This window comes from Ambystoma mexicanum, chromosome 2p (assembly GCF_040938575.1).
Source record: "Ambystoma mexicanum isolate Mex_15411 chromosome 2p, UKY_AmexF1_1, whole genome shotgun sequence".
Lineage (NCBI taxonomy): Eukaryota > Metazoa > Chordata > Amphibia > Caudata > Ambystomatidae > Ambystoma > Ambystoma mexicanum.
Window position 1 is genome coordinate 1,156,891,012 of NC_090923.1, and position 144,179 is coordinate 1,157,035,190.

Below are 144,179 nucleotides of genomic sequence, written 5' to 3' on the forward strand. Positions count from 1 at the left end.
AAACACACATTCGTCACCCAGGGAAGGATGATGGGATACATTTTCTAAGAGCAGTGGAAACAGGACATGAGGGGAGCCCACAAGCCATCGACAGGCAGGAGGGGAACTGTATAAACCACACTCCAGACAAGATCGTCATTCCCCTGAAAGGCGTCAATACAGACGTCTCAGACGGCATGTTCGATACATTGAAGTACATTCCCCGTCTGACAGTGAATCTAGCTCTACAAATGATGAATGCAGAAAGAAAGGATATGCATGGGCGTTAGGGAACAACACTGCAAAAGAACATAGCCCAATCCTCCTAATGCAGGTGAATGGCACACCAGCTGAATTTCTCGTATATACCAGATCTACGGTCAATGTACTCAGTGATGAAGCATACAAGAGGCCACATCCGCCCAGAGTGAACACTTCCTGCGTGGACATTTACCCCTATGGATCGACCACCCCTCTACCATGCAGGGGAGTTATAACGGCCATCTGCTCATATAAATCCCACTCGGCCCACATCCAACTCCACATCCTCAAGACAGAAACTATCAGCAGGTGCATTCTAAGTTTCAGGACAGCAGTGGACATGGGGCTGGTCCATATACTCTATCAACTCATGGCACACAAATAAATGGCCATAGAAGGAAACATTGAAACAACATTTCCAGCATTATTTAATGGACTAGGAAAGCTTCGAGACTGCAAGTTGAGGCTTCACATTGACTAATCAGTAAAACCAGTGGCCCAACACTGTTGGGACATCCCTTTCAATATCCATAAGCAGGTGAAAGGAGAATTCATAACCTATTAGATCAACATATAATTGAACCTGCCACTGGACCAACCCAGTGGGCATCTCCATAGTACCCGTTCCCAAAAAAAAGCGGACGGCTCGATAAGATTTTGTATGGACATGAGACGGGCAAACAAGGCCTTTTTCAGAGAATAAGACACCAGGCGCTAAGAATAACAGAAAAGATCCATCTTCTTCATGGGGTAACAGTCTTCTCCAAACTCGATTGCGATAAAGGATAGCACCAGCTTGAGCTAGCCGCTGAATACCGATACATTACAAGGCATACATTCATTTTCAAAAATTGATGAACAGAGATTGCTAATGAAAATTCACTTGATTAGCAAACAACCCATTTGATTAGCAATGTTGTACTAATATTTTTAAAGTCAACAGAACTTATTTATACCAAAGGCATAAATTGAGGCAACAATGCAGTATTTTTGTGTACCGCTAAAGTAAGACATTCGTCAGAAGAGTCGGGCCTTGCAAATTCTTTACATTTCTGCTCAACCTTCAGGTTGAGTGACTTAGTTTACCTACTCAGCTTAAGAGAAATGCATTCGACCCATGGCAACGGATGACAAAAAATGTAAATGCTTTTTCCGTAAAATGGTGCATGTCACCACAAACCACTTTCTTTGGCACACTGCTGCCACCCAGAGGCCACCCGTGCACAGTGAAACTTTTATTTGGCATTTACTGCAAAGTAAATGTTAAATACATTTCAAACATCCCCTGCAAATAGTACTCTTTTCAAAAACCTAGTTGACTATGCAAGTGGGCAAGTAGAATTTCCGAGTTTAGAGTTTAGCTGCATGAAAGGACACAAATAAATAGATATTGTAAAAAGGCTCTGAAAACAGTTTAGCCATCCGTCTCCTGCAGGTGCTTATATATAATGCAATCCTAATAATTGTGCGAAGTGAACTCTGGAGGCTTACTACAGTGAATGGTATTACAGTAGATCTGTAGATGTACTGTCTGGATGAAACTATTAATCACTACTTTGTGTAAACATATAATTAGCTTTGTGTTTTCATTATTTAAGAGGAAAGTAAGACTAAGCATATTGAATGGCGTAGCATTCAGAGAACTGCCCAAACTAGGTGGAATATTGTAGTTTGCAGCCATTCACAATCAGGGTAGCTGATATAAAGCAACAGGGTGATTAGATAGAATGTCAAGAAGTATGGGATCAGCTCATGGGTTGAGCACCAGTTGCACATATGTATGCAACCAGCAGGTCACAGAACTAGGTTTGCCATCAAATGCATTTGACTGTGTGATGATGTACTTTTTCCTAAGTGTTCACTCGTCAAGACGATGCATTTTCCCCAACAAAATGAAATATAGCTGACAGTATGTGATTTAGATACACTAACCTAAACTTTACTGTAAAGCAAAACAATGCTATGTTTTAAGTAATTATGCATTATGTAACAGCTTACATTTTTAAGAATGGAATAACAGTACTGTCTTAAAAAAATAGTTAACACATACTGGCCTTTGTCACACATGATATAGTTAGCTTAATAAAGGTATCCTCCCAATTTACTTCTGGTTTGCAATTATTTGAAAAATAAAATCTTGCCTACCACTCCCACACTCCCTCTCCATGCTCCACTCTGCTATATCTGATACTCTTGATATCCTTGCCCCTGTCATGAGAATCCGCCTGAAGCCCAAAGCCAAATGTAACTCCTGGTATGACTCGGATCTCGTCACCCTAAAACGCAAGTGCAGGGTGGCAGAGAGGAAATGGCGTGCTTCATGTTCATCCTCTGACAAACTGGCCTGCCGCCTGCTCCAAAGGCAATACCGTCTCTCCGTTCTCACCAAGAAGAGAGCCCTTATCCAAGCCCGCATCTCTGCGGCATCTAACAACTCGGCTGAACTCTTTAAAATCTGCAAGGAGCTTGCCAACCCTGCTGCAGTCTCTACCTCTCCTGTCCCCTCCCAGGCCCTCTGCACTGCACTGGCCTCTCACTTCATCTCTAAAACTCAGGACATCCTGTCCTCACTCTCCTCCTATCACCTCCCTCCCTCTTTTCCCGGCTCTTCCTCTGGCCCTTCTGCAGCCACCCCTCCTCCCTCCTTCTCTGCCTTTCCTCTTTTTTCTGCTGACGAGGTTTCCAGACAAGTCCGATCTATGAAAGTCTTGTCTAAACAGGTTCACCCATGTTCCTCCAAAACTATCAAGGACCACATCGACTCCCTGGCTCCTGCCCTGGCTGACTTTTGCAACCACTCCTTTGCCTCTGGAGTCTTCCCATCCCCCCTCAAGCACTCCCTTGTGCACTCTCTTCTTAAGAAACCCTCTTCCGACCCCTCCTGCCCGGCTAACTATCGCCCAATCTCCATCACTCCCTTCCTGGGCAAGCTCCTGGAGAAACTGGCCATCTCCCAGCTTAACCTCCATGCTGAATCTGTTGGTAGTCTTCATGACCATCAATCTGGCTTCAGAATGGCCAGAAGCACGGAAACTGCTCTCCTGAACATCCGTGAGGACCTGCTCTTGAACCTCGACTCCAACACCTCTTGTGTTCTCATTCTGCTCGATCTCTCGTCTGCCTTTGACACTGTCAACCATGCCATCCTGCTCAACCGTCTCCGTGAGGCTCTGGCGTGGCTGACTTCTTTCCTTTCCAATCGACCCTCCCAGGTCCAACTTGGGTCCTTCCTCTCTGACGTCTTCTTCTCCACCTGTGGTGTTCACCAGGGATCTAATCTCTCTCCCTGGCTTTTCAACCAGTAACTGGCACTCCTTGCCCACTGCATCGCCGCCCTCTGCCCCAACTTTCAGTGCTATGCGGACGATACCCAGCTCATTTTCAGGCTACCCTCGGCCTCCTCCTCTCCTTCCCTCATCTCTGACTGCCTGTCTGCTATCCAGGAATGGTGTGCCGCCAATACCTCTGCCTTAATGCCAGTAAGACTGAGATTCTACTCATCGGCACACCCACTCCCTCCTTCCCTGCAGCTCTCTGGCCGGCCTCTCTTGGCCCTCTTCCTGCTCCTACCTGCAAGGCAAAAAACCTCGGGGTCATCTTCGACTCCACACTCTCCTTCTCTCCTCACATATCTGACGTCTCTAAGAAGTCACACTACCAGCTGCACCTCCTCAGAGGTATTCTTCCCTTCCTCTCCTTCCCCCAGAAGCTCACTCTCTCCCGAGCCCTGGTTCTCTCGAAGCTGGACTACTGTAACAGCCTCTATCTTAATCTGCCTGCCTCCACTCTCCGCCCTCTGCAACTCATCCAGAACAGAACTGCGAGACTTGTCCTTGGCCTCAAGCCCAGGGACCGTATCTCTCCAGGACTGAAATCTCTACATTGGCTCCCAGTGGCTGCGAGGATTAAGTTCAAAACCCTCTGCATTGTCCACAAGGCCTTCTGGGGCCTGGGGCCTAAATACCTTCAACTCTCTCTTCCTAAATATCTTCCTTCCCGAGCCCTTCGCTCATCCGTCTCCAACTCCCTCAGGGTAAACTGCTTCTCAAAGCAACGGGCTGGGGGTAGATCTCTCTCCGCGGCAGGGGCCTCCCTCTGGAACAGCCTTCCTGCCTCCCTGAAATTTGAGGAGAACCATCTCTGGTTCCGGAAGCACCTCAAAACCTTCCTCTTTGCTTCTGCCCTCTCTGTCCCTCTCCCCTGCTAAATTCTTCATTGAAATTGCACTGAATCTGCAACTGGCCCACTCTCACCGACCTCGGTCCTGGGCCCAGCCACTCTCCACTTGCACTGCCTCCCTGGCAACCCCTGCACTGCGGGACTGTCTCTGTATCCCTACAGCCCCCCCTTCCCAGCACTTGTCTGCACTTACCTTGCACTTGCCACCAGCTGGCCCTATTTATTTATTTATTTTATATATATATATATTTTTTATTCTACTTACTTGTACTGCACTTCCCCCTCCCCTTCCCCTTGCACTTTTCCCTTCACCTACCCCTGCACTTGCGCGGTCTGAATGATACCTGGCCTAGTAGGATCGTTGTCTGTCTTCCCCTTGTTCCCCCCTCCCTGCCTCGTCGCGCCTTGAAACACCTGTGTATAGGCGCGTTACAAATGCCATATCATATCATATCATATCATATCACACAGGCCTTTGGCACTTAAGAATGGAGGAGATGATTACTGCTGCATTCTCTCCCACCATTAGAGAAAAGAGGGTAGAGAGAGAGCCCTGAGGACAAGAGATGAATGCAGGGTGATCTGTGCTTTCATTGAACAGGGTAGCTTAAATAGCTAGTTTTGCTACACAAGTATCAATTTAATTAGCAAACATACAGAATTGCATAGCAAATTGCTATGCAACACTGCTTATTTTATTCCTTGCATTACTACCTTTGTAACCTACCTAGGATGGTATCAGTATGAGCGTTTAAGCTTCATGGTAAATATGGTCCCCAAAGTTAGACTGCAGGGTTGAAGAGACGCTACGCAAGTGCACCACATGCTGTGTAATGGCGCCACCGGCTCACCCAAATCCATTGCAAATGTCACCAATACCAGAAGGAATCTGGGAAGAAATTGCAGTTGATTTCTTTGGACCGTCAAGAGATGGTAACTATGTACTGCTGGTAATCAATGAAGACTCTAGATTCCCAGAAGTCCAGATTGTACCCTCAACCGCACCCACGTGCATCATACCAGCCTTAGACTGCATCGTGACCGCATATGGAATACCCAAAATCCTCAAATCAGACAACAGCCAAGACTTTGCAAACTTTGCACAGTACATGGGCTTTACACACAGGAGAATCACGCCACAATGGCCTCATGCCAATGGTAGCGTGGAACACTTTATGGTAAATATCAAGTAAGCGTTCCAAATCGCACACATAACCAAGCAACCTTTTGAACAACTACTATATCAGTTGTTAAGGGACTACAGGCACACTCCTCACAGCACCACTTGGGTATGTCCAGCAGATCTCATGTTTGGTCAGAGCCACAAAGACCGAACAAGACGGAGAGGAGTGAACTGGAATTACAGGCTCGAATCAATGATGATGAGAACAAACAGAAGATGAAGAAGCAGGCGGATGCCTGGAGACGGGCAAAAGAATCGGACTTGCAGGTGGGTGACCAAGTAATGGTGTAGCAACAGAGACAACAGAAAGAAGATCCAACTTTCATGCCTGAAGCTTTGATGGTGTCCAGCAAACAAGGAACTATGATCACTGCAAGTGATGGAGACCAGCAATCAATTCCCAGAAATGCATCTCATTTTGAAAGATGTCCTAACAGAGAAAGGGAGCTAGGAGCAAAGTTGCAACAGGAGGAGGGAGAAGCTGACACTGACAAGTCATATCTCGTAGACAAGAGTGGCAGATGGGAACACCCAGCACTGCTTAAACAATCCCCGTCCTGCACCGTCAGAAACCAGTGAGACTAATAAAAGAGATGGGGTAAACTATGTGACTCATTATTTAAGAAAGAGGAAATGTCATGTTGTGCAACGTCTTAACCTTTGAGGCTCTATTTGGGGGGAAGTGACGTACGGGATGAGGAGGTCCCCAGTTGTTGAATAAAGTTTAATGTAAATACACACACTGTGTCCCGTGTCTTTTCATTGGACCATTTGAGGCCCACTCGTATCCCTGGGACATCCGCAGAGTGGACATGACATGCTGCTCCTCCCTTCAATCCACTCAAGTGCTTCCAGTGCATTGTATATTTTATAGTGCTCATTGCCACACCCAGTGTAGTTTTCAGTTGTCAATGCATCTCACTCCTCTCACTGCTGTCTACACTTCAACAAATCGAAACCTGCACTTGACCCGTTCCAGTGCATCTCTTAATGCCCACTGCACCCCATCCCTTCCAGTAAATCTCACTGCTGTAAATGCACTTTAACCCCTCAAGTACACCTCTAAATGTATAGTACTTCCCACCTTTTACAATGCACTTCGCTCCTTCTAGCGCACCTCTTACCTAGAATACACCAGAATCCTTTTAATGTACCTCATACATTTCAGTGCATGGCACCACACTGCTTTCAATGTATCTTTTACCTTGCATTGCACCTTACGTTTTCTGTGGATGTCATCCATCCTGCTGCACATTGCTTATTCCAATGCAATTCACCCTTTCCACTGCTCCCCACTAATTTCCATTCAACCACTTTATTTTCAGAATACTTCAGACTTTCCAACGCACCTCAATGTTATTAGTGCACCTCACCCCTTACAGAGCATCTCACTCACTCCAATTGTATCTAATTGCTTTCAGCATACCCCAGGCTTACTGGCGCACCTCAATGACTTCACTACCACAATCCCTATGTGTGCCCCTCTCTTCTTTAAGTGTACCTCAATCCGTTCCATTACACGTCATCGTGTTCAGCATACCCCAGGCTTTCCAGTGCACCTCAATGACTTCTATACCTCTGACCCCTATTTGCGCCTCCCTTTGTTCAGTGCACCTCACTCTGTCCCATTACACTTCATTGCATTCAGCATATCCCAAGCTTTTCAGCGCACCTCAATGGCTTCACTACCACAACCCCTATGTGTGCTCCTCTCTTCTTTCAGTGTACCTCACTGTGTTCCATTGCACCTCATTGCATTCAGCATACCCCAGGATTTCCAGTGCACCTGGTATTTTTTCTGGGCTCCCACCTGATTTTCTGAGCTAGTCTGCATCTAGAGTGTGCAGTCTCTGTGGTGTAGTCCCTTGTTTGTTTCTGGCTTCCTTGCTGTCCCCAACGTCACCTTTCAATTGGCTGAAACAGTCAGGTGTCTCTCTGCCCATTTGAATCTCATTGGTCCATGGCACACCTGTGATTGGAACAGCTGTATTTCAAAGGCCCTTCCAGGGCAGCCTTGTCCAGGCAGCCCTTGGCTAAGGGTCACAATGCAAAGGGCAGCTCCTACAGAAGCAGCTCCAGATCATGGCCGCCGGTGTCAGCCGGGGAAGCAAGAAGCCTGCATCCGTCAACCTGCTGCATCAACCAGGTAAGTGCCATCAAGGGGGGGTAGCAATCATGCACTCCATTAAACTGACCCGCCCCTCAAATTATTCCTATTTCACTACCACACCACCCTTTAGCACCTGAGTTAATTGTATTGTTTAGCCACCCCTCATATTTCCTCTGATGTTGCATTTGCACTGCTGCTGTGTTTATAACTAGCCATTGTTCCCTCTTTTAAGGAAAGTCGAAACTGGGTCATTTTCTGTATTGTGTTTACTGTTGTACTGGGGATTGTGTCCCATTAGGCTTTCTCCCACTCTTTAGGCCCCCACCCCTGCTGGGGTACCATTGTACTGTTGTATGTCTGCTCTCTGCTCCTCCTGTGTGTACCCTACTGTGTGACCCCCACCACCCTGCTGCGCTTCCTGTGTTGTGCTGCCGTGGGCTGTGTCTCTCCTTCTTTCCTTCACTCCCTCCTCTTCCACTTTCCTCCTCGCACCCTCTATGGTGCATTCCCTCTCTCTCATCTTCTCTAACTGCTACTCTATCTCCTATCGTATCCCTCTCACTAAGTCTGGAAGGAAGAAGTTGGTGAGGGACATCCTAGTCTCCAACCCAGGCCTCCCTATCGCTGATACTCACATCAACACAAGTGCAGGGTGGCCGAGAGGAAATGGCATGCTTCATGTACATCCTCTGACAAACTGGCCTGTCGCCTGCTACAAAGGCAATACCGGCTCTCCGTCCTCACCAAGAAGAGAGCTCATATCCAAGCTCGCGTCTCTGCGGCATCTAACAACTTGGCTTAACTCTTTAAAATCTGCAAGGAATTGGCCAATTCTGCCGCAGTCTCTACTTCTCCTGTCCCTTCCCAGGCCCTCGGAACGGCACTGGCTTCTCACTTCATATCTAAAACTCAGGCCATCCTGTCCTCACTCACCTCCTATCCCCTCACTCCCCCTACTCCCTTCTCTTCCTCTGGCCATTCTGCAGCCACCTCCCCATCCCTCCTTCTGTGCCTTTCCCCTTTTCTCTGCAGACAAGGTTTCTAGACAAGTCCAATTTATGAAATTCTTGTCAAAACAGGTTCACCCCTCTTCCTCCAAAACTATCAAGGACCACATCAACTCCCTGGCTCCTGCCCTGGCTGATTTCTGCAATCACTCCTTCGCCACTGGAGTCTTCCCATCCCCCCTGAAGCACTCCCTTGTGCACCCTCCTCTTAAGAAACCCTCTGCCATCCCCTCCTGCCCAGCCAACTATCGCTCAATCTCCATCACTCCCTTCCTGGGCAAGCTCCTGGAGAAACTGGCCATCTCCCAGCTTAATCTCCACACTGAATCTGTTGGTTGCCTTCATGACTATCAGTCTGCCTACAGAGCTGCCAGAAGCACAGAAACTGCTCTCCTGAACATCTGTGAAGACCTGCTCTCCAACCTTGACTCTAACACCAACTCTGTCCTCATCTTGCTTGATCTCTCTTCTGCCTTTGACACTGTCAACCTGCTCAACCGTCTCCGTGATAACCTGGGTATCACTGGTCAGGCTCCGGCTTGGCTGACTTCTTTCCTCTCTGACCAACCCTCCCAGGTCCAACCTGTGTCCTTCCTCTCCGCTATCTTTTTCTCTAACTGTGGTGTCCCCCAGGGGTCTAACCTCTCTCCCTGACTGTTCAACCAATATCTGGCACTCCTCGCCCACCGCATCGCCGCTCTCTGCCCCAACGTTCAGTGCTATGCGGATGACACCCAGCTCATTTTCAGGCTAACCTCGGCCTCCTCCTCTTCCTCTCTCATCTCTGACTGTCTGTCTGCTATCCAGGAGTGGTGTGCCGCCAATGACCTCTGCCTTAATGCCAGTAAGACTGAGATTCTCCTCATCGGCACACCCGCTCCCTCCTTCCCTGCAGCTCTCTGGCTGGCCTCTCTTGGCCCTCTTCCTGCTCCCACCTGCAAGGCTAAGAACCTTGGGTTCATCTTCGACTCCACACTCTCCTTCGTCCCTCACATCTCTGATGTGTCTAAGAAGTCACACTACCAGCTGCACCTCCTTAGAGGTATTCTTCCTTTCCTCTCCTTCCCCCAGAAGTGCACTGTCTCCAGAGCTCTGGTTCTCTCTAGGCTGGACTATTGCAACAGCCTCTTTCTAAATCTGCCTGCTTCTACTCTCCGACCTCTGCAATTTATCCAGAACAGGACTGCGAGACTGGTCCTTGGCCTCAAGCCCAGGGATCGTATCTCTCCAGCACTGAAATCTCTGCACTGGCTCCCAGTGGCTGCGAGGATTAAGTTCAAAACTCTTTGCATCATCCACAAGGCCTTCTGGGGCATGGGGCCTCAATACCTTCAACTATCTCTTCCTAATTATCTCCCTTCTCGAGCTCTTCACTCATCCGCCTCAAACTCCCTCAGGGTCAGTCTCTTCTCCAAGCAACGAGTTGGTGGTAGATCTCTTTCCTTGGCTGGTGCCTCCCACTGGAACAGCCTCCCTGCCTCCCTTAAACTTGAGGCGAACCATCTCTGGTTCCTGAAGCTCCTCAAAACCTTTCTCTTTTCTTCTGCTTTTTCTCCTCCCCTGCTCTGCTGACCTCCCAGTGTAACTGGAAACTGCACTGCCTACCTGGACACCCTCTGATCTCGGGACCAGGTCCTCGCCCGCCAGCATTCCACACCTGCACTGCCCACCTGGCAACCCCCGCACTTGGGGACTGTCTCTGTATCCCTACAGTCCCCCACCCAGCCCTTGACACCTGATGTCTGCACTTACCCATGCACTAGCCACATGCTGGCTGCTAATTATTTATTGTTATCATCTTGCCATGTACTGCACTTTCCCCACCCCCTTCCGACACACTTGCATGATCTGAATGACACCTGGCCTAGTAGGATCGTTGTCCGTCCTCCTTTTGTTCCCCTCCCTTGCCTTGTCGCGCCTTGAAACACTTTTGTATAGGCGCGTTATAAATGCCATATCATATCATATATCAGTGGTTCCTCCAGTAAGACTCTAACCGACATCCTTTTTGTCGTTCCCTCACCAAACCTATGGACCCCTCATATGGTCTTGGTTCTCTCTCTTATCTTTTCCTCTCACATTAATGGTAGCACTTGGTGTGAGGTCCTCTTGGCCTCCTTTCACTCCTCCAAGACCATCATTAATGTCTATCTGAATAGCACTGTCCTGGCCTAGGGCCCTCTGCCCAATCTCCTCCTTTTTGATAGGCATCTCCCACATCTTATCAACTACCTTCCCTCTCCTGCTACTCCTACTAGTACCTCTCTGGCTCCTCTGTCACCTCCTGCTACCACCTCTGCCCACCCTCGGGCCCCTCTACCACTTCTGCTGGGTGTACCTCAAGCATGTACCCCGACCTGGAAGACTTTCAAATGTGGCAACCTGCTCCACGTTGCTACTCTCAACTCTGCGGTCAAACACTCCTCTGACATCTGCCACCTCCTCGAAAAACATGACCTGGATGTCCGTGCTCTCACCGAGACATGGTTCACAGCCATCCCAGAACCAACCAACCTGGAGGTGAAGTAGCTGTGAACTTTCCCGAGTATGTCCCTGCTTGTGTCATTCATATGCAGACTTACTCCTCCTTTGTTAGCCTTGTCTGCAGGCTCTCTATCTCCCCTAGCCTCTCTCTGACTGTGGCCACCATCTACAGGCCTCCTGGCCAGGTTGCCCTCCTCCTACAAGAGTGGGCTGATCTTTCTTCCTCTCTCCTTGCCTCTACCTCTCAACTACTCCTCCTCAGAGACCTCAACATCCACCTGGATGCTTCTAATCCCTCCTCTGGGCTCTTGCGCAACCTCTGCAAAACTCTCTCTTTCCATTCTACCCTCTGGTCTGACACACTCTGCCAGACACACCTTGGATGTTCTCATCTCTTCAGACATCCCCCTCTTTAACCCTCTCACCACACCTCTCTCTTGGACTGACCACTTTCTGCTTTCCTGTCACCTGAAACTCTCTGTCCCTCAGGCAAAGACTGCCCCAGCACTGCCACCTACCTTCTCAGTCATTCGGCCCATGAAGCATGTGTAAGTGGATGCCTTTGCCTCTACTTTCTCTGCTCCTCCAGCTGACTCACACTCTGACACAGCCCTCTCCAACCTGCATTTTTCTATCTCCAACACTCTGGAATCCGTCTGAAGACTACCTCCAAGTGCAACTCTTGGTACGACTCCGACCTCGCCACCACGAAACTCAAGTGCAGGGTGGCTGAGAGGAAGTGAGGGCTTTGGGCGCATCCTCTGACAAACTGGCCCACTGCCTGCTACAAAGGCAATACTGACTCTCTGTCCTGTCCAAGAAGAGACCTCACATCCAAGCCTATGTCTCTGCGGCCTTTAACAACATGGCCAAACTCTTTAAAATCTGCAAGGAGCTGGCCAATCCTTCTGCAGACTCTACTTCTCCTGTTCCCTCCCAGGCCCTCTGTACGGCTCTGGCTTCTCACTTCACCTATAAAACCCAGGACATCATGTCCTTGCTCTCCTCTTCCTCTCATTTTACCTCTCGTGGCCCCCCTCTGGCGTCTACCCCCTCCCTCCTCCTTTCTCCTCCTTCTCTCTGACAAAACCAGACGATGTTTCTAGACAAGTCTGATCTATGAAAGTGTCATCCAAACAGGTGCTCCTCTACTCCTCCAGGACCACATTGACACCCTTGCTTTAGCCTTGGCCGATTTCTGCAATCATTCTTTTGCCACTGGATCCTTCCCTTCTCACCTCGAGTACTCCCTTCTGCATCCCCTCCTTAAAAAGCCTTCTGCCGCCCCTACCTGTCTGGCAAACTATCGCCCGATCTCTATCAGTCCTTTCCTTGGCAAACTCCTGGAAAAGCTGGCCATCTCCCAGCGTACTCTCCACACAGAATCTGTTGGTTGTCTCCTTGACCATCGGTCTTGCTTCAGAGCAGCCAGAAGCACAGAAACTGCTCTCCTGAACCCCTGTGAAGATCTGCTCCCTAATCCCCAGGCCTGTGCTGTCCCGGCCCCCATCCACTGTGGAGTCCCACAGGGATCATGTACCTCGCCTACCCTCTACAACACTTTTACCTTACCCATCTTTAATGATCTAGATGAGCACGGCATAGCATTTACAAACTATGCCGATGATACTCAAGTTCTTGTCCCCCTCTCTGGCTCCTATGAACAAGATGCAGCCACTCTCAGTGGAACCTATGCCCTTATCCAGGCCTGGATGGTGGCCAACGGTTTGTGTCTCAATGGAGATAAAACAGAAATCCTACTGGTAGGTCCTAAAGAAATTCTTAACAAACTGGACAGTCAATACTGGTACTTCAGCATTGAGGATACCGTAACCACGGCCTCTGCTATGGTCAAAACTTTGGATGTGTACCTTGACTCCACCCTCTCAATGAAACAGCAAGTCAGCGCCATCTCCTCATCAGCTGCTCTCACGACCAAAATCATTAATGCAGTCAAACCATACTTCTCGTCTAAAAACTGCCTTACCATTGCCAGAGCCACCATCTGGGCAAAGCTGGACTGTAACATACTGTTCTTGAAAAAATTTGAATAAACTGCAAATCACCCAAAACAATGCCCTTAGAGCGGCACTGAGCTTTCCTGGGAGGGAGCACATCTCCCACATCTCCCAAGCCAGACGAGATGCCCACTGGCTCCCAGTTAAAGAGCGTATTATCTTCAAGACCCTCACTATCACCCACAGATGCCTATCCTACTCTGCACCCCGGTATCTGGCAGAAAGAATTTACCGGGTTAACTCCCTTAGACCGAAGCGGGCCCAGCACTCCCACCAGCTAACGGTCCCTACCATATAAAGATCCAAAGTCGGAGGAGCAAGCTTTCCTGTGCTAGCTCCCAAAAACTGGAACGCCCTGCCACTCCCTCTCAGGAAGTAAACCTCCCTCACTGCCTACCGAAAAGCACTGAAAACCAAGCTATTCAACTAGGCCCCTCCCTCTGGCAGTTCCCATGTAACCTCTGGAACGTACCAGTCCTTATTCTGTAAATACCTAACTGTGCACATTTATTTATATACCATATTGTGAAGTGTATCTTGGTTGAATCTTCTGTGACAGCGCCACGATGTCTCAGGGCTGCTGCGTGCCTTATAAATTCAAATAAATAAATACATTTTAATTTCAGCCTTCCTTCTGTCCTCATCCTCCTTGACCTTTCCTCTGCTTTTGCCACGGTCAATCAGGCCATCCTGATCAATCGACTCCACGAGAACCTGGGCATCATGGATCAGACCCTGGAGTGGTTGACATCCTTCCTCCTGGACGACCCTTCCAGGTCCAACTTGGGACCTTTCTCTCCACCACTTCTCTCTCCACATGTGGTGTTCCCCAGGGCTCTACCCTTTCACCCTGGCTCTTCAATGTCTACCTGGCCCCTTTGGCCCACCTGATCTCTACCTTCTCCTCTAACTTTCAGTGTTATGCAGAGGACACTCAGCTCTCTTTCAGACTCCTCTCAGCCTCCTCTCCTCTGTCACACATTCCTGACAGTCTATCCATGATTCAGGATTGGTGCTCCTCCAACGATCTCTGTCTTTATGCCAGTAAGTGTCACTTTTTGTGGGTCTCACCTGAAAATCTTTGTCGCTGTCGCTGGTAGATTCCTCAGATCCAGATAGGAGCGCTTGGTGGACTGAACGTGTAGACGTTCCAACGTGCGTGCATTTTTTCTGTTCCCCTGCAGCACTGCGAGCTCTGCTCTTGCTGCTCCCCCTGCTTCCTGGAGGAGGCGGGGACTCCTGCGCACACGTGACGCATCACGTGACTGGTACCGGATACAAATTGCCGGCCCAACCGCCCGAGCGGCGTGTTCTGAATTCATTTGAAGGAGCGCTTGGTGGACTGAACGTGTAGACGTTCCAACGTGCGTGCATTTTTTCTGTTCCCCTGCAGCACTGCGAGCTCTGCTCTTGCTGCTCCCCCTGCTTCCTGGAGGAGGCGGGGACTCCTGCGCACACGTGACGCATCATGTGACTGGTACCGAATACAAATTGCCGGCCCAACCGCCCGAGCGGCGTGTTCTGAATTCATTTGAAGGAGCGCTTGGTGGACTGAACGTGTAGACGTTCCAACGTGCGTGCATTTTTTCTGTTCCCCTGCAGCACTGCGAGCTCTGCTCTTGCTGCTCCCCCTGCTTCCTGGAGGAGGCGGGGACTCCTGCGCACACGTGACGCATCACGTGACTGGTACCGGATACAAATTGCCGGCCCAACCACCCTTGCGGCGTTAAGCCCTGGAGACAGTAAGGGCTGGAGCCGCTGTTGTGCTGTTTGGCTGTGACCTGTGAGTAACCTGAACTCGGATCCTGTTGCACAATACATAACACTTTATCAGCTCTAAGGGTCTGGGGTGGAGAGTCGGACTCTGGCAGCTCCACAAGCTGTCGGGCGTTCCCTACCCTGAGACTGAGCGCTCCTCTTAGATCCTCAGACAATTGTGGTTTCTTCTAAAATTAATATTCTTTGAATATGTATGGACTAAGATCTTTTCATCCTTAGTTCACAATACATCTGTTTTTACTATTTTGTTTTGGGGTGGGGGGGTTGCATAGATCCATTTCTTTCTGTATTTTAAATCTAAGAGTGTTTTTGGGACAATTGTTATTATTATTTTTTTTCTTTTTGTTGGCTGAGGTTGCCTTGGTTCTCAGTGCAACATTTATTAGATTGCTGTGTTCATATTTTTATTGACTGTGGAGTATAAAATAGGTATCATTGCAATTTCAGTCTACTTTTAGCTTAACTTTTTACTGTTATATTCTTAAGTCCCCTGTTTCTAACTACTGGGCTCTGGTTCTTTCTGAATGACACGCAAGGGACTGCGAAGTCAGACAGCTATGGAGGCCTCACTGGCCTCGACTCCATCTGCTATTGGTAATTTACCCTCTGTTTCATCAGTTACTACTGTCAGTCCCTCCCCGGCTACAATGGGGAATTTACAGCATGCTCCACCAGATGCCCCTTATAACCCTTTACTCCTTAAAACCCTAGCCCGGGCTCAAATTCATGTCAGCGATAGCTCCGAGGTACTCAATGCTATGGGTAGTTTACCCTGAAATGCAGTCTACAATAGCTGCATTTTTAATGGAACTCATGATATCTCGATAGACACACAGGAAGAACACCTAGCAGCTACCTTAGCCTCTAATCTTGCGAAAGGGGCTACCTCTCAAAAGGATAAGGGCCATCTGGATTATTCCAATAACAATGTGGTTAATTCTGTTCTTTCAACATCTACCAACTCCGACTCCAGGATGCCTATCCTATCTGTTAGGGCGGCTGACCTTGTAGCTACTGCCTCTGCATCACCAAAGATAACGGTTAATGGGAACTCTGCTCTTCCTTCCACTGAACCTCCACTCGAGGTTAATTCTGCAATTAGGGCCATTAATCATACTTCGACTATACATGTTAATCTGTCTACTAATGTGGCTGGTACTCCATATACGCCTAAAGGGAAATCGATACCTACCTTGTTCAAAACTCCATTTAACAAATCCCATAATCCCACCCTCAAAACAAAATCCAATCTGGGTACCCAAGGGAAACCAATTCAAGGGAAAAATATTTCACACTTCTTTGGAAAGAGGTCTACATCTAGTACCCTTGTTAAATCTTTACACTCACTTCCTACAGTGTCTTCATTAGATCATACTAACCTAGTTGATGTAGTTAAGAAATTGGTGATTGAAGATCCTTCAGCTCAGGATATTGACGATATCAGCATTATAGAATGTGCAGACAGGGCAATTGCTGATAGTCACCAGGCCCCTAATTGCAATAATATTAATAATGTCACCCAGCAAATTTGTGATGATTCCTTTGCAGGCTCTCCTTCTGATCTCATCAATTTTATTGATGAGTACACAGAGAAACAAAATTGGTTGAAAGAAAGGGGTTTACTCCCAGACCCAAAAAAGGATCAGGGTAGCGAATCGATCTTACATCACACTCTTAAGGAGGCAGATGAAAGAATTAAACTTTCCCAACCCACTATTTCGGCTCTGAATATGGTTCTGAGTTCCTTTGTGAGTCTGTATGACAATATATGGTCTGAGGTCAGATCGCACTCTCTCCTCTTATCTGAAATTTATTCTAGGTTAGAGGGCCTTGACAGATTTGAAGAGCTAGTTAAAATTATAAAGGAAGAACATCCACTTTTGCCTACACACGGTCATGACCCTACTCCTCTTAATCAACTACCCTCTGCAGCCCATACCGTACATAAAGGACTTACCATGATCACGCCAAGTATGCAGGAGGTAGTTTTAGTTCAGGGCCAGAGTCCTACGGTCCCTCAAGGTCCAGTTTTGAATTCTTGTACCCAACCCGCTAATATGTCGATAACTACCTCTGAGGGTCGGCGAAAGTTTACTGGATCGAAGCCACTACTAACTACCCCTCATACCAAACTTACGATGGTATCAATGGAGGAGAAAGTCCAAGAGGAAGCGGCTGGTCCGCTTCCTAATCCTATTGTTCAAGGTCTTCCCCTTATGGGAGGGTCTTTAGAATTGGCAGATCTCTCCAAGGGTCCCCCTATCGTCTCTTCTCTGGAGTTCATATCTATTTCGACTTCAGAGAATTCATCTATTTCCATTGAACCCATCAAAGAAATCCTACATCAAAAAGTTGTGCCCTGTATAGGAAGGAAAAGGAAAATCACTCAGCAAATGAAGAAAACTAAAAATCAGAAAAACGTGAAACATCTAAATTCTTATACGAACCAATTTTTTAAAAATCTCTTCTTGGCGAATACTGTGGCTTCCTCATCTACTACTCTCGTTCCGAAGGGGACTGGGAACCATGCTGATTCAGTGGCTTCTAGGACCCCTATTCCTACTACGGTGGCTAATGCAGCCACAGCTGACCTACTTCCCACTACAGCAGTTCTATCTCCTTTACCGGATGGTGTGGTTGATAGTCTCTCAATTAACAACATTCCTTCCCTAGTAGTAGGACCCAATATCGAGGGGGTTGTGGACTCTGTGGCTTCTGGTATCCTGACAACAACTCCAACTTTACCAAAGCCGACCCCCGTCAATGCCTCGATTGTGCCTACTACTAATGCTATTGTTAAAGCAAAGGATTTCTCCACTGATGCAGTATCCACGACTATCTTATCTAACTGTATATCAGGGTCAGTTCAGAGTCACTCAGAGACTACTCGGCCAATGACTACAGCAAACCTGGTTAACATTGATATGGTCAAACATCTTTTCCGGGAGATACTGGCTCCTAAAACTGTATGTGGGGCAGTGCCTAAATCTAATTTATGCCTGTCCCTAGATGGGGCTTCTTCTACCCCGCCCCTACCTCTGGAGCCAACGCTCATTGCTGTCACTGAGGGTTTCCCTGTGACTACTGAGCTTATAACGAGGGACGGGGATATGGGAGCTCTACTAGAGAGGGATTCTTCTGCCCCTCTCCCTTTCAACCCAGCTTTTCTAAGTCTACCTATTGCTGCCCCGATTATGGACCGTGAAGGTGCTCCCTCTGGGCTTGATCCTGTTCGCTACAATACTTCTCTCAATTTCTGTGAAAGACTTCCTGTGGGTCCAAATGTTATTCAAAGTAGGACTATACTAAGAGGTGCTAGGGGTCCCGACTTGGCGGTTGATTCTTTATCTCAGTTTACCAAAAAGATCTCTGACTCTCTTCCTAACATGTCAGAATCAAAAGTTCCTCGGGATATTATACAATTTACCAGCCTCTGGGGCCAAGATACGCCAATCTGCTTAAACCGTGGAAATATTTTAAAGATCTTCCATCAACTTCCCTCGCTCTCACTCATCTCTAGCTATGACTTGGATAGCATTATCTTCCCCATTCATGACCGGGTAGATGTAAGTAATATCATTCTTAAATCAAGAGTGGTTTTGGATTTGATCATGGGACATAAGGAAGGGTTAAAGCAACTTGGCTTTGAAGCAAATTTACTAAAATCTACTCAGCCCTCCACTAACAATGAAGGGGATGCAAAATATAGGGATAATCTCACTATGGTATATTATCCGGAAAGAACCCCACAGCCCCATGGGAGGCAATTCATGCCCAAATCAAATGGACACTTTCGCAATTGGGCACAGGTCACTGCAGGTCTGTGGAAATGAGTCCCTCCTGATTAATCCAGAACTATCTCCAGATGCTCTTCCTGTGAATAGCTTTGGGTTTCTCTCCTGGAATTCTAGAGGTAACTCTCACCTCTTTACGAACTTAGACACTGTTACTGTGATCAGGGCTTCACATTGTTTCTTTCTTCAAGAAACCTGGATGCTCTCAACTCCCATTCTAGATGGGTTTAATATCTTTTCTCAAAATGCTAGACCCAGCCTGGGAGGGAGGCCATCGGGGGGTCTTCTCATGGGATTAAGAACTTCTTTGGGTTATAGGACTAAGGTGCTTTTGGATACGCCTTTTGGTATCCTGGCCCTGGAGGTGTTCTCTCTTGATCTTACGGTTACTCTACTTCTGGTTAATGTATACTGGCACAAGGGAATCTCTCCTCTTGAGCCGTTTCTGCAAAAGTTAACGGATATGCTTCTTTCTTGGAGATCTGTGCATCCCAGGGGTAAACTGATTCTGGCAGGTGATCTTAATTCGGATTGTTCTATTTCTTCTGAATCCAAATATGACGACTTGGGACTAGCGATGGAGGACGACTCCCGCCTAGGCATGAAATTTGCACGTGGTCGTTGTTGGAATTTCGCCATGGATTCAGTGGGTCTTACTTGTCTCAATGGTTATTACGACGCTACCAATCTATCTCGACCCACATGGCGTAGATCTTCATTAACATCTACCTTAGACTACGTGTTTGTAGATCACTCTCTCACTCCTTTCTCATCTAATGTTGAGGTTTCCTTCAATTCATGGAGTGACCATGGTATTCTTCGGGTCTCATTTCTTTGTCTCCTTCCGACTAAGTCTTTGCCCGTGGGGGGACCTACCCATCTCCAAACTGTGGGACAAGGGACAGGGGTTCGTTGGACTCCTCTCAATATCAGCCTATTGAATCGTAAACTGATCTCTTCTTTTAACCATACCTCCTTTTGTTGGAAATTGGCAGTCTTCAATACAGTTCATTTCGATAGCTTTCTCACTGCCCTACAGCGCAGTATTCACGGCCAGCTTAGGAAAGGTGTTATTAAAATATCTCACCCTCATAGATTTGATCAAGAATTGGCTAACGAAAAGGGTCTCACTAAGAAACTCATTAGAGATGTACAAGCCCTAGACATGGAATGGGCCGACAAAAATATAAAAATTAAAACCATCCGCCAAAAATATAAAAACTATTGTAAGTTTAGAAAAGCTTCTATGCTACAAAATGATGCAGATCATATGCTTGCAGTGCTTATAAAACGAGATCTGAGGGCATTTTGGGTTACAGTAGCTAGCCTAGATAATGCGGCGGTCGCCGACCAGCTAAATGCCATTCCTGAGGTTCAATGGGTTGAGCACTACACCAAACTTTTTGACATTGGGGGTGAGGGATCAGTTTCCTGTCTTCTGGGGAACAACCCCTCTAAGGAATTATGGAAGCCTCCGACTGACTCCGAGACAATACTTGGACTCATCTCCAAAGCCAAGAAATCTAGGGCTCCCGGGCCTAACGGCCTTACTAACAACACATTCAAAGCTGAGCCAGCTCTCTGGGCTAACCTCCTCTCTTTGCTCTTTGAAGATGTCGTTAACTCCAGGAAGGTACCCACTAGTTGGCAAACTGCTCACATTGTCCCAATCTTCAAAAGAGGCCTGCGTAACGAGGTCAAAAATTATAGACCTATCTCGCTTATAGATGCGGATTGTAAGCTTTTTGCCTCCTTGTTGCTCTCGCACCTTAATGTTTGGATCAGGGAAAATCATATTCTCCCCAAACTACAAACAGGCTTTAGGGCAGGCCACTCAACTAATCTCAATGGTCTTATTCTCAGTGCCCTACAGACCTCTTCTTGGGGTAAATATGATGGTCCTCTCTATGTTGCATCTATTGACCTGTCAAATGCTTTTGACCTGGTTATCAGGTCAAGACTATGGGGAAAACTAACCAAATGGGGCATTCCGGCAGGGCTTTTATCTCTTATCATGGCCATGTATGAAAATTCAGGGGTCCATATCAGGCTCGACTTGGCAGGAACCCTCTCCAGAAGGATTAGGACACGTATTGGGGTGAGACAAGGTTGCTCGTTAGCTCCCTGTCTCTTTATCCTTTATATGGCTGATGTGGATGACTTCCTGAGAAATGCAGGCATGGTGAGCGCTAAACTAGGGGATCTGAGGCTCTCATGGTTGGCTTATGCCGACGACTTTCTTCTTTTTGACAAAACTAAAGTGGGCCTGCAGAGGCTCATATGTAAATTTGAAGAATACGGTATTCTTAATGGCCTTAAGATTAACACGAGCAAAACCCGTACTATGGTCTTTTCAAAGGGGAGAATGGGGAATAACAAAGTATGGAAAATAGGTGGCGAAAATATAATTAGAGCAAACAAAATCGTCTATCTTGGTTATTTGATTTTGGCTAGACCCTCGGCGATCGAACTTAGACGATTCCTCAGACACAAATTGCTCCCTCTCATCTCCCAATCCCTCAAACTAGATAATAAATATGGTATGTTCTCCCTTAAGCCTGTAGTAGATTTTTTTAAGGGTAAGGTTACTCCTAAACTTTTGTATGGAATGGAATTCCACTACTTGGCACTTTTGATTTTCTGGGACTCTCTTGAGGGTATCTATTGGAGGAAAATTCTAAAACTGCCAAATTCCATCCCAATAGCGGCTATTAGGTATGATTTAGGGTTAGTCTCATTTCGAGCCAGGATTCTCTGGAGGATTCTTTCACTTTTCTCAGCTTTGCTTTCTCCCAAACCTGACACTCTTTATGCTGATGTGGGCCACATGATTTCTTCTCAGGGACATTTAGTCAAGAATCTATATCTCAACGCTTTTAGTGATCTCTGTGACAAGACCCTGCTGGATATTTCCTCCGATAGGGACACCCTACTAACGAATCCGAATAAGGTCAAGGAGTGTCTCTTTTCTCACGACTGGAGTAATACTATTGAAAAATTACATTCGTACCCCTCTCTGAGAGATTTACAATTTGATCATAAGAAAAGAGGCCTGTTGTCTTTTATTTTGAACCAATTCCCCAACAGATATTATCGCTCCCTTCTCATTAAACTCAGATGGAATCTCCTCCCTACTCGGGAAGTTCTACACAAAAGGAAGGAGTTCTCTGATTTAGATCTTAGTTGCCGTTTCTGTAAAACTTTGGGGGTGATTGAAACCGCTCGGCATCTCTTTTTAGATTGTACTGCTTTGACAGCTTTAAGGGACAAATATCTAGGACGTTTTAATGTAATGGGGCAAATGGGGGAGGCCCATTTGATCTGGTCCCAGTGTCTCACTATTTCAAACATTAAGGATGGAATTGCTGTGGCTGGATTTATCAAAGCTTTAGATTTATACGCCCCGCTGTTATGATTATGCTTGTTATGACTATGCCTGACTCTATGAAATTTCTCTTTATTCTCTGCAGGTTTATTTTCTATCTTAGAATTTTGTAAATTTTAAATTTTATTGTCGGTATAATCTTAAATGCTGCAGTGTATTTTGCACTGAACTCTTTAAATTTAAATTTAAATTTGTCCCTTATTCTCTGGAAATCTTAACTGGAAATTGGATCTTTGTTGTTTGTATAGTTGAAATTCAAATGTAATGAATGTTTTTCTACCTTTTAAAGACAATTTTTTTTGTAAAGGTTTCTTGTAAACCATATACAATAAAATAAAAAAATAAAAAAATAAAAAATAGGGCGGTTGCAGGCTCCTCTGGAGATCCCTTCTTGGTGAAGAGATAGGGTCTGTTCTGGGAGCTCGCCACTTTTGTTGGGCTGTAGAAACAGTTCCAACACAAGGGCAAACCCCCGGTGCAAAAGGGGAAAAAGCTGGGTGGCACAAAAAGAAACCCTGTTATGAGTCCAAACAACGGTAGCACAGTCCAGTATTCAAGTATGAGTCCACAGGGCTGAGGTTTGCCAAGATGTAGATGCAGAAACTGTTGGTGGTTGGAAAGAAAGCCGCCACAAGCACTTGAGTAGAAGGAAGACTGTCGGCAGTAGTCTGAAGTAGGATCCAATGGAGTAGCTGGAAGATGGGGGCTGTGGCAGGAAACCCTAGGAGGATGGAAATGGTTCCAAAAAGGCAGAAACAGATGGTAGCAAGAAATAAGAAACAGAAGAGAAGTAAGGAAAACCAGAAAAGCAGGGCGATAGGTTTAGCTGAAGTGCAAAGAATGCTGAAGGAGCCATGGTAGCCGGGACAACAGAAAGTTTATAACACGACCCGGCATCGCGAAGTGCTGGAGCTCGAAGGAACTCACTGCTTCAGTCAGAACGCAAGTAAAGCAGAGGCTAAATAATGCAGGCCGCTGGAGCGCGGTGGAACACTGGGGGAGCTGCTCCAGATGGTACGCTCGAAAAGAAAGTAACAAAAGGAAACAGAAAACCAAACTTACCTTTAGTTAAAGAGAAGAGCAGCTAACTGCGGGACCGGCGAGGAAGCCGGAAGCTGCTTTTAGTCCAAGAGAGGACTGAAAGATGAAACGCCCGAAACAGAAGGCGTGGAAGAGAGAGAGACAGTTGCGGGAACCGCGAGAAGGCATGCAACCCCGAGGTAAGAAAAGCGGAGGTAGGAGGCAAAAGCACTAAAGGCAGGCAGGCCAGGGAAAACAGAACTGAAAGGCAAACGGACCAAAAGGCTTTACCGATGGGTAAAGGACCGCAAGCAGGATCAGAGAAACAAAACTCTTAAAGTTGCAACGCGCAGGGAGGCGGGCCAAGGAGCTATTATGGGAAATGGAACAAAAATACTAGAACGGCAATCAGGGCTTCCATGGAAACTTAATGGCGGATCTTCCATCATGACCAAAGTCTCCAAAAGCCTTCCCTCATGACAGTAAGATGGAGCTCCTTCTCAATGGGACCCCTGCTCCCACTTTCCCTCTCTCGCTCTGGCCGCCCTCCTTGGGGCCTCTTCCTTTGCCTTCCTGTGAGGCAAAAAACCTTGGTGTCATCTTCGACTCCACTCTCTACTTCTCTCCTCACATCACGGGCATTGCCAAGAAGGGCCACTACCAGCTGCACCTCCTCAGAGGTATTCTTACTTTCCCGAAGAAGCTCGCTGTCTCCAGAGCCCTGGTTCTTTCTAGGCTGGACTACTGCAACCGCCTGTTTCTCAGTCTGCCTTCCTCTACTATACACCATCTGTAACTAATCCAGAACAGGACTAAAAGACTTATCCTTGGCCTCAAGCCCAGGGACCATATCTCTCCAGCCCTTAAATCTCTCCACTTGCTCCTGGTGGCTGCAAGGATCAAGTTCAAGACCCTCTGCATCCTCCACAAGGCTTTCTATAGTCGGGACCAACACTACATTCAACTCTCTCTTCCAAAATATCTTCCTTCTCAAGCCCTTCGCTCAGCTACCTCCAACTCTCTGAAGGTCAGACGCTTCTCCAGGCAGAGAGTGGGGGATTGATCTCTCTCCTCTGCAGGTGCCTCCCTCTGGAATGGCCTCCTTGCCTCTCTCAAACTTGAGCCGGATCACCTGAATTTCTGGAAGCGGCTCAAGTCCTTCCTTTTCTCCTCTGCTTTTCTTCTCTCTCTCTCTCTCTCTCTCCCCTGCTGACCTACCTTCCTGCTGCGCTCACTGGTTGCTTGGCTACCCCCAGAGTCTCACTTGGTACCAGGCTCCTCCATGATTAGTCTCCCCTGCACTGCCTCAGAGCCTACCGCAAAGTTAGGGGATGTAACTGTAACCTCTACACCCCCCTGCCTCCTTGCACTTACCCCGAGCTGCACTGCCCGGCTGCGCTCGGTCAGAGCATTGCTGCATTCCCAGTGAAAGATCTTTTTATAAAGATCTTTTCACTGAAAGGTCGCTTTAGAAAGACTGCTCCGTGACCGCACAGAGCGTTCTTTCTAAAGCGAACTGTCACGTCCCTGCCACACACGAGTGCATACAGGGGCTGACGGGCTCTGTAGGACCAGTACGCGGACAGCGAGGAGAAAGGGCAAGTATGTGTGTGTGTGCACGTGTGTGTGTTGTATGTATGTGTTTTGGTTTAGGGATTCAGGGGTGGGGATGGGCTGGGACTGAAATCCCGTGAGTGGGGGGAGGGGACTGGGGCTAAAATCCCACGGGAAAGGGTAGGGGGAGAACAATGGGAGGCTCTAGGGTGAAACCCTGCAAATATTTTTTTTAAAAGGGAAACCGCATTTTAAAGGTCTCAAGAGAAAAAGACATTTACAATGACGGGTTTCCGATCAAAAGAAAATCGGTCTTAGTAAATCTGTCTTTTTCTCTTGAGACCTTTAAAAAAAGGTAATTTCACATAGAACCAAGTGCTGCCCTGATTGCACGTCTCCTTTACTCTCCCTGGCACTTTCAAGATCTGAATGACACAAGGCTTGTAAGATAGTTTGTCTTGTCCTCCCTCTGTCTCTGTGTACAGGCACGTTATAAATGACATATATAACCTCAATGACTTCACTACCACGACCCCTATGTGAGCCCCTCTCTTCTTTCAGTGTACCCCGTTCCATGGCACCTCATTGCGTTCAGCATCCCCCAGGCTTTCAAGTGCACCTCCATGATTTCAATAGCCCTGATCCATAATGCACCTCACTCCATCCCATTACACCTCGTTGCGTGCAACACACCCGATGGCACCTTTCATCACTCCTGGCCCCTAGCTGTGGCCTCTTCCATTTCACTGCACCTCACCCTTTTAGTGCACTACTCTCCCATTGCACCTCACTGCGTTCAATGCTCCTGACCCCTACATCTACCCCACTTTTAGTGATCTTCCCTCTTACTCTATGTATGGTTTTGGAGTAGTTCGCTCTATCTGTACACCTCAGTCTGTCGAGCACTTCCCTCCGTTCAGTAGTACATGCCACTCCTCCCTCTGCACCGGACTGCCTCTTTCCTTCTTCAGTGCAGGCGGATATTGCTCGTTCCAGTGTACCACAACCACATGAATGCACCCGAGCCTTTCCAGTTGGAAATGTGGCATATCAGTCCTTTCAGGTCAACTTCCCCCTTGCATACAATGTACAGCTTCGGTGAACTCTTTGGGTTCTACCCCGCTCCCGGTGCACCTCTCCTGCGTTGGCTCAGCTAGCTACCGCTCCCTCCGGTATTCCCCGAATTGTTTGTTTACAATTGTTCAAATAACACAATTGTTTGAATAATAGGGGTCCTAATTGACCTCTGCACAATTGACCGTATGGTCATTTTAATATATATTATGGGTTGGGTTGGTGCAATAATAATATATGGGGATTGGGAGGGGGGTTGGGATGGGGGTTGGATTGGGTGGGGGGCTGCGGGGGGGGTTCCCCCCGCATATATATCCTAATTGACCGTTTAAATTCGGTCAATTGTGCAGAAGGTCAATTGTTATTCGAACAATTGACATTCGAATATTTCGTATACAACCCTCCCTCCCAATGTACCTCGCTAGAGAGGCGTAGAAAGAGTAGGGCCTGAGCGGGCAAGGCCCCCCCCAAAATCTGTAAATGCCCACTCAAGAGCACTGTGTGGGCTTTTACAGATGTCCCTGTGCAGGCTGAGCAGAGGGTTGTGGGGGGGAGGGGGGGTTGCTCTACAGCTAATCTGTGCATGTCAGGAACCAGGCAACTCTTTCTGCGTCTTGGTTCCTGTCTTCTTGGAGTGCAGCAGCCGCAGGTCTACAGAGCATCTGAGGAAGTGGCGTGGTTGACCTTCGTGGAGTGTGGGAGCCGAAGGTCTACAGAGTATGTGAGGAAGTGGCGTGGTTGACCTTCGTAGAGTGCAGAAGCCGAAGGTTTACAGAGCATCTGAGGAAGTGGTGTGGTTGACCTTCGTGGAGTGCAGGAGCCGAAGGTCTGCAGAGCATGTGAGGAAGTGGCGTGGTTGACCTTCGTGGCGTGCAGGAGCCGAAGGTCTGCAGAGCATGTGAGGAAGTGGCGTGGTTGACCTTCGTGGAGTGCAGGAGCCGAAGGTCTACAGAGCATGTGAGGAAGTGGCGTGGTTGACCTTCGTGGAGTGCAGGAGCCGAAGGTCTACAGAGCATCTGAGGAAGCGGCGTGAAAGAGTATTACAAGGAAACGGATTTGGAAACATTTCTGATTGTGTGCATGCATGTATGTAAGGATTGTATGTATGTTTGCGTGCGTGCAGGCATGGTAGAGGGTGTGTAACTGCGCATATGTATGTTTATGCTTATGAATAAATGCAGTGTGAAAGGTGGACATGGGTGCTAGTGTTTGCATGAATGAGATTGCAGTTTGAATGTTCTGGGTGATCGTGTGAATGACAGAGAAGCTGACAGAGAATCTGTATGGGTGCGTGACTGGTGGGCGTGTGTGTGTCTGTGCGTGTGCATGTCTGTCAATCAATCAACAGAATCTGTTTAGCGCAGGGGAAGACCTTCACCAAAAGGCATCAGGGTGCTAAAAAGAGATATCCTGGGAGAGAACAGAAGCAATCGCACAAAAACATAGGTCTTTAGCTTTGCTTTAAAAAGATTAAAATCCTGGATTTTACGCAGATCTAATGGAAGAGAATTCCATAACTTGGGACCTGCCACAGAAAAAGCGCGTCCACCACAACGCACCAGACAATACTTTGGGGCTCTAAGCATAAAGTGAGGGGCAGATTTAAGAGATCTGCTGGGGCAGTAGAGGGTAAGCTTTTCTTGTAAGCTTTAACAGCCTTTACCTTGACGTGCTCTATGCATGATACATAGGGACTTAAACTTAACTCGAGCTGCAAAAAGTAGCCAATGAAATTGGCGCTGAGTCGAGGAGACGGGCTTACAACAGAGGATGCCTTTAGCTAAACGGACAGTTGCGTTTTGTAGCACCTGCAGCCTGTCAAGCAGATATACTGGCTTGGCCAGGTACACAGCACTGCAGTAGTCGAGACTGCCATTAATCATGGCGGCAATGACCGTAGCATGGAACTGATAGGAATATAGGGCAAAATCCTTTTTAGGTGTTTCAGTTTGAAAAACCCGAAAATGCAAATAGAACTGACCTTGGCTTCTAATGAGAGAAGCCAAAGGCTTCACCCCCAGATTTCTGAAGAGCAAGGAGACTTGGGCGCCAACTGGTAATACTTCAGTTTTGGCGCCTTTTAACTTTAGCCAATTTTGGCCCATCCAGCTGCTGACTGCTTGAAGACGAGTTTTCAACCTGCTTGCCGTGCCGCCTTGCTCTAGATCCAACCGAGATTTGGGAGGTGCTAGAGTACTTGTGTGCATTTCAGCCATTAAAGTTATGCGAGGGTGGCGAAGACACTGCTATTCACCCATGTCCAATTGGAGTGTGTATGGGCTCAGGGGAGGCATACTATGGAATGGATTAAAGGGGGGGATTGTGTTTAAGGAGATAGAGAGTTATGTGTGACTCTGCAGTTTTCATTTTTGTCATTAAAAGTAGCTTCATGGCAGAGGTGATGTGCAATAGTGTTTGTGATATATGTGAGTGCAGGGAGTGTGCAGTGAGACCGTGTCTTCCGCTAAGTTGCAAAGGTGCAGTGTGCAAGAGGAGAAATGGGTTAGCTGTACCAACAATAATGTCTACTTCCTGGGTTGCATCTATGTACAAGGAGCAGTGCTACGTTTCACTGGTGATCTAAGTGCTAGAGGACTGCATAATACTCGCGTTCTGAGACGTTCTCAGAGTGAGAGATTGCCATCCCTAGTTCCTTCTAGTGCGAAAACATGGTCTCCATTTCATGATTTCATGCAGCGACATGGCCCACCCTTCTGTGCTTTAGAGTTACATGCAGACCCAACCACGAGCAAGGAGTCTGAAGTGCCTGATTATCCTGCTACAGCATGATCAGCGTTATTTTACCAAGGTGCATTTTAAGCGCAATGCATTGCCCTCCCTCAGTGCCCATATGAGTGCAATACCTTACCCACTGTCAGGATTCGTTCTGATCTATAAAATGACAGAGAGATGATTTGTTTATGTGAGACTAAAAAAGATACAAACCATTCAAAAACACTGCCAGTAATGCCAATATGGTGAAGTCTAGATAGAAGAATTTGATGGTCGTTAGTATCAAATGCGGCCGACAGGTAAAGAAAGATTAGACAGTAACCAGTGATAATATTGCCAGAAAAAATATAAATGTAATAATCAGTGGTGAATATTCACCAACATACTATAATATCTAAAAATAATTTCATCGACAATGTAATCATATATATGTATATGTGTATTGGTTAATTTCAATGCCCTATATTTGTAATTTCTTATCATTATGTGATTAATATCACTGTAGTGCCCATTTTCAACCACTAGAAGCCGCTGCAGAAGTTTTATTTAATGTAGTTCCCTTTTCCTCCACTGGAGGCTTTTGCGCTTATTTTTGTTTCTGATTTCCCACGCCCGCCATTTTCAATCGTCAGTGTTTCCAGAGACTGTTCTGGATAAAGACGTCCCCGTTCATCAAGGTCTTGGATTTTTTTGTGGAACTTGGATTTTTGCAACTTTTCGGGTGGCTTTTTTCCAGGATTCGTTTTTTAACATTTTTTAAGGGACAACATGTTTGGATATCTGGAATTTTTTCAGGATTACTTTTTGGAACTTGGATGTTTTTCACATTTTTGGATTGCTTTTACTTGGATTCTTTGGATTTTGGAATGCTTTCTGCGGAGGCTTTGTTTTCATCCCTGGATTACTTTTGGAAACTTGGATTATTTCACGTTATTGAATGTTTGTTTTTTCAGCACACTAACAGCCTGATTAATGGAATTATTTGCGTCAAAAACGCAGATTTGCACCCCTTTCTGCCGGAAAATCCCCATACTTCAAACAGGGATTTTCGGGCAGAAAGGCACGCAAATCTGCATTTTACACACAAATAATTCCATGAATCAGGCTATGTATTTGGATTGTTGGATGACATGTTGGAACTTGTATATTATCACATTTTTTGGATGGTTTTTATTGGATTTTTTGATGCTTTCACTGGATACTTTTTTGGATCAATGGATTACTTTTGGGAACGTGGATGTCCCTTTATTTGGGATTTTGGATCGATTTTAGAGGACATGATTCTTGGATTGGTGGATTTCTTCTTGGAAATTGGAAAAAAAACATACCTTTTCAAAATGGTGCAACACATTCACCGATATTTACAACGTGAAGTTTGGTAAGTTTAATAATACATTTATTTATTCCTTTACAACTGTTTTCGGAATTTTGCAATGACTATTAAGAAGCACGTTTTAATATTTTAAGTCAAACACAATACTCTGCAATGTGAAATGGTTATTTCCTTTGGAATTTCTAATTTAGATGCCTTTTGCAAATGGATGTGTTATGTCTCGTGAATAACATTAGCATTGGTAAACATGGTTTGGGATCCTTCCCTGCTGATGGCAGCAGTATTTATTTTTTCCTCAATTTAATCGCCTACTTCCTTGTTTGCATAGGGATGCTCGGAAAATTATACCTCTACCACCACTATTTTTTGATATCGATACCTGCGGAATGGTAAAATCACATCCAACCGATTAGACCTGCCACACCGCCTTGATCCCTAATTCTCGTTAGATCAACTAGGACTGAAACCACCACGGATTCCGTGCCCAAATGTATATGCAAGGCTGGGGACCAGGGGTTATTTGAGCTTGAACATTTTTGAACAGGGCCATGGCATGTTTTACTCACCTTTTTGGGCAAAGCAAAGCCAACTTGAGCAATAATATCTGAAGGAGGGGTTGGGGTGAGGGAAGTTGCTACAATGTGGCTGGCTGGGTACTACTGTGGCATGGAATGTTGTGCTCACATTAAGGGCAAAGCCAAAATGAGTGTTCTTATATGGGTAGGAGGAGTACATGTTTCCTCACTGCTGTCAAGATCAAAGGAGCTAAGGTCGCTGTGGAGGCATCAGTACCGACACCTGCACAGACAGAAGTGCCAAGAAGCACCCAAAATTTGGCAAATGCTAGAATAGCTGCTGTGTGGTCAGGTGGAGGACAAGGGCAGAGGGACGGGAATACACAGTACCCCGTCGCATAGTGGCAACGAGGAGGACAGCCACAAGGAAGAGGTGGTTTTCAAGGATTGAGGGCAGGGGGATTTGGAGGGATGGGATCCAGAGGGGGAGGAATGGGGCCTTCACAAGGTTGGAACTGTGGGAAATGGGGGCATTTTTCAAGGGAGTGTAGGATCAGATAGGGGATGGGGTAAAGTTATGGTCAACAGAATTATGGTCCACCACCTCAGTGGGCCCCACAAGGGCTGATACCCAGGATAACCTCCATACCCCACGAAATACACCAGGCTTACACACAGCTGACCCCTCAGATCCCAGGTCCACCCTTGAAGCAGCAACAACAGCAAGCGATGTAACAATATGCATCCCAGAACACTTTTCAACAGGCAGGTGGCACAAACCCATTTAATGGGACGCCGAATGGGATGGTCGCCCCATTTCAAGGCGCAGCCATGGTGGGTGGAAAACCCCTTCTCATTTCCCAGGACAAATACACATCCTGACTAGGACAGTCCACAGAGAATTCTTGTGTGTCCGGTCCTGTCAATGACCCTTGACCCTGAAGAAGGACCCTTGGTGGGAGCAGAGATGGGAAATAAGCAATTCATTTTTAGGGTAGATTCAGGTGCTAAAACATCATGCATCAGTGAAGTGGATTTTCCGTTATCGGGCAAAACTCTAGACACGCGGAGCTTCTCTGGGGCTATTTCCATGATTCCATACACTACAGATTTGGATGTAAAAGTGGGAGTGAGAGTGGTGCGTGTTCCCCCGTTGTGCCTCGAGACTTCCCCTGACAACCTGCTGGGCCAGAATCTGCTCCGTAAATTGAACATGTCAATCTAATTCACTGATCACAGCATTGTCTGCACCACGCCAGGGATGTACTCAGTAAGTTGAACTTGGCAATCTAATTCACTGATCACGGCATTGTCTGCGCCATGCCAGGGATGTGCACAATGAAGGTGATGGTAATAATACACGCAGTGGCACGTGACGTGGTGGTCCGAGTGATACCTGTAGACCCACTTATGTTCATCTATGGAATAACAGTAATTGTGGAGGCAGTGCCACAAATTGCTAAGGGCTGTTGGAGAGTGCCAACGGATTTCATTTTTCACCTTGTGCTATCCCAAGAAGTGGCGGAGGGCACAATCTTGTCCCTAGACCTGCAAGGATTGTTGGTATCTGCGAAAAGAGTGGTTTTACTAGGAACAGATAAGCACAGGAGTGAGTGGCGTGCTGTGCTTTGCATCAATCCCACCGTACCCCTTAAGGAGGTAAAAGACTCAGAGCTATTTGAAAACAATGACCATGATGGAGAAATCATTTTGGAAATTTGCATCTCCAGTGAAATCATGGTGCAATATAGAAGGGCACAGTGTCTCCTGATAGCCTTTGTGGCGTCACCCCCAAACCCCCTCATTGAGGCAGACTTAAAGTATGTACCCAAACAGTTGTGGACCACCAACCCGCATGATGTTGCGCTCTTAAAAGAAGTGACCCCAGTGCACATTACACTAAAGGCAGGAGCAGTACTACCCTGGATGAAACAGTACCCGTTATTGAGAGAAGCAGAGAATGGAATAAGAGACACGATACAGGCCCTGCTCAACCAAGGGATAGTAGTGCCATCCACGTCACCATGCAACATAGCGATCTACCCTGTCAAAAATGCGACAGGGGATAATTGGAGAATGATGCAGGATTTACGCCCCTAAATGATGTGGTACAGAAAGAGTTTACAGTCGTTCCAAGCCCGGCCACCATTTTGTGCAGTATCCCAAAAAAAGTGACACGCCTCACAGTAGTGGACCCGAAACACTCCTTCTTTTCGATACCCTTGCACCCTGACTCACAGAACCTGACAGCATTTACCCATGATGGAAAGCGCTACTAAAACACACTTGTTTGCCCCAAGGATACTGTGAGAGCCCAAGCATTTTCAACAAAATATTGCATGGCGACTTAGGAATCATTCAGGTGCCCAGCATGAGGATCCAGTACGTGGACGATTTGCTTGTATGTAGCAACAGTGAGAAAAATTGCTGCAGAGACTCTATCACACTCCTACAACTCCTGGCCCGCAAGGGGACCAAGGTTGACTGGGCCAAACTCCAATATTGCCAGCAGGAAATGCTGTACTTGAGCCAATTAATATTAGCAAACTGCAAAAGAATCATACCACACAGAGCGGCATCCGTGCATGCCACCCCCAGACCTAGAACAGTGAAAGACATGCAAACATTCGTAGGATTATGCAACTATTGCAGAGCATGGATTCTAGACTATGCAGCATACACCAGGACGCTCCTGCAGGGCCTCAAAGAAGCACTGAAAGACAATCACAATCTCGTATGGACAGCAGACATGATACAACATTTCAATGATTTAAAGCAGGTAATATCCACAGCTCCAGTTCTTGCCACCCTAGACTATACCCAAGAATTTTACATATTCTCACATTCCAACGGCAAACGTATGACCGCCATGCTGACTCAGAAGAGTACAATGGGCCACAAGCCCTTGGCCTAATACAGTGGTACACTATACTCACTTATGCAAGAGCAATTCACGTGCGAACAAACACTTGCTGTGGCTGCGTTCGCAATCAAAAAAAGTACCACCATAGTGATGGGATACTCAGTACCTTTGTATGTGGAACATTCAGTACTCGACATTTTGGAGAGATCAAAATCTACCCTGGCCACACAAAGAGCATCAGCATATGAATTCATCCTCTTGCACCCAAACATTCATGTTGTGCGATGTAAAACAGTGAACCCCACCACCTTTTTGACAGAAATGTGTACAGACGAAGACTTAGAAATACATGACTGTGCCACATATGAAGGAGAGGAGGACGACATTCCCAAAGCAAAGGACAGCCCATTGGAGGAGGGGGAGGTACTCTTTGTTGACGGATCAGTGACAATTGATCAGGAAACAGGACAAAGACATACAGGTGCCATCATAGTGCGCCTTGAGGGAGGTGAATATGAGAAACTAGTGATGAAAAGACTGCCCATGCATTATTCGCCCAAGCAGCAGAGTTTGTGGTGCTCATCGAAGTGCTACAAGCATCACAAGGTTGACATATGACCATTTGTTCAGACTCTGCATATGTCACTACAACAGTGCATGCCGGGTTGTCATGATGAAAGAGGAGGGGTTTCCGGAGGGCTGGCAGTTCCCCAGTACAACATGCCACACTGCTAGATATATTGATTCCTGTCTTGTCACAACCCTCTGTCATCAAATGCGCCGCCCAAACCAATAACACAGATGAAATTTCACTGGGTAATGCTGCTGCGGATGCTGCAGCCAATATGGTGGCTTATCTTCCAGTCCCAATAATTTCTGAATATATACTGGCGACACCAACACACGATCATCCAAACACTCTGTACACAGCATTGCCTACTGCACAGTTTATCGAGTTGCAAGGCAGAGCACCCAGTGAAGAAAAGGAAATGTGGTCCAAGAGAGGGTGCAAACAGTCCCCGACCGATTTGTTATGGTTCCAAGAATGCTCTGGCAAGTCAGTAATGCCATTTGAGCTACTGGCAATTGCTTTTGACCACACCACCCCACCCACAGCCCAAAGCAACACATTGCAGCAGACATACAGGAGTATTGGTTTGTCCCCAATCTTCAGGAGCATCTTACAAACATGATCATACATTGCACCACGTGTCTGTTACGCTTACCTGGTTCCCACGGGGACGTCGATCTGGACCGGCCTGGTGCCACGTAGAGCCGAGATGACTGACTGGACACCCCCACTTACTTCGTTTGTCGGCTCGTATGAATATCTTTCTGCAAAGGAGAAAGGGAATTAACGTCCCGTAATTCGAGCGTTAACCCACCTTCCACTCCCGTTGTCTGCCCACTGACCACTCCCGATGTGCCCTCTTGTTCTCACCAGATGGTTTAGAAAGGTGGGCTCTCCATCCTGCATCGAGCGCAGGGGCGCGTAGATGACCAGTTACTTCACTGGCGTGGAGGAATTGGTGAGTTCCAGTATTGACTCTAGGATCCAATAGTTTGTAAGAGTTCAAATGTCTGATCTTCACTCTTTCCGATTCCTTGTAGGTTGCCAACTTAACCACCACGGAGAGTCCAAAGGGCAGTTGGTGAGAGTCAGGTAAGTCTATAGTGGTTTTCCCCTTAGGGGCCGGGGTACGGCGATGATGCAGAGTTAACTGCGCCGACCCGATATGAGGTGAGTTCCCCCTGCGGTAAATCAGGTAAGTCTTTGGGGGCGTAGCTTGTAATGTCCAGTGGGTTCCCCTTATGGGCCGGGGTGCGGCGGTGATGCAGAGTTAACTGCACCGACCCGATATGAGGTGAGTTCCCCCTGCGGTAAATCAGGTAAGTCTTTGGGGGGTAGCTTGTAATGTCCAGTGGGTTCCCCTTAGCTCACCTTGTTGTTCTTGTCTCCCTAGGTGTAGGCGAGCGGCCGGGAGATGCTGAAGATGGCGATGGAATGCAGAGATGCAGCGAAGGCCGGTGAGTTCAGCGCGGCGCCGCGAAATGCGAGGCGACGCACGTAGGACTTCTTGCTTCCAGCTCGAGTGCGTGATGGATCAAGGATTCAGGTAAGGATTACTGTGATGCTCCTGTTCTAACCTCTTCTCCTTCTTTCTTCTTATTTCTAGAAGCTCCGGGCTTGAAGCGGGCGTGGCAGAAGACTGGAAGCTGCTGCAGGCACGGTGAGCGTTACGCTGCTGGATGCAGAATAACGGAAAGCACGTGTGGCTGTCCGGGCGTGGTTTAAATAGCCTAGGAAGAAGTCCCAGGTAAGTATTCTTCCACATCCCCCACCCGAGAAAAAAGTACTCCCTTAAGTATATAGTCCCTCCTAAGCCCCATTTGGCTTGTGGCTTCGTGCAGCATGGTCTGCACCAGGTGAGTATGCAGCATGGTCTGCATTAGGTAAGTTTTCTGAAATGAGCCTGGCGCCCATGGCGCCAGGACTGACTTTATCCTTATGAGCCTGGCGCCATAGGCGCCAGGACTGCACCCAAACAGTCCCTAACTGGGGTTTTTGGGCATGCTCTAAATGGCACGATGCCTGCTTCCGGGGTTGCTGGGCGTGGTCTGGCTTCCCGGGGGCAGGCATCATGACAGGGTCAATGTTTTAGCACAGGCATGACGCTCCAGACCTTACATGGCACATTTCCCTGCCCTATTGGGCCATTCCGTGAGCTACACATGGATTATGCAGAAATGGGAGAAAGATACAATGGGTCGAGGTACTTCATAGTTGTGGTCTGCCCTTTCTCATGGTGCGTTGAAGCAGGACCTTGTGCACACCCGTATGCCAAATGTGCTGACAAATTTCTTGTCCGTGAAGTTTTCCCCTGATGGGGTGTTTGCATGATGTGTTAAGGTCAGATAATGGCACACATTTTTCCAATGAACTCTTTAAAGAGATCACATCACTACTTGGCAGTAAGCACTGGATGTGTTCAATTTGTCACCCTAGGCCAACAGCGTTGTGGAGAGAATCAACCCTCTGTTGAAGAGCAAACTATCAAAGCTCTGAACCATATTCAAAAAGAACTGGGTGCACTGCTTGCCCTTGGCCCTCTTCAGTTTACGCACACAACCCAGCAAGGACCACCATCTATCCCCCATGAGGTGGTAACTCGTCGGTGCATAAACACACCCATATCCCCCGTCAGGAGAGCATCAGATGCCCACAAAGCAGCAGCGATCCTAGGTGAGAAATTTAAGGAGTATTTCACAACCCTAACATGTTGTTACGCTCACCTGGACCCCACAGGGGTGTCGATCGGACCCGGACAGCTGCGGTCTCCGTCAACGTGATGCGTAGTGCAGAGATGACTGTCTGGACTGGCCCACTTAGTCTTGTCTGCTGGACCCAAAGAAGTATTTTCCTGCAAGTGGAGACAGGGATTAGCCACCTGTGGGTTTTAGTGATGGCCTCCCAACTATTCTCGCTCTCCCCCACTAATCACCTCCGATATCCCCTTAGTAACCTCACCTTATGTTTGTAAAAGATGAGCTCTCCATCCTGCGTGTCTTGCAGGGGCACGTAGATACCAGTTACTTCACTGGTTTGAAGGCGTTGGGAGAGTTCCGGTAAGCACTGACTCTGAAGTCCCAGGCGGGATTGGTAAGTATCAAGTTCAAAGAGTTCAATGTGCCCAATGTTCACTCTTGTCCCCTTCCTTCCTTAAGTTGCAACTGAGTTTGTGAGAAGAAGGTCTCTTAGCTGCTGCTGGCGTTCAGGTAAGAGTCTGTGTTACCCAACGCTGTCCAGTAACTATTGCATGCGTTAACGTGTTGTTTTTCTCTCTCTTTACAGATGCGGCATATGAAGATATGGAGAATAATACCGCCGGTGGTAAATCAGGTAAATCTATGGTGTTAAGAGGTATTTGTTGATTCCCTTGGCTCACCTTGTTATTCTTGTGCCCCTAGGTGCCGGAGTACGGCAAAGAAATGATGGAGACAGTGCCGGATCGAAAGATGCTGTGAGAACTGGTGAGTATGGCGCCGTGCTGGAGCTGGCGAAGCGACGCGTGCAGGACTGATGTACTTTCCAGGTCGGGAGATGAAATGGATCCAGAATCAGGTGAGGAATTTGAAATAAGTTTGTTTTCTAACCTTGTCCTTTTCTTCCTCTTTATTCTAGGAGCTCCGGATTCGAGGCAGGCATGGCAGAAGACTGGATGCTGGCTGCAGGCATGCAGGCGTGGCAGAAGACTGGATGCTGGCTGCAGACACGGTGAGAGTCACGCTGCTGGATGCAGAATAACACGAAGCATGTGCTGCTGTTCGGGCATGGTTTAAATAGCCTCCAAAGTAGTCCCAGGAAAGAAGTTCCCCAGGACCACACCCGAGTAAAAAATAGTCCCTGTAGTAAAATAGTCCCATCCAGGCCTCATGTTGGCTTGGATTTATTTGCAGCATGGTCTGCATGAGGTAAGTAATGTCTATGAGCCTGGCGCCTATGGCACCAGGACTGATTTATATTATGAGCCTGGTGCCTACGGCGCCAGGACTGAACCCAGACAGCCCCTAGCTGGGGCTGCTGGGGTTTTTGTAAATGTCTGTATGCCTGCTCGAGGGGCTGATGGGCTTGATCCGGATGCCCGGGGCTAGGCATCATGACACATGTGCCATTAAGTGCATCTGTTTACTGATTTCACTGCCCCGAACAGAGGACACAACAGGTACCACATACACAGCAGTAACAATCTCCCAGCTTGCCCAACCCCTCCTGCCTGGAGAACTGATCTATGTATGTAGTTTTGCCAGAAAGAGGAAAAAACCCAGATTTCATGGCTCATACAAGGTCATATTCTCAAACCCTCTTGCTGTAAAAGTAAAGGGGCTCCGCTATTGGATTCATCTTTCAGATGTACATAGGGCACCCCTAAACAGTACACATCCACCCTGAGTACCCAGGATCCCGCCCCTTACCTCAATTCCGACAATCAAGTGAGCCAGCTCCAATAGTAATGTACACAACTAGGATATATTTTCGAATATATAGTGAAATTAAAACCACACAAACACAGTAATAAATTAAACGTTTATGAAAATATTTTCTTTCTCCCTCTCTTTGTCTCCTTCTCTTCCTCCCTCACTACTACCTCTACTACTAACTTTCTCTCTCACTTTCTCTTCTCTCTACTTCTTGTCCTCTCTTTCTCTCTTTCTCTCTTTCTCTGACTTACTCCCCCTCCGCTTTCTCTTTTCCTTCCTCCTTTCTGTCATTTGTCTGCATTATTTTTTCCTTTCAGAAAGAAGAATATGGAACCAGCATCATCAGATACATCTGTATATATAAGAAAGAATGTTAGCTATCAGACTGTCCCTGGATGTTCCTATTCTTACACATCAAGACTGCATTTTAGTGCAATATTATTTGCCATTTTAATGTTTCGTTCATGTATTTATTCGGGAGCTTCTGTTATATTTGGAGCACATATAACAGAGTGGGGATGGTGCATTTCCAAATATAACCAACAGTACTAGAGACGTATATAACACCAGTGACAAGCTTATTAGCAACAACAACATGTCATAAGTACCCCTTTGCATATGAGTATGACTATGAGCACCATATAAGAACACCTTTTCGCTTCTGTCTTTAGACGTGTTTATCGTAACTTAACTATTCATGAGGATGATGTTAGCAGTATAAATATGGCTAGTAAACAGACTGGGCTACACAAATTAATGAAATGGCAAGCACGAAGGATAAAATATGACGCCTACCACGGGCTTGGCCTTGATACCATTGAGGATGAATAGCTGGTACACAGACATGAGTGTGGTAGGGAGACAAACAGCAAATGGCAGCTGCTACGTGTGTTCACTGATCCCACATGCGTCAGGAGCACCCAAGGTATTAGTACCACAGGAAGTACAATTATAGAGGCACAGTGCCTGGATCATCTTGCGCCATCCAGGCACACAGAGTATGACTAGAGCTTGTTGATCCAGACCCTCGGCAATGTAACGACAACCCAAGAGACATAAAATGCTTGCAACAGCCCTACTTGGTCATTGAAGGACTCAAATATATAATCAGCAAGTGGCAAGAAACCACACTTGTCTGGCAGAAGGAATAAGAGGCGCAACTCCTGGCTTGAGGGGAAGCAACCTGCGCACACGTCGCAAAATTGACATGGATTCCGGCAATAGAAAAAACAGTGAAGGTGCACCGAGAAGAAACATATGAACTTTGCTTCCACAGTGAAGGAACTGTCTTTATCGGTTTGAATGAAAAGTGCAACAGGACCCTCCTCATTCCAGACCTGGAGAAGGGCACAGCAGCTGTGATGGATTACTACGTAGTCTGTGGCCAACAAGCATACTAGCACCTCCTACCATCATGAAGGGGCTATTGTTCAGTGGCCATGCTGCACTCAGCGCTACTAGTAATCCCAGAAGAACACCTGAAAGGGGGCCAATACCTGACACAGCACAAACCGTTTCTCCTGCGTTCCAGGAACATAACCCAGTGCCGCCACCAGAATTTTGCCTCCTCCCCAGGAAAAGCCAGGATGAGAAACTTCAAAGGAAGAAGAGATCATCAAACTATCTATCAAAAGACTCAGCCACATTGCTTGGGGAAATCCCTGAATAATACAGATTGTTCAGCTTGGCAGAGACTTTCTTTGCCTCCCTCTTGCTACCCGGTGTACAGGCAGCAGCTAATGCAAAATGGCTTCAGATAGTATGCAGGGAACTGGTCCAGGTGGCGAATAAGATCAAGCATGGGTTCACCGTCATAAAGGGCGAGTTCGCGTCCTGAGGCTGATGATGATGCAGAGCTGCTATGTCCTCAATATGTTGACGGCAATGTAAGGAGGCATGTGCCGAAAAATCAGGGATTCGTGTTGCACATTTGTGCCTCCCGAATACACAGAGATGGATAATTGTCTCACATAATAGCAGCAGTTCACCGTCTGCGAGTTTGCATGAAAAAAGAAGCTGGAATACAAGGGGATGATTGGTTCAACGTCTTGTTCAATTGGGCCCCACCCTGGCTAGGCGCCATTGTTAAAATTCTGGTACCTATCATCGTGTTCATTTGGTCATCTTCTGCACCTGCCAAATGGGACTCCGGTGTTGTGCCAAAGCAGTGCCTAGTAGGGCAATGATGATGGTTTCAATTGGGGTTTCAAAAGTATCTTGCAATGCAAAGGATAATAAAATACAAACTGACCATGCCATTCCTCAAATGCTCCCTATTCCTTATGGAGATGATGTAGATCGCTTATATCACACCACCATTGTCCCACCCCCTGACCCAGAAAATTACGTGGAAGTATGGGTTGATCTAGCAGGAGGTGGGATGTATTTATATGACATGCACACCTGAAGAAATTTCGCGATCAGGAGAAAGTTTGTGGTCAGCGTGTAGGGTCTGGATGCCAATAAAGGGAACCCCACCATATGATGAGGCAGTAAGAAGGGAGAATGAACACATGCATGGGGGATTTTGTTACTGTAGAAGTATCAAAATGGGGGAATGTTGGGAAGGAAGTGAACCTACCTCAGCCCCCTAGGCGCTTTAGGGTGAGGTGAGGCGAGTCCCATGTGGAGACCTGCAATGTACCAGGGGAGGGGGGGCGTACTAAGAGGCCCCACACAGCCATATTATTTTACACATTTTAGATGTTTAGACTTAGTGCGTGCATATAAACTGACGCCATTTTGTAGCTATAGCAGAAGCATAGGTCCTGCATTGCAGTACATTAGCCACATGCCACAAACCTGATGAAGACATCTGAAAAGACCCAAGCGCTGATGAATGAGAGACACACGCTGCAAAGTTTCACAAGAACCCTCCTTTGTTGTAAAACCGTTGCCAATATGTTTATCCCAAGAAATAATGTATCCTGCAAGGCCATGAGACAGTGCTAGGTGCCTTGCTACATGTGTTATCACAAACCGGCCCGAGCAAGCCTCCGAACCCCACCCAACCAACTACGAGATATAGCCCCCGAAACAGTCAGAGTCCCAAGATCCCCCGATCCGAGATACCAGCTGACCGGAGGCCACCAACCATAAACCAGTCAACCATAAAAGATCTAAGAGAATGGTCACCGTATCTTTATAACAACATGATTTGTGATGGGAGGGATACATTATAGTTCAAAGCATGGGTGGAAGCCTTGGAAGCCGGATGACGTAACTGGGATGAGTGAAATGTGTGTGGGACCCAGTGACCTCGAGCCTCGCCCTGTACCAGTCTACGATCATGCCAGGTGCCCTATATGATAGAGTAGCACTGTTAGCATAATGTAGCCAATTATATTTTTGACCTTGGTTCCCTGGAGACGATGAGCCCAGCTGACCCCACGTGATGGAAGACAGACAGACGGGGCTGGGGCCAATGGCCTGGCATCCCCTATGGAGTAAGCCAACCATGCATAGGGTCCCACCAACCAGCCATGCAGGTTTCTACTGTATATGAATGACTCTTTGTCACCTTTTAAGTTTCTGCTTGCACCCTGTTTGCTCAGAATGTTCCTGGCCAGCAGAGTTCTTTGCTGGCACACCAATTGTTTGCATAATTAAAACTTGTTATCTTTGCCTGAGACTCTTAACCTTTTTCCCGTAGCGTGTTGTATTTCTTTTGGTGTGAACATTTAGTGTATGCCTTCACTTGCAACACTTGGTCGCTCTTCCGCATTCAGCTGGGGGCAGAATTTACTACATTAGCTCCAGGCCCCACTTGTTAAACAATCCTGGATACACGTCTGCCTCACCATGGATTGTATTGTTTGAGGAAGTAGGCACTACTACGAAAAAGGTAATTAGTAGAAGGGGGTACCTTTTTTCTCGATGTTACATTTTGACAGGTCTTAGTCCCGCCCCTTTAGTGTAAATTTGATTACCCCCTAAACTTTTGATTGACCTCCCACATTTCTGATTGAACCCCAAAATGTTTGATATAAATTTGATAAGAACCCTGAGAGCGTTAATATAAATTTAATGAATCCCACATTTGTTTATATCATTTTAAATGCATTGCATATAAAATTGCATATACATTCTATATATAGTATAAATAGATGATGTCTTGACACCCCAGACCTAGGATGGCAGCCAAAAATAACCCCATCATTTTGAATTCGCTTTATATGCAAAGTGTGTTTCACAGTGCCTATACAAAGGCCTTTTGGCTTTGACCATGCATGTCCTTGTAAGAATGCACTGGCCTTTTAACACTGACTATGCATTTGAATTTGCTTTATAAAAGTCTGAGCTACTGGCCTTGGAAACGCATTTTTCTTTAAAATAATGAAAACAACTTGTGCCATGAACCTTTGCCTTTATCAGACCTACACAAAAGCCTGAGCTATTGGGCCTCATTATGGGTTTGGAGGTAGCCATGCCATTTTTACCAGAATGGCTACTGCCAAACTCGGGTCCGGGTCCCGCAAAATGGGAATAACCGGGCCATTCCGACCTTTGCGGGCCCGGTAATTCCCATTCGCGGGACCCGGACCTGGTACGTCCCCATTCCCATTTGAGCCCCCATAGGGCTCAATGGGAATGGGGAGGATGGTAACAACGCATTGCTACCATCCTGTTCTGCTAGCGAGTGCCGCTCTGCACGTTTGGTCTGACCAGGCGTGCAGATCGGCCCCGCGAGCAGAACTCGTAATGTGGAGGTAGAGTGATATCACTCTACCGCCAGGGTCGTAATGAGGCCCATTGGCTTTGACAATGCATGTTTCTTTTAAATGAACACAATGTGGGTGGAAAACGGCTGGTCAAGGGTGAATTTTCTGAGCGTGTGAAACTGTAGTAGATTGTCTGTGTAGCTAACTGGTGTTTTATTTTTTCAGAGGCACATTTCAGATGCACCCCTCGCTGTTTTCCAGGGCCCCAGCGCTGCTGAGTGCTAAGGCCCTTCAGCAGATACAAATACAAATGACGGAGCTCATCTGTTGTTGCAGTGTCAGAAGTGTTTGCTTCTGTGGCGAAGATGTCAGGGGACTGGGGTTGTGGTGGGGAGTCGATGGTTCTTTGCTCTGCCAAGCTCAGGGCCAGCTGTGTAAACAGAGGCGCAGCTATTTACAGCCTCTGACGCAATACAGAGGAAGCAAGCTAATTTATAATATGTGTTGTCATTTCTGCATTCTGCAGACATCAGCAGAGAACCCACGTGGCTATTGATAAGAAGGGATTTATTTTGATGAGTTAGCTCTGTTGTGTGAGGATGGCAGGCTTGCAGCCGTCACAATGTGTAAACACCAGAGCCATAAATACACACAGGGGCTGCTTACCTATCGTCATACGGGGTAACTGGTTATTTTTTATCTTCTGATACAATGATGCTGGGGTGATATGAAGCTAAAAAGGAAACATCTGTTCATAATCTGTGTTGATATAATGTGCATTTTAGTCATCAGGAAATACACGGGTTGCAGGAGACCTGTGTTTTATTGATAATTGTACAGGCCTTGTGCTTCTGTGCTCCGGAAGCAGCATGAGATGGGGATGGGATGCCAGTCTTTACCCCTTTTAAAGTGGTGTGGCTGCATGTGACCCATGTGAAGTTTTACCTGGAGTTGGGGGATGCATTTCTGGCAATTACAACCGTGGGTGCCTTTGGCATTTGGAATCTCTTGTGGTGCGGCTAATTGATTGAAGTTGTTTTCAAGGAATGCAATGAAGCATTGCTGTGCTATCTCAAGTTCATTGGATCTGCCGTAGATGCTTAAGGTCTGCAGACTTGGGTAAGATTACGGTAGTCACACACAAACGCACATTTGGTTTGGGAAAAGCATTCCCTACAGTGGTAGAGGGAAAGTAGAATAACCTCCCTGCCAACGTGAGACTAGAAGCAAACTACCTGTGTTTTCGAAATAAAATGAATACACATCTCTTCAGACAAACCCTGTATACTATGATCTACAGTGAAATGACAGCTGGTGTATGTTTCTCCTGTAATTTGTCCTTGTACACTTCATGTTTGTCCAATGTGTCCATGTCCCTGCGCACAATGCTTGCGAGCTACGGGTGCAATACAAATAAGAGGACTGCCCCTCGAGAGCTCTGATTGCAGGGTAGTGCTGGGTACTAACAGGATTATGGGCTGATGTCAAATCCTTGCTGGCAGAGGTTAAGGTAAGCTGCTTGTTATTTTGAGACTAAACATGTATATGGCTTGGGGGTATTTCAAGACCTGTGTTTCACAGTATTGTGTTTGTATTTTTAAACATGTACAGCTTTGGGGATTGAGGAGGAGGGCTGTCTCTGGGGTACAGCTTTTGAAGCACCATGGTACTGTCGGTCTTTAACTATTAAATCTGGGACTTCAATGAAATGTGTGAGTTTTGTTTAAAATGTGTTTTAACTTGTGAAATATTTAGAATGCATTTATTGTAAAGAGCAAAGACGGATGTGATCCTGCAAAGGGTTGTCAGAGATATCTTTTTTATTTACTCTTTTTGAGGCTGTCTGTTTATAGTATCATAGTGTATTTGTGCACACACAAGCACAAACACACACACAAACACACAAATGCACAAATATATATACACACACACAGGTTTGCACACACACGCACACAAACACGTTTGCACACACACAATGTTTGTACACATACACGCACACACACACACACACACACAAAACATATAGCCACAACAATTTTTTTCCCCTCCATGCTTCTTTTAACTCTTGTGGTGCTAATTACTGTAAAATATTCTAAGCGTGCAAATATGTAACACAACAATTGCTATTGGGCAGCCAGATTTAGTGAAGAAACTCTGAAGGAGAAATGTGACCTGTGGTAGGCTTATCATCACTAAAAATGCTCTGTGAATCAGGCCCAGGATGTTATCACAGGGTCAAGTGCTAGGGTGTCACATTGAACTTTAAATGCAGCGCTTACTTTGCAATATGTTGTGTATAGCTGCAGATGGAAATTTGTATTTAAATATTTCAAAGAGGTGAGTGGCACTGTGTTAAGCTGGCTTCTTTGAAGTTCCAATTACTGCACCAATTAATGTTTTAGGTAGTGTCTAATTGGACTCATTTTGTATTTCAAGTGTGCTTTACAATTTACATTATTTGTTCTGAGCAAAGCGGTAAAAAGATTAGGCCACTTTTGAGCCTATTTTCTGAGTGTAAGGGAAGCGCAAAGTGTTAGGACTCATCTTTTACACGTGGAAGAGGGTGCTTGGTGCTTATGCACACAGCGGTTTATCTGTTAACTGTGAGCTAGAAGTGAGATACCGTATGATAGCAATTTAAAATACAGTTTTAACTTCTGCCGTGTCTCACACAATACTGACACAGCCCTAGATGCAGGGCTTTGGGGACTCCCAATTTTGGCAGGCCATGCATGGTGGGATTCGAGTACTTGTCAAAGATCACACATTTTGATTAGGCTGTGTAGCCAGGGTTCTTTTACACAAACTGATTGATATGCTGAATTTTATGAAAACTGCATTTGCAGTGTTTACCAATGGCCAAGGGTAAATGTGACACACTATCCGTTAATGTTTGAAAACAAAACTTATTTAAAAAATGTATTTGAATATCATAATACAGTGATTGGCACTGTGTGAAAGATGTCATGTCTGATTCTATATTCCATTTGTATCTTTTAGACACACCATGTACTCTAACAGTGGGATTGTGCAGCCGGCAGACACTCTGGATGCAAAATGTCTGAACCGGAAGCAATCAGATACTGAATTTCTGGAATTTGGTGCATCTGATTCAAAAAGCCCCAGCTGTTTTGGGGGTCCGATGCAGTTCCAGAATGGCCTTTGTGATGCTTCAACAAGGGTGCATGGATGGGGCACCCCGATGATGGAGAGTGGCTTCTATGGTTCTTGAATGGGCCTCAGCAATCGGTACCTTGTGAATGCATCCACAAGTGGGCCAGGGCTTCTGAATGCCATAGCTATCCACAAGCCCAAGGAACCGCAACAAATCCCGCTGCTTTGATGTAACAAGGGGGTATACATCTGGGGCAGCAGTGGTACTGAGCCCCAAGTCAGCGCTATGTGATGTAATTATGAACACTACTGTTTTTAATTGTGAAGCATTGTTTTGAGGGTCTGGGGATGGGGCCGTCATATGGCGGATGATTTGTTACAACGCTTAAAGGCATGTCGTGTGTTATACACTGTGGATGGGGGTTTCTATACAGCCTTTAAAGCTTATGCAAATTGAGCTCCAGACCAAGTAAACTGTATGCTGGGGCAGGGCTTTAAGCTGGTTTCAAAAGGCGAGTGATTGAACTGATGTGTTCTAATCCAGAAAAATTAGGAGAATTGTTTGCAGGGTGTGAGGAATCTGAGAGCGTCCTCACTTCTTTCCCCAATAGATCCTCGCCCCCAGGTTAGGCCAGGGAAAGGCTGTCGCTTTCAGATCTTGACCCTCGGGGTTGATACGCGAGGGAGGTACACCTGAGCGGAGGACGCTTGAGGAGTGGAGACGAGGCGCCCTTGAGTGAGGCACGGTATCCCCCAGTCCCCATTCACAATGAGTCCACCATTTCTCAGGCCTTTATAGGCTGTTGTCAATCCCTTACATGTTTTTCTCAAAAATCTTGCCCTAATAAACATCACTATGATACTGGGACGAGGAAGAGGGATGCCGAGTACCAAGATCATTATGTAATGAATGAACATTGCCTACACCAGAAGCCAAGGGGTGGTATAAATGGCCCGCTCAGGTGAGGCTTGTACAATCATCATTGAAACGCTTGCTGGAGAAGCTGGGGGTGAAGCCGGAGAGACACGTACCCAAAGCGCATACGAGCTGTGGAGTCATTGCAGTGGAAGCTGATCGTGGCGGGAGCATTCGAGAGGTCTCTGATAGCAGATCTGGTGTGCATGCCTCCTGGAGTCACAGAGACTCACTCTCCGTACAGCAGAGGCGGCAGAGACCCTGGAGGGAAGGCTCGCTGAGTCGGGAGAAGCGACAGCCACAGCGAACCTGTTGTTGCGGAGAAGAGCACGTGGAGACAGCACAACCGGTGAGTCAGAGAAGCCTGAGTGACTTTGCAACGCTGAGGTGTAGACCGTGTGGTTGCTGCAGGTCAGGTCGGTCACGAGTGAGCGAGAGACCGTTGGGGCAATATGAATGCTGGTTGAATTGGAACTCAGTCAGATTACTGAATACTTTTGATAATCATGATGACATAAAACTGCTATGAAAACCGACTGAAAGGTTTTGTGAATACCGAACTGTAACAGAGATGAAAGAAAGGCTAACCTGGAGCTGAGTGAAACCGAGGGTGGAGTTCAAGCAAGCTTTGCCAAGTGCCAAGAGGAGACTGTAAGCCTTGCCATGAGTTAAGAGAGGTAAAGCATAATCTAGGCCCCAGAGGGCAAAAGTATTGCTAAGTGTCAAGAGAGTGACAGTACTGATAAGGCCAAGAGAATGCCAGGGAAAATTATAACATTTGAACTTGTGAATACACCGGTGAACCAGTGTAGAAGAGTATACTGGGAATTTTATGTTGGTTTCGACAAAGTGATCGATCTGAATGAAAGCAAGAAAATAAGCACTTTTTGAATACAGATTCGAATGAAAACAAGCACTGTTGAAAAATGATCTGAATGAAAGTAGTTTGTGAAATCCCATGCTATAAAAGAACTGTGTAAATTGAGACAACAAGTATTGGCAAGAGCCAAAGAAAGATATGAAAGTGCAACAAGTGAATAGTGGCAAAACAAGCAATGGTAAAGCATCAAGAGGATGTGCAATGGGAATAAACTAAGTACCATTGTAGAGCTGAAACAGTGGCAACGTGTATACAAGGAAGAAGAGGCAAGATAGGTGTGTCGGTTGCGTGACATGTAATGGGTGGAGCGCGTGGTCCGAGGACATCTACTTATGTGAAAGTCACTTAAAATAACTGCAAAGAAGCTTTTAAATTAATGTAAAGGACATTTGGTGGACTGAAGTTAAGGAACTCCACTTTGTGAAATTGGTGAAAGGAAACCAAAACAGAAGAGCTGGATTTATCACAAATGTGAATGTTAGTAAGTGCCACACTTAGATTTAATACTCAACGTTAGCTCGCGTTCGCACCTAGATAGAAATATAAATGTTAGCATGTGCCACACTTAGATTGAATGCTATACTTTAGCCCGCGTCACACCCAGATAGGATTGTGAATGTTAGCATGAGCCACACCTAGATGGACTTAGATGGAGTGCCCAAATGTAGCCTGCGTCACACCTAGATAGTAATGTGAATGTTAGCATGTGCCACACTTAGATTGAATGCTATACTTTAGCCCGCGTCACACCCAGATAGGATTGTGAATGTTAGCATGAGCCACACCTAGATGGACTTAGATGGAGTGCCCAAATGTAGCCTGCGTCACACCTAGATAGTAATGTGAATGTTAGCATGTGCCACACTTAGATGGAATACCTAACTTAAGCCTGCGTCACACCTAGATAAGATATTGAAGATTAACAATTGCCACACTCAGATTGAATGGTGAATGATAGCTAGCACCACACCTAGTCTTAACTGCAAGGACAGCTATGCCAATTAACCAATCCACTAACAACTTCACCTCTCTGCATACACCTCTCAAACTGTAGCCAAACACAACCACAAACCTACAGCACAGCAAACCGCACAAACTTCACTACACCGCAACAACAAGACAAACCACACATAGACTCGCACAACAGTACACAATGACTACCGACCGTAAAACACCCCAATCCCAGCCAACGGACCCACCGGGCTGAGGCTGCCAACAGCACATCACTGCTCTCTTGCACTTTTCCACCTTACTCCCACTAACTCATCCCCGCCCTTGCCTTTTTTTCAGAGCCACCAGAGCACCAGGGGACCACTCCGGTGGTGATAGTGCACGGTACAAATATCCTTTAACATTAACATTAACATAACAAAGAATTGTGTTTTGTAAAAACTGAAAGACTTGAAAGCGTGCGTAAGGGAACACCATTGCATTGTGGACTATCTTGAAGCTTGGGGAAGGGAACCCCTTTTGCATTGTGAACAACATTGAACCTTGGGGAAGGGAAATCCCTTTCCAAAGTACGAGCTGGAGCAAGCTCTGAACTTTTATTTGAACACTTCTTGTTTTGACGCTGACATCCCTACACATTGTATAAAATAGCTAGGTTTTAGACACACTTTTACTTTGAACTTCCTGACACAGACTATCCTTAGTTTATTTGGGTAGGGAAATCCCACCTTACCATTGGGTAAGTTAGGCCTTTTTCCAACCTGCTTTTTGTTGAATAGAAGTTTATAGCCCAAAACATGAATTCAGTTGTCTTTGTCTACTTCATGATGCCTTCACAGGGGATAGACGCTGTTCAGCTGAAACAGCATCCATTCATTTCGCAGTGGCTACGTCACCCCAACACACTTCTTCAAAACCCATAAATGTGGTAGTGTCCTGCAAGATGTCCACCAGTTTCTAACATCGCACAATGAGCAATATTATCCTGGACAATTAAACAGCACAGAGATAACACCAACTCTCATGTCTGCGGTACCTATGTAGGCGTGGCACAGATTGCTAAGTGTTTTCATGTACCGCAATCTGCGGTCTTCCAAATTCAGTTCCCCCTGTGTTAATAAACAATGTCTTTTTTCATATTGTTGTGCGTCCTCCTACTACAGACATTGGGAAGTGGCCTTGGGCATTTGATCTTATGTTTAGCTTTTTACAACTTACAGAGAAAAAAAGAATGTTGAGCGGTAAAACTGCATCATGCTAAACATGAATAATCTGCATTCTGAAAGTGTACATTTTGTCTGGTTGATTGAAATTTAGAAAAATATGAAAATACCACTGAAAATTCCACACAGCATATTCTCAGGATTTCTCTAGCCCCTCAAATCTACCACCATACAGCTTTCTCACTTGTCTGCCGCTTGTCAGGGTCGTGGTGCTACAGTTTTAAAATGCTGTATCCACAACAACAGGTCATCCTACCATGTTTCCAAAGAAAAGAAAGTGGCTTTAGAGGGGACAGGTAAAGAGTCAGGGGAATGGTCAGCCCTCTCACTGTTTCTCAATCAGGGTACCCACTCCACACCATAAAGCAATGTATTGTAAATGTGTTTTCTCTGATGTATCACCTACGCCTGCATGCCTTCAACAGTGTGTTCAGCATTGTTTGGCACCACAATAGTGTGGTGACAGAGTCACACCCGAGCGAGTTAAGTTTCAATGCTCTCATGGTACAAACCATAGCATATACCTGTGCATTTGACATATGTGCCCCGTTGGTGAAAAAGCATCTCTCAATGCCGCGTGGAAAGGCAGACAATGTTTTTGCTTTTGTGTGAAACGTGTGTGTGCAAACATGTCTATGTGCATGTGTGTTTGCTTGTGTGCATGTGTGTGCATGATGCAGGAGCTTTATGTGTGTTTGCTTGTGTGCATGTGTGTGCATGTGTGTGCATGATGCAGGAGCTTTCAGAGTAGGAATAAACAATTGGCCAGGATCACACACTTTGGGTGACCACTAAAGGCAGGATTTTAACCCACTCTGTACATTTGACTTGTGCTCGGTTTAGATTTCTCTCAATAAAAGAGAAAGCATGTGTGTAGAGGGTCTTGTCCATTTGTAGAACACATTCCTCTTAAGTCAATTATATCATTTGGAATGTACATTAAACCCATGTTGAATTGTAGAGCCTGTTTTTTTTTCTATTTACTGGGCCTGTCTTGTTATTTTAGAATTGCATATGTGTGATTTTAATTGTTCTAAATTCTACAGTGATTGGCCATCTTTTAAGCTCTATCTTTTAACACGTTAAATACAATTTGATTAAGTGCTTCACTGATTCTATGACCAATCTATAACCACTTACAAATAGGTATAGACATTTCGAACTGTTCCCAAGTGCTGTAGTCAAAATATAAAACAGTGCTAGAGCATAAACTCTGCACCCAGTAGTACTGTTTCTGTGTGATCTCACAGACTACAATACAAAGATGCAATCCATCTCTCTTCCAGCGACAACTTTTGCAGACCCATTTTTGTCTGTGCCTGTTCATCACCTATGAGGTATCCTAGCCGACATGAAAATCCACTGGCTGAACACAGGGTAGCACCTATGACTGACTTCTAAACACTATAAACATATTTAACAAGACTCAAAAGGGTATGGAAAAATGTATCTCTGTCAACCCTTTGCAGTATGACACGTGTCTTTGCTCTTTATAATAAATGCATTCTAAATATTTCACAAGTCAAAACACATTTTAAACAAAACTCCCACATTTAATTCAACCCTCAGATTTAATAGTTGAAGACAGACAGCCGTAAGGGGCTTCAAAAGCTGCACCACAGAGGCAGCCCAAAACCTCAATCCTGAAACTGTACATTTTAAAAAATACGAACCCAATACAGTGAAACACAGGTCTCGAAATACCCCCAAGCCAAATACATGTTTAGTTTGAAAATAAAAAGCAGTTCACCTTAATCTCCGCCAGCAAGGGGTTGGAGTCATCTGATAATCCTGTTAGTACCCAGCAGTGCCCTGCAATCAGAACTCTCCAGGGGGAAGTCCCCTGCCCGGTGTCTGAGTGTTTGAGCTACGACAGATCCATTGAACTCCGGGATAGCACAACGATGCTTCGTCACAGTCCTTGAAAACAACTCCAAATAAATCAATTAGCTGCACCGCAGGAGACTCCAAACTCATCCACGGTTGTAATTCCCTGAAATGCATCCCCCAACTCAAGCTAAAAATCCAAATGGGTCACAGGCAGTCCCACCGCTTTTAAAAGGTAATGACCGGCTCCCCATCCCCTGCTGCTTCCTGGGCACAGAAGCATTAGGCCTGCACAATTATCAACAACACACAGGTATCCTGCAACTTGTGTATTTCCTGATGATGAGCAAAAACGCACATTATATCATCACAGATTATGAACAGATGTTTCCTTTTTCCTTCATATCACCCCAATGTCAGAAGAAAAAAATAGCCTGGTCACCCTGTATTACTATAGAAAAGCAACCCCATGTGTATTTTTGGCTCCGGTGTTTACAGATTGCGAGGCCGAAAGCCTGTCATCCTCACGCAGCAGAGCTAACTCATCAAAATAAATCCCTTCTTATCAATACCCATGTGTGTTCTTTGCTAACATCTGCAAAATTCAGAAATGCCAACATAGATAATAAAATATCTGGCTTCCGTAAGAGGCTGTAAATAGCTGCGCCTCGGTCTACACAGCTGGCTCTGAGCTTAGCAGAGCAAAACCCCATACCCTCCCCACTGCAACCCCAATCCTCTAACCTCTTTGTGGCAGAAGCAAAAACTTCCAGCACCAGAGTCAATAGTTTGTGCTTTTGTGTAGGTCGGATGCTGGCAAAGTTTCATGGCGGGAGTTGTTTTCATTATTGTAAAGAAACATGCATTGCTAAAGCCAAATAGCTCAGACTTTTGTGTAGGGATGGTGAAGACACATTTCGTATAAAGCTAACTCAAATGCATAGTCGGTGTTAAAATGCCAATGCATTCCTACAAGGACATGTATTGTCAAAGCCAATAGCTCAAGCTTTTGTGTAGGCACTGTGAAACACACTTTGCATATAAAGCTAATTCAAAATTATGTGGTTATTTTTGACCGCCATCAAAGGTCTGGGGTAGCATGACATCATCTATTTATGCTATATAGAGAATTTATATCCTTTTTTATTAAATTAATATAAAATGTATATACTAATTTTATTTAAAAAATGTGGGGTTCAATACATTGATATCAAAATGATCAGGGTTCTTATCAAATGTATATCAAACATTTTGGAGGTCAATCAAATTTATATCAAAGACTAAGACCGGAAATGGGGGGTGGGCCACCTGTCAAAATTTAACATGAAGAAAAATGGTACCCCCTTCTACTACTAAGGTATGACTTCACACTCTCGGTGCAGCTCGCTCATTCAGTGTCTGGCTCGGCACACAAGCCTGTACAAATGTGCACTTCACCCTCCTTGCTTCACAACACTCAACGTATTTAACATCAGTGTGCCATTCTAGTACATTACAGTAAATAGTGGGGCAGGCCCCATGGTCAAGCTGTCCCTCCACCAACCAGCCCCCAAACACAATCATTAGCATATGCTCACACATATCTGTAGAGCTATTCGTAAAGTAAGGCACTGTGTGTGCCAGCTGTGTTGCTAGGTCTGGAAAAGATCCGGGGCTATGTCTACCCGCTGCCAACCACTGAAGAAGCCAAATCTTACAGCTAGGTGGCAGTGTGCCCTCAGGTGCTGAACCTGCCCTCATTGATGGGGAAGAGCAGAAAATGATTGTATAATATATTTATTTATTGATTAGATATACTTTTAGCCAAAAGGCTTTGTATAACACAGGGAACATACAGACATATACAGGTAATCAATACAAGCTAAAATCACACTCTTCTTAAAAATATATAACATCAAGTCCACGTTAAAATACTTCATTCAATGCATTTTAAAATCGCAACAATCTTTACATAGAATATAACAAAGTGGTATATTAGATTAATATCGTTACCTCTCATAAAAGACATCCATAATTCAGTAGTGTGTGTCATATCAATAGCATTGTTAAAAGATTTAAAAGATTTGGTTTTAATCATGGTTAGACTTTCACAAATCATAATTAAGTGATAAAGTGACTCAGAGACATTATTACCACATAGGCGACATTTTCTCATTTCATGTGGAATATTCATAATATCGCCTTTGGTTGCTAGCGCTTCAGTCATGTTAAATTTCATTAAAAGGTAGGTACGAAAAGTGCTAGTGCTCGGATATGCAAGGATATATTTAGGGGGCATTGTTCTCGTTAAATACTCTTCAAGAAACAAGCCACTATTTGACTTCGAGCCAACGTTAATAACATTTTGCTGATTTCAAAACTCAGACACTTTCTTTTTTATGTCCCTTTTTTGCGCAGTTTGCGTTAGCATTCCAGGAGTACTCCCAGGCATCCATTTATGGTATATTCTTTGTAGAATGCCAAAGGAACCAACAAGCATATTTCCTTCTAACCGAAGATATGCTTCTACGTATGGCACAATAATCGTATCATTTTCAAGAATAACCACCTTTTCATAACTCAGTACACAGATTGTATAATATGAAAGCATCAGGAAACCCCAAGAACACTCACCACATTTTGACCAATCCTAAATCTCTTTCCACTTTACTCACCACAAACCAGTCGATCACACACAGCTTTTAAAAACACCATCTCCCTGACTTTGAACATCACGGGCTTGCACCTTTAACTACAACTAACATACACAGTCTTGGATAACACGCCCCTACACTATAGGCACAAGGCTTCCCCTCTGGGCACAAAGCCCTCAGTATTTCTTACATTTCACACCTAGAAAGATAACACCCACGCAGAGGTCAGGGTACATCCAATCTGCAACCTCAACACAAACCACTGCAATCTTGCCTTACCCTCTGCTCCCAAAACCATACCGACCTCAACATATCAAAAATCGAAATGCCATGTCAGGTATTTCAAGGAGAGCTCTTTTATAAAGCCTGTAACACATCTATATAAATAAAGATATAAACATACACATACATTGATTCTTATGTTACAGATGTATGTCTAACCAAACCTAAAAACACAATGGACAAAAGTGCACCATACGGTCAACTGCTTGTAGTCATTGATCCTCACAGCATTCAGCTTTATGCACCCTTCCTCCTTCTAATCACCCATATTCCACACCTCTTAAGGGATACTTGCATCACTATTGGAGCCAACTCTGTGTGTGTGTGTGTGTGTGTGTGTGTGTGTGTGTGTGTGTGTGTGTGTGTGTGTGTGTGTGTGTGTGTGTGTGTGTGTGTGTGTGTGTGTGTGTGTGTGTGTGTGTGTGTGTGTGTGTGTGTGTGTGTGTGTGTGTGTGTGTGTGTGTGTGTGTGTGTGTGTGTGTGTGTGTGTGTGTGTGTGTGTGTGTGTGTGTGTGTGTGTGTGTGTGTGTGTGTGTGTGTGTGTGTGTGTGTGTGTGTGTCATCTACTTTAATAACTTATTTGGGATATGCTATGCTGTGATGTTTTGCTGGCTTGCATTATAATTTGTTATGCTAAATTGTAGTATGTTTTTGCAGTGTATCTATGGCTATGCTTTGCCCTGCTTGAAATGCTATCCTATGTCATGTTTAGCTACAGGGACAATTCCTACAATGTATGTCAATTAGGATCTATGTGTTGTACTCCTAAATAGAAATGCCCATTACACCATCCTCTGCTTTTAGATGCCCCTTCCCCACAACACACACCTTTTGTTTGGACCTTCACTACCTTCACTACCTCCCATTCTGCATCTAAACCTAACCCTGCTCTGATCTTTTATTTTCCCTTTTCTAATTCTCCCTTCACAATTTAGAAATTGTAACTGAATTTGAATTTCTTATTTTTTAAAGGGAGTTTTGCTAGTTTTCATTTTTATCTGGCAAGCAGATTCTACACCCCTTGTTTGATGTAAATGCTGCCCTACATTAACAGCATCAATTAACTGCAGCCCAAGTCAAGAACGATAAAATACGACTGGATTGTGCAGATTAGCTACCATTTAAGAAGAGACCTGTCTGACACACACCTATAACCATCCCCAGGAAGTTCCTAGCAGCCCTCCAAAGCTTCTTGGATGCCTGGTTCAGGGCTTTTCTCCTAGAGCAGCCACGGTTCAAAATGCACCCTCATTTAAAAGTGCCCACAGTTCCTTCTAGCTTTCTCGTCTATACAAACTGGCTGTTTGTGGCCAAGGGGTGTAATGCTCCTCTGTTTTCTTGGTCATGGTTTCAACATGCCTAGGCACTGTGCCACTGTGGAAGGCTAAAGAAACCTGACCAGTGCTGAGCCAAACACAGTGCTTGTTTTTTTTTAACATTTTGCAGAAAAGGATAAACCTAGGTGTACTGAGACTACTGCAGTGGTGACTTGACGTAGTATAACACTTCGTAATGTACCATAAAAGAGGAAATAAATGAACATTGTGTACATTTTTCAGGGAGTTACAAACATGACAAATTGTCATTTCCAACATATACCCCATACCAAATGTTTTTGTTAAAGGGTTTACAGGTATACATGTTGCAAATACCGGGATTTTTTTCTGGCCAGTGAGGGTTTTGGAGAACATTCACTTCTGTTTAATTCCCATTCTCTCCAATTTGGCTGACTAAGGAGCCACTCACTGATGATATTTGGGGGCACTGGTGGTTTACAGCCTGAAAGAGTCCCTTCTCGACCCTCAATCTGTTGAGGCTTGCCCATAGGGGGCGCTAAGACAGTGCCGGCCCCCACCCTCTTGATTTTCCAAGTCTCCTAAAGATCCCAGCCCACAAAACAAACAAATGCATTTGCATTATGGAGCGATATATTTTAACTTGCTCCACAATAATAGGAATGTCGTTTTTGCAAAGAATCTAAAAACATTGAATTCTTTGCAAATTCAAGGACTGGCAGTGTCCCTTATGCCCTGCACAGTACTTTATATGGGTGAAGGCTAGTGAATAAAACGCTCATTCCTTCACTCATGTACAGATCTGTGAAAGGCATTAGCGAGAACATGGGTGACGTCACGCCATTCAGGAGGTTTCTGGGGCTCTGCAGAAGTATACTGAAAGCCTCTTTGCCCCCCTGTCTGCTTGGGGGCACGGTCAAAATGCTGACCCTGCCCTCTGCCGGATCAAAGAATAGGCAGGAGGAGAGTTGAAGGACGTCTACTGAAGCTCTCCCCCAACATGACGACGTCTGGAGGAAGAGGGAAGCCCAAAGAGAAGATCACTGCTGCAGCCTAGGTAAGTTCTTTTAATAGAAAAATAAAATGTTGTGTGAGTATGTGTGTGTGAGAGAGACATTTCATTTTTAAATTGTGCCTGTGTGTGAGTGACAGAGTGTATCTGCATGAGTGACATTTTCTGATATTCTAATGGGTGTTATGTGAATGATTGAGAAAAGCTGTGTGCAACGTGTGACTGTTTGTGTGCATCTGTATATAAATATGTGTATCTGCATGAGGGAAGTGTTCTGGTGGGTGCTGAGAGGAATCTGAGGGTGTCCTCACTTATTTTACACCTGGATCCTCCTCTCAGGTGGCCAGGAAAAGGCCATCGCTTTTGGATGCCAACCCTGCGGGTGGATATGCGAGGGAGGTTCACCTGGGTGGCGGGAACTTGGGGAGTGGGGAGAGGACATTCTTAGGTGAGACATGGTATCCCCCATTCCCTTTCCAGAATACACCACCTATCCCTCAAGCCTTTTTAGGCTACTGTCAGCCCCCTTCCTTTTCTTCCCTTCAAAATGTCCCGCAAAAATGCAACCTCAACACTGGGACGAGGAAGAGACCAACTAGGAGGACACATCCTCATTTGGGTGAGATAAACACATACAAGTCTTATATTATTCATGATGATACACATCAGTCAAGTACTGAGATGAGGAGGAGACAACACAGAGTTATGCACACTTCCTTTAATTCAAACCTCCACAAACACCGCTCTGGTACTGAGACGAGGAAGCGGGCTATGTAGGATTTCAGATGGAACAGTCAGGCATGTCCAGCTAATGGGTTTTACCGCCGTCAGGCATTTGAATTGAATGACCCACATCAGTGATCATTTAACAATCCCAATGATTATAAAGATGGGACTACACAGCACAAGGGGGAAGCAGCAGGAAAGCCGACTGGAGGAAGCAGGCTGGCGGCAAAGCATACTGGAGTGAGAGGAGCGGGAGCCACTGGTGCTGTGTCATGCAGGTGAGAGGGATGCCGAGGCTGGTCGCAAGAGGGTCTGGAAGCCCTGAAAGTCCTCCTTGTTGGGTGCAAGCAGCGGGAGCTGTGGGGCACCAAAGCACTCCAGTCGCCGCGGGAGTTCAGGAGAGCGAGCGATATCTCTATGACCTCCCAAAGGAAGAGCAGAAGTGTTGGAAGCCGGAAAGCAGAACGAAGAAAGGAAAGAAGCCAAGAGGAGCTGCTGTGTGAAACCTTTGAGTGAAAACAAGGAAACACTCATACCAGGGGGCTCAGGGAACGCTTTTTGAATAAGTTGCTATAAGCACTTTTGAAAGCTGAAAAGGACTTTTGAATTCTGAAACCAGTACTTTTGAATATCGAATGAACTGAAAGTTGTTATATGCACTTTTGAATGCCCAAACAAGTAATTTGAATAACGAAAGAATTGAAAGACATTATAAGTACTTTTGAATGCCGCCCAGAGTACAAGCAAGTTATGAGTACTTGCGAATGGGATGAAAGCAAAGTGGTGCATGCAGCAGATACCACAAAGGGAATTATTTGAGGCACAAGTGTAGGCAAAGAATGGAATGCGATGAGAAACCAAGTATTGGTTAAAGCTAAAAGAGTTCAAGGAACTACAGGTTCCGAACAAAAGCAAGCCATGAACACTTGTGTATGGAATGAAAGCAAGGTGATGCAAGTAGCAGATACCACGGAATCAATTGTTTGATACACAAGTGTTGGCAAAGACAAGAGAATACCAAGATGGGTATGAGAGGAGCAACAAGCACTGGAAAAAACTAGAGTTCGGAGAATCACAGGTTGCATGGAAGCTGTTATTGGCAAGAGCCAGAATAATACAGAAAGTATAACAAAGTACTTGGTGGTCAACCAAGCTACAGTAAAATATTGGATGAGTGTAACACTTATATGAAAGGCAAGCAGTGGACAATTGTTGATGGAAAGCAAACCAGAAGGTGTATCAGTTGTGTGACCTGTAATGGGTGGACAGTGTGGTCTAAAAATTGCGCCAAGACTGAGTGCCCCCCTTTATGGAAAGAGCCCATGAAAGTATCCATAAAGAAGCTTGTGTGTTGCAACTGTCGCTTATGTAATTCTGAAGTAAAGAAACAGAACTATTTAGGAGAACCAGTGAAAAGTACTGATGTTAAAAGATCTGGGAAGTGTCCCAAGAAACTATGTTGTTTTAAGAGCTGGAAGATTTTGAACTCTCAGGGAAGGGTACCCTGATACTTTGTGAACTGTCTTGAACTTGGGGAAGGAGAAGCTGATAACAAGCCAAGAGCTGGAAGAAGCTCATACCTTTATTTTGAACACTATTCATGTTGATGCTGACATCCCTACACATTGTATACAGTTAGTTGTGAGGGCAAGCCTAGATTTCTGACACAGATAGACATTTGATTTGGACTTCCAGACACAGACTATCCTTAGTCTTATTTAGTATGGAAATCCCACCTTAGCATAGGGCACGTTAGGCCTTACTCGATCCTGACTTTTAAGTTAAATAAAGCTTTTGAAATACAATTTTGAATCTGTTGTCTGTGTCTACTTCATGATGCGTTCCCAGTGCTGTGTGAAACATTGAGAGAAGATATATGGTTGTGTGACTGCTTGTGTGCATGTGTATATAAATATGTGTATCTGCATGAGGGAGGTGTTCTGGTGGGTGCCGTGTGAGTAAGAGAAGCTGAATGGGTGCGTGGCTGCTAGTGTGAATGCGTATATGAATGTACGTGTGCATGTATGGTGGAAGTCCGAGGCTTGGAGGGGGCATTAGTGCAGGGCAATAACAAGGTAAGAAAACATGTTTTTGCTGGCTGCATGCAGTGCAAACAGTCAGCAGGAAGATGTTTTCTTTCTATGGCATGGCATTTTATTTTTGGACATCTATGAGGAACTAAGCTTGAAATGTGTTATTATGTGGCTAGGCTGGCATCTTTTGCTGCAGCCAGTCTAGCTATAATTCTTACTGTGGCTTGGCTTTTGTTTTTGGGCATTGTAATGCCGCAGAAGTAAGACTTGGACACAATGGTGGCATATTTTTGTGTATAGACTTTTATTAATTAGGAATGGGTTGGAAAAATGCCTTTCTATCCCAAAAGCTAAGAGGGGTTTCCCTGCCTCAAAAAAAATGGGTGAAATTGTCAGAATGTCGAAAACTAAAAAGGCAGCCACTGTTGTGTCCCAAAAGCCTAGTTATGTCCCCAACACTATTAGCGGAACCAAATTGTGCAATTAGGATCTCTTTGCAAAATAATGTGTTCTTGTTAGTTCCAACTAACAGAAACGTTCCCAGTCTCTTGGATAATCAAGGAAGAAGAAATAAACAATGTTCATGAATGTACGACTTCAAAGCTAGGGTTTTCTTCCTTTCCCTTAGATTTCTCCTTATCTTACTTTCCTTTTGTTTGGGCTTCTGAACCCCTTTAACATCACAGGACAATTCACAGGGATATGTTTCTTGGATTCACAGTTCTTTATCCTACCAACTTGATACAGTTTGCTATTCCACATGGGTTTGGGTCCCAGACTCGCAATACAGCTTGGTTCACTCTCCTGCCAAACTAATATCCTCTCATGGCTCATGTGGGTGTGGGTCCCAGACTCGCAATATAGCTTGGTTCACTCTCCTGCCAGGATAATGTCGTCTCATGGACTGTCTCTCTTTCAAAGGGTTCCCAGACCCTTTAATTTCTCCTTGTATGGGGTCTTTCCTTTCACATGGGTGCGGGTCCAGACTTGCAAATCATTATCATATCTGTTCGGTACACTCCCCAGAAAAACATATGACTCCTCTGTCTTTCTTATTCTGTGGTATTGTATGTGTTTGGTTCACTCTCCTGCCAAACACCCGATTCCGCTATCTTGGTTATTTTATGCTTCTCATATGGGAAAATGCATACGTTTCGGCTTACAGGTGGTGCCAAAGCACCATCTAATATCCAAAACTCAGAAACGTTCCCTCCCCCACAAAACTGAGACCTCTGGTCACCTTACAACTCATTATGTCAATGGATACAGACTTGGGGTGAAGTTTTGCTACTCAGAACCTCTGCAATCATAGACCCAGCTGATACCCCCATCTACATGATACCCAGCAGCCTCTCCTTCAAACCACAGGGCCTACTACAGCTCTGCCAAACCTGCAAAGGGCATCCATTCTTCCCTGCTAAGCCTGTGCTTGCCTGCAATCCACATACTTCATACCTCAGGCCTGCCGCTCACATGCTGTTAAAACTACTGTTAAGACTAATGGCTAGCTAAAGAAATCCACACCACAGTCTGAATTGTCACTAGTCATCTGAATGTTGGTATTGTTCTGCTATGCGTGACCGCCACACCACCATACACATATGTTCAAAACAACTGAACCCCTTCCAACCTTGACCCTTATCACTTTTTCCATAATTGTCATTGTTGTCAATAAAGAATGCACTGATATGTGAGCAGGCCAAGACACAAAAGATAAAGGGTGCATGGGCTGTGTGGCCAGCAACTTTAACAAGGGCCTGGCAATTAACAATTCTGGTGATAGCCGCAGTGTTTTTCTTATGCATGCTTAGGCAATTGAACCCGTGATCAGTGGGGTAGCATAAATTTGGGGGCTCCCCTGCGAGCCATGCTCAGGTGTTAAGATGGATTTCTGAACTCTGACCTGGTGGGCCGAGGTTCAGAAGGCCAGCCTAGTTTCTTGGAACAGGCTAACCTTCTGGACAAGCCAGATCAATCAAGGTAGCATTGGCGTCGGTCAAGACTAGGGGTCTCATTAAGAGTACGGTGGTAACCCGTGACCCACCAATGCTACCAGCGGGTTGCCGCCGTATCCATAACACAGGATCCGCCACCTGACTTCCCGATGGCACCAGGACATTACAAGTGGCGGTGCAGGAAGTCAGGCGGGGGATTCGGTAAGTCCCCATTCCTGTGGAATTCCATGGGACTCCACGGGAATGGGGACGCAGAAGCACCGGCAACGTTGCTAATGGTGCTGGTGCTTCGATGACAACTCTGCGTACTGGGACAACTGCGCCTGGCAGTGTCAGACCTGTCGGGTGCAGCGGCCCTGGCAGGCAGACTTGTAGTGTGGCAGTCCAGAAACAAGGGTGCCGGTAAGGTTACCGGAACCTTTGTTTCCGGACCACCACACTCGTAATGAGGCCCTAGGTCTCAGGAGGTGTGGGGGTGAATGAAAGACCTCAATTAACACACACAGTAAAGGACACTACAAATCACTCCTAGTCAGGTGAATACATATAAAAAATACATGTACATTTATTCAAAGCCTTTGAACTCAAACACAAAGCAATTATCAACAGTAATACTTCAAACCAATACAACACTACTATAACAAATATATACAGTACCAAGTGGCCTAAAGGGTTAAAGCACAGAATGGGTCCACAACCTAAAGGTAAAGGAAGCAAGCAGTGCAAATAGACTTTAGGCAGTTCTTCATCAATTAATTACTAACTTAGAGGCAGTCCAGTCCCTACGAAGAGTGGAGCCTAGTGCTCAAATGGCATTTCAAATGCTGGTGCATGCGATAGTGCAGACGGGGGGAAACGGGGTCTCTTGCAGGGGCCGTAGTAGCTCAGGAAGGTGGGTGAGGCTATGAAGAACAAGTTCCCACTATTCGTGAAGGGTCTCCCCAAAAGCAAGAACAGGTTCCAAGAGTTTGGAAAGGGACGGTAGCACAGGCTACCTGTGAAAAGGTGAGTGGCCCTCAGGGGACACTTGTGCGTAAAAGTGGGTGGATGCGCTAGGGGCCACCGGTAAGGGTTGCAAGTACTCACCAACCCCCGGCGCACTCCGGACCAAACTTCGGCAGTCATGTCCACTTCGGTTGGAGGTTCAAATGCAGCAGTTGTGCGGCTCTGCAGCTTTCAGCGGCGAAGATACAGCAATGATTCCCAGGCGGGACAATGGTGATTTCTCCACGCCAGATAAAGGGATCGGGCCAGTTTCACTGTAGCAGGCTTCAGGGCACAGAGAGGCAAAGCAGCAAGGCACCCGCGAAGTTCGTCACCACGGCTGGGCGACACGGTAACCGCATGTACTCTGGTTCGGGCGCTCTTTCTTTAATCCAGACCTGGGAATGCCAAGTGTAATTCGGTGTGAGAGTGCTGTGAACACAGAGCTTGCAAGCTACCAAGTGTCAACTCGAAACGGCAGTGGTTTCAGAGCCAAGGTCCTGTGCAAGCTGGTCAGTCCACTGGATGGCCCAGGGACACTTCTGAAGAGGCTTACTTGCAGGTTTAGATGAAGGTGCTGTGAATAGTTGATCCCACTATTCAAATGGGGTGAAGCACCTCTGCAGACCCTCTGGTTCGATCAGATGCAGAGGGGTCCAGTGGGACAACAGCGGGCACAGGGTGCCAAACCTTCCAGCGGGTCACCAGCAGTTCCTCGAATCGGCTTCGGTACTTTGATCCTATGCTAGGTTCAGTGAGAACTCAAGAGAACGACCTGGTATGGGTGTTTGGAGCCTTCTCTTATCCAGAATCTCCTTCGCGCCAAAATGAAGAGGACCCAATGGGAGATCTGCTCACATACAGGCTCACCAGACGTGGCCCAAGCTCAGACCACAATGGTCCCAGTCATTCCCAGCACACCAGACCCTCTGGCACCTAAGATGTGCATTGGAACTAGGTAGCCCAGCCCACATCCTGGAGGCACACAAACAAGGCAGACAGAAGCCTGCGAAAGCTTGGCTTTTCGCAGGAGAATGCATGCCCAAATAAGGACTGACCAATGTCGGCTTGACATGGGGAAGGTAAAGGGGGAAGGTAAAGGGGCAAGATGGCCAAAGGACAGGACAAAGAACCGTGTTGCATGGCCATTTTGGAGCCAGGCCACCTTCCTGTGCCAAACGCAGTAAACGCGGTTTGCACGGTAAGAAAGGGTTAAAAATAAGCGAGAGGATAAGCTGCTACCAGCCCTGTCCAAGGCACATCTGCACTTCTCCTAAAATATCCTTTGAGGGAGTCTAGGGCCTTTGGAAACGAAAGGAAGACCCAAGCGCACTGTACTGTAAGGTACATTGTGCACTTGTAACATGTTGCAGAAAAGATGCAACATTGGAAAGGACTAAGGGAAACAAAGTCTCCCAGTACTGACTGTCTTTAAGGGCATGTCAGTTTCCCCATAATAAAGTGAGCGAAAGCCCAGTGGAGTGCAGCTGAAGGCTGTGCTTCAATGGCAAAAGTCAGACTATGGTGTTTAAACAGCAGCAAAAAGTTGGGGGGTACACGACTGGAGGGAAAATTACACATAAATGGGAAACTTTCCGAACATCAGGTCCCCCCTAAGCTCCTTAACAAAGCACAGGGCACGCCATACTCCGGGCCAGCCCGGACCACCACGTGTGTGCAATGTCCATGATGATTATGTCGCTGCAGGGTCACGCACTACTCCAGGCGAAAGAGTAAATATGTTTTTTAATCAAAGCTTAAATGTTTCACCTTGTGTATAAAAAAGGGTGCAGTGCCTGGTACCCAAATATACCAGCCACCACTGGTGGCTGGTGAGTTGTTTTATTGAAGGGTGTAAATATTTGCCACTCCAACTCTTGGTTTACACCTGACCTCCTCGATCTGCGCAACCACAAACAACAAGCCCAGTTAACGTGGCTGAAAGATCCCACTGACACTGCAAAAAATGATTTTACCTACATATCCAGACTTTATAAATCTGCCATAATCACAGCTAAATATAACACATTCAATGTTAGAATAAGCAATGCTAACTCTGATGCTAAAGTTATTTTCACCATTTTCAGAGAACTTGAATCTCCCGCCCCACCCCATACGACCATCACCAAAGAGGAAACTTGGTGTTCAGATATCCAAGGAGCACTATTAGGCAAAATTGACACCCTAAACCTAAAAATCCTTGCACAACAGGAAAAATTCAACTATGACCCCTTAGCCATAGACACCAGCTGCATTCCACCCCACCCACTCCCTCCTCCTCCTCTCAATTCTTCTTCAGAAACATCTCAGAAAGTGAAGACTTGCACTTACTAGCCCCCCTCATCACTGCCTTCATAAACGCATCACTTGCTAAAAGCACCATTCCAGCTAGCCACAAAGACGCATGGGTCCTCCATCTCCTAAGAAAAATCTCTCTAGTCTAGACCCAACTATAGGCCAGTCACCACCGTCCCCTTTCTACTAAAAAGCCTGGACCATGCATCCTACCTGCAAGTTCGCAATTCCTGAGAGACAACAAAATCTGAGGGATATGACAATCAGGCTTCTACCCCTAGCACGGCACTGAACCTGCCCTTCTCGACCTAAAAAATCAGCTTGACATGATCAGGGATAAGGGCAACTCTGCCCTGCTCCTACTCCTGGACCTTTCTGAGGCATTTGACTTGGTCAACCACCAAATCCTCTGCCACCCATACCAACTTCCCCCCTTCAGATACCACCTGGATCACCCCCTGAAAGGAAGGCTCATGAGGGTCTTCTCGGACACTGCTAACGCTTCTCCCTCTCCCATCACTTATGGAGTACCCCAAGGATCCTGTATCGCCCCAACCCTATACAATATCTTTACGAGGCCTCTCTTTAACATCCTAAACACCCTCAGCATAGCCTACACCAACTATGCTGACAATACCCAAATCCTGATTCCTCTCTCTGGCAACTACACAGATGATGCCAACACCCTCAACAAGATCGATGCTACAATTCAGGCCTGTATGGTAGCAAATCACCTTTGTCTCAACAGCGACTAAACAGAAATCCTGATTGTGGGCACTCCGAATGCCATTAAAGCCCTCAATAATCAATATACTGCCTTCCAGATCGACATCTGCACAATCCCCGTCTCTACCTCAGTAAAGACTCTAGGAGTCTACCTTCACACCTTACTCACTATGGCTAGACAAGTAAGAGCCATTGCCTCCTCAGCAGCCTATGCCACCAAGGATCCCAATGCAGCCAGATCCTTTCTCTCCAAAAATAACTGCCTAACCATTGCCCGTGAAATCATAGGCTCAAAAATTGATTACTGTAATGTCTTACTCACGTGCACCTCCGCTAGAAATATACACAAACTTCAAGTCATACAAAACAATGCTCTTAGAGCAGCCCTCAATATCCCGAAAAGAGAACACATCTCCAAAGCCAGAAGAGAAGAACACTGGCTCCCCATTCAAGAGCGCATCACATTCAAAACGCTCGCCATTGCCCACAAGTGCCTCTCGAAGACAACCCCCCCATACCTCGCCCAAAGAATCAGCAAGGTTCTCTCCACTAGGCCAACCAGGGCCCCCTATACAGATCGTCTAAGTGTGCCTAAAATAAAAAGATCCAAAGCTGGAGACTCTAGTTTCCCCCAAAGCCGGAGACTCTAGTTTCCCCCTACACTGCTGCCAAACTTTGAAACAACCTCCCCCCCACCCTGAGAGCCGAGAAATACTACTGGGTCTTTCGTAAAGGGCTCAAAACTCAGTAATTCTCTTAACCCCGAACTTCCCCTACTACCTCACCCACCACACCCACCTGTCTGACCTATTCCCCTACTACTTGACTGTACTGCATAATTAACTTGTATGACCTTCCAACTATGCTAATGCAACTGGATCTACCTTTGTTATGTATGCTAGCCCTGCTGTGTTCCATTACAAGAACAGAACTGTACGCCATAGACTGTCCAATTGACGTGTACCTGTAACAGCACCGCAATGCCTCCGGGTTGTATGTGCGCGATACAAATTAAATAAATAAATAAGTATGTGATTTCGACCGAGTGTAGTTTAGTAGCCCAAACCAACAAAAATGGGTTTGTGGGGTCGGGAGGACTCTCCTGCCTCCCCTGAGAAAATGTTTTGAATAATGGGTTAACATGGTGCATTATACAGCACACTTTCTGTGAAAAATTGGGTAAGAGGGCAGACAGTTTGCAATCGGCTGTGTAGGCTAACTCATGAAAAAATACAATACATACGAGTCACAAAAAGTGCACGTGCACATTTCCCAATGCATTTTCATGACTTTCTCTGAAATATATGCCAGTATAAAAAACATTTTCATGCTGGGTGTGCCCATACATTTCCATGCTGGCTCCACCAACATATGCCAGTTTTGCCATATAAGAACATACTCATGTTCGCTTTGACATGTTTCTTATAGTATCATTATTGCCATTATGCACAAAGATAACACTGACAATATATGCCAGTATTCCTATATACGAACATACTGCTGTTGGTTCGGCCACTAAAAGTTACATGTCACAATAAGAAAACATGTCCAAACTGGTACCAATGTAGGCCAGTCTAGACTCATAAGAACATGTATCACGCTTCTTTCATCATAGATGCTCCATTAATAAAAAATCATGCTACAGTAAGAAATTCCTAGGCCGCTACACCAAAATGTCAGTCTATCAATATAATACTACTTATCATGCTTGCTTTATCAAAGATGCCCACTAATAAATGTCATGCCACAGTAAGCAATGGCTAGACTGGCTGCACCAAAATATCAGTCTAGCCACGTAATAACACACATGAACATGGCTTTACCAAAAAATGCCAAGTCAATTAAGGATGTGTAGAAAATGCTTTTGTGATCCCTAGCCTCCCAGGGCCTTACACACACACACTCACATTCATCCCCTTTCACCCACCAGTATCTCACCCATACATCTTCTCTCACATTCATTCACACTCCTTTCTCCATGCAGGTACCCACCCCCAGAACATTTATACACACACACGAAGTCGCATTCATACTCATTCACCCACAAGTCACTCACACATATACCTTCTCTTCCACCCACTCACACTGCATTCTCCACACAGGAATGCACCCACCCACCGACCCAGAACATTCAAACAGACACTTTCACATTCATACTCATTCACCCACCACTTACTGACCCAAACACCTTCTTTTGCGTCTATTGACACTGCATTCGCCACACAGACACGTACCCACTCAGAACATTCAAAGACACACTATCACATGCCTATTCATTCACCCACCATTCACTGACACATAAACCTTCTCTCACATACACTCTCACTGCATTCTCCACACAGGCACGCAGCCACCCACCAAGAACATTCAAACACGCACATTCCTACTCTTTCACCCACCACTCACTGACCCATAACACATACATAGATCTGGCACGCACCTCACACATGCAAAGTACACATGCACGTTGATTTTAGTCTTTTAAAATAAAAGCCTACTTAACTGTTTTTCCCACTTGAGATTCGGCCTGTCACTCCAGGCCCCTGGTTCCTCCACGCTGCTCTCAGACCGGGACCAGGGAGTGCTTCGGCACGAGGAAGCTGGAGGAGAAGGGGTAGGAGATGAACGTGGCATGTGACATGGGCCACATGTCACCGTCAGCTCCAACCTCTACTGAGCGCCTCCTTCTCGTGCTGCGAGCCCCAGCCCAGCCTTCACCATGATGGTTGAGTACTGGGCCTGGCCCCCTGCTAGACTTCATGTGGCGGGGTCCCCCACACTGCGGGGGCTGCAAGGACCCCCACTATGCCAGTGCCCATTATGGGACATTTCCCAACTCGCCAACTGTGGCTCACGTGGTGTTGGCAGTCCGGGCTCCACTCCCTGGAGCTGTGCCGCTGGGTACCCTGGGCCATGACACGTAGTGGCACTGCTCCTGCTGTAGCCTGGTTTACTCGACCAGCTGACAGGGTTTGTATCTAGACGGCGCTGTATGTGTTCTGGCACTGGCACGGCCTTGGCAGCGTCTCCTATCTCCAATGCAGCATGGCAGTATATTGTGGTCACTGCGCACTGTGCACTGCAAGAGGGTACTACGAGGTACGTGCTGCCACTTATGGGCTGATAGTTCCCTGTTGGAGGTATGATTGCACGTGAGGGGGAGAGAGGAAGCATAGCTACATGAGCTGCTGGCCATCTGTTGGACACCCCAGATGGGCTCACCTGGGAGGGGGCAGGTGTATGCCCTCGGGGCATCTTCTAACGACCACACCAGGGGTGGTGGGCGTTATTTCTCCCTGTGTACAATGTCTGCGAGCTCCTTCAACCATGATTAGGGGTTTGGGTGAAAAACATGGCCCCATGGACTCGTATACAATCACCCCTTTGCGAGAGTCCCCGGCCTCATCCTCATCGACTACAGGGGCAGATGACATGGGCAACCACATTCAGATCCCATAATGGAGGCCATGCAGCTCATATTCACCTCTTGTGAACTCCAAGCTGGACGACCTATCGGCTAGCATTTGCTCTGTGTGTATGAAGCTTGAAAAAGAGAGTGGCTGGATCACTAATGCAGAATCCAGGATTGGAGATACAGAGTATAGGGTGACCATGATTTAATGTGACCTATCGACCCTTATGAAGGAATTGACCTCAGTCAGGATAAAATATGAAGACCTTGAATCCCACTCCAGGCGCAGTAATGTGTTAAAATGGGGTGCCTGAGATGACACTGAAAGGAATGCTGGAATCATACGTGGACTGTCTTTTGACCACAATCCTTAGCAAGCCAATGTTCTCCTTCAAGTCCTTGTTGAGAGGGCAGATAGAGCCCTGCAGCCGCCACCTAAACCTGGGGCCCCACCACACACCATCATTGCGAGACTCCTCAACTATAGAGACAGAGACTTATTTCTGAGACTGGCAGGGAGTGTGGTGATTTATGTTTTGAAACCAGCAGGGTGTAAATTTATTTTCATTTGTCTGGATTTTTCCCCAATTGTACAGTCGGCGCAAAGGTCATTTGATGCGGTCAAGCTACTCCTCAGGGAACATCAGATACCGTATGCAGTAATGATTCCATCAAAGCTACGGGTTCAGTTTGCTGGTCGAGTGCACTTTTTCACATCGCCCTCTGAAGCCAGGTCCTTCATCGAGTCCAATATACCTCCTAAGTCACTGAAATCGACGTGCTTGCCGACTGGCAAGGGCATGGAGGTGAGGACCCATCTTAGGGAGAGGGCTGAATGGATCTTATCCTGCTCGATCAGGCTGCGAGACGTACCGCTGTGCCACCTGTCTGAAGGTCGGTGTAGGTCATGACAGGCTACCTGCATTGTGCAGTCGCTCCTCTACCTGGGGAATTTGCACTGATATTAAGTTGCTTTAAATGTGCTGTCCTGTATACGTCATATTTTCACAATGTCTTGTACGCAAGGGGGGGTTTATCGTTGAGCTGGTAAGCCACGCTTTCTTTCTGATAGAACCTACGTTCTCTCTCTTGCTCCTTTTTGTTCCTGCTCTGAAGCTCTCAGGTGTGGTGTTCCTCAGGGGTCAGCATTGTCTCCAATTCTGTTTAATATCTATATTAAAAAAAAGACAAAACTTCCCTGTTAGGGAACTCACTTCCCTTACACACTGTCTATGGCTAGAAGAGAGCCAAACTTTTATAAGAGGTAGAGCCGGATGCCAGACAGAATATTGGTATCTACTCAACTACTTCACAATTCAAACAGAAATGGAGTCAACTTTATAAGTCTTCTTCTTGACAATCAATGATTTGTTGAAAACTGCACAAATATTCCAACGAGTAATTCACATGACCATTCAATAGTTCCAAAAAATGTATTGTACATATGACCCAACGTGTTTCGAGTAAACTCTTCCTCAGGGGCAAATAATCACAATTTTATCTACAAAAAAGTCAAACAATAAGGAACTCACTGGTTTATTCAGAAATCCAATCCATCTCAAATGCTTTGTCAATTGTTTCCTTGATGATTTCTTTGATAGCATTCACATGGTCATTGTCTAAAGTTAAATATGTTCTGGGGTCTGTCAACAATTTGATACAACCTTTATTATAAAGGGTAGTGCCCATAAGTACCAAGGCTCCCCCTTTGTCCACTTGTTTCAACGTAATAGAAATGTCATCAGCTAATTCTTTTATGATTTTAAGTTGATGTTTCCTGATATTGCTTTTGCATGGTGTATCATATTTCAGGCTTTTAAAATCTTTTTTGGTTTTCAATATAAACATATTAATCAGAGGATGATTTATTTGTGGATGAAAAGCACTCCTGTTCTTCATTTCAAGGTATTCTGGTGATTCAGTTCAGAGTGTCAAAAAATACTTTCAACTGGGGGGGGCGCTGTTGCGCACGATGGAACTGGCAGCCTAAGTGCCGAGCTCTGGACTGGGGCGATCCTTTTCTAAAATATAACCGGCTTTAAACCGCAAATTCCCCTCATCTTTTGGCATCCTGCTAGCATACCTCCATTGTTTGACCCTGCCGATCCGCGGGACCCGTGATCCCATTTCCACCGAGATACGGCTACCTCAAGTACCAGCGGGGGAACTCAGCTGTCCCCCCGTGCGGCAGCTCCAGGAGGCGTGGCCTGCCCGGCTATGCTGTCCCGCGGCGCAGCGGCCTGTGTGGGGGAGGGGCATTGGGCTCATTGCTACGCGCCTGCATGCTGGCGGGTGACCCAGAGCAGCCAGAGACACCCGATCGGTACCGATCAACAATGCAGGGGGATTCTGTGGGACCGCGGCAGAGGCGGTCTGATCACCGCTAGACCCCGTGTTCCTGGGGCTCGGCCCGGCGAAGTGGCACAGTGCAGTGCTGATACCCCACTGAGGATCGCAGCATTACTGGGGTGCCTGCGCTGGTCTCCCGGCCCCTGCCGCCCCCTCTGCTGAAGACGGAACATCACGGTCTTGAAGACACGGTAGGGGGCTGGAGGGCCTGGGGGGCTTGGCGGGGTGCGCCGGAGCGAGTCCTCACGTTGGTGGCGCACGCGTCTGCTGACTCTGGGCTCAGACAAGGGGGCCATTGACATTTCGGGAACTGAATGGCTGCAGCCATTACTTGCCCCCACAACTACCGCTGGGAGCGGCCCCATTTCTAACATATCAGCCCTACCACAGATGCGGGAAAGGACCCCCTACGCCCCCCCATCCAACGTCCGCTAGCACCGGAGGCTAATTGCCCAGAGTTCTGCAACCCGAGCACTCGATCCAAATAAGTTGGTTGTTGTTATGGTTACATTGGGTTGTCATTCCTCTGTTTGTGAGAGGGATGTGTGTGGGGGGTAGGGGGAATGGGAGGTGTGTTAAAAAAGTCTTGACAACCACGAGTGATGCCACACATGCCGCAGTATCAGTACAAAACCATACGGACAGGACGACGTGTCAGCCCCAGTTGGGCTGGCATTGTCCACTGCTACCCAGTGGACCAGAGCTCATTCAACACCCCCACACAAATGGCGGATAGCAGCTTAGCATTCATGAGCTGGAATGTAAGGGGTCTGGGTAACCACAATAAAATGCGGCAGATACAACTCTATGCTGAACGCCACAGCATTAAAATCCTATGCCTGCAAGAGACCCATGCCCGCTCTGAACAATGTGAAAGGGTCGCTAAGCAGTGGGGGCCCCAGAGGTACTACACCAATTACTCCACCCAAAGTCGAGGGGTCCTAACGTTGATACACAGAAGCCTTAAGTTCACGGGTTGTCACTCATGGGTAGACCCGCAGGAGAGGTATATACTAACCGTCGGCAGATTGCAAAATCAAGAAGTAGCCATTTTAAACATCTACGGCCCGAACATTGAGGACCCAGATTTTTACCTGCAATTGGCCTCCGTGTTCCCCCTAGTTCCGATCATATGGGGCAGCGATTTTAACACAATACTAGACATTAACCTAGACAGATCTGGCTCCAGACCCCGCCACCTCTTCAAGGCGGCCTATACTATCTTAACTATGCTCCCTCGCTTGTCGGTCGTAGATGCCTGGAGGCTCATGTACCCTGACTCCCGCACATACTCCTATTACTCCTCGGTACATGACTCACATTCTAGGATTGATAGGTGGCTCATATCTGACATATTGGTCAGGTCTCTCTCCCACCTAGTAATTCTCCCTAGGACCCTATCCGACCACTCACCAGTAATTATCTCCTTGAACTGGGGTCAAGACTACAACAGAGAGAGACAGTGGAAATTGAGGCCTCATGCCCTACTCAATCAGTTCTTTGCCTCTGAACTCGAATCTTCCATCGAGGAATTTTTCGAGTTGAATACTAATTCGGTACCATCACTAGCCACCCTCTGGGAGTCCTTTAAGGCATATATCAGAGGTATGGCCATCTCCAAAGGTAGTGGTATCCTGAAAGGAATCCGCTCAGATATTGCTAGCAGCGAATCGACCCTAGCTACCCTTGAGTCCCAATATGTCCTCGATCAATCCCCTGAAACATTAGTGCTATTGGGGACAGAGCTAGATACATTCCGCAGTCTGGCCGAACGAGAGGTTAAATTCCTGGATGGCCCTCATCTGGTAAGGAAATATGGCAAGGGGGAACGACCAGGCCGACTGTTAGCCAGGTTGATGCGCCAAGAATTCAGAGCCCCCAACATACCGGCGATAGAGAGACCCGATGGAACACTGGCCACATCACCACAAGACATTAACGCAGAATTTCTAACATTCTATACCTTACTATATTTGAAAGTTGACGGCGCTCAAATATCTGAGATTGACTCCTATTTAGATAACCTCCCCCTCTCGGTCCTCTCCACTGACACCAGTATTCTTCTTGAGAGACCGTTCACTCTTGAAGAACTCACAGAAGCCATTGAATCGCTAGCATCGGGAAAAGCCCCTGGCCCTGATGGCCTTCCCATTGACTTCTAGAAACGTTTCAAATCTCTCCTGGTTCCACATCTACTGGCCCTGTCGGAGGAGGCATGCGAAGTAGGCATTCTCCCCCCATCACTCCGAGAGGCAATTATAACGGTCCTTCTCAAACCTGGCAAATCCCCCACCCAATGTGGCTCATACCACCCCCTCTCGCTAATTAACTGCGACGTCAAAATATATGCCAAACTATTAGCCACACGACTAGCCTCATTTATGCCACACATCATTCACCAAGATCAAGTGGGATTTGTCCCAGGCAGATCCACCGCCCTGAACCTGAACCTGAGAAGACTCTTTAACGTGATCAGTAGGATCGGTCCGGAGGTGCAAGCAGTGGCAGCCACCTTAGATATGCAGAAGGCATTTGACCCAGTGTTGTGGGAATATTTGTGGCGAGTCCTGGAGAAATGTAAATTTGGCCCCAACTTTCGATCCTGGGTTAAGATACTCTACACCGGCCCATCGGCTAGGGTCCGCACTGAGAATAGGTGTTCCACCCCCTTCCAGATAGCCAGAGGAACATGACAGGGCTGCCCATTCTCCCCCCTAATTTTTGCAATAGCCATGGAACCCTTTGCTGACATGATGCACCATTCCCATGCTCATAGGGGCTTGCGCACCGCTAGCCAGTCCAACATTGTTTCCCTATACACCGACGATGCCCTCCTGTATATCCGCTCCCCAGAAACCAACCTTTCATCCGATTCTAGAGGATGTGATCCGTTTTGGATACATATCCGGGCTGAAATAAACTGCTCCAAATTTATCCTATTCCCACTTACAGACTGCACGCAACCCCCTTCTGACCAAGAGGGTTTTACATGGTCCCAATCTAGCTTCACTTACCTTGGGGTAGTGGTTTCCCGCCACACTGCGAAGTTGCGCAAGGACAACTACCGGAATTACCTCACAAATTTGGCACTAAAACCACTAGCTGGACTAAACTTCCTATTTCCCTAGCGGGTCGGATAGGAATACTTAAAATGGTTGTACTGCCCCAATTACTTTATCGATTCACCAATCTCCCCCTTTGGCCAGGCGATGATTTTTTCCAGATGCTCCGCCACATAACCAACACCTTCCTCTGGCGCACTCCGGCGCAGTCCGACTCAAATTAACAACATTGGCCACATCTGTGGAATGCGACGGGTTTAGTGCCCCCGACTTTACCAGGTATTGGCTGGTTGCCCAATCCCAATTTGCTTCCTACTGGTTTAACACTAAAGACCCCCCCGCATGTCCGGCTGGAGAGACTGATGGTCAGCGATCGAATAATTGGTTCCCTTATACTCAAACCCATCATGACTGATTCGGACTCGGCGGTCCCTGTTAATAGTACATCCCTGGCTCTCTCTAAGATCTGGAAGCTGGTAGACACGCCTTACCCCTCCCACGGGGACCTCCCCCTCTGGAACTTCTTCATGGATGTCTCACACATCACACATCATTGTATCCTAATGGGCTGACACAGGCTTTTTGGCACTCCGAGATGTCTATGACCAGGGCAACTTTATTGAATGGGCAGACCTCCCACTTCCCCTCAAACGAAGGCCATCAGCATAGCTGCAATACTCCTCTCTCCGGAGGAATCTCAAAGCCAGATACCCCAACTTCCCCACATTGCCACTGGACGAACCCATAATTGCTGAACTATGCTCCTTCGATTCCTTTAGAGGGAAGGTGTCAAGGCTTTACACCCTGCTCCAGACTAGAGCTGCCCCTTCCTTCACTAAACTGAGACACAGATGGGAGAAGGATCTGAGGGTAGAGATTACTGATGAACGCTGGTCCTGAATGTGTGCTCTCACCCACAACATATCCTACAACTCTCGATTTAAATTAATACAATTTAAGGTGTTACATAGATATCATCACACTCCGCACAGACTACACCATATGTTCAGCAAACTGCCCTCCAGTTGCCCCAGATGTGGTGCCAACCAAGCTCCCTACATCCATATGATCTGGTTCTGCCCTCACCTAACGCAATTCGGGTCCGAAATATGTTCCACACTATCTGCCATACTGGACTATACTATAGACCCTTCCCCTATGCGATGCCTTTTCCACGACTTTCCCCAGTTGGAGCGCAACTCTAGGAAACTAGATGGGCTCTGCATGCTACTAGCTGTTTGCTGCATTTTGGATGAACTGGCTTCGGCCTAGAGCACCCACATATGCACAGTGGCTTAGGACAGTCACATGGGCGCATGATACTGAGGAGGCCTGGGGTGTACTGCAGCATCCACACTCGAGAGCGAGAGACATTTGGCAGAAATTCTGCAGCTATATGTTCACCATGAACTCGAACTCTGACACTGCTTCCTCTATTTCTGCCCCTTCTCCACCTGGTGCCATCCCGTGAATAGTGACAATTGTATTCTATATCTCTGACTTCACCTGGACCCCTACCCTCCTCACTGGGCATGAAATCCCAGCACTGTACTGTAAAGTATGCATTGTGTAAAGCCATGTAGTGTTGTTACGCTGTGAGCGTCTCTGCTTAACCGTGTGTTGTCAAGTCAAATAAATAAAGTTTAAAAAAAAATACTTTCAACTCAGTTTTTCTGATTCATTTAAAGAGGTTTACCTTTTCTTAGAATAAGGTGGTATTATTGGTTGGAATAAAGGAAATACCAAGATTCAGTGTGTCCATTTGAGTTTTTGACAGTTGTTTGGATGAAATATTCAACACTATTGGTTGTCTTATTTGTTCTTCTGTCGCAATTTTCCTTTTCCCTCTTCGGGTCTTCCTTTGCCTAAAAAAGGTAATTGCCTGGTTGTTGTCTTTAATGAAGTACTGGGTTGTTCTGTCAAAATGTCCTCAGTAGGGGGAATAACCGGAGCGGTGGTAATGGCTGTGATATTACTCTGTTTCACCACTAGTGACATCACTACTATCACAGTTGTTTTTTTAGTTGGAGGTTGACTCCGTGGTCTAACTGGGGCTGGTCTGTTATTTTCGTAAAATTCCTGCCACGTATAGATGATGCCGCGGGCGTAGTCCAAAGTGTCCCTGCTGAATTTCCATATTTTGCATTGCTCAATGCCTTTCTGACCGCTGTCCTCTAGGATAGTCTTGAGCTCTGCCGCGGTTTTTAATTTAGATAGTTGTAATGAGACCTCCTCACTTTTTAATAGTGGACAATGATTTGGCCAATTCCTCAATAGTAAGCAAGGTCAGATCGAGTGAGCATTTATTCAAGATTTGTTCCCATCGCTTTACAAAGTCTAGCATGATGGTCACAAACTGTATTATATCGTCATCAATAAACACATGTTAAGCACCTATGTCATGGGGTACATAACACGCATGTTAACCCATGTGGGTTCCTTGAAGTAGGTTTCCATACACATAAGATACGATTTTCCTTATTGAGGATTACAGCCATGAGTAATTTGAACGTTAGATCATACATATTGTGATTTTTACTATATTAGCAAGTTATTACCATCACACTAATATTCAGAGATATTTTTTTCATATTGGTCATCCTTGACTAGTTGTCAGGAGATTCAGTATCCTCATTTATAACTACCCCGGATTGAATTTTGAAGCTCTAGACTAATTGGTTGCATAGATGATTTCTTCAAATTTACCCCTAACCTTGGTCAGAGTGTAATACTATCTAGGCTAGTGGTTTTAGTGTACCACTCACCCTCTATTCTATAAGCACCAGCTTGGATCATCTATTATTAGAGCTACTGTTTACATTTTAGATATGGCAACATAATATCTAGCTATTAGTAAGTATTTACCATGACACTACTATTCATGGAGATATTCTCTTCATAATGGTCAACCTTGACTTAGTGGCCTTGTTGACTACTTCTCTGGATTGAATTTTGAAGCTCTAGGCTAATTGGTCACATAGATTACTTCTTTATATTTACTCTTAACCTTGGTGAGAATGTAACACTATTTAGGCTAGTAGTAGTAGTGTTCCACTCACCCTCTATTTAACAAGCACAAGCTTGTTTCAATTATTATTCAAGTGATTTCTTACAATTTAAATATAGCAGCACAATATCTAGCTCTCAGGCTCAGCCTACACATCCACTATCGGGTACATTGAACTTCGACTACATGAGTGATTCTCTGTAGTTCTGCTATTGCATTTTATAGACACACTCACTTTATATATTCGAGGAACACTGGACTACTTATACTTATCAATTAAGGCTACACACCAGATCAGAGTTTTAATTACTCATTGCCTTCTTTAGACATTTGGGCAAATTAGCTTTGTCCAACTTCCCCTTGGGAAATCCTGATTTTATCATTTAGAGTCTTTTCGCATCGCGCCCGAGAGCTAGTACTTTTTGACCAATCACGGTTTGTTTACCCTTGACGTTACACACGCATGGACATGGTGATGTCATGGGTTGACGCTGATATAAATAACGACCATTTTTGTTACATGACAACAAGCAGCAAGGAGTGATCCGGTCTGTTCCCTGTTGCCTTGCACCTCTGCTGGCCTATGCTGAGGGGTAAGTAATTCTTGACCATACAGACCTCACCTTTACCTGCTGGTCTTTTTATTTAACACTCTCACCGTTTTGACGGTACACCTTTTAAGTACATTTTTTAAGTATTCTTACCGTTGCATTTTTCAGATGCACTTGGTCCTTTTTGGAGACACATAATACAGCCAACAGCTCTAAATCACCTGAACACAGAAATAAAAGGATTCAAATGGTAAGAATTCCAGATTATTTTTGGACAGGACATCTAACATAGAATTAGTGTTATTTAAGATTTGGTTATTGAAGTCAAATATATTTATTTCTAAACAGTGAGAGCTGATTTCAACACTGTATGAGAGAATTTGAACATTGAACTTCAAGTAGAACTATTCTCATGCTATGGAACTATGTGGACAACATTTAAGGTCAGCATATTATTTGTCTTGTGGCACATGTGTTATAAAACTGAGTGTTAGCACCCTAATATGTTAAGTACCAATGAGAGAACCTCAGTACTAACTATTACGCATTCACCAAACCTAGATTAAGCGTTATGGTGAAAACCTTGAGAATATTCACATACAACTTGGGCATGAGATCTATAGATGATTGAGCACCTGATTAGGCTCACTAAGTAAAGCATCGTACTTTGAAGAAATCTTGATCTCAATGTGAAATGCTTGCCTAAATAACAATGTTGATATATGTCTGTGATGAATGATGTATTGTTACAAACATCAGACTTATTAAGCTTTGTTTGACTTTTTTGTAGATAAGATTGTGATTGTTCGCCCCTGAGGAAGCGTTTACTCGAAACACTTTGGGCCATATGTACAATGCATTTTTTGGAACTATTGAATGGTCATGTGAATTACTCGTTGGATTGTTTGCGCAGTTTTCAACAAATCATTGATTGTCAAGAAGAAAACAATTTCTGTATAAATTGTGAAGTAGTTGAGTAGATACCAATATTCTGCCATCCGGCTCTACCTCTTATGAAAGTTTAGCTTTCTTCTAGCCATAGACAGTGTGCAGGGGACGTGAGTTCCCTAACAGGGAACTTTTGTATTTTTTTCATTTTTTCACAATTTATATGCCATGGTTGTAGTTTTCTCCCCCGCACCTAGAAAAACATTAACAGTTTATCTCAATTTCAGTTAACCACATTGAAAGTCTATTTAACAAGGTGTGCTATGTGTCAACAAAGGTTTAATATCTATATCCAGCCTCTGACAGTCTCATACACTCCCACAGCTTTTGTTGATACTCCTAGGCTGATGATACCCAGATTATTGTCCAGCTTAATCTGAGGGACCCTACATACTTGTCTAGGGGGTGCTTGGAGGCCGTTGGGTGTTGGATGGGTGACAATTGACTGAAGCTGAATGGAGAGAAGACGGAGATCCTCATGATTGGGTCTCACTCTATTGCTTCTCTGTGGTCCTCTGCTTTCTGGCCCTCTGCACTTGGTTCCTTCCCTGTTCCTGTTTCTGTGGTTAAAGATCTGTCAGTAACGATTGTGTCTTCCCTTATAGTGGAGGCTCAAATCAGCGTTGTTTGCCAATCCGGTCATTTTCCTTTCAGCATTCTGAGGAAATTGTTGACTTTCCCTCCAGAAACATTACATGCTGCGGTGGTGGCAGCACTGGTACTGAGCAGAATTGACTACTGAAATTCATTATAAACGTGCATTGCCCAAATTACTGTTACATCACTGACAGCTTCTGTCAGATTTAGCAGCCAGGGTTTCTACTGGCACTCCTTTCGGATCTGATATCTTTCCCACTCTCCGTAAAAACTCCATTGGCTCCACGTTCGACAAAGGGTTGCCTTTAAATCACTTTGCATTGTTCATCAAGCTTTTTTTTCGTCTTTGGGTAAGTCCTGCTTATTCTCCAACACCAAGATACCTTTGATGATAGTGCCCTTTATAAGTGTAACTAACCGAACATAACATGAATGCCCCCACAAATGTTTCAATTGGTTATGGTTGTATTGGGGTTTACTGTCAATATGGGGTGGACACTGTGGCAGAGAGGAATTGTTGTTATACAAAAGTTACCTACAGAGTCAGTGGTAAAACATTACTATCAAGATGTGATACCTCAGGATATGGGAAACACAAGAGATGAGCTGGGCCCTGTTTTTTCACTACTAAATCACTCATATTCCCTGCCTCTCTAACACTCTTTACGTGGAATGTACATGGCATTAACAATCCGTCAAATGCCAGGAAACTGATGATATATGTCGAGCGCCATGCTCCACAAATACCTATGTTGCAGGAAACTTGTGCAATGTCTACCATGCATGAAACCTTTTCTCCAAGCTGGGGCAGGTCTCAGTATTATACCTCCTATTGCTCCTAAGTATGGGAGTGGTTATTTTAATCCGCCATACACTTCCTTTTCAGCATATCTAATCTTTTGTTGGCCCATTGGGGAGATATGTTGTAACACAAGGGACACTGGTGGGTTCTGGCATTCTTCTTGTCAACACCTACAGCCCTAATTCAGATGATCCCACATTCTACATGCAGCTCTTCCGAATTCTAGACACCTCGGCAGACCTCCTGATAATATGGGGAGGGGACTTTAACACGTTCTCAGAATCCATCCAGATCCTTGAACTCGCCCAATCGGCACTTCAGACCCTCATGAGGAACAGAACCCTGTCTAGTCTCCATATGGAATGATCTTAAGACACACTGGCCCTCATTACGACCCTGGCGGTAAGTATCGGTCATTACCGGCATGGCGTAAATAACGTGTCCGTGCTGGCAAGAGACCGCTAAAAGTGGCACATTACGAGTCCTTGGGCATGAGCATTGCGCCATGCCGGTAATGAAATCACTGCCATGCCTCTAAAGGGCGAAAAATCCCACTTACCGGCATCGTATGCAGTACAAATAGCACCTCCGGCACCCTATCTATCGACATTAGCGGTCACCGAAAATAGCGGGAACCGCTATTAGAGGTGACCGTAAATAAACAGATCCGGAAGTAGCGTCATCGCACAGGAACGGGAAAGAGCACGGCGGCCATCTTCAGAAACACAATCCATTGCCATCCTCTGTAACCAGGAGACATCTGACCCCCAGAACTCCCACACACCTCCACCACCACCACCCCTTTGACATCAGGATGCCAAAAGTTGTAAAGAAAAACGGAGATCGTCTGCGCCAGGAGCGCTTCTCAAGAGAGGAGCTGACCATGTTGGCAGAAACCCTCCAGGAACATGCAGACGTCGTGTTTGCAACTGAGATGACCCGACCGGCGCTGCTGAGGAAAAAGGAGATTTGGGCTATGGTCGCCCAGAGGGTCAGTGCTGTCGGCACAACACCCCGCACCCCAAACAATGCCGCAAGCGGTGGGACGATCTACGTCTCCGCATGAGGAGCATACTGGCGGCAAATCGGAATATCGGGATGGCGACAGGCGGAGGTGCTGAGTCGCCCCTCAAACTCCAGCCATGGGAGGAGATATGTGCCTCCACCATAGGCACGGAGTGCATAGAGGGAGTTGGGGACATGGAGAGAGGAGCCCCGTCATCAGCTGATACAGGTATGTGTCTCAAGTCTAACTATGCCAATACCACCACAATGATGTCCAGATGAATGGGAAGTGCAATGATGCATACCAGGGTCCACCAGACACATTAGCACAAGACTGCCTACAGGGAGTGCTGAGCATCACCTTGTCCACATGCATAATGCACCCCATTTCTGTAGCTACCCACATGCCTCCATGCATCACCCACCCAAGAGGGAGACTACCTGTATGTCACTACCTTCAATGTGACTCATCCACCAATCAAAATCAATGCAGCCATCACAATGCATGCTCAATGCCCGTAGACCCATCACTAACCCTCTCCCTCCTTTGGTCCACCACAGGCTCACAATCAGACAATGCCGATGATGACACGGTGCACCCCAGCTAAGAAGGCCAGGGCCGAAGAGGGACAAGACCGGCCCTCCACTTCAAGGGGAATACGGAAACCCCAAAGACAGGAAATGGCCAAGAGCACACCACAGGCCACGGCACCAATGTGCTCCACATCCACCAATTTGGCACCACCAACATCCAGCATCTGCCAAGTGTTGTCCGCCGAAGGTACTGCATCGGCTGAAAGCAGCACCATTGGAGAAACAGCTGCCACCGCAGCAATCTCGGACGACGAGGAAGGGGATGTGCTGCATGTTGACACTCCCCCCACTGACCCCCTAATTCCCCCACCTGTCCCCGTGCAGCCTGCCGACAACACCATACACGGGCCATCTCCAGCAAACTCGTGGCCGGTTACTCACAGCCCAACCACATCTGTGGAGGAGGGTAACAGTATAATGGACAGCCCTCAACCATCAACCACAGCCCAAAACACCCAAGAGGGGATGCAGGAAATAATAAGGCGCCAACAACAACTAACTGGCATGTTGACACAGCATATCACAGAATGTGGTAGTGCTAGGGAGGATATGCGTGATTGTGCTGCTTCCCTGAGGTCTGCTTTTGAGTCCAGTTCAAAGGACATATGTGCTGAACTGGCCGCTGTGCGGCACGTACTGTCCGACTTGGTTCAAGCAATGCGGGACATGCGTCCATCTGAGCAACCGAGTTCTTCCTCGGCTGCCAGTTCCACCAGGACCAGCCCCGTGCGGAGGTCGGGCAGGAACCTGCGGCGATCGGACAGGGGTGCACTGGGTGCTGGGAGAGGGGGATGCCAGTAGACACAGCCTTGTGTACTCGTGCCACTTGGTCCACTTGTGCACAGTCCTGCACACCATGTGTTGGGGAGTAGAGGGGGGAGTGGGTGTGTTGGGGAGTTGAGGGGGGAGGGGGAGTGGGTGTGTTGGGGAGTTGAGGGGGCGGAGTGGGTGTGTGGGGTGGGGGGCTTGTTCACTTAGTTATGCTTCTACAATACACATTTTGGTTACTCATAATTCACATGTGTGGACATTACTTATTGCGCACGTGTGCTTTATTGGTTAACAGTATACAGTGTCCATGTCCCTGACACACCCAGTGCCCCGAGTGCCATCTCCATGTAACACCCCCCGTCCATGTGTGCTAGAAACATTGGTTGATCAGAGTCTGATGCATGGCACGTCCCTCCTGTGCATCGCTTCCTCCCTGAGGTGCGGCCCCATCCCCACCCTCCTCATCCTCTTCGTCAGGTGGTTGCAGTTCAGCATCAGGGGGCAGGGGCACATTCCGTCTGATGCACATATTGTGTAGCATGACACATGCCGTGATGATCTTAGCCACCTTCTCATGGCGGTACAGGAGTGCCCCACCAGACCTGCTGAGGCAGCGAAACCGTGCCTTCAAGAGGCCAAATGTCTGCTCAATCACCACACGGGTTCGTGTATGGGCACGATTATAGTCCTCCTCGTGCCTGTTCTGTGGGTTCCGGACTGGGGTAAGGAGCTACCTCTTCAAGGGATAGCCTGCATCACCTGCATGTGGCAACAATGTATGTGTAAGTTATCACATCATATTTGACCTCAAGTGACACCATGGCATGCATTTATTTCTTAATTCCAACCCGATTTCCATGCATGAATGGAGACACACGATGTGACTGCTACGTGTGTATTCCTCTTGTGGACTGGTTTGCAAGCCATCAACTAGTGGGCGCAGGGGGGTCCAGTTCCTTGTGAGTGCCCATGCACTGTGTTAGTCCACAGCGGTTGTTTCTGTGATCTGGCAGATGTCCAGTAATTTGTGTGCTTTCATCCTGGCACCGTTGATGTCAGCCTCATGATGATCTCACTATGCACAACAAATGGTGTCATGCAATTCATTTGGGCCTCTGTGCCAGTGTAGTGGTGTATTGATGTATTTCACCCTCATGTGACTCCTTTGTACGCAGTAATGGGGGACTGTCCTTTCAGTTGATGGTGTTTGGTGCTGTGTATTGGCTATAGTCATTGCTTGTAGCTGCATTTTGTTGAGGGGGATGCGGTCTGATTTGGTACAGTGCACATGCAGATGGCTGTGGAACGGTTGTGATACTGCTTCATTTACATGGTAGGGCTGCTTACATCTTGCATTATGTGGTCTGGTGTCAGCTCCAGTCTGGGCTGCTTTGGGGCATGAGCATGGTCCATTCCCTCTGGCACTCGCAGCCAGGTGAAGTATGCATCTCTCCTCCCCCATCTCAGCCAGGTGAAGTATGCATATCTCTCCCCCCATCTCAGCCAGGTGAAGTATGCATCTCCCCCCCCCTTCTCAGCCAGGGGAATTATGCATCTCCCCCCCCCTATCTCAGCCAGGTGAAGTATGCATCTCCCCCCCATCTCAGCCAGGTGAAGTATGCATCTCCCCCCCATCTCAGCCAGGTGAAGTATGCATCTCTCCCCCCCACCTCAGCCAGGTGAAGCATGCATCTCCCCCCCCATCTCAGCCAGGTGAAGTATGCATCTATACCTCAATCTCCTACCCACATCACATTTCCATGGGCATAACATGCGACTCACCGAGAAGCCAGGATCTCTGCCCTGAATGTCGCTCCATGTAGCGTGGTATTGTGGAGTTCCACAGGACCATTAAATCATGGGTTGATCCGGGGAATCGGGCACAACAATGTGTGATGATCCTGTTTGAGTCACATACCATTTTCACGTTGATTGAGTGGTATAGCTTACAGTTGCGGTACGCTACCTCCATGGCATGTGGGACCACCAATTCCACATGGGTGCAGTCGATGGCGCGAATGCAACCAGGTATGCCAGCCAGTGAATGGAAACCTACTTTATGTGTTTGAGATCTCCTGGGCAGACAGTGGTAAGGAAATGTGGTCGTCTGTGTGCTTGAGGAGGGCATCAAGCACTTGGTTCAGCGTGCGTGAGAATAATAGTTGTGATATGCCATGCAGTGCCCCACTGTGTGCTGGTAGGTGCCTGTGGCCAGGAAGTGGAGCACAGACACTACCTTCAGTAGGGGTGGGATGGCAGTGCGTGTTTCAATCAGGCTGACAATGTCATCATGTATCATGTCCACAATGGTGGTGATGGTGTCCCGGTCCAGACGGTACAGGGTGTGGATCTGCTCAGCGGTTAGGTTGAATGGACTGGCTCTGATGCGTGGGATTGGGGGATGCCTGCATGGTGCCACTGGCTGTGCTGGTGGGGCATGCTGGCCCTGCCTTGCCCTCCTTCTCCTCCTGCGTCTCCTCTGTGCTGCCTGTTGTTGTTGTTGTTGTTGTTGTTGTTGTTGTTGTTGTTGTTGTTGTAGCACTTCCACTGCAATCAGGTCCTCCAGCCCCAGCATTGCTAGTAGTATTGGAATCATTGTGGAGTGTGACTGGGTGTGGAAAGGGGTGGGGTGTGCTCCTTTTGTGCTTGCCCAGTCTGTATTGCCTCCACCTGTGCTGATTGTGTGCACCTGTGGCAGTTGGGAACACTGCACATGGCCGTTTACCGTTGGTCCGCAATGGCGGTATTTGCACCATGGTGGTAAGGTACTTTACGGCCTTCACAAGGGCGTTAATTGCATGTCCGCGCGACTCGTAATGTTCCCCACTTTGCGCCATGCCGGTATTTACGGCATGGGAGGTCGCGTGCCCGCGCCCTTGGCGCTTTTAGCTGCACCGTTAATTACAGTGCCGCTAATATCGCTTTGTCGGGTCAGAATCGACCGGAGAACGATGCTGGTAATTCTTTACTGGCATCGTTTTTCACTTACCGCCAGGGTCGTGATGAGGGCCACTGATTTGGAAGGCTTCGCCGCCCTTATCCTTCTTGACCTCTCAGCAGCATTCGACCCCATTGACCATGCCATCCTCACTGACAGGCTTCACTCACTTGGCATCAGGGACTTAGCCCTGAACTGGATATCCTCCTTTCTCTCCAACAGATCTCAAATAGTGCACATGCCTCCTTTCTCCACGGCTACCAACCGAGTCGCCAATGGAGTTCTACAAGGCACCTCGCTCTCTCCTCTCCTCTTCAACCTCTACCTGGGCACCCCTCCCGCACTCATTCAATCCCATGGTCTATTATGCTATTATGACGCAGACGACACCCAAATCATCTTTAGAATCCTTAAGAGCCCCCTTCTACCTCCCCCGATTTAGCAACGTGTCTCTCAGAAATCGGACACTGGATGATTGGCAACCACCTCCTACTCAATCCTGGAAAAACTGAGATCATGCTCTGCGGCAAGACCACCCTCTTCCCTCAACCCACCCCTTGGTCACCCTCCCTAGGTCCTCCTCCTACCTCCTCCTGCACAGTAAAAAATCTGTTACATCTTGGACCCTTTCACATCACGTCAACTCTGTGATAAATATTGCTACCTACACATTTGTTCCCCCCTCTGCCTTTTCCCTTATCTAACCTTCCCACATAGTCTCGTCGATCATTGCTATCATACTTTCTCGCCTAGACTACGGTAACGCCCGTTACCTAGACGTCCGGCATCAAAGATAAGAAAACTCCAACAAGTTCAAACACTGCAGCGAAGCTCCTCCTAGCCCTAGGTCCCAGAGAACACATTGCCCCCACCCTCCGTGTCCTACAGTGACTTCCAATTGAGCAACGATCCACCTTCAAGGCGATGTGCATCACCCAGAGAGCCCTTCAAAACATAGGACTGAATACCTGCAGTACAAATTTACATGCTACAGGGCCAATACGAACCTCTGATCATGCGCAGCATTCTTTCTTGTCATTACAGGAACTAAATCATTCCCGAGGGGGTGGCTCTTCCTTCTCAGTACAAGCTCTTACCATCTGAAACTCACTCCCACTAACCATCCACCAAATAGAGGACCACCTCGCCTTCAGGAAGGATCTCAAAACCTGCCTCATCCCATCAACACCCTGACAGGCTTAGCCAGGATCGCAATTGGGCACAAATAATTTTGCCCATCCCCTCTGAGAAACTGGGCACCCATGAGTAGCCAATAGGTGGGACAAAGCACCTCCTAACCAGCCTATATGATATGTCCTGCATGACTAAATCTAACTAGGTTTTGGTTCTTTCTCCACCAGACTCTCAAGCACTGCATGCCAGGGAATACAGCTGGGTCCCTACGGCGCTTCGTCCCGTAAAGCCACAAACAAATGCCACATGGTCCCACCTCACCTCCTCTAAACATACATCGCCGTCAGCCAGAGTAGCTTCTCCAATAGAATACAGTCGAGTCCCACGCCAAATTCGGTCAAGCTGGTCACATAGCTGGTCTCTTGTCAATTATGACTCCTCTAATGCTTTCGATACTTTCATAGCACCCGTCCCACTACTGATAATCAAGGGCTGCTGTTAGGGACCTAGCCACTCCCAACCTTGCTACTTTCATAATGGCTAGAAATGCACACATACATTTAACAACTCCTTCATCACTTCTCAAGCCTCTGACTACGTTCATCCGAAGGGCGTTCAACCTCACAGCAACTCAAGGCCATACCAATGGCAGTAGGTGCTATACAAATACCATATAACATAACATAACTATTCGAGACATTGAACTTGATTTCTCCGCTGACTCCCATAGGTCCCCCACTGATACTGCAAATGCTATCAAGCAACTCATGAATCCATTCCAACTAGTGGATGCTTAGAAGTGCTCACATCCTCGCATTAGGGAATACTCATTTGATTCTACAGTACACTATGATGTCCTTTATTGATTACTGGTAGATCTCCTCCTCAATGCTCTACCCTCTGGATGGCTGTCGTTTGTTGCCCTGCACACAGACATTAGATAAGAATATTACAGATTTTCTGGAAACCACTGTGGGCTCGGTCTCCTCATATTCCATTTTATCGGAAACATTTAAGGTGTTTGTCAGGGGGGGTTGCACTAGCCGGGTCAGAATGCGTGCTGAAATCAATAAGGAGGGAGTTGAATGATCGAGAAATCAAGATCCGGGCATTTGAAAATCAGTATGGTGCGAATCACACAGAGAACTTACTGGTTCAATTAAAACAGAACTATTGAAGTTCCACAAAGTGGCAGAAAGGGAAACCTACTATATTAATAACTCCATAATGGCGCGCAGATCCAGGGAAGCTGACAGGCCGAGTAGAGTTCTGGCTCGAGCCGCATAATCAAACTACAGTGGGCGATAACGGGAATACAAACATCGCATGGAGTGGTCCGTACGGATAACTCCTCCATCTGTGAAGCTTTTGCAAAATTCTATGAAATCCTTTATTCAAATCACGATGTAAAGTCCTTGGCGGATATGAAGATGTACCTAGCAGATATAGAACTGCCGGCTCTCTCAGTGGAAGCGCAGCATCCTTGAATGCACCATTTACGCTGGAAGAAATGATTGCTGAACTCTCAGACCTCCTATCCAGCAAATCTTCAGGTTCTAACCGTCTGGTCGTAGAATTTGTAAGGCGCATAAACAAACCCTTGGGCCTCAGCTCCTGCGGGTATGCAGTGAGGCTATGGGTTGTGGTATACTACCCCCTATTCTCCGTGTAGCTATTATAACAGTCCAAAACCTAATAAACCATTACAGAACCTGGGATCATATCACCCTTTTCCCTTCATTAATGCTGACACCAAAATGTATACTAAGCTTCTTGTGACCCGGCTGATTCCATTAACCCACACTTGATCTATTCAGACCATACAGACTTTATCCCTTCCAAATCCATGGCTCTAAATCTGGGATTCCTATTTTGTATTCTGTCTCAAATCAATCCCCAATCAAATGCTTTTGCCGCAACCCTTGATGCCAAAAAGACATTTGACTCGGTTTCCTGGGACTTCCTGTTTTTAGTACTTGACTCATTCAAATTGATTTACTTTTTTATTAACTGTGTAAAGCTGCTATAGACTTCCCATCCGTCTATGATACGTGCAAACATCGTACTCCTGCCCACCATAACAGTGGGGAGAGGCACTACGCACGAATGCCCCCTAGCTCCTCCCATATTTGCATTATTCATTGAATCCCTGGGGGAATTTGTCTGAGTGAAGCGCAGTCTCCTCATAGCAGGCCCCCCAGACATAATATACTTAAATGCTGATGACATATTATGGTTTCTTCGAGACCCGCAACTGAATCTTTGCCCAATTCTTGATAAAATACAGACCTTTTCTCAATAATCTAGATACCTCAGAACCTGGTCTAAGTCCGAACTGTTCCTGTTGACGAACAGTTGGAACCCTCCCAGCAAAATGTTGGGATTCATATGGGCCACAGAGAATATTACTTACCTGTGGATCTGAGTTCCTAGCTCCACTAAGACTCTATGCTGAAAATGTAACTGCATGTTTGCCAACTCTCACTGCTAAACTGGACTTTTGGTTGAGGCTCCCCATATCCCTACATGGCCGTTTATCATTTTTGAAGATGATCGTGTTGGCCAAACTCCTATTTATAAATGAGATTCACTCTTTAGCGTCTAGATTTGTCTGGGGCTCAGGCAAAGCTAGACTGGGCTGACATGGTGAAATCCTATGACCAAGAGGGCCTGGCCACCCAGGAGTTTGAATTATACTATCTGGCGGCCCAAGCACAATTTGGAGCGCACTGGTATGCATTGCTTCCTACTTATCAACACGTTGAAATTGAAGCACTTGATGCTAGGCCACTGAACCTGCACTCAGTCCCATTTGGTGATTAATATGAAGATCACTGTACATTTGACTCGGTATGGACAACGATTAGGGCATGGGCAAGATTGTTCTGTCGACTGGGAATCGATTATATGTATTGTAGAAGAGCACCTGTGTGGGGATTTCCTAACATGCTACTATCTCCGGATTGGGCCCTACAGCTCAAATGGGACGCAGAACACTAACTCATAATGGGTGACATGCTTCCTGATTGGAGGTTTATTTCTATGCCAGAATTTACTGCCAAACCGGGAAACAACCTGATTGTATTACTACAGTATCCGTGGATGAGAGCTGCCTTTAGGCAAAATGGCATCCTTCCCCACTGAACCTGAAAACACACACATTGTTGTTATTGTTATTGCTATTTTGCATTTATATAGCGCCTTATATACCATTGGTATGGTCTGAAGGTGCTGGTAGGTTGAACGCCCTTGGGAACCGAAGTTCAGGTCAGTAGAGAGAGTAGAGAGATTCAAGGTGTGTGTGAGCACCAGGTATGTGTGCAGCTGGTGCGGTATTCGTGTAATAGCTGCTTCTTAGTGGTAGTTGTGGTGGTTGAGAGATCAGGAGTATGTGTTCGGCCTGGCAGACTTTATCCAGACCAAGTTGTGGCTGCGTTAGGCCTGAGGAGAACGCCTGGCTGGGGGGTGTGTAACCAGCAGTGTTTTACTTAGAGTGATGTGTAGTATGCGGCGGATCTTGGTATGAGAACAGTTATACCGAATGGTGTCATAGTATCTGTGTTCTAGTTGAGTGATGGTGAAGAGGGGAGAGTAAGCGTGGTGGTGTGATATGATGGGTTGTATGCTCTTTCAATGGGTCCTCTGCCTTCTAAACCATACTACTATATACTTCACGTGATTCAATGTGCTCCAGTCCGTTCCATGCACTCCTATCCACTCCATGCATCACAATCTGCTCCACACACTCCGGTTCACTCGACGCACTCATGCGCTCCAGTCCACCCCTCACGCTCTAGTCTGCCCCAAGTCCACAAAACATGCAGGGAGTACATCCCCATTAAACCTGCAGCTTTTAGGGCGCTCTCTAGAAGATTCTGCAGAGAAAGCCACTTTGTAAAAAGATGTCTAACAGTCTCCGGCAGTCTTCCCCACAAAAAAGGTACTGCCTGCCTTCCCTCTGTATCTTTGACCAAGCCCCCACTATCTCATTAGTTTTGGCACTTAAATTTCAAATTAATATAATCCCAAACCAGTGTGTTACCACAAAGTTGTGAATGCATCTCGGTGAATATTCTCGATTCATTATATACTCCACAAAGCAAGCAGTGTGTTTTTTGTGGCAACAATTAGCGGTTCTCGGTTCTGCTTAACCAGCCTATTCTTCATTTACTTTTTGTATTTGCAGCGAGAACAACCCAAAGCACAGTCTGGTGCTTGGGCAAGCAATTTAGCAGCTGTTGACCAGGTCTTCACCAGATTGATGGATGGCGTAAGCTTAGCCCTAGACTCGTACAAATAACCCATCAGTGTATTAGCTGGTGCATTTGCCAATTTCCAAGTCAAACAACAAAGTTGAAATTTGACGATGATAGGTGCAAAGTTGAATTCAAGATAGATCATTAAGTCGCGGTACGAGGAAGCAGTCTCAGTCTCTTCAAGGTAGTGGGTTCCAATTTGGACATCTCATCTAAAATTGAAAGTGCCCAATTCTCAACCACATATAGAATGACTGATAATATCCTGGCATAATACAACTGCATCAATGCACCAATTTAATTTCCTCCGCCCTTACGGGTGAGTAAACCAATCAAACCAGTTATAATTGCAGCTTTTAGTTTCACTTGTTCTAGATGTTGTGTCCCACGTAGTTTGATGTCCAGATTTATGCCCAGGTATTTATATTCTGAGACTGTTTCTACTGCTACCCAGTCCATCATCCAGCTCACCTTTTTGCAGTTTTATTAGCGGCACGACAATCCATGATTTTCAACTTAATGGTGTTCACAATAAGAGAATTAAGATTAGTATATATTTTTAGATGGTTCAAGGTCGACTGCAAGCCTCCTGGAGTTAGGTCCAGGAGGACAAAAGTCATCTGCATATCCAAGCCATTGCAGTGGGGTGTCACCTAATTTTGGAGGAACAGACATTGGGTTGGCAATGGCATCACCAAGAGCCGACAAATACAGGTTGAACATGGGCACCAAAAGGCATCCTTGCTTGAGGCCTTTTTGGGGTTGAGATCCAGTCTGTTCTGCCCAGCTGATCCAAGTGAACCTTCACCCTAGTACGAGCATGCAAGGAAATTATCATCAGTAATCCTAGGGGAATGTCGCAATCCCACAATTTACTCCACAACCTACGTCTGTCAACAGGATCAAATGCGACGCTTAAGTCGATGAAAGCCACAAATACTGATAATTTGCATATCATCCATGCCTGCTGTATGGTGGTAATCAAGGTTAAACGACCGAGGTGTTGAGGCCTTTGTGAAACCCAGTTTTGAGTATATGGGATAATGTTATGGGATTCGGCCCAGATCTCTAGTTCCACTACCAGAACACGGGCAAAGATCTTTGCCGGGGCATCTAGCATCGCTAATAGGCAATGGTTAAATGGTTCAGCGTGATTTCCTTTTTATGGACTGAGACAATTATACTGTCCCACCAAGTAATAGCGATATGTTGAGTTGCGTTGATCCATCGCAAGAGCCAATGCAGGGCCTCTGACCAGGCTACAGGATCAACCTTGAGCACAACAGACTCCAAAGGCCCTGGAGGACTTGAAAGCCATTATGATGTATAGATGTCATGGATGCTTTTGGAAAACGTCCAAGTAGCATCAATCTCCACCCCTGTGATCTTTACAACTTTGCCCATACCGAAAACCTGCTCTACATGGGGTGCCCAATGCATCGGCAAGACGCCATTAATGTCTCTAGTCTTAATTGCGTTGCCATTTATGATTTTACAAAACCAGATTTTATCGTTAGTCATGGATGAATGTACCACCAGTTCCTGCCCACCGAGAGCAATCCATACCAAACTTAGTCCATTATAATAAGTGGTTTTAATGGCTTTTGCCTTACCAGCATGGATTGTCGGTTCTAGTTCCACATTCGCTAGGGATCAGAGCTCTCGATGTAAGGCTCTCTTCTCATCTTTAATGACTGTGCCATAAGGGGTGGCAGTGATATTTGTAAGAGGCCATTCCCACCCTTTGATACACTTGTGGGGGGGACACATATACATTTAGAATATAGACATTCTTATGTAAATGTACACGGTCACAAGAAAGAGTAACTGCCAATAAGGACGCCGTCAGAGGTACAAGGCCCAAGGCCCAAAGGAAACTAAAACGCCCAGTGATAAACTTCCTTTCGGGCAGCCCCTAGGCCCTTGAGTAGCTAACCGATTCAGCATAATCCACCCATCAATAATAAAGGGGTTCTCGAGTCATGTTTCCTGGAGTGCAATCTCATTGAATCCATCAATGTGGTCCAACAAACCGTCCTGATCATGCAAGTGACAACGGCCTTGTGTGTACCAACTTAAAAGCAAGGAGGAGGGACAAGAATCATTGATCGATGCATGATACACTATATTGCCCAACCATGCCCAGTGAAACTCATCCACCTTTACCTCTTGTTATGGCAGAGGCCCACCAGAATTGGAGCCTTTGCCTCTCATCAGCGCATCCCGTGAGTACGTTGTTTTGATGTTTAGCAGGTGACAAGACAGGCTTACCACCTGGATTATTGAAATGACTTGCCAGGTTAGCATCCACCTCAATGAGTGAACATTAATATCCCAATCTGTAGCAGGCAAAGCAATGATCCATAAAATAATCAAGAGTACCATCAACATGAAAAAGGACTATAGATGTAGCATATTTAAAATGTTCACATATGTCGACAATTTGAATGTCACTGCTGCCAATGAAGCGGAAATGAAGCGGAAAAGGATTACAGAGTGTAGAGGTTTGAGAAGAATCTTTTGCCGTGGCAGAAAAGGCTTTATAGTTTACACCTACACTGTGGCACTGTTGAGTCCACACTGGCGCGCTCTAAAAATAGAAAGGTTAGGAGGGCTGTGAAATATATGAGTCTTGCCGCACACGGCGGCCCGAGCATGGATGCGGAGTACTTGCGCGTACCAAAGTACAACACTTGCCTTTGCTTCAATAAAGGCTCCTACTATATGTAGATGTTGAAAGAAACCAAATTGTGGGTGGAACAACTCAACTTCAATCGAAATTAGAAATTGATTGGCTACTTGGGGACATTGACAACCGTTCAGAAATGCACACTGTTTAATCTGGCATGCCTTATCATCAAAAAGTGTATCATCAAATATTGGAAGTCACATTTAGCCCCTACCCGGCAGGTATGGTTGACAGAGTTGACATATTCCAGCGAAAGAGAAGAGAGATATATTTCTATCTTCCTCTTATCTCACCGTCCTGAAAATATCTGGGAAGGTTTCCAAATGCACATGCAAAATGTGAATGCTAACACTGCAGACATTGTGTAACTAAATGTTTGTACTAACTAGAAGCTTAGAAGGTATGTGGGCAAGTGTCTAAATAGCAGGATGGGTTAAAATTCCAATTTAACTGCCTAACCAAAGTTTGATACCCTGGGCAGAAAATGTAATCTCACTGTACCTTAATCTCTCCAAAGGTCTCCAATGTTTTTGAATTCATGCTAATCAAAAAATGCCTATTTCCAGTTGTGCAGAGTTTCATGATTTCAGGGACAACATGGCATCTACATGTGTTACTCTGTTGTGGCGTTTGAGGCCATCACCTAGAACTGGCCTTGCATCAGTCCCATATTTCTTGATTTTACAGGGGCATATACATTCTGACCAGCTAGTCTGCAGCAGCAGAACCAACATCAATTTCCTTCCCCTGTGGCTGCCAGTCTCTGAGTTGCTTGGTCAGGCTAGAGCTCTGCCAAAAGGGGAATGAGTGAACTCTTTGCTGTGCCCTATTATGCTATATTATCAGATTGTGTATAGCTCACCTGCTGCCCATTTCAAGGTATCTTGCCGTTTTCGGATCTTCAAGTAGTGGTAGGGGACTAACAGGAAGCAGGGCAAGATGCTTTGATGCAATATCGGGCATAGATCTGAAAAGATGGGACTCTCCGTAATGTGCACTTTTTAGATATATTGTGCAAGGGATCCATAGTAAGACTCGGTTGGACGCAGTAATCGGTTTCAGAATTACATATGACTTTCATTTTCAAAATAAGAAGGTTGGGGAAAATCTGATCTATCCGTAACTCAAAGAGGGGTTTCCCTGCCTCAACAAAACTAAGGAGCGTCTGTGTCAGGATGTTAAACAAAAGAGCGTCCTCCGTCCAAACCCTAAACTGACCCTTACACTCTAAACTCAATATAATGTGTATGAGGGGATTTCTATAAGCTATGCGTGTATGTATATATATGTATATATGTATATATATTTGTAGCTTTCCTTCAGAGTTCCAAAAACACAAAAACAGAACTGTTTAAGGTTCAGTAAAACAATGAATAAAAAGAAGTTCTTTCAGAAAAAGGGAAGGGGTCCTCTCTTCCCATGTGTTTCATCTGCTCTTTCAATGTCTGTCCAGTGCCTTCCGTTAAGGATCCACAAAGTTTCACTTTTCAACAAAAGTGGGAACTCCTCCCCCATGTTTCTCTTCCCTTCCAAGACTTTATTTTACAAGTTCAGCGGGAACGGCCGCTCCCTTGAGCTTGTCCACTTGTTTAGGTTTTTATATGTTCTTTAAGGAAAAGTTACCCTTTTCCTTGGCTCCTCTTCTCACTGTTCTATACTTTACTCTTAGTGTACACAATGTTAAGGGGTATGAATCTTCCCATGAGTTTTCCTTATACATGTGGATATCTTATTGTTCAGCTTGTTCCATTAGTTTTAACTGGCTATCATTCTTCCTTTTTCCATTAGAGGTTTTGTTTTTGTATATCCCTGGTGTACTGTCCTGCCGTGTGTTGTGCTAACTCCTGGCCCTTATCGGGGAACACCTAAAACGTACCTGTCCCTGGCCAGTAATGTAAAATAACCAATTGGACTCAGAGAGGCAAAAAATAAGACTCACAACAACCAATAACAATGATTATAAAAAGGCTCACTATAGGCCGTTTATTGTTCCATACACAAGTTCATATGTCGTTATATGGGATCTATACTTGCACATCTACAAATCAGAATATAAAACACCACATCAACATGAAGTCAGTTACATGTGAATATAGAATGGACTCTGCCTCACCGTTAGTACTGGTACTGAAGACACGTTCATCTTGGCCACTACACCACTACTTAGTCCCACAGCAGGTAGGCAAAGAGATTGCGCGCACTAACGGGATCTGGAGTGGAGCGTCCTCCTTTCCAGCGACACTACGTCACCCTGGGATCCAAGTTCTGACTGACTCTGGCTTGCTAGCCTCCTTATTATTATGGGGTCTTTTCCCCCACCTCCCTCCATTATGGCTGCCCTGGGCCGAAGAGCAGATCATAAGAGAAAGTGGCATAAAGAGTGGAAAAAAGCCAGTCAGGAGTGGAAAAACCCAACTCTCTTTTCTTCTCGCATTCATTCCCAGGACCCCTTATCACTGAACTTGCAATGCGCTCTGACTCCCCTGCCAGCTTGTCCTTCGGTGGACAATGCCATAACTATTCTCTGCAGTGAGCTCCTTTGCCCATAATATTTATGTGACCTTGCTCTGCCTTCGCCACCAAGCAGTCTGCGTGTTCTGCTGAGCTCGCAAAACCTACCAATTGTCTGTGCCTTCTTAGTCAGATGGAAAGTGAGTGTCCAAAAAATGGCTGCGAACCGGTGCCTTGTTGTTTTGGCACATAAGCATTACACTCCACCCCTTGGACAATCACTTTACATAATTTGCTGGAGGAAAATCAGGAGGCATCCATAACTGTTTCAGCATACTCCATAGATGTGGAATACATGAAACACAACGACTAACTATTATTATTAACGCACCAAAAATCCAAGCTAGTGCTACTCGCAAGGCTTCAGGGATCCACGCAAATAATTGTTCTATCAGCTTCCAGCTATATTCTGATTATTTGGGTTGACAATTCTCTCAACGATTTAATATGTTTTTCAATAGATCATGAATGGTCCTCCATATCAAAGCAAAACATGCCTCCCATTACCTCAAAACCCAGATTATGCTTTAGAAGCAAATAATCTATTGCTGCTCTGTTTTGTAAAATAGCTCTATTATCTAGTAATAATTCAGTAAAAGCCTGTGAAGTCTCATTCAGTCCCTTGACTACAAGGCACGCTAGCTTGATCATAGTTTTAATGCCCCCAGCTGCTAACCCCTAAATCCCAACTATAGAGATTGCTAACGCCAATACTTCAGCTTCAGAAAATAAGTGCACCTCTGAATTACAATCTGGTGAAAGAGCAGTAAAGGATGTGGCACGTATTGACCGCTTTCCTGCAGGATGCAAAGGAAACATCATTAAACCGAGGTGAGTCAAATCGCAGGACCACCAGTAATATTAGCAGGGATATAGGAATACGTGAAGTTACCACAAGAAAATAACCAACCCGGAGGAAGTTTAACATGATTCAAATGACTAGCAGCTAAAATAGTAAAATTACATAACATGTCATTACGTACATCTATACAAACACTTATTTGTCTCGCACACAAACACTGCTCAAATATGGACATCTTTGCATCCTTTGCCAGCGTACGTTGCTGGCATTTCCAAGAAAGAATTGGGTCACAAGTCATTTGATAGCATAAGTCTGCTGGGGCAATATCATGAGTCAAAATGCGAGTCATGTTTTTCCACACAGAATTTGCAGTATTCATGTGCAGAAAAAAGATTTTTGATATCAGAATGCTGTACTAAAGAATCATTATGTAAGACTCCATATAGCGTCGGTAAAACTGGAACGGGTGTCGGAATGGCTATTAGGCAATTTGTAATTAAGTTAGCAGAATTATGCACATCTGCCAAGCAGAAATGTGAAATGTTCAAAACCTGCTGCGCAAAATAGATCCACACATTGTCTGGTTGCCTAACGAAGGCTGAATAACCATGCTGTGAAAAGGATGTTGAAATCTTCGAAGGAAGTTAAAGTAGGGTAGTATGTCGTTGTTTTTGTTGGTTCTTCAAAATGCAATGATAAGTTGCCACAGAGGCATCGTCTGGCACGATATTCATGGCTGCGATCTCAGTTCTCCTCCATATCCCCCATCCATTGGGAGAACAGAGATATCGGCCACATCCCCTGATATGTTGCCAGATCCGCCCGAAAGGACTCCACTGGGCTGCACACAGGCACTCAGCATACTCAGGATCTAAAATCACATGATTCAAAAAACAGATTATCAACCTGGTATATTACTCACGCAAATAACATTTGTCAGAAGGAACATGAGACCATTTCCTTTTCCCTGGTTCCATTACAAGTACTATCTGGTCCTGTCCAGCTGCAATTACATCCGCCGGAGCAGGCGGCCTATCCAGCTTTTCAACCCTTACTTTTGCACCAGGGATCATTACATCTGATGAGCCAATGTTACGCTCACCTGGTATCCACGGGGGCACCACACGATACTGGATGGAAGGTTGTGCGCTATCCTGGACCCCTCTCTGCCTGGTTTGTATGTCAGCCGTTGGGTAGCGCCTAAGACAGGAGAACGGAGGGTTTAGATACTGGCCCCCTGATAGGCGGACTCCCACCTCCCTTTGATACAAGTCCCTTCCCTTGGGGTTATGTCTCACCTTGGTTTTTTGTGGGTTGAGCTCTCCGTCCTGCGTCTCTGTGCAGGGATGCGTGATGGATGCGGCGTTCCGAGGACCTAGTTGCTTCACTGGTCCATGTGCCCTTGTGTTGGGTCCAGACCGGCTGTGACTACCACTCTGCTTATTGTGTTCAGGTGAGTCTTTCAGTCTCTGTTCTGTCTGTTTTCTTTCCTTCGCTCTCTGTGTCTTCTCTGTGTTACTTTTCTCTACTACGCTCTTTGATAATGTCTCTTTCTGTCTCCAAAGGGATGGTTGTGGTTGCGGAGCTGCAGCGCCGGATGGAGAAGACTATGGTGAGTTGTTGAGCGCGGAGTGTGGCGCTGTTTATTTAGAATCAGTTGCTAACCTGTATTCCTTTCTCTTCTTCATGCAGGTTGTGGTGCAGTGATGTTCCGGAGTGATGGTTGATCGAAGGGCTGCTATTCCAGGTAAGTGTTTTATTGATGTTTGCTTGTTTCTTCTTTGCCCTTGCAGGTTACGGTGCAATCTGGAGTTGGGGCGAGGTTAACGAAGCACAGGGTGATGTCAGGATCTGCTGATTGCCAGGTAAGGGTTATTGTCAATGTTGTCCTTATTTTCTTTACCTTTACAGGTTGCGGTGCAACTCGGAGATGGGCGATGCAAAACGAGCGCTGGATGGATGCAGGGCCTGCTACTCACAAGTAAGTGTGTCCGCTAGCTAATGCTGTTCTTTTTCTTCCAGGTAGTTGGTGAAATTCTTGTCGATGGCTTCAGGTGCAAGTCGCCGGGAGAAGCAGATGAGCTGGAGCTGGACACGATGAGCGTTACGGTACAGGAGTGCAGAATAACGGGAAGCGTGGATTCCAGTTTGGGCGTGGCTTATATAGCCAGACACACCTGAAGACCCGGGCACACCCAAAACACTAGTCTGCACAGCTTGGTTCTAGGAACTGAGCTGTGCAACAGGCCTCCATGTTGAATTAAGGTCCAAAGTGGGTACTTGCCTTACTCCTGATAATGAGCCTGGCTCCAAAGGCGCCAGGACTGACTCCATGTATTCCGATGATGGAGTTTTAGGGCCCCTGGAGCCACTGTGGAGGGCTGTAGCCCCACTGTTGTCAGGGGGCTGTTGTACTTGAGGGGGTCAGGAGTATGGATCGTGACAGCCAAAACCTTTATCTCCACTAATAGTGAATACAGTAGGTAGCTCCCCTTTTTGTACTGTGGGTAATCTGACAGGTACTAATAGTAATTGGGCCACTTGATCACCTTTATTTTTAGTCAGCATGTTTTTGCCACTGTTAATCAAAATCACTTTAATGACGCCCTGATAGTCGGCATCCACAATCCCTCCTAATACTTGAATGCCTTTTAAAGCCAATCCAGATATAGGGGCAATTACTCCCATGTATGCAGAAGGAATTTGTACCCCAATGCCTCTTGGCTCAAGAAGAATTTCTTCCCTTGCATGCAAATCCACCCCAGCAGACTCAGGAGTGGCACGATAAGAAGTCAACGCACCGGGAGAAGCTTTCCAATATATCAATGTCTCCATTGCTTGGTTGGGTCTTATTTGAAGGGCTGGCGTCAACATGCGCATCAGCTGAGTTTCACAGTTCGCTATGGGACGGTTATTCAAAATTTGCACCGCTTCTAGCATACGTTATCTCCATCCTTTTAATGTACCATCACACGTTTTATGTAACTGTGTTTATAATAATCCATTCATTCTCTCTATCAACCCAGCAACCTCAAGTTCCCTTTTCTTGTCACTATCTTGCAGCATCTTTCCTTTAAAATAGGACCCATTATCACTTTGTATTTGTAAAGGAACACCATAGTATAGGGCTATATGATCCAACAATTTAATTGTGTTCATTTGCGTAGCTCTTTTGCATGGTAATACCATAAAGTAACCTGAATAGGTATCTACAATGGTGCATGCATATTGACAACCTCGGCTGATAGGTATAGGACCAATGTAGTCAATCTGCCGAATCTGCCTTGGTAATTTACCTAATTTTAAAGTGCCATGGATTATGTGTGGGATAGCTCATTGTTTGTGATGTTGACACAAAGGGCATTGCAAGATAACTGTTTTTACAATATCCAAAGGAATACTAAGTCCCCTATCTTGGGCCCACCTGATAGTAGCCTTCTCTCCAAGATGTCCACTCTTCTGGTGTGCACATTTCGCAATCCCTTCCAAATCATTTTCCTCACCCCTCACATCCATGCTTGCAATTTTTGCATGTTCATCTGCAACAGAATTGAACCATAGTTCTAATGAATCTATTGCACAATGTGCGTCTACATGATATACAGTTGTTGTAGTATGTGTCAACATTTCTGCAATATCTTGCCATCATTCATTTACCCACACCCCTTTGCAATGAATTTTCCATCCGTTCTTCTGCCAAGTAGGTAACCACATCAGCAATCCATTAGCCACAGACCATGAATCAGTGTAAAGATGACATTCACCCGGCACCTCTTGTTTTAAAGCTTGATATACAGCGTAAAGCTCAGCAAACTAGCTACTCTTTCCCTTGCCAGATGTCGTTAATACTTTCCTTAGTTTGGGATTATACGCAACCGCTTTCCAGTATCACTCTGAACCTATATATTTAGCCAAGCCATCCATAAACCATGCATGCTCTATTTGTTCATACGTCAGTTCACTGTAAGGGATTCCCCATTTGACTAATATTTGTTAATCATTAGTTCACTTTCCGCTTCCAAATCTATTAGTGGCACTTTCCGCTTCCAAATCTATTAGTGGCTACTCCACCCTTCCCAGCTTTGGCTCGATCTTGGATTTACCATTTCCATTTAATAACACTTGCTTATTGGGCATGACCTATATGATGTGTCTTAGAGGAGCTTAATACCCATTGTATAATTGGTATTTCGGGTCTTATTAATACATTATGACCCATGGTCATTTGCTCTGTGTCAATCAGCGCCCAATAGCATGCTAACGATTGGTTTACAAAGGGAGTATATCGGTCACCAGCCTCGGGTAGCTTTCTACTCCAAAATCCTAAGGGCACACGTTGTCTATCCTGTTTTTGCCACAAACTCCAGTTGGCATATGCGTCCTGCACTAACACATTTAGTTCTGCTTCCCTATCTCTCAATGGCCATAGATCAAGTATTGACTGAATAGTGTCCTTGGCCAATTGGAACGCCTTGTTCTGTTACCCCCATTCAAAATTGCATTTTTTACGTGTTACTTTTCTAAAGGGATGCGAAAATGTGTCCCAAATGTGGGATATGTTGTCTCCAAAAACCAAACAGTCCTATGAACTGCTGTGCCTGTTTTTTTGTTCTCAGGGTTGGAAATTCGAGAATCTTTTCTTTGGCCTTTGGCACCATTTTGCGATGTCCGTTATGCCATTGTATTCGCAAAAAGATCACAGTGTCAGCCGAACCTTGCACCTTGGCATCATTGATTTCCCACCCCTCTTTCCGTAAATGATCCCTAATTAACTCTAGATGCACTCTTACACTGTTTTCATCCTTGCCTTGAATTAAAATGTCATCAATATAATGCACAATATGTACTACGGATTTACATGGAATTTTATCCAAGTATTCTGCCACCAGCCAGTGACAAATTGTGGGGCTGTGCATATAGCCCATTGGTAGGTGAATAAAAGTGTATTGCCTCCCAATCCAAGAAAATGCAAACTGCTCTTGACACTCTTCCGCAATAGGTACAGTGAAGAAAGCGTGAGATAAATCTAACACTGCATACCATGTGCCCTCAAATTTCTGTATATTTTCTACCGAAATGACTGCATCTGGTACCGCTGGCACTAATGGAGGAGTATATTTATTCAATTTGCGATAATCAACTGTCATCCGGTAGCTACCATCTGTTTTTTTGACAGGCCAGATCGGATTGTTCCAGGCCGTGGTCACAGGATGTAGCATCCCGGCTTCCACATATTCTTTAATAGTTTCAGAAATTTCCTTTTGGCCCGCGGAATTCGATACTGCTTTACAGATACTGTCTTAGTCACAATTCCGACCTGCACCGGGGGAATATGTAGTTGTCCAACCTTTACAGGTGTACAGGTAAACATACTCACTCCAAATTGGTATATTTTATCTTCCAATCCTAGGGTCAATCCTTCCAAAAGTACAAATCCAATAATATACTTTTGAAGGGGAACAATCAATACTTGATAGGAATCTCTTTTTAGTTGGCCTATCTTCATGTCTATTTTAGTCTGGACTGCTGGAGTCTCTTTTCCCCCTAATCCTGTAATCATAAAATGTCTTACCCTTAAATTTAGAGGGATTCCCATGTATCAAGGAAGCCTCTGCCCATTATCAATTAAGGCTTGGACCTCTTGGATATTTCCTGATTGCCAAAATAGTTTAACTTTTACATGAGGTTTTCTATCTACCTTAATATGGGCTGTCGTTACCGGGGTTTGACCCTCATCCTATTCGTCCTTGGAATGCATACTTTTAGATTCCCTCTCCACCAAAGCACTCACCATCTTTCTCAAATCTGCATAGGTTGGCGGAGAGGTGGCGAAGTCCACCATCTCCCCCTCATCTTCTTTCCCAGAAGGAGGTCCAAACGGATCCTCCTCCTTTTTTCATTTCACAATTTCCTGATTTTTTACTTGTTTATAACGTTCTTTTCTATCCAAGCCCTCTTCTTATACAATTGCCACATTTCACACGTTTCTATTCCGTCGGTCTCATGTCGCGGAACCCCATCTTTCAAAAGGGCTAAAAACATATATTTTCTAGACACGCAAGAGTCTCGGCTATCAAACCGTTTACCGGAAGTGCTTTTCTCACTTTGCCCCTACCTTTCTCGCTCTCTAGGTTGTTCTTCTGGCTTCTCCTATTCACCTAAATCAGACAATTGTCTTATCGCATCCACTACTACATCTGTGGTTTTGCCTGTCATCCCAATCAACGTAATTATAACACTTTCATATGCAGGAGGGGCAATTCGAATTAAGGTGTTTCGGGCGGAAACCGATAGGTTAACCATTCCCATCATTTTGGGAATTTCCATATGAATAGCCTCCTTCATTGCATGTTCTCTCACTCTTTGAGTGGCCTCTTTCAATGTATACCACTTTTTCTCCTCAGTTGGCCAATCGGTTGTAACTGGATATTTCTGATAACAACCCTGAGCTGCCAACTGCAAAAGAGTTGTCTGCCCGTCATCCCCATTGGCCTCACCGGGCAGACCTATACGCAGAACTTCTTGTATCTGAACTGCCGGAGTTAGAGGTAAACATTTAGGGGAATCTGTTGCATCAAGTAAAATACCTGCCACCCCCCTATCAAACAACCGAACCATCCATGTTAACAAAGATTTGCCTGCTTTTTGTTTCAATCCTGTAAGCATTTCCCCAACCTCCTGTTGTGAATAGTCTTCTAGGCGGTCATATCTACTACACCACCTTCTGGATGGAATGGATGAAGACCCAGCTTTCTGCGCATTATTGGTTTAGCTGTTACCTCCTTTTGATCAGGTGTTGGTGTCGAACTACCTTTTGAGCTATCGTCGGTACTATCGTCGGTTCTGGTAGTATCAAACACATCCCCATCCCACCTATCTGGGTCCCAATCCATTCCCGCGGAAGCAATTACTGTCGCCACCTTTTTTTAATTCACCCTTCCCCGCCTTTTCCTATATTTATAGTGAGAAACTCTAATTGCCGCCCGCTCAGCCAACACTTGATATTTATCTGCTTTATTATGATACAACTTCAATTGAAGCTGCTGCATTAGTGTAATCTGTTTTTCAGCTGCTACCTCCTTTTCAAGTCTAATTACTTCCTCTTGCAAATGTACATTGTGTTGATGCAATTTACAGAAAGCATGCAGCAAAATCCAACCCCTCCTTCCAAGGCATGAACACTCCTTCCCTCTCTCTACCGGCACTTGCAGTAGGCATTTCACCACCTCTTCTGGGCTGGCTTCTCCTATGCTAATGTCCCAGGATTCACTCAACTCGGTACTACATTCCCATGTCTTTGCAATAGCGTCATATGGGCTTTTTGTCCACCCTGGGATAGTCACTTTGGGGCAGTTTCCGTCTGCGAAATTCTCCTTCTTCCTAAATAGGGAACTCATAATGATAAATGGATGTTACACGTTACCTCTTTTAAATACTTTCAATACACACACTCATATATAATAATATCCCTACATGAACCACAATAAGCATAAAAATGTTGTGCTAACACCTGTCCCTTATCGGGGGACACCTAAAACTTAACTGCCCCTGGCCAGTAATGCACAATAACCAATTGGACTCAGAGAGGCAACAAATAAGACTCACAACAACCAATAACAATCATTATAAAAAGGCTCAGTATAGGCCATTTATTGTTCCATACACAAGTTTATATGTTGTTATATGGGATATGCACTTGCAAATCTAGAAATCAGAATATAAAACACCACATCAACATGAAATCGGTTACATGTGAATATAGAATGTACTCTGCTTCACCATTAGTACTGTTACTGAAGACACCTTCATCTTGGCCACTACAACATTGCTTAGTACCACAGCAGGTAGGCAAGAGATTGAGCGCACTAACAGGATCTGGACCCGAGTGCCCTCCCTTCCAGCGAGACTACTTCACCTGGGGATCCAAGTTCTGACTGACTCTGGTTTGCCAGCCTCTTTATTATTATGGGGTATTTTTCCCCGCCTCCCTCCATTATGGCTGCCCTCGGCCGAAGAGCATATCCTAAGAGAAAGTGGCATAAAGTGTGGAAAAATCCAGTCAGGAGTGGAAAAACCAAACTCTCTTCTTCTAACATTAATTCCCAGGATCCCTTATCACTGCACCTGCAATGTGCTCCGACTCCCCTGCCAGTTCGTCCTTCGGTGGACATTGTCATAACTATTCTCCGCAGTGAGCTCCTTCGCCCATAATATTTATGTGACCTTGCACTGCCTTCACCACCGAGCTGTCTGCGTGTTCTGCTGAGCTTGCAAAACCTACCAACGGTCTGTACCTTCTTCGTCAGATGGAAAGTGAGTGTCCAAAAATGGCTGCGGACCAGCGCCATGTTGTTTTGGCACCTAAGCATTACACCGGGGTATTTGTGACTTTCTCCCCATCCTTCAACATGTATGATTCCTCCCTTTCTTTCATACTTTTACTGCGCAAATTCACAATTCCACATTCACTTTGCTTCTAGTTCCTTGTTTACTCTCCTGCCAGGATGGCACATTACACTTTTATATCTTTCAAGTTCAATTCTCTTCTTACTCCTGGTTTATTCTCCTGCCAGGATGTCAAATGAGAAAGTCTCTTGTCTTTCTCTCATGGGTGTGAGTTCAAGACTCACTGTACGCCTGGTTCACTAACCTGTCAGGGATTGTCCCTTCTCCAATCACTCTTTCTTTCATCCAGCATATTATATTTGACCATTATTGGGTCACTGGCCCTTGTTAGCAAAGTATGTCTCAGTTTCCACTCTTCTTTTCAAATATTGGGCTTCTGCCCCTTTTCCAATATAGTTCGCATTTACAATAACGTTTCTTGTAAAGCATCGGGTCGCCAACACGTTTTCAATATTATTCACAAATATTCCAATTCCTCCAAATGTTTCACTTTGCCTCTCTCGCACTGTTGCTGTGACACGGCATACACTTTCAGAAGCTACGCTAACCCATTCCCTTTCTCTGGGAGTAGCAAGCGGCTTCATTGTCTTTTGCGTCTCTCCTTCTCTGTCTGCTTTGTTTTGCTGGCTCAGTGTGCATCTCGTTAGTTGTTGGGTCTAATTTTGCTTTCTTCTTCTGCTTTCCAACTGCCTCAGGCTCTCAAGCGGCTAGCTTCCTTCATTCCAGTTTCTCTACGTGCCGTTCGGGTAAGCCCTTGTGCTGCTTCGAACTGTTTGTTCGCCTCCAGCGTTCTGACCGGAGTCAGAACAAGTTACCATCAAACTCTGTCTCTGCCTTTCTCTCGTAAGTCTGTCAGCTGTGGCAGTTTGAAACTTTTTTAGCACAAAAAAACTGGTTTAGGAATAAGTATTTTCACACAAGTTAACATTCTCATCCGTACTGAAATCGGAAATCACACAGGCTGTCCCTCGCAAGAATGCAGACGAGGCATGATCCACTAAGCATATCTGTCTCCATTTTTTCTCATTCCTCTGGATTCTTAATTCAGTATGATTCATTGGGTGTGAATAAGTGTTGACGAGGGACAGTTTTCTCTTGCTATCCCTATTAGATAGGCGACACAGCACCGGCCATCTAGGGAGAGTATTCCCTGACAGGGTCAGGGTATACTTCTGGCTCGGCACAGCCTGTGTATTTTCCGATTTCAGTACGGATAAGAATGTTAACTTGTGTGAAATACTTACTCTGTAACCCGTTTTTTTGTGCTAAAAACTGTAACTGATAATGGCAGGAATGCCAATGAAGTTCCTATAGCTTGAAGCAAATCCCTCTGTGTTTTTGCAGTTTTAAACTTCCCAGCATAGTTCAGCCATTTCCATAGACTAGACGGCGGCATCCTCCCTTTGTCTCCCCTTCCTTGTCTTGTCGTGCCTGAAACACTTGTGTACAGACACCTGATAAATTACTTATCATATCATATCATCCAGTAAGGGTTGTCCCTTGAAAAGAAGATGTTTATACATTGGAATATCTATTTGGTTTAAGATCAATTGTTTAATGGCTGGAATAGGTTTGTCAGTGGAAACTTCTATTTTAACTTTGTTCCTCTCTGCCTCTTATATTCTAAGTATTAGCAAGAGGGGATTTCTTAAAGGTTATCACTGGATTGTAATTGTGTTGGTTAGACTTCACAATTTCAGGGGTGCCCTATTTTGTGTCAGCTGAGCAAGATCCCACTCCAGGCACCATAAGTAGGGGGTCAAGAGTAAGACTCAGGCACAGTAATGGGTTTCAAAATATTCAAGATAACAAGAAGGTTGGGAAAAATCCTGTCTATCCCTGACTCTGAGAGGGGTTTCCCTGCAAAATAAAAAACTAAGGAGCTTCTGTGTCAGGATGTTAAACAAAAGAGCATCCTCTGTCCTGTCTCTAAACCCTAAGCTGACCCTTACACGCTAAACTCAATGTGTACAAGGGGATTCGTAAAAGCGTTATGTGTATGTAAATGTATATTTGTAGCTTTCCTTCAGAGTTTCAAAATATATTTGTTTAAGGTGCAGAAATAAAAGGAATAAAAAGAAGTTCTTTCGGAAAAAAGGGGTCCTCCTTTCCCCTATGTTTCTTCTGCTCTTTCAATGTCTGTCCAGCGCCTTTGGTTAAGGATCCACAAAGTTTCACTATTCAAAAAGTGTTTCTCTCCCCTTCCAAGGCTTTGTTTTACAAGTTCAGCGGGAACAACCTCTGCCTTGAGCTTCTCCACTTGTTTAGGTTTTTTCATTTTCTTTAAGGAAAACTTCCTCTTTTCCTTAGCTCCTCTTCTCACTGTTCAATACTTTACCTTTAGTTACACAATTTTAAGGAATATGAATCTCCCATGAGTTTTCTTCATGCATGTGGTTCTCTTATTGTTCAGTGTGTTCCATTAGCTTTAAGTGGCTGCCATTATTCCTTTTTCCATTAGAGGTTCTGTTCTTGTATATCCCTGTTGTACTGTCCTACCAGGGTATTTGAGACTTTCTCATCCATCCTCCAACAAGGGGTATGATTCCTCCCTTTCTTTTATACTTATTTTGCACAATTCCACATTCACTTTGCTTCACACTCCAGGTTTACTCTCCTGCCAGGATGTCACATTACACTTTTATATCTGTCAAGTTCACTTCTCTTCTTACTCCTGGTTTACTCCCCTCCCAGGCTGTGGAATTGCACTTTCATATCTTTCAAGTTTACTTCTCTTTTTACTCCTGGTTTACTCTCCTGCCAGGATGTCAAATTAGTAAGTCTCTTTGTCTTTCTCTCATTTGTGTGAGTCCCAGACTCACCATGCATCTGGTTCACTAACCTGCCAGCGCTTGTCCCTTCTCCAATTACTGTTTCTTTTATCCAAAATATTATATTTGATCAATATTGGATCACTGACCCTTGTTTAGCAAAGTTTGTCTCAGTTTCCACTCTTCCTTTTGTCATGAACCGCCATCTGCTTCCCTTCTGGACTTCGTGGTCCCTGACACATAGGGGATTGAACTCAGTAATCCTTCCAACATGGCTGCTTGATGCGGAACGCTGCTTGCCAGTCTCTGCGCTACACGCTCTACGTTCTACAAAACAGACATGCCCCTGCGGCTATGCGCGTCTCAACGCTACTGCTCGCCGTAGCTGGACGTGTGCTGCCGGAGTTCGCTCTGGGCTAATTTCCTGAATTCTATTTCCCGGTTCCTTGATTCCTCCTCCTTTCCTTTCATCCTTCAAACTTTACTGAACTATCCTGGATTTTCATCTGCGCTCGAGTCACGGCTTCCGTGCCTCCGCATGCGGACATTGTTCCTTCCTGGTTCCGTCCCGGACAATCTGAACGAAGCATGCTGGAATCCGAAGCCCCGCGCATGGGCTTATACAAATCCCAGACTGTGCGAAAGAAGTCACAAAAGAAGGTCACAAGCAAACAGGAAAAACAGGTGAGAAGGGGAGAGACTTGACAGATTGAGACGCCTAAAAATCGATATGGATATAGGGATGGAAGCCGCGGTTCAAGACCTCATGCGAGGCATGCAGGAACTCACCAAAGAAGTTCAAAACCTTAAAGATAAGAACGCTGCCCTAAAGCAGCTGGTATTGTCTCGTGATTCTGCTACCAAGGAAAGTGTGTTATTGGGAGGAGTGGTGGACAAATATGATGGCTCTCCAAAGACCCTTCGTGCCTTCCTTGATTCATTCTTGGTGCATTTCACCTTCAAGCCCTACTACTTTTCCACCCCTAGAGCAAACGTGGGGTTTATGATATCACACCTCACTGGCAAGGCATTAACCTGGGCAACTCCCCTAGTCAATTCGGGTGACGCCCTCCTGGATGATTACAATGGATTCGTGGAAGCCCTAAAGGCAATGTTTGATCGTCCTGAGCCGGTTTACAGCGCTCAAGAACGTCTACTTGATTTTCGACAAGGATCCCAGGATATGTTTACCTATGTCACCCGTTTCAAACAACTTATGAAGGAAGCTGATTGGTCCCAAGAGGCTAGCTTCACTCTCTTTCGCAGAGGCTTGAATGAAGAAATAAAGGACGAGCTAGCCAGGGTAGCTCGCCCTAATTCCTTCCAGGCCCTCTTGGACCTTTCCTTGCAAATTGATTTTTGAATCCAGGAAAGAAAGGCGGAGAAAAAGAAGTCGAAATCATCATTCCAAAAGGCTGTCTTAGACCACCCTTCGAGCCCAGAACCCGCAGTTTCTCCGACCTCAGATCCAGAACCCATGCAACTGGGGGCATTCCGTGGACCCATTACCTCACAAGAAAGGATGCGCCATATACACACTGGTTGCTGCATGTATTGCGCCTCCGATAAACATCTTGTCAGAGAGTGCCCTATTGCTCCTCCACAGCGTTCAGGAAACGCCAGCTCCAGATCCTAGATGGGGCACAGTTTCGGGAGAATGATGTCTGCTACACATCAATTCCTTCCTTGAACTCTCCTGGACCAAATAAACTCGTGATTCTTCAGGCCTTTCTATCGCCTTGCAAGAAAGAATCTTACCCCATTCTGGCATTAGTGGATTGCAGAGCCATGGGTATATTCATAGATCATGATTGGGTCACTACTCAAAACATTCCACATGAAACTCGAGAGACGATGCAACCTGTAGAGGCAATTGATGGAAGACCCCTATCTTCAGGACCCATAACCCTTCAAACTAAAGAGATCCTACTCTCTATAAATCACCATCAAGAGAGGATCAAATTTGACAACATAAGATCTTCCCACTAGCCAATGGTTCTAGACATGCCCTGGTTACAGAAGCATAACCCCTACATCAATTGGGCAGCAGGCTCCTTGTTTCTTGGGTCTGAACACTGTATGTCCCACTGTTTAGTCCTGGATTCCTTACCAAAGTCCTCTGAAAACTCGCAAGAAATCTAGCAAAGTCCAGTCACTGTCTCTAACATCATCCGAATTCCCAGGGCTTATCAGGCTTACACAGATGTATTTTCGACTGCCATAGTTCAAGCTCTTCCTCCTCACAGACCTGAGGACTGTGCCATCGATACTGAACCTTCAGCAGTGATCCCTTTAGGGAGAATGTTTATTTTATCAGAACCTGAAAAGAGGGCCCTCCGGGAATACCTGGATACTAACTTGGAAAATGGCACCATACGACCATCCAAGTCCCCTGCGGGCGCTTCATTATTTTTCGTTCCCAAGAAAGATACCAAGGAGCTTAGACCATGTCTAGATTACCGTGGCCTTAACCAGTGTACTCTCAAGGACCGCTACACATTGCCTCTCATCGCAGATATCCTGGAAGCAGTAAGAGGTGCAGTAGTATTTACAAAATTAGATCTCAGCAGTGCCTACCATCTAATTTGTATAGAGGAAGGTGAGGAATGGAAAACAGCCTTTAGAACACCTTTTGGCCTTTTTGAATACCTGGTTATGCCCTTTGGATTTGCTAATGCCCCAGCGGTCTTCTAATGTTTTATGGACCGGGTGTTTTCTGACATGCTGTTCCTCTTCATCATTGTTTATCTGGACGACATACTGATATACTCCAAGGACCATCTGAAACATGAAGAACACGTAAAGGCAGTTTTACAACGTCTACGTGAACATAAACTCCTGGCCAAACCCGAGAAGTGTCTTTTCCATGGATCAACTGTTCACTATCTCTGATTCGTTCTTAGCCCTAAGGGGATTGGAATGGACCCCTCATAGGTAGATTCCATTCTATCCTGGCCTGTTCCAACTATTGTAAAACAAATTCAATCCTTCCTGGGGCCTGCTAAATTCTATCGGAAATTTATACCAGCCTTTTCGGAGATTGTATATCTTATTGTTACATTGCTAAAGAAGGATACCCCCTTTCAGTGGACCTCAGCCCAAGATACGGCTTTCCAACGGTTGAAGTCGGAGTTTACACAAGCTCCCATTCTAGCTCAACCCAACATTGATCGCCCTTTTTTTGTGGAAACTGATGCCTCCAACTACGCCATCGGGCAGTCCTAAAGCAGGAACTTGATGATAAGTTAGAACACCCAATCGCCTATCTTTCTCGCACCTTGACTCCCAGTGAAACTCATTATTCCGTCCTGGAAAAGGAACTGCTAGCCATCCGCTAAGCCTTCACTGATTGGCGTCATCTTCTCCTGGGAGCCAAACACCCGGTTCAGGTCCGCACGGACCATCGGAATCTTCAAGTCCTGCAATCTCTAGAATGTAGAAACGGTCGTCAAGCCCATTGGGCCTTCTTTTTTGCTCAATATCAGTTTCAAATCCATCATGTTCTTGGAACACACAACATAATAGCAGATGCCTTATCCAGACGTCCTGATTACGAAACCCTTGAAGATCAGACTTTTCCTAAGATGTTTCTCCACACAATATTTGTTGCCCAAGCTATCACCCTCCTGGAGGATATTCGAATTCAAACTCAGTCCTCTGAAACCTGGAAGGAGTTTAAGAGAAACAATCGATGGAAACTCAAGACAAGGGACGGATATCTGTTCAAGGACAATCGCTTGGTCATCCCCACTCCTGGACTGCGGCAAAAGATCACAAGCCTATGTCATGATACTTTTCATTCAGGACACCGTGGCATCACCAACACCCTCCGTTTAATACAAAGACAATTTTGGTGGCCAAGGATGAAAGAGGATATCCGGATCCATATCCAGGCATGTGCAGTCTGCAATCAGAACAAACATGATAATAAGAAACCGGCAGGTCTACTGCTTCAACCAGCAATACCAACAAGACCCTGGGAATTCATCACCACAGATTTTATCGTGGAACTACCATCTTCCAGGGGATACACAACTATCATGGTAACCATTGATTTGTTTACTCATATGGCTCATTTTACACCTTTATACAAAATGCCATCCTCATCTGAACTCGCCGGAATCTTCCTGGAACACATATTCCGGCTTCATGGGCTACCCTCCAAGATTATTTCTGACCGAGGACCCCAATACATATCCCAGTTCTAGAAACAATTATGTCATATACTGGGAATCCAACGTGCCTTGTCCTCAGGTTATCAACCACAGACCAATGGAGCCACTGAACGTGTAAAGCAAACTCTGGAACAGTATCTTCGTTGCTTCGCCACCAAGGTCCAGGATGATTGGCCACTCTTAATACCTGTGGCTGAATTTGCTTACAACAATTCGGACCATTCAGCTATCAACACCAGTCCTTTCTTCTGTAGTCAAGGATTTCATCCTTCGGTTCTACCTTCCATTCTCCCACACCCTACCCCAGTTCCTACGGTTGATTCCTGGATTGAAACCCTTATTAATGTACACAAAGAAGCAAAGGAACACTTAGAAAAGGCCCGAAAAGACGTTAAACATCATGCCGACTCTAAGAGAAGACCTGGGCCTTCTCTCTCAGTAGGTGATAAAGTCTGGTTATCCTCGAAACTCCTTCCTCAAATCTGCGACCAAATAAACTGGCTCACAGATATTACGGGCCCTTTTCTATAAAAGAAATCATTAATCCAGTGGCCTTTCGACTTCGGCTACCAGAATCATGGAAAAGGATCCATCCAGTCTTCCACACTTCTCTGTTGAAACCATATGTTCAGCCCTCTCGAACTGCTCCAAGATCTACCCCAGTGATTATCAATGACCAACTCGAATATGAGGTTTCCAGAATCTGTGACTCTAGATACTGACGTGGTCAACTACAATATTTGGTTGAATGGAAAGGATACCCTCCCAGTGAGCGCACTTGGGAACCCGTGTCAAACATGAATGCTCCCAGGCTCATTCGAAGATACCATCTTATACATCCGGGCAAACCCGGAGGAGCTTGGCTTCAGAGGAGGCATACTGTCATGAACCGCCGTCTGCGTCCGTTCTGGATTTCGTGATCCCTGACACATAGGGGATTGAACTCAGTAATCTTTCCAACATGGCCGCTTGATGCGGAACGCTGCTTGCCAGTCACTGCGCAACAAGCTCTACGTTCTACAAAACAGACACGCCCCCGCGGCTCTGCGCGTCTCAAAGCTACTGTTCGCCGTAGCTGGACGTGTGCTGCTGGAGTTCGCTCGGGGCTAAATTCCTAAATTCTATTTCCCGGTTCCTTGTTTCCTCCTCCTTTCCTTTCATCCTTCAAACTTTACCGAACTTTCCTGAATTTTCACCCGCGCTCGAGTCACGGCTTCCGTGCCTCCGCGCGTGGACATTGTTCCTTCCTGGTTCCGTCCCAGACAATCTGAACGAAGCATGCTGGAATCCGAAGACCCGCGCACAGGCTTATTCAAATCCCGGACTGTGCGAAAGAAGTCACAAAAGAAGGTCACAAGCAAACAGGAAAAACAGGTGAGAAGGGGAGAGACTTGTGACACCTTTTCAATATTGGGTTTATACTGCTCGCATTTACATCAACTTCTCTTTTAAAGCATCCGGTTGCGACCCGTTTTCAATATTGTTTGCAAATATTCCAATTCCTTCAAAAGTTTCAATTTGCAATGTTTCTGTGACACGGCATACACTTTCAGATGCTCCGATGACCCATTCGCCTTCTCTGGGTTTACCGGGTGTCTTCAGTGTTCCTTGCATCTCTCCTTCTCCATCTGCTTTGGTTTGCGGACCCGGTGTATGTCCCATTAGTCGCTGGCTCTTGTTTTGTTTTCTTCTGCTGCACTCAGCTCCTGCTGCCTCAAGCTCTCAAGCAGTGAGCTTTCTTCATTCTGGTTTCACTGTGTGCTGTTTGGTACAGCCTCTGTGCTGCTTTGAACAGTTTGTTCACCAGCATTCTGACAGGTCTCATAATAAGTTACCGTCAAACTCTGTCTCTGCCTCTCTCTCATAGGTTTGTCAGCTGTGGCAGTTTTAAAATTCCCGGCATGGTTTAGGAATTTCCATAGAATAGAGGGCGGCATTGGCTTACCCCTTCTGGCAATCTTCATTGCTCCATCCCTCTTCCTCATCTCAGTTCTAATAATGGAGCGGGACGGATACAGTGATTGACTGGGAATATGTGGATATTCTTCATCTACATCAAAATAAGCCATAAAGGTATGTTGTACGGGCACATGAATGTCATTTGGAATTATGGCTGCAAGATTATTTCAGTCTAGTATTATCTTGTCCCTCTGTAGTTTGTCTTCCCCTACGTGATCCTCCCACAGATAGCCACCCCAGGGTCAGAGTCAGGCAGCTTCTGCCTTTCCCTGGCCATGCATGAGAAGCTTCCCTCCAGAAAATCAGTGATGATATTACTAGATTCATCACATATCTTTTGCCTTAAAAAGGTAGTTGCCTCCCGGTGAGTAGGACGGGATTCCCTGGCATGATGGTTCCAGTTCCAGGTATTATTACTGTATGTAAACTCTTGTTCTTCCAATGAATCTAGTTGGAATACCCAGTTGGGGTACTATTTATATCTTCAATAGTGGCTTTGAAGTTTGGGAAGTCTGTGCATATTATAGTTTCCTCTGGTAGATCAGGGATGACAACAGAATTTCTTTGTGGGGTGGCTCCGGATCTGTATGACAACAGGAGTTTTGTTACATATCTCCTGATCACCGTGATCGCATGTGACCTTTACCGGCTGTCTTGGTTTTAATTTGTCAGGCTATATCATGTCTGATCTCACAGCTGTTTGTTTACTGCCAGAGTCAACCATTGCCAACACAGGTCTCCCATTTATTATGATAGCTTTGTGGGTCTTGAAAGGGGTAACATCACAATATACATTGTTTACAGTTTCTACCTGTTCTTCAAAGCTGTTATTCTACCCTTCCCATTCTTCACTTGTCATTCACCCAATCTCCATTGGTTCTTGCTTTTTGTTTCAGTCGCATTGCTGAGCTATATGTCCATTTTGGCCACAAGAGAAATGTGTGACCATTGCGGGTTTTACACTCTTTCCTTCCTCTTTTTCAGGTGTATTCTTTCATTGGGAGGAGAATATTTTTCTCCTCTTTTGTCTTTTTTCCCCAGCTCCCTGGTTTCCAGTCTTAAGCCCCCCTTGAACTTTCATACTTTCCCTCTTCCCTTGATGATAGAATGTATGGGGTGAGACCCGTGGGTCTTTTCTTTACTCATTGCCCCGGTGCAATAGTCTTACATGTTTATTTGCTTCGCCATATTAGGTCTATTTTACTGCATAAACGCTTTTTGTAAAAAGGGGGTAAGCTATTAATGAACTGTTCCAGGGTTAATGCTTCAAGAATTTCTGTGAATGGGACACGGATGTAGGCGCAGCCAGTCCAGGTGCTTCTGGCAGAAACTGGACTTAACGGGAGGGCAGTGTGTTTTGCACCCTCGTTCCTAGATCCACTGGGGTCTTTCCTGGGTTCAGGCATGCTTTTCGGAAATGTTACTTATGTAGGTTTTTGGTCTGTCACACCTTTTGTAACCGCCCCTTCTTTATCTTGTCAAATGAGGTTGTCCCGAGAGGGTTTAGGACCTGGTATGACGTTTGGAATTCCCCTTTTAGCAGGGGTCGCAGATAGCAAGTCTTCACATTATCACCCCAATGGAACTGTTGGGCTACTCATTCAAAGTTGAGTTAAAAGTTCCCTAAATCCTCATCTTCTTTAAAAGCTTGTAAGACCCCATGTGGGAAGACTGGTCTTTGTTGGGCTGTGGTATGTTGCTCTAATCCCTGTTGCCGCCTCTTTTCTGCCTGGATTTCATGGACCACTAGGTGTTCTAATAAGGTCTCCATGTTGGCCACATCTTCCCCCAGATGCCTACTTATTTCTCTGCAAGGGTTTTCTCTTGGATTAGATGGTGGGGCAAAAAAAGATCGCTTTATCAAATGTCTCCTGAAATTCTCTTTCAGTGCCTGGACTTTGCTGGAGTTGTATCTGGGGAACTTCTTTCATTGTGGGACCACCAAACAGCAAGGGTATGCTAATGATAGGGATATACCACTTTAATATAGGTTTTATCCCCAAGGAACCAATGCGAGGAAGATGTTGTATTACTAAATTGACTTTACTGTTAGGCAAGATGGAGTAATCGGACAGACAAGTCCCATCCAGTAAGGGTCGTCCCTTGAAAAGAAGACGTTGTCTATAAATTGGAATATCTAGTTGGTTTAAGATCAATTGTTTAATAGCTTGAATAGGTTTGTCAGGGGAACTTCTATTTTATCTTCGTTCCTCTGTGCCTCTTATATTCTAATTATCATGAAGAGGGAATTTCTTAAAGGTTACCACTAGACTGGAATTTTGTTGGTTAGATTTCACAATATTGGGGGTCCCCGAGTTTGTGTCAAGTAAGCAGGATCCCACTCCAGATACCATATGTAGGGGATAAAGAGTAAGACTCTGATGCAGTAATGGGTTTCAAAATACGTATGACTTTTATTTTCAAAATAACAAGAAGGTTGTGGAAAATCCTGTACATCCTTGACTAAGTAGGTTTCCCTGCCTCACAAAACAGGTCAGGATGTTAAACAAAAGAGCATCCTCCATCCTGTGTCCAAACCCTATACTGACATATATGTAAATTTCCTTCAGAGTTCCAAAACATAACTGTTTAAGGTACAGAAAGAAAAGGAATAAATAGAAGTTCTTTCAGACAATGGGGCCCTCCCTTCCCCTTTGGTTCTTCTGCTCTTTCAATGTCTGTCCAGTGCCATTGGTTAAGAATCCACAAACTTACATTATTCAACAAAAGTGGGAAGTCCTCCCCATTATTCTCTTCCATTCCAAGGCTTTGTTTTACAAGTTCAGCGGGAACTACCTCTCCCTTGAGCTTCTCCACTTGTTTAAGTTTTTAAATTTTCATTTAGGAAAAGTTCCCCTTTTCCCTAGCTTCTCTTCTCCTCACTGTTCAATACTGTACTCTTAGTGCTCACAATTTCAAGGGGTATGCAACTTCCCTTGAGGTTTCTTAATATATGTGGTTCTCTTATTATCCAGCTTGTTCCACTAGTTTTAACTGGCTATCATTCTTCCTTTTTCCATTAGCATTTCTGTTTTTGTATATCCCTAGTGTACTCTCCTGCCAGGGTATTTGTGAATTTCTCATCCATCCTCCAACAAGGGGTATAATTCCTCCATTCTTTTATACTTGTTTCGAGCAATTTCACATTTCCACATTCACTTTGCTTCTCACTCTCCTACCAAGATGTCACATTACACTCTGATATCTTTCAGGTATACATCTATTCTTATTCCTGGTTTACTCTCCTGCCTGGATGTCCATTTACAAGTCCATATCTTTCAAGCTGACTTCTCTTTTAACTCCAGGTTTACTCTCCTGCCAGGATGTTAAATTAGTAAGTCTCTTTGCGTTTCTCTCATGGTTGTGAGTCCCAGACTCACTATGCCTGGTTTACTAACCTGCTAGGACTTCTCCCTTTTCCAATCACTCTTACATTTACTCAAAATATTATATTTGACCAATATTGGGTCACCGACCCTTGTTTAGCAAAGTTTGTCTCAGTTTGCACTCTTCCTTTCAAACATTGGGCTTCTACTGCTTTTCCAATACGGTTCGCATTTACATTAACTTTGCTTTTAAAGCATCCGGTCGGCGACCCCTTTTCAATATTATTCACAAATATTTAAATTCCTTCAAATCTTTCACTCTGTCTGCATCTCGTTAGTCGGCTGGCTCTCTTTTTGCTTTTTTTGCTGCACTAAGGTCCCGCTGCATCAGGCTCTCAAGCATTGCGTTTTTGTTCATTCCAGTTTCTCTGCGCGTTAATCGGGTCAGACTCTGTGCTGCTTCAAACGGTTTGTTCGCCTCCAGCATTCTGACCTGTGTCACAACAAATTACCATCAAATTCCGTCCCTGCGTCTCTCTCGTAAGTCTGTCAGCTGTGGCAGTTTTAAAATTCTCAGCATGGTTTAGCAATTTCCAGACTAGACCACTGTGTTGGCTTACCAGTCTTGGCCATCTTCGTTGCTTCATCCTTCTTCCTCGTCACAGTACTAAAATGTGGGTGGAAGGCAGATAAAGTGATTGTCTAGGAACATTTGGATATTCTTCATCTACATCACAAAAATCCATATAGGTATGTTGTATGGGCACATGGATGTCATTAGAAATTATGGCTGCAAGATTATTTTGGTGTAGTATTTTCTTGTCCCTCTGGAATTAGTCTTCCCCTACGTGATCCTCCCACAGGGAGCCACCCCCAGGTTCAGAGTCAGGTAGCTTCTGCCTTTCCTTGTCCGTGCAGGAGAAGCTTCCCGCTAGAGAATCAGTGACAATATTGCTATCTTTGTCACAGTTGTGACTTGTCTGAAGCAGTAGTTATTGGGCACTCCAGATTAATGTAATGTCATGTAGTCTGTGGTGATTAGCAGAGTAGTGCTTAAGGAGAGGTTGTAAAGTTATGTTGATGCATCTGTGGTGGATTAGTGTGGTGTTTAGATACATTTAGTGTAGATACATAGATCTTTGGGTGGTGTATTTTCTAATGTGTTAACCTGTGTTGTTTTGGTGCTGGAGTTGTGTGTCAAGATGTGTTGTCTATCAGGTGGGAGTAGAATGATTTTGATGTGGTTGTTGTTAATAAGCCTTACCCTCGTTGACAACAAGGGGCAACAGTTTTCATTTTTGGACACATTTATTTGTTTATATCCATGCAGCACATGAATTCCAAAGGTTTTACGCCTTGTTATGCTACATTATGTGATGTTAAGTTAACCATCCTGTAACATGGTACAAATTCATGGCCCCAAATTTGTAGTTAGTTGCCTGGGTCTCTCTCCTCACTATGCTATTCTATGGTTTGAGTGTCTGTGAAGACACTCAAACCATAGCACCTTTCGGTCTTAAACTGAAATCTCGTTTAATGCAGCTGAACATGCATAATTATAAACCGTCGACAAAGCCAACCACACACCACATCACAACCACACCATTAGCATGTTCGTACGTATCAATAGAAATGTGTGTTTTGTTCTTAAATCTTCTCATTTTTACGGGCAATGGCAGTGGCCTGATGTGCTTTAAATGGCACCATTTGCTGCTAACTGGACACAGAGGGCAAGCACAGCAGCTGCCCGATTTAGGAGTGAGTGTTGGGTACCTCTGCTGCCTTGCTCTAACATTGTCCTAAGACATGTTACCAACTTGTATAAAAGTTGTAAATGTAAGAGCACAATTCATTCAACACTCCATGTACTTCAGACAGCCCGATAGCTCTTAATGTGTTCAGGGGTACCTCCCCTGGCTCCAGGAGACCCCTTGTAGGGAACAGCTCACGCTTTTGTGTATGCTATTCATGACAGCCCCTTCCTACCCTTGGAGGGACATCCCTTAAGCTCTGGATGCATAAAGCATGGCAGTGTTTGCCCTGGTTCCATCATTTAGCTGTGCCTGAAGTACGGAAATGTCCTTGTTTCGTTGTGAAGAATCCCCTGCAAGGTTGTATCATCACCCTGATACCGAGGTCTGGTGCATATCAAAACCTGGTGAGTTGTGGCAGTTGGTACGGAGGCTGGGGGTTCATTTTAGACTGTAAAAGAATAGTTTGGGAGACAGCAGGGTAGACCTCTGAGCGAAGTGACCAGGGATTCTGGTCCCTGCCCTGACCAAATCATTAACGAATGCCGGACAACCACCTTGCCCTGCCTCAATGAGCAAAAGTCCCAGCAGGCCACTGGGCGTAGCACCCGAGCTGGTAGAGTAAGGTTTCTGGCATCTCTAAGTCTGCTAACCAATATACTAAGGAAGGTGAAATGTGTGGCTCTGGTCTTCATATTTGCAGTCGCCCTTTACCTGAACCTTAAATTCTTGCCTCTCATAAGCCTTAGCAGGTTATGGTAATGTCTATGTTTCCCCACCACCCCTTTCCCTCATCTGACAACTTGCAGATGCTTGTTTAGTTCCTTCATGGGGCACAATGTGTCTATGAGAGAAAGAGAGCGCGAGAGAGAGAGAGAGAGAGAGAGAGCGAGAGAGAGAGAGAGAGAGAAGAGAGAGAGAGAGAGAGAGAGAGAGAGAGAGAGAGAGAGAGAGAGAGAGAACCGAGCCACAAGTAGACTTCTCTGTAGCCCTGTCACACTCTTCCATATCAGCAGCTAACCAGACCCAAAGCCCTGTAGTCTATCATATCTTGGGATCTTCCCTGTGGATAACATACTCCCACGTTTCTTCCGTAAAACCGATAGAAAGCAGATTGACACTCAGGAACCAGGACAGGTTTCACATCTGCCTTACCCGCTGTCCCACTAATGAACTCTACCCCCTTTTTCATTACAGACCCAAGTCCACAAATAGTGGCAGATTATACAAGCCCACTTACATTACATATGTTCCTTGAGGGGAGAATGACTACCGTCATAGGTAAGGTTGCAACACCCACATAAAGTCTCTGAGGTTAACCTCTCCCACACTGCGTGAAACACTAGCCCCACCACGTGCTACAGATTTACACCTTGAAGCAGCTGTGTTGCAAAATGACACATTAGAACGCAAGAATACAATTTAAAAAGTCATTGGTACCCCAAGTAATGAAGTCCTTGTATTTTTTTGGAAGACTTAAAAAACATACAATGTTTCCAATTTGTAGAAACTAAACAAATCTACCTTGGGGGGGGGGGTGAATCAAAATGCCCCTCCTGCTCTTGTATCTCAGGGCAATTGTGCACTGTGTTACTCCTAGATTACTCCTATGTACATACTAACATAAGACACAAACAAAACACATGAATCGATTCAACAATAGAAACACTTTTATTCATACATAGCAATGCATGATGCAAACACTACTATAATGCAAATCTTGAATTTGCACCTTTTATGCTTTTGGTGCAAATCTACTAGCAATTCAATAACTGTAAGCCTTACAGGCTTCGAATGCAAGCAGTCTAATAGCAACTCCATTCCACACCATTCCTCTCCATTCCACACCATACTTCACACTCTCTCTCTTAGACAAACCCTGTCTGATTACCCCATCTATAGCTCTGTGTGAGTGTCTGTTCTAATTCCCCAAAACGTGTCTTATTCAATTCTCCCCCCTTGCCATGTGCAAGCTCTGTCTCTCCTCTCCAGCTAACTCTGCAATCAGCCAGTTAGTCAGGGCCTCTCCTTGGCCTCTCTCTGCCAGATCAATCTGCATCAGCTCTCATCAGAATGCTTCCCCAATGCTTCCTCGATCTCAGAGTCATCCAAACGTCCCTCGATATCTCAATCCCTCAGAGAGCAGCTCCATCCAAAACTCCATCTACATCTAGAAACTCCAATCTCCCTCAGCTCTGGTTACTATTCAATGACGTATATACATCCCTATGGTTACACTCGTTCTCTCTCTGTCATCATTTCTACATCTGAGCAGTGCCTAAAAGTCTGTGATACATGTACTTGTACTTTTCAATCACTCTGTGTTCTGGTCAATTACTGTGTGTTCTGGTCAATCACTGCATGTTCTGGTCATTGTGACATTTATCATCATATCTATACCATATCTCCTCCTGTCTGCGTTCCATCCTACCATCATATTTCTCCATTCACTCCACTGAAATCCCTCTCTCTGTGCAAAAGCTCTCCCTGCATGGCCCTGCCTACCCCCACCTTCTCACTCTCTGCGAAGCACCACCCACGCTGATAAGGCCACAATGCCTTCTCCACTCTGACAAAAGTCGCGTTGTCTGTCTGTCAGGCAAACTGTTTGCGCATACTTTCTTCACACTAACTCATAACAACTTCGCACTCCGCAGCGCTTCTGGGTGTCTCAATGAAATGGCTTCATGGGTTCTCTATTCTCGAATGTAGTGCCTAACACATTCATTCATACCAAGCACTATACTCGAAGCTCAAAGCATATTCTAATTGCACATTCATTCGTGATGTCTCTACAATGCAAACATAATACATAACAACATATCTCTACATGTGTCTACATGTCTCTACAAATATAACAGGCCTCATTCTATCGCAAATACAAATTCATACATATATGTGGATAGTCTAATGTCACTACTTCATGTCACTACTAATCAGAATGAATGATGGATAACTGGATCCCTAAATGGGTAATGATTCTCTAATAATGGGTAATGATTCTGTAATGATAACAAACCAGGCTTCTCCATACTATCAGGTTTCACAAATTCACATTCGATGTAATAACTAATTCAATTGGTGCACATTTTATTGACCTCAGAGAAATGAAAAGCTGAGATGGCCCTGTCGGAATTAAACGTGGCATGCAATTTAATGGCCGGCTGCACAGCCCACTATTTTACTGACAGTAAAGCTGGGAGTAGGCAGAAAGCAAGCCTGGGCAGGTCTGGCAGCATCCTGTCTTTTGACTCCAGAACAGACCTCAAGGATATACCCTCTGATTTCATACCAGCTGAGCTACGTAGTGGGAGTAACTGCAAGGCACCCCAGGTATATCCTACAAGGGTTGTCACAGATAAGTGGGTAGGTGGTGGCCAGGGCTGGGTTCTAGAAGAACTAGTTACTCTTACCTTGTAACGTTCTTTCGATGGGATGTTCCTCCGACGTATTCCTTATCTTAGATATAAATCCTTCAGCTTTGCTGGCCTCGGAAAATTTTTTCGCCAGAGGGCGCTGCGCGTCGATGATCGCCGAGTCGATGACCCTCGACGGCCTCCGTGCCGACGTCGACGTCATCCTGCCTATAAAGGCCGCGCGCAGCGTCCGTTGCTCAGTTCCGTTTTGTAGTCCCCAGTAATGTTTTTGGATTAGACTAATCACCTTGAAGGAGCATAGGCTGCAAACCCACAGGAAGTCATACTGCGGGGATGGATGGGAGGGTCGATAAGGAATACGTCGGAGGAACATCCCATCGAAAGAACGTTACAAGGTAAGAGTAACTAGTTCTTCGAAGGGATTGTGTCCTCCGACGTATTCCTTATCTTAGATAGACTCCCATAGCAGTGGTATTGTGACTGGAGGCGGGAGTAATAAAAGTTATGTTACCCTTCCAGAATGGACAGAGTGTAACACAGCCTTGCCGAATCTAGTTTCTTGACTAGAGGAGGAATCCAGGCTATAGAATTTGGTAAATGTATGTGCGGACGACCATGTGGCAGCCGCACATATATCTCGAATTGGCACCCCTCTTTGAAGGGCTGAGGATGTTGCGATACCCCTGGTAGAATGAGCCCTTAGATTTTGAGGAGGCTCCTTTCCTGCCAATTTGTAGCATTCCAGAATGGCTAAAATAATCCATCTGGAGATGGTTTGTTTTGTTATTGGAAGGCCCAACTTATGTCCTGCATAACCTACAAAGAGTTGGTCTGCTTGTCTGATCTTAGCCAATCTGCTGATATAGAAGCTCAAGGCTCGCTTAGGGTCCAGCCTGTGCAGTCTCTCTTCCTCCTTCCCCGGATGAGGAGGAGGGTAGAAAGAAGGTAATATAATCTTCTGAGTGATGTGAAACTCCGAGACTACCTTCGGGAGGAAGTTAGGCTTCACCTGAAGAACAACTTTGTCCTTGTAAAAGATTGTATGTGGAGGTTTACACGATAAGGCTTGCAACTCGCTAACCCTTCTAGCAGATGTCAATGCTATTAGCAAAACAGTTTTGAGGGTGAGAAGCTTCAATGAACAAGAGTGTAGTGGTTCAAAAGGGGCACCCTTTAGGAAGTTTAAAATTAGGTTTAAATCCCATAAGGGAACTTGAAAAGGGTTTCGGGGGATAAACATTAGTTAATCCTTTTAGGTATTGTATTACCAATGGAATTTTGAAGTATGAAGGCTCCTCTGCAGTGCGCTTAAAGATTGATAGCGCTGCGAGATAGCCCTTAATTGTGCCAACCTGTAGGCCTGAATTAGCCAGGTAAAGTAAGAATGACAACACCATAGGTGTACCACAAGAAAAGGGTTCAATATTCTTTTCTCTGCACCAGCTGCAAAATTTGTTCCAACGGCAGCGGTATAGAGTTTTAGTTGCCGGCCTTCTGGCCGAAAGCAACACCTCCATAACATCATCCGGAAGGTCCCAATCCTTGTACCTCAACCTTTCAGACACCAAGCGTGAAGGTTGAGGGTCTTGATGGCTGGATGGAGAACCTGACCTTCCTTCTGCGAGAGAAGATCCTCTCTGTATGGCAGTCGAATTGGAGGGCAGATGGACATGTCTAGAAGGTCCGGGTACCACGTTCTCCTGGCCCAATCCGGGGCAATTAGGATCATGGTCTTCCGAAACCTTCTCAACCTCCTGATCATTTGAGGAATGACAGGGACCGGAGGGAACGCGTACAGAAGTGGGAACTCCCAGTCCACTACGAACGCATCTCCTAGAGCTCCTCTCGGGGGAAATTCCCTTGAGCAAAATCTGTCGCACTTCCTGTTGATACTGGTGGCGAACAGATCCACTTGAGGGGTTCCCCAAAGGGCGAAGATCTCTTGAAGGACTTCCTGAGCTATCTCCCACTCGTGAGAGACTGTGCTCTGCCTGCTCAGAGCGTCCGCTGTCAAGTTCTTCTCTCCGGCTAGGTGAATTGCCGATAGAGAGATTCCTTCCTGAATTGCCCAAAACCAGAGCTGCATCGCCTCTCTGCACAGTGGTAGTGAGCCTACGCCTCCTCTTTTGTTGAGGTAGTGCATGGCCACTGTATTGTCCGTCATTATTAGGACGTTTCTTCCCCGTACAGACGGCAGAAAAGCCTTCAGCGCTAGTCTGATGGCTCTCAGCTCCAACAGGTTGATATGTAGTCTGGACTCCGATGGAGACCAACGACCGCTGATGGTCAAGTCGTTGGCGTGAGCTCCCCACCCCGTGAGTGAGGCATCCGTGACTACTGTTATCTCCGGCCATGGTTGCCAAAACATTTCTCCTTTCAGGATGTTCTCCCGACAGGCCCACCACTGAAGGTCTCGGGCTACTTTGACCGGGATCCGAAGGAGATCTGTCATCCTTCCTGAGAACTGTGACCACTGAGTTCTCAGTGCCCACTGGAGGGATCTCATTCTCAGGCGAGCCTCCGGCACGAGGAATATGCAGGATGCCATGAGGCCTAGCAACCTCAGAAAGTCGTAGGCTGGGAGATATTGGGCATTCTGAAATCTGATGACCATCTGCAGAATATCTCGAGCCCTCACCTCTGGTGGCAAGGCTTTTCCCAGGGAAGTGTCCAGGACTGCTCCAATGAATTGGAGTCTCTGTGATGGTATCATCTGTGACTTCTTTAAATTGAGGGAGAAGCCCAGCTTGTGAAGGAAGTGGCAAACATAATCTAGTTGTCTCTGAGCCTGTTCCGAAGATACAGCTCTGATCAACCAATCGTCTAGGTAAGGGTAGACATGAATCCCTTCCCTCCTTAGACTTGCAGCCACAACCGACATTAGCTTGGTAAAGACCCTCGGGGCGGAGGTTAGCCCAAATGGCAGAACTCGAAATTGATAATGAGAGCTGCCAATTGCGAACCTCAGGTATCTCCTGTGCCTGGGATGGATCGGCACATGGAAATAAGCGTCCTGGAGGTCTAGAGATACCAACCAGTCCTGAAGCTGGAGGGCCTGAAGGATCTGAGAGAGAGTCACCATCTTGAACTTGTCCTTTCGGAGGAATTTGTTCAATTCCCGTAAGTCTAAGATGGGTCTCAGTCCTCCGTCCTTCTTCGGTATTATGAAGTAGGGGGAGTACCAACCCTTGTTCCTTTCCGCTACAGGTACCAGTTCTATGGCACCTTTCTCTAGCAGGTCTAAAACCTCCTGCAAGAGGAGCGGATCTGGAAGCTTCAAAGGGTTGTTCCCCGGTGGATGACTCTGAGGGATATGTAGGAAGGGCAGGCAGTAACCTTGGGCTACTGTCTCCAGAGCCCAAGCATCTGACGTAATAGCCTGCCATTCCGTCAGATGGTGAGTTAACCTGCCCCCTACTGGTGTTCTGTGAGGGGAGACCTCAGAGTGGTTTTGAAGCGGCTGATGCAGTTGCCGAAGGTAAAGTGGCTCCTGCTCCTGCGGGTGCGGCTTTCTTTCCCCTACCCCGTCCACCACGGGTAAATCTTCCTTGGCCTCTTTGAGCCGGTCGTCCCCTGCCCCTTCCATATGAGGAATAGTAACGAAAGGACCGTCCTCTCCACGATGATCCCGAAGGACGAAAGGTATTCTGACGGATAGCAGCTCCCAATGACTTGGCTGCTGCCTTGGACGTTTGCAGTTTCTCCAAACTGTCATCCGCCTTCTTTCCAAAGAGGGTAGAACCGTCAAAGGGCATATTTAAAAGCCTGGTCTGCACGTCAGAGGCAAAACCAGACTTCCTCAACCACGCATGCCTGCGGATTGTGGTACTTGCCGCCATGGCCCTGCTGATACTGTCAGCAGAATCTAGGCCAGTTTGTAGGGTCTCGCACATCGCATCTTTACCATCCCTGATGATGTTTAAAAATGCGTCCCTTTCCTCTCCTTCTTGGAGGCAGTCAGCCGCTGATGAAGCGCACTCCCAAAGGGTGTGGCTGAACCTAGCGAGCGTACAGGTCGCGTTAATAGACTTTAACGCCATGCTACAGGCAGAAAAAACCTTCTTAGCCATGGCATCATATTTTTTGTCATCCCTATCCTGCGGAGCAGTGGGGTATGCAGATGTGCTGCCTGATGAGGTTGCAGCCTGTACAACCAAGCTCTCAGGAGTAGGGTGTTTTGACAAATATTCAGGGTCAGAACTAGCCACCCTGTATTTTGTTGACAGTTTTTTATTTACTGCCGGGATAATTTCTGGCGTTTCCCAGTTTGTCAAAATCCTTCTCTGTAGAGCAGAGTGAAATGGAACCACAGGATCCTCCTGTGGGCCCTTGTCCAGTATGTCAGTGAGATCATCCTGCTGAAAGGCAGGAGAAGGTGCAGACCAACCCATAAATTCTATGATTCTAGACATCAGAGCTCTATATGGAGTCTCCGCATGTTCTCCTGGGTCTGGTTTGATAAATTCTGCTTCAGGAGAAGTGTCCAAGCCACTAGCTTCCTGAAGTGCATCCTGAAGATTTTTTAATCTTCCTTCCTCAGAGGCGAAAGTCTCTGGCTCTGGTGATGTGGTCCTCTGTAAATCAATATCTTGGTCTGAATCCTCCCTTTCCTCAAAAATCGAGGTTAAAGGGGGATACATTGGTTTTTGGAATGGTATAAACCCCATTTCCAATGCAGAAGGAGCCATCATCACAGGCCTTGAAAACGTCGATGTCGTCGACACCGACGTGAAAGTACTCGAAGGCGCCGTGAAAAGCGTCGAGAAATGTGTACTAGGCCTCGAAGAACTCGAAAGGATCGGAGTCTTGCTCGAGAACGACGTCGACGTTCTCGGCGTCGAGTCGGAGGTCTTTTGTCTAACCGTTGGCTGTGGAGTAGCCGTGGTTCTTTCCTTCACCGGCGTCGATATCGGCGTCGACGTCGGCGTCGACTCGATCGACTGATGCGCCGATGAATCCTTCGACAACGGCGTCGATGGCGCCGACCTCTGTTTCGAAGGAGTTTTCGACGATGGCGTCGATGATGCTTTATCTCCCGATGGCTCGAGGCGCTTTCGGGTTGACTTTTCCGCCGGGTACTGCGACTCGCGGCGTTTAGATTTTTTGGGTTTTTTACCCGGGGTATCACCCTCAGCTGTCTTCGAGGGGGACGAGGCCGCTTTCTCGAAGACGCTTAGCATCTTTTTCCTGAATTCCTCCCACTCAGCTTGCGAGCTGCGTTTTGTGGGGCAATGAACTCTCTCAGGAGAACTCGACGAAGATGACGAAGGGGATCTCCTACGTCTCTTCTTCGAGTGTCTCGATGTCGACGAGTGGTGGGAGCCACTTCGTGATCTAGATCGAGAGTGTTTTTTATGGTGAGGAGACGAACGTCTCGACTCTACCGAAGAAGCTTTCGAGGAAGTTAAAGTTGACCTACCTCTCTCGAGCTTCCCCCTACGCTCCTTCAAGGCTTTCGCCGTCATGGAAAGGCATTCCTCACACTCCGAACTCTGGTGCGTGATTCCCAGACACCACAAACAGACCCTGTGAGGGTCCGTCAACGACATTTTCTTCCCGCAGTCTCGGCACTTTTTGAAACCGGACCGAGGGGTCGTCGGGTCGGAGGAGGATGCCATCGATATCGAGGTAAATAGTAGTTATTATATACGTTATCTTGACGAGAACTGAGCAACGGTGTTCCGAGGCACAACGAAGCGCGGAAAAACGGAACTGAACAACGGACGCTGCGCGCGGCCTTTATAGGCAGGATGACGTCGACGTCGGCACGGAGGCCGTCGAGGGTCATCGACTCGGCGATCATCGACGCGCAGCGCCCTCTGGCGAAAAAATTTTCCGAGGCCAGCAAAGCTGAAGGATTTATATCTAAGATAAGGAATACGTCGGAGGACACAATCCCTTCGAAAAGCCATTTTCAGGCCTCTGTGAGGTAGGACAGGACTCCACATTTCAAAGCAATACCAGAAACAGCAGGAGAGAGTGTTCCTGCATTAGGGGATGGCCGAGGAAACCCAGCAGGTATGCACATGCCGACATGCCTCTGGTACATGCCCATTGTTGGAATTACAACCATAGTAGAGTTACGGCTATTAGCAGTGCGCCTTGCTTTCCTCTAAATATCAGGGTAAACTCATTGATTCAACGCATATGCTTTGATAGTGCCCTCCAGTAACATACTGCAAGATATCGGTGGGTAATAGATCTATGTCGGCATCAGGAATTAAACCAATAACGTATGTTCTGTATGACACTTCCTCCATTAAACCCATCTTCCCTTCTTCCAATCCTTTTCTCCAAACCTCCTCTCACACACTGAAAGGGGCCCCTAGGGGTCCCTCACGTCTATGGAAACAAGGCAAGTCACCACACACGATAGATACGCCAGACACGAGGTTGTATTCCCAAAGCAAGGGTTTATTGCAAAGCAAATAGTCTCAGTTGGCCAACTCGGTCTCACGCCCCGCGACGTGTATCTCTAGACCTCGAGGGACGCAAGAGAGTGAATTACGTACATAAGTTACATATATACAAAATGCATATCATACAATCAGCTGTGACATGTTTAACACCCCCCTTTATTGGGTTTGTTTGAACTCGGTGTGATGATGGACACTTTCGACAATTATGACACCTTCAAATATCTATTCTAGTAACAATATGCAATTTTGCAAGTGCGGAGGCATCTTTTAGTTGTTGAACAGAACACAGTGCTTCTGTTCTTGGAAGCGAGCTACATACGGGGGAAGAGTCACATTCCAGACCTTGCTATCTATGAGGTGCTATTTGTGTCTTGGGAGCCGACACGTTCTACAGGGCTCGGTAAAGGGGGGCCGTAAGAAGAGCATAATTCAAGCCTTTAGCTGCTTTATTCTAACATATTCTACCATATAATGAGACTGACTGCTAGCTGTGAAATGATTAAATGCCTTACGGCTCTGCTTCAAGGCTACATTCGGGAGGGAGCCGGGCATTCCTTCCCGGCGCTGCCTACGTTGTGTTTCAACAAACTCTTATTAGTCTCGCGGCCCTGCAGCCTTGTCCTTTCACGTTCAGACAACAATATTAACAGTCGAGCAGTGTAAGCAGAAAATGTGCTGCGAAGCAATAAGAACAGAAAGCAATGAGCAATTGTTAGAAAACAAAATGGCGATCCTTGTTACATCAAAATGGCTGTTCATTGGTAAACTCGGAAACCTGTATTTCTATTGTATCGTGCATGAGACAGTTGGCCCACGGCCACCAAAATACGTTTGCCGTCAATCATGAGAGGTATCCATTTTTCTAGACTGACAACACTGCTTTTCTTTTTTTTTCTTACAGTGCTCTGAAGCAGATCCTTTCTGTCTGTGGCACAATGAAAACACCAAAATAAAATCACTAACATTAAATCCCAGAAACATTACATACAATACTGATTTTTAAGTCTTGCTATCAGGAGCCTTCGTTCTCAGACAGAGCTAAACCTTTTCTAGCAAAAGAAAATGGAGGAATGTGTTTACATAAGGTGTGGAGTGCATTTTTCAAGCTTTCTGATTGGTGCTTGGCGAGGAATTGAACTATAATTCAATTCACCCTACTGAATGTTCTGCCATGTTGCATTAGTGCTTCATTGGTTATCGGGTTTTGATCAGTGATAGCTGATTATGTATGATGCGTATTACTCCTAGTTCCCCAAAGTCCTCACTGTACTTACTAAATAAGGCAGGGACTCTGATAACGTGTGTATTTACAAAAAAGTGCCTTGTCAGAACGCACGCTGGCAACTGGCAGAGCCTGTGCCGCTTGCAAAGAGGCAGAGCAACGCCATCCAAAAAGGAGCTTCCCACTTAGAGTGCGCGAGGAATGACTGAAAGTAACAAGAAAGTGGGTCAACCTGCGCAGGTGCCAATCTCACACCAGCTGCCACTGGCCCTCTAGCCTAGGATATGGAGCAGCAGTAGAAGCACAGAACTTGGCACGCATATATGGCTGGCTGTATTATTAGGTACAATAGGCACGTGCCCAACGCCACATAAATAAAGGAAGCCACCTGAGGACACAGTCTGGGGGATGAAGGGGAAGGAAAAGGGGCTTGCACAACGCACTGCATGTACTCCCTCGTGGTGCACCACTCCGTAGAGACGCTATGCAACTTCGGGTAGGATGCTGAGGAGTGGGTGACTGAGCAAGGAGGAAGCATTGCTGCACTTTTCCATGGTGCTGCCAACCCTGCAAATTGGCAAATAATGGTTGTTTCATATAAAATACAGTCTTGATTAAGGGCCGTCACTTACAACCACCACAGTTGGGACAAGAATTGGATGGAGTGATCACACCTTGCCTGCTCTACACCACGCCCCGTAGTCTGCTCCGGTTGTGACTGCTCTTGCTGGCCCTGAGCCTGCTCCAGCATCTCCCCATCCTCAATCACGCTCGGTGTATCGCCTCTGACTTTCCGGCATGCCTTGGAGATCCTCAAATCCCTTGGACACAATGGAAATACTCCTTTGTGACATATTGAAGCTGTTTATGGGGTGTAGTTTGCCCTAGTTGACCACATGCCCTTTTCTAAACTCACTGGGTGCTGAAGGTCCGAGGCTGTTTGGGCTGGCACCGCCTGCGTTTCAAAACAAAGGTAAAGAATATTCAGATGGCGAGATAGAAGATCTGGCACGTCTAGATTGATGTTTTGGCAAACAGTCCCTCACCAAATCCATCAATGATTTTGTTACCGAGCTTACAAAGCATTCGGGCATGTGCGATTTTTGCACAATGATGGACCAACTCATCAGAGACTGTTAGTATTCACAGCTATGCCGCAAAGTGCAGGAAGCACTATGGTTGCATGAGAAAGAGACGCTGGGTGTGATATCTATAAGGCAATCCCCATGGTTGAGAAAGCAGAGATGTGTGCGGTGGAGGTGTTGATAGCATCCAGACAGAGGTGTAGTGTGTGTTTAGTATGCTAGCCCATGTTGGTTGACTGATGGTAAATGTGTGTGGTGTAACGTTAAGGATTGTAACAGTGAGGCGTTCGTGAAGAAGAACAAAGTGGAGAGAACTAGTGGGGGCAAGGACTCAAAACATCCCTAGACATTGGGGTAGAGGTCCCCCTGTCCCCTTATTTGCAGGGGTTGTAGTTTGGTGCAGAGTGTGTCAGGAAAGGAGATGGGCTTTCCAAAAAGGTTACATGGATCGTAGTTTCTAAGGGGGATGTACAGCAGTTCAGTTTTCTTGTTAATATTTTGATTAGGTGATTATAGCACCAACTCAACTGAGGGAGGTGAGGGAGAAGAGGGAGGAAGGTGGTCTGAGGTTCCAGTTGAACTGGTATGTGGGTTGTCGTTCCCCAAGTGGGATGTACAGCAAACCAGTCCGCTTGGAGAGTGTCTTTGACTGGCTATTTAGTGACTGGTCCTTGTGCGATGTGAGCAGACAGAAGATCCAACTAACTTCCATGTTTTTTTTTTCGGATGCCGACAAGGTGCCCTTGGTAATAAGTGCTGTCCTGAGCACTGAAGAAGTAAAGTTCAGGGCTGAGGAGATTGTCATGATCGTGGAACCTTTACCCTTGGGTAAAGCAGCAGGCTCTAATGGGATATGATATGATAGGTTATTTATAACGCGCTTAATACCCAGAGGTTGCTAAGCGTGGACCCGGGGATCGAACCTGTGTTGCTCCGTGTCGTCTAGCTTCCAAGGCGAGCACGTTGCCCCTGAGCTATCCTCCTGAGACCGAGACCGATCAGATGTATTCCGATATTATTAAGGGCTTCCCAGATTGGGGGGGACCTGATTTTATTTAAACATTTTAACGCAGTGAGTATCTCTGGGGTATTATCTTGCTCATGGTCTCAGCGCCTTATAATCCCATCTTTAAGAAGGTGGACCATGATGACCCTAATTGTTACAGACCTATTTCATTGCTCGACATCCCGGCCAATGTATTTGCTAAATGCCTACTATCCAGGGTCGAGGACTGGGCTGATCCCTGAAGCCATTGCAGGAGGGTTTCAGAAGAGGTTATTCCACAATTGATCACTGTTTGGTGCTTTCCACACCGATAAATAAGTATTGTTTAGTCAGAGGTGGAAATCTCTATGTGGCTTTCATTGACCTGGAAAAAGCCTTTGACTTGATCCCAAGGCATAAACTCTGGGGGAAATTAGCTGCCTTAAAAATGCCAGTTGGACTCCTGAATCTGCTTCAACTCTGTTATAGAGACACAAATGCTTCAGTGTGAGTACCCTCTGACGGACGGTTGACGAACCCATTCCAAACTAAAAAGGGTGTGAAGCAGGGATGTGCCCCAGCTCCAATATTATTTGTTTTGTATTTCGATTTTAACCCAGAAATTATGGGAACTAGGGTTAATCCTCCTTCTTTGAATGGCAGTGCCTTCGTATCCCTTTTTGCATGCTGAGGACACTGCCACGATTGAGTTGCCTCCTAGTGGGCTGTAACAGAGCCTTCTTTATGCCAAACAATATTTCTCTGCCCATGGTCTTAAACTGAATAAGACGAAGACCAAAGTTCTGTTTTTTGGCAAGGGAAGAAATCACTCATCGTAGGCCCTTGACAGTGAAATGATTGAGGTAGTAATACCTTACTGCTACCTCGGATTAATTTTCACTAAGAACGGGATATGGTCGGGGCATATCTCAGCGATTGCCGAGAAGGCAGCGGCAAGACTGGGTGGCTTGCTCAGATTTTATTACATTTATGGTGGTCGCATGTTCGATAAATCTCTGGCTGTGTTTAAAGCTAAGTTCTGCACTTTGATGATATATGGGAGCGAAATTTGCTGCTATGCCAATTGCACAGCTCTAGAGAAGATCCAAAATAGAATTCTGAAGAAACTAGTGGGTCACCCCCCAAGGCGCTGCAAATAGTGCCCTGCGACTAGAATTATGGATTTCAACTTCGTACAGGCACAAATTAGATTTGCTATCTATTTTTTTTAAAGTTTGTCTGGGTCAGTCAATCAACCCTAATCTAAAGAAGGTATTTGGGGAAATCAGGGGATCCCTTGCAATGTTAAAATACCAATGGAATAATGACGGGTGCAAATTATTGTCCATGTGGACTATTCCATACATGGACTGCCCTCTTTATTTCTTATTGCCTAATACCGTCACTATGCTGAAGCAGAAAGCAATGCAATGGGGTATGGAGAGGAACCTGGGGAAGGTGAGCAGTCTATCTTCACTAACCCTCTTCACCGCTTCACGTGATCCCACGCTTTGGGATGGCAAAATATGTTCTATTCGATCGGGGGCCTTTAGGAGGCTGGTACTTATGGACAGGCTGAATTTGATACCTATGAAAGACAGGATGAGGTGGGATAAAAATGTGACAAGCAGGAATTGTAATTGTAAAACTGGCAGGGTAGAGGATTTGGGTCATTTTTTACTTCTTTGTACTTGTTATTTAGATCTTCTCAAGGTATTTTTAAACCCCCATTTTAAGAAACATGCTTGCTGCTGACAAACACATATCTCAAACTTGTATGAAAGTGTCAGCTTTTATTCGTTTTAGCTGATGCTTTTTCTTTTTTTGCAAAGTATTTTAAGTTTGTGTATATACATAACAGTACATAATGACCGTTGTGGTAAACAAACACATAGTTCTGTTGGAAATTCAGTGTAACATATTTACAGGTGACATAAGGTGTAAAACATCCATTTACACATGTTAACAGTCAACTTGCTTGTGAATAAAATATCCCATGTGATTGGGTACAGGAAACACCGGATGAAAGTGTGAATGGAGGAGACGTTGATAGTAGGTCTCCTATGCCCGGCTAAAGTCTGACCTCATATTATATAGAGCATCATTTCAATTTGTATACTTTGATGTTTATATGTGATTATATTTACTGTTGTTTGTTATTAATAGAGAAATCCAAATTTTAATAAAGAATCAACTAACTCCTCTTTGTGTTAATCTTGACACGCTGTTCTTTAAGCAATTTGGTGCCACATCTTGAGATGGTTCCTGAAAGTCAGATGGTGTTCTTCCATGTGGAGGGGCTTATATAGGGTGTTCTATAGTTTGGTAGCTGGTAGGAAAAATGAGGGTCCTCTCTTTCTTTTCCTGCTGAATGCAAGAACTAGTACTAGAGTGGCATTACTGAACCTTAGGGTCCTGGAAGTGTGTAGTGCTGGTATTTCCTTGTGGGTGAAAGGGAAGCTAGACCCTTTGCATGGCAGGCACGGTGGGTTTTGAAATATATTATTTTCTTGATGGTGAGCCCGGGGGAAAGTGTGCAGCACTGGGGTGATATGTTAGAACTGAATTTGGCCACTGCATTTTGGACTCCTTGTAGTTTTTTCATGATGTATTTCAGGATTCTGAGATAGAGGCTGTTCTCAGGAGTCTGAGATCGCTCATGGACTCCAGAAATCTCCATAACATCGAGCAGTCTCTCCCCCCAGCTTGCCACATTACGACATGGGAAAGAGGCTCACAAAAAGGGACAATTGACTATATTTTCACATCAGAAGCAATGCTTAACCTGATCACATCCTTTGAGGTCATACGGGCCGAGGCCAGCGATCACAACATCCTTAAAATCAGGTGGCCCACTGAGAGCAGTCCGAGACTCCAAATGCCCGAAGAAATAGAAACAACTGCGCAAGGAAACTGCCTTAGATTAACTGCGGAAAGAATCAGAGAACTTTAGAAAAAACTACGCCACTCAACTCTCTAGGAAGGAGAGAGGGTTTACATCCCCAACTGACTACCAACCTCTATTAGTACCGTACTATTCAAATTTGCAGAAAAAACCAAGGGGAAATAAACAGCCCCTTCATGAGTACGATAAGGAGCTGGTGATGAAACGGCAAAACTTGAGGAAATTGAAGAGACAGGCTGCAAACGCCAATTCTGATTGTCTAAAGAAAGCTTATTTAGACGAACAAAAAATGTACAAATCCTGGTTAAGATTCCATCGATGTTCTCTCTATCAGCAAGACTCAGAGGAAATGTTGAGAAAGCTAGCAGACAAAAACTCCAGAGCATTTTGGCAATTGATCAAAAAGATTGGCTGCGCGTCGACTCTCACAGCGTTAAACAGCGTCTCGGAGGAAAGCATATTTCAGCCCCCCCGCCAAAGTCGATCTCCGCTCAAGAGGATCCCGAAATAATCAACTGGGAAGATTTCTCAAATAAAGACGACATTGAGACGGCCATAAGGAGACTAAAATCCTCCAGAGCTCCAGGCCCAGATGGAATCACCAACATAGATCTGAAAAATTATCCGGCAGAATGGGCCACGTTCATCAGCCAAATCTTTAAAAACTGCTGCCTTCCAAGATCTATTCCAAGGTCCTGGACCTCCTCCGTGGTCACTCCAATTTACAAAAAAGGAATAGGGCGGATCCTGGCAACTACGGCCCCATTGCGCTGCTGGACACGATCGGAAAGATCTATGGCTCATTTCTCCTAAGGAGTTTCCAAAAATGGGCAAAAACCGCTCCATGCACTGACCCTTTCCAAGCGGGGTTTATGAAAAACTCAGGAACGACAGTCACCATTATGATACTCAGTATCATAAAAAACAAACTCATGACAGGGAAAGGGAAGGTGTTCTTGGCTTTCATAGATCTCACTCAAGCATTTGACCAAATAGACAGAGAAATGTTATGGTCTAAACTGGAACACTGGAACTGTCCGAGAGAAATACTCGAGCCAATCAAGGCCCTGCACACCGCGACCACCATGAGAGTCAAGCTAAACCAAAAAGGTCTGCTGTCTGAGGAAATTCCAACGCACAGAGGGGTAAAGCAGGGCTGCCCGCTTGCCCTGGCCCTGTTTACTTCATTTTTGGGCGACTACAAAGAGGACGACAGCCTCATAAGATCCTTCCCGCCCAAAATTGGTCCAACAGCAGTGGCCCTCCTACTATACGCTGATGACATTATTCTTCTTGATCAGACTGCAATTGGCCTTCAAAGACAACTGGCCAACTTGGCCAAATATATATAAAAAACAACTTGGAGATCAATAAAGAAAAAACGAAAATCTTGATTCTAGACAAACCATCGAAAAAGAAGGCAAAGACCTTCGGCTGGCACATTGAAAAACCGAACATTGAAGTAGTTAAAGACCTTAAATACTTGGGCGTGATGGTGGATAGCTCAAAAGGAGAGACAACGATGTAAAAACACCTGTGGGAAAAGACACGAAAACTTACCACGCAGGCCCGTATAATAGACAGGAAATACGGCCGTTTTTCGCTGTTATCAGTACTAAAGTTCTATAAGGGAAAAGTTGTGCCGAGTCTGGTGTATGGAGGTGAAGCAATGCCAACGATCCCCTCGACAATATGGCAAAAACTGGAGGGTTACTTTTGGCGCAAGGTCCTTCAATTTCCCAATCCAACTTCCATTTCGGCAATTAGAAGAGAATTGGGTTTACTCTCTCTGAAAGCAGCAAACGAAGCTGGAGAAATGGCTTTGTTTAGAAAAGTGATAATGCCGGAATCTCCCCCACTGTACAACATGATAAAAATGATAAAAATGGAAATGAAGGTCGGAGGCTGCAAGGCGCTAACAACATGGGCCGCCAAGCAGAGATCCCATTTGGTCAACATTGCATGCTCTGAAGAGGTTCTGATAAAGAACCCAACAAAAGTTAAACGTGAAATGGACCAGGCGGACTGGATCGAAACACAAGCCTTAGCTGAGAAAAACAAGCTATTGACCCATTTAACTTTTCAGGCCAAAAAACGGCACTTCACTGCCCAAATCCTTAAAAGTTTCCCGGATAAAGCTCTGAGACTCACCTTTCTAAGGACGCGTCTAAACTTACTCCCGACAAATGAAATTCGGGCTGTCAGGGGCCTATCGCCAACAGATCATTGCCATTTATGCGAAGACGAATCTGAAATTGAATCGGTGAAACACCTCCTGATGAGTTGTCCATCGACCATCAAATAGAGAAGAGCGTATCTTGGACCCCTAATTGAATCAAGCATCCTTTATGAAGAAGAAGTATGGTGGAGTCGCCTTTTGAGTGGTACAAAGACATCCTGGTCCCTAGCAACTGCAAACATTTTAAGGGCTGCTCTTGATGAATGTACCAGACTCTCGACTAATTTGGCTAGGGCCCGGTTATCCAGGATCAGTGAAAAAGTAAATCTTAACAGAACAAGGCACAAGAAACGAAACACGACATTAAAGAACTTTGCAAAATCATTGATTTGATAAAGGCAAAAAAAAACAAAACGAATAAAGATAGAGGCTGTTTGGTTAGTCCAATCTTGTTAGTACTAGTAATATCATGGCCATAGTTCTATGGGTAAAGTAAAATGAGCCATAATGTATGATAGAGTGCAGAGCTGGAAAGAACAACTTCTGACAATGGCTCTCACCTGTGACTTTCACCTGAGCCGCTATCCATTGTGGTTCCGAGGTTCCTCACCGAGGATGATGGCCCTGGGCAGAAGGGTCGCGAGAGAGGGTCTGGGGGGCTATAGCCCCCATCTTTTGGTTGTAGCCCCAGATAGAAGCTCTTGGGCCAGAACCAAAAGACTAGCTAGCCCCTGTTGGGAGTTTGTCCTCGACCCCCTAGCGATGCCCGTAAGCCCCCAGCTGCACAGACTCACACCACACACGTCTGTCCTGCTCGGGCTTCCCGGTCGCGCTGCCGCGGCCGGGAACGCCCCCTTTATTTATACTGCACTCCATCCTCATTGCCCGAGCCTCAGACACCTCATGGCACCGCCCCAGTTCCAGGATGCGAGAGAGCGTGGTGCCGGGCTCCCTTAGGACCTGCCTTCTGAGCTTGCCTGAGGAGCACGCCTGGATGAGCATAGTTCTTATCATATCGTCCGCATCGCCCCATGCACAGGCCAGCGACAAGTGCCTTAGGCGTCCATAGAAGGTGTCCAAAGTCTCGTCCTCTTTTTGTTTTGCGGACAGCATCACGAAACGTTCGTATTCTGAGTTGGCAAGGGGCAGAAAGTGTGCCTGGAGTGTAGCCTTTGCCGCATCATAGGATCCATCCCCTGGTGGAAGCGACTGAAAGATCTGTTGGACCGAGGGCCCAGCGGAGTAAAACGTGGTTGCCAACCTGCTGTCACCATCTGTCACCTGTGCGGCCCTAAAGTACATATCAAGGCGGTCAACCCACCTCTTCCATCTCGGCCCTAAACTGGATGGCGGGCCCGAGACATCAAACTCCGGGATGGGCTGCAAGGCCTCATGGGCTCTTGCTTTGGCCATGGCAGGAAGTCCCGGCTGAGCAACCGGTACTACCACTGGCGGCGCTTGAGGCAATGGAGCCGGGCCTCCTGCTTTGCCTGCGGAGGCTGTTGCGCAGCTGCTGGTTGTCCGCCGTCCTGAGGTTGTTGCTGCTGAGGTGCTGGCAGTCCACTGTCCTGATCCTCTGTGTCACTCATGGGCCTGAGCGCACAGGCACCCCCAGCATGGAGATTGGGGGCCGCAACTCAAACTCCTACCACCACAGCACAGTCCAGACACACACCCCAGGCAAACTAAATGTCCAACCTGTGAGCGAAATTGGCGGTGGCACAGTGTCCCCCTTCACAGGTAGCCTCCTGCACAGCCACAGCAGCCAGGTCTGATGATGAACAGGATGAAAAAAGACTGGGAGATGATGAAGAGGATGAAGAAGAAGCAAAGATCTCCAGCCTGATGAGGAAGAGGATGAAGAAAGACACCTTCCTTCAGCTGCAGCTGCGCCCTGCAGGCACAGGAGTTCCCAAAAATGGAGCCACAGAAGGATTAAGGCCTAGCAGGCCCAGCCATTGTGGCCCTCCTCCTCGCTTGCACTTGACGTAAAAGGCCCAAAATCACAAAAAATAAATTGGTATGACTGCCTGCCACCAATGTGTCCAAAAATTAGGCCTGGTTGGCACTCACCGCCCAAACCGGAGCTCTGTGAAGTTCCAGGGCCAAAAATTCAAACTGGCCGCCAGCCGCATGGTCGATGCATGGCCTACGGCATGAAACGAAATGCTGTCCAAATTCCACTTTGGGAACAAAAACTGCTTTTCAATCACTGCCGGGCCCAGGCATCATCCCCCACTCGTCGCCACTGTTGGGAGTTTGTCCTCGACCCCCTAGCGATGCCCGTAAGCCCCCAGCTGCACAGACTCACACCACATACCTCTGTCCTGCTCGGGCTTCCCGGTCGCACTGCCGTGGCCGGGAACACTCCCTTTATTTGTAGTGCACGCGGCAGCGTGCAGCGTCACGCCACCGCGTGCGTGTCCCTTCAAGGGGCAGCACCACAGCCCCGAGTCCCAACAGTCCTGACATTAGCGTAGCCCCAGATCTTTTCCAGACCTAGCAAGACCCCTGGTACTGGGTATGGGCCCATGTCGTCAGGCTGAGGAACAAGGTGGGTGTTTGCTGGTGCATCACTGTAAAACATGAGTTCTATTTTGGTATAGTTCAACTTCAGTCTTTTGGCGGGCATGCATGTGTTCTTGTGTGCAAGGCATGTTTGCAGGTCTCGTAAGATCTCTTTTGAGGAGTGGCCTGATGTACGCTGACTTCAAAAGTAGCTGGACACACCCAGTAGTGATTGATTAGGTGTGGAACGATAAGAAATAGGTATCAGTTCCCGCTGTTTCATGATTGTTTTGTATAAGTAAGAGGGGTACCGTTGGGTTGAAGGAATCGATAGTAGTAAGTAGATCTGGCAAAGAGAACAGGCAGAATGCAGTTAAAAAGGGGGTGGTTGTAAAAGGTGTTGGGTCCTCAGTTGAGTAGGGTGGTAATCGACTTTTACTATCCAGTTGCTCTGATCTTTTTATTGAATTGCACAGCAATCAGGTCACAGAATCCTTTACCTGTGTGCTAGGTGTGGGTTCTGCTGTGTATCACTTGTAAACGTGCTTTGGGGTGGGTTAGCCATGAGGGCCAGTTGTTGACATCTCCAAGGATTGTGAGATAATGGTGATAAATGGACAGATGGCCAGCCACATCTATGAGTTTGTCAACAAATGTCAGCTGTCTGATGGTGGACTCTAGATGAAAAGGATGCTTAGTGATGAGGTATGAGATGTCAAACAGATAAGGGCGAGTGATTCACAGTCCAGGAGATTGTCGATAGAGGGCACTGAGATGCTGATAGAATCTCTGGAGTAATGCTTTCACTTCTGCTCACGTGCTGGCCAGATTTGCACATTCCATCTTGTGGCCTGGGAGGAATGCGGTCGTGAATAGCTGTCAATTGATCATGCCTGAAATATAAAGTAGATCTATTTGGTCCTCAGAGATCAAAAATGCCAGAGGCTTGTTTGGTGATTGAGTGATGGTTGGTCAGGGGACATCTGGTTTCCATCCATCCATACACGAAGAGCATGTTTACACAGTTCTGTAGGTAGAGGCCAGATACATATACATACTGTCAAAGCTTTTATTCGTTTCTCATTAGCCAAGTGCAGAAACACTAAACGCAAGGCAAGCAATGCAAAAAGACTCTTTGACAGCAAATGAACTAAATCTCACTGTACAGTGGGATTTTCCGGCATACAGATAACCTAGTCTGGCAATGCAGAAGAGCTTCTGGTAGCACAGAGAAGATCATTTAGCTAGCTATCAGATAATGGGGTTTTTAGCAAGTGCATAGCTAAGAAGTGTTAGATTCGGTGCCAGAAGGTTAATTAATCTACCTGTCTGATGAAGCACAGTCTTCTGACTTGAGTGTCGTGTAGACCGTTGATACCTCCGTCCCCAAGTGACGCACAGGGGAACCTAAAAGAACCCAGCTGCGCGACCTTTGGAGCCACAGGTGGGAGATGTTGCTTCCTGGATCCACGGAACCTCAGGAACAACGATGCTGCTGCAGAAAGAACGGGGTTAAGTACCAGGCAAATACAATAGAATACAAGAATCACAGGGTCTGAATGATCTTACCTATCCAGTGTTTGGAAAACCCAGGAGACCTAGTGAAGGAGGTTCGAGACTCAGATGAGAGGTAGTCCCCAGAACAACAGGGACCGGAGTCACACGTGGGTACAGGACAGCCCACCTTAACCAAGGGCTTGGAGACGTAGCGTGAGCCCTCAAAGGGCAATGGCGTAGTGTAGACAAACAAAGTTCAAAGGGATGATCCGAAGGCAAGTGAGGGACGGGCCGAGGTTCAGCGATGAGTCAACAGTTCCAAGCAAAGGTACAAAGGATAATCCGAGGGAGTCCAGGTGAGTGATCCAAGTCAAGGTAAACCAGAAGAGCAAAAGTCCAGACGTAGCGCCAAACAGAGTCAAAAGACAGCTGAGAAGCGGTGAGTGCTCCGTGCATCAAGCGTCATGTACTGTGCACTTCCGAGTCACGTGACGCCCTCCATCGTCCCGTGGGAAACGCCGCTCTGAGTCACGTGAGCGGACGACTGTTCGATGCGGAAGCGTTCTGCCGCCCCTTCTGCTGTGTGCCCTCCATGGCAACTGCCAAAGCAGGAAGGGCTGCAACCGGGCACGTACATTGAACCCGGTACGGAGCTTTCGGTCCTGTGGGGCAACCAAATCACATGAGTCTCGAAACCTGGGGGGAGTAGTGTGGGAAACCGAGGAAGGTGTTGTGGGGGTACTAGCAGTGTTCTGATGTGCAGAGGAGCTTCTAACACACAGAGTAAGAATTGCACTTTCTGGCAGTAATTAAATGACTCTAGCTGAACAAGGGCATTTCTGGTGGTGAGATCACATATACTGGTTATGTATTAGGTTTCTCTGACAGCAAAATCAATCAATCTGTTTAAGTGATGAAACACTTGAAAGAACCGAGAAGCAAAATCCAGTGGGAGATTTTATGATACACTTAAACCTGGGAAACCCATATACCGAACACAGAAGGAAGTGGTGCAGTACTCTTTAGCCTCCCTGCAAAAAACTCTGTGAGATACCATGCGTTGCACTTTATTCTGCCAAACCCATATACAAAACTGAGTGCGATAATGTATGAAACACTTTACTCTGGTGGTGTGTGGCTACAGGCAAGGAGATGTAGCCAGGTTGTGCTTGAGCTCCATCCCAATGCCCGCCTGATTCTTCACACATGGTAGATCCTATGTTAGTGGGAAACCCTAATGGGCGCCATCAGAAAGGGAAGAGGACTGTGTAGGACGGTACACCCATAAATATTCGTTATCTTGGCAATGTCCTGTAGTAAATCAGATTTAAAAAACAAACGTTGTTTACTTTATTTAGATTTTCATACAATGAAAAAGCAAACCTACATCCTCCAAAATGAACAGCCTTTATAAGTAAACCAACCCCTCCCAATGCAGAGTCGGCTCCCAAGTCCACATTTTGAACAATCGGAGTTACCTAGCTGCCATTCCCTCTGAACCCCTGGCATCACATCGGCACGTTCATGCACTATCAGGGGCTAATTCTGGGATACAGTCCTCTGCGAATGTTCAGAGGTACTCACTAAGTTTGTAAAATAGGGTACACCTTGGGGTCCTACTTCCTGAGAAAAGGGGCCCATTCCATCTCTCTTTGAAGGAGTGACATCATGCACAATGCAAGTAGTTTTTCATGTCAAATTGTTCAACCATTCCTCTTCATTCGGTAAACATTTATTTTTCCAATGGATCGTTAGACATGCTCTCACTGCTAACAAGGCAACGTGGACCATATGTAGAAGGGCCCTCCTCCTCCATTTCCAGGCCAAATAGCACTAGCGTGCCGTTGAAGCCCCTCTGAATTCCATCTAGGTCCCTAATCCATCCCCAGACTTCCTTCCAAAATCTCTGGCCTTTATGGGGGGCCCACCACATGTGTCACTACGTGGCCCGCTCTCCACACTCTGCAGCAAAAGGGGCTTACCCCTGGAAACATCCAGGACAACCGCACTGGGTCGTACTGCCACCAAAGCAGCAGTTCAATCCCAAGGAGCTTGTACTCACACAATATCGATGTCCTGTGTGCCCCTCTATATCACATGGTCCAAACGTCATCCTCCAACACCCTTCCCAAGTCTCTGTCCCATCTACTTTTCAAACCGTCCATCCCTATATAGTCCCTGTTATTATTAATGTAGAATAAATATCTGAGATCAGCCCCTTCAAAGAGAGATGTGTGGCAAGAACTCGTTCAGTGGGGGTTAACTCACCTTTGAATTCCCACTTTCCATTTGGTAGCCATAGCCACACCCTTCAGTTGTAGATAACCATAAATCGGCAACTTTCCAATTGTGCAAACCGTTGTCAAACTCCTGGAAAGACAGGAATTCAACCCTTACCAAAAGTTGCCCAACTCTTTCCAGC